Source organism: Blastomyces dermatitidis (assembly GCF_000003525.1).
Source record: "Blastomyces dermatitidis ER-3 genomic scaffold supercont1.4, whole genome shotgun sequence".
Taxonomy (NCBI): domain Eukaryota; kingdom Fungi; phylum Ascomycota; class Eurotiomycetes; order Onygenales; family Ajellomycetaceae; genus Blastomyces; species Blastomyces dermatitidis.
Genome location: NW_025544777.1, coordinates 2280938 through 2400141, shown reverse-complemented (window position 1 = coordinate 2400141; position 119204 = coordinate 2280938). Strand labels below are relative to the sequence as shown.

Genomic DNA, 119204 nt, shown 5'->3' with positions numbered 1-119204 from the left:
CTCTCGTTGACGATTGTTGCAGGTACGCGAACCTTGTTATTGCCTTCTGAGAATAGTTTGAATCGAAAGAGCCCATGCAGTCCACTGAAATTTCGAAGCCAGAAATTATCAATACGAACGCAAAGCGATATTCTTTTTATGGGTTCTAACTGTAAAAGGGGAGCCACAATTCTTGCTTGATCTCATCTCAGAGATGACTCAAAAATCTCCCAATTTTGCTCATGAATGAAAAGAGAGAAAATGTGTGAACGGACAATCTTCTCCTTTGCTCTCCCTTCCCATTGATTGACCTAGGCCAGAGAAGGAGGGCGACCGCTTCCCAAGCAGGTCACAAAACCAACTGGACGCTGGACGAATCAAACTGTGCATGGACAAGCAGGCGAACTGCCGGGCCAGCGCCTCCCAACAAGTACCGGATGCGCCAAGTGAGAATTCTGAAACTCGAAGCGGGCGTGGCCACAAAACACGCGAGCACTGAGTCGTTGTCGGCTCAGTAAGGCTGGGCTCGCACTGGTTGGTCTCCCCGCTTCCGTCAACATTCCAGAATCAGTCCGTCATCACTCAAGCACGGGTTCTTTCATCCCTGACTACTCCGTACGCCAAACAACAATCGCTGCCTTTCCAGGTCAGGTCCATTCTTAAAACTGTTTTAAATCAGCATGGGTCCATCACTGAGCCACTTCTCATCCTCCAGCGTGGCAAGATACAGAGGGAAAAAAAAAAAAAATCCTCGCCCAATCGGAGAGTTTTTTCGACTGAAAGGCCGCGGCGGTGGTGCCAACTATGGCGATCAACACCAGCCAAGTTCTCAAACTTGGCATGAACGAAAAAATTGGCTTCGTTGTCTTTTTCTTTTTCTTTTTTTTTTCCCCTTCTTTTGTTTTTGCTTCTTTTGTTTTTGCTTCTTTTGTTTTTGCTTCTTTTGTTTTTGATTCTTTGCAGCCGCCGACCCAATAACGTCTCGGCCATTTTCCCGCTGATCCCTGTCAAGTTACGTTGTGGAAATATCTTATCTTATGGGCAGGAAAACTTGAAGAACTTTGAATCCGGGTGGTTGCCACCCCACCTCCAAACCAAGCTGGGGAGTTTTCCTCCAGCTCTCCGGGCTCTCCCTCATTATTGGTGCAAGAGAAGTAATTCCGAGGATTTTGTTAAATCACGTTTATGGAAGTGGTCAGAGGAATCTGGCACGCCAAAAAAAATAAAAATAAGCTTCGAGTGTAATGATGCGAAGCAAAATACAAACCAACAATTAACCAGACATGCGTCTTCACTCTGACCCTCATCATTTCTCCATCTGCCTTGGTTGGCTTGAGTTTCGATTCCCTGACATAAAAGGAACAAGGATCAGGGGCCATGACTCGCATAACAAAAGATTCTTTTAGTGCTGATCATGGATGTGATAGACAGAGCGGCGGGAGAGAAAGTGAGCATCAAGAATTATTAATGCTTTTTAACACTCGCAACAATGAAAATGATGCAAGACTATACACCCGTCGCATATTTCCCTTCATTACTGGCTAAGAGTTGGCTTCGGGGGTTCCAACTCTTGATATGCAGAGATGTTGGAAACGCATGAAACACCTAGTTACTGGCTAGATTCTAGGCAAAGGCTGAGAATACTACTGTTAAGGTCATTGACGCATTGTTGAGAATAATTCTGAAAGTAATTGCAGCTACTAACTATCAGCCAGTGTGTCTTCACCTCCAGCTTCCTGTGTTCATGAGATCTCCAATTTTTTACAAACAATGCCGAAATATAGTTACTGAAATATAGTTACCACAATATAGAGAAGGGCGTTAGTGAGGCCGCTGAGAAGAAGGCCGAGGCAGAGGTATATATTTCTCTTCAATATCATTAATTTACAATGTTGATTCCACATTTGCCCACCTTGTGGGGTTTCCTGACTGCACCAACATCGTATTGCACCGTTCAGACAGCATATAGGACTGAAACTCCAACTCGCAGACTCCCGCCTATTCTCTCCCCATCATTCATAACACTACTTCGTACGCACGAGATATGTACCACCACCAGATTGCTCAACCCGAGGTTCATTTTCCTCAAGAAATGCTCACTTGTACATACCTGGATTTGAATACGCTGGACTCTTGTGCCACGCACTAATTCCATTATTATTATTCTTTAGCGAGTGGTAAGTAAACAATCCATCCGCCCGTCTAACGTTGTGCAAAACATGGCTTTTCTGCCAAACAGGGCTTATTCTTGGAGAAACATGATTTAAAATTGGAACAATTTGCGAGCAAATCCTTCGCCAAATGGATGCACGACCTCCAATCATCTGAGGGTAATATATGGGCCATTTTTTGATGTAAAACGTTTCCACACCATCTCAGTCTCAGGAAGTGGGTGCTCTAATTACACCCTTCAAGTCCCATTTTGAAAAGCGGGCAAAACTTCGCTGCGCTAGCAGCTGGATGAAACCATGTTCTCCAGGCTGCAGGAGGACGATACGGCAGCTGGATGGATGGCGCAATGGGGCGAAAATATGGACGCAGGGCTGGCGGGTGGAAATAAGCTCGAGGCAATTAGAAAAGCAATTATGGGAGAGCCGTCATCGTCCCCCCCGCTGTTGCGCTTCTGATTCGACAGTCAGAAGCGGCTGGTCTGCTAGGCTTCTCTAGCGTGCATCCCTTAGGTTACATGGGTTGGGCAAAAGATGACCGCACGCAAATTGGATAGATGGGCTTCTGGCGAACGAGAGCTGCCAAGTCACTTTTGCGCAGTCTTGGCCTAAGGTTCGGAACGACTTAACTAAAATCCCTGACTACCCGCTGATTCCTTGTCCGACGCTAGCTCGGGCCACTTTACACCTCGATCCTCCAAGCGACTACTACCGACTCGGGTTTTCCTGGATCTGACAGAAGAGAGAGATGCACGTTTACTACTTGCGTTCATCTGTCTGGGACTGGGCATTGAAGGAAGAGCCTCAGATAAAATAGTGCCACGGACGGAGGGAAAATGAGAATCGCCCTTCTCGATTTCCCATTTATTTTACAAAAGAGGACGGTTATTTTGTCTTCAACTGATATCACAATAGTGTTTGCAAGGCAGGTTTGAAGTACGGAGTACGAGAGCATGCACACTACTGCAACATACCAGTAGTAGTCGCGTCGCTCTTTAGTCGCCGGAAAAGGGCGGAATCGCCCTGCATCTTGTGGGAGGCTAGAACAACTTGACGAGGCGCGACGGGAAAATAGCTGTTGGCCCTTCAGTATGCGCAGCTTTCCAATCCGCAGCTCGTCAGCCAACCCGGCCCTTTGAACAACAAGATATCATATGAGAATGAAAGGTTTTACTCCCATTCCTGGCGCCCGAAAGAGATGCAGCATTTAATCTCCAGCCGAGGTGCACATTGGTTTGCCTGAGCCACTGTTCTCTCGATGCCTTTCTCTGATCTCTCTCGGGTCGCTGCCGCGCATGAAAAAGTGTCTCTCAAATTTTCCTCGAGGCGTTCTTCGAGGTGTCTCTATCTAAGGCGCACCAGCAAATTATATTATGGTCTTTGATCCACCAAGCTGGGTATTCATTCAAAATACTCAGCTTACATTTACTAAAATGATATTTTCCCCCTCACCGCAATAATGGATAAAAAGCACTGTTTGATAGCATTATTAGTTCGTGTGCTGCATTCAGCTCTGCAAGCCAACGCACGGAATCATACCAATGGCGGCATTCGTGGAATTGTCTCAAATGCCCAGCGTGGAGAATTTTCACATGCATAATGGTCCAATTGCTTTCTTCTCCTACTTGCATATATAAACAACATGCATTTTATCAGTTACGCATTTCGAATATATTTCCGCTCTCCCTCCAGCGGAGAGACGACGCATTGCCGCTGCTGGTGATCTTTGTGTTAGCGTCGCACGATCAACCTCTTCACGTTGGGGATGTCTGGATAATGATTATGAGAACAAAAAATTCAGATGCAACACTATCTATCATACGGCCAATTTTTTTGATCCCCATTTCACTCCCCCGCATCCCATTATGTAGAATAAGTGTCGCCTACCTGAGGCACAAGTTATACAGTACGTAGACGTCATGCGTTCTGCCGTGTATATTTCAAGGGCCCATCTCATCCCACATCGTTTGGATAGATATAGATATTTGTCACACCTGCTGTGCAATTTTACAGAGTCCCTGTGTACTGGTGATATATGGATGACTTAGTGCTTAACTACCTAGACATTTACAGTAGAGGTAGTTACTGTGCATGCTGTACGCAGCGTATGTCTCGTTGTGTCGACCTTCACCCCTTGGCCAGCTGAAGCCCCCGGATTAGATTGTAAGCTTCCAAGGATCGGCATATAAATGATCATAATTAATACCACATCCCTCTATATGATGAAATTGAAGGCTTTTTGCTGTTCTTTTGTTGTTCTTTGGTGTCGCTCTGTGGAATAAATCATACGGTTATCTGCATAAGTGGCTCCATTCTTTTTTTTCTTTTTCTTTTTCCCTACCGAGGTCTACGCACAGCTGCATTATAATCTGCATATCCATTCAAACTATGAGGAATAAAATATGCAAATAACACCCGTTAAGACACTGCCAGTATCTTACAATGAGGTATGCATTGAGCTTAAGCTGGATAGCCACTGTCACCAAGATGTTCTTCCAACATGAGTAGCGTTCGGTCCAGCCACGTTGATGCCAAAGGACGGTATCTGATCTGGGCTGAACATGGATTCCCCCTCGTTTCTTTTCAAGGGGCTTTTATCTGAGCTACTATGAGCTGGGAAATTATATCCACCCTTGCTTCCACGCGACTTATCCCCGAGGATTCATGCTTTAGCACAAGCATATGCATATGCCTTCGATTCACGGACGAACTGTACTAGATACACGAGGACCGAAATTCCTGACCTTGCACCTCACATTGAGTTATTCATAGTAGAATATTGATTGAGTTGTCCTCTATTCCCGATAGTTGAAATCCCTTAATTGAATAACCTCTTTTTAAGCAGAGCTGCAGTACAGTTTGACCAAGTACTGGGATAGCTGGCTAGTGGAAGAGGGTATGGGAAGTGGAAGCTATGGGGCTGAACAACCCAGGGATGTTTTGGCTCATAGATCTTCCAGGGATAAAAGCAGGAGTTAAAAAGTTAAAAATAGGGCGCCTTCTTCGATATCGAACGGATTACTCCGGTACATTGGTAGTGATATGATATGTAATAGTGTTGCGCATATATACTCAAAAAGCGAGGCTCTGGAGGCGGTAAATAGAACATGTTTCGGGGTGGTTACATGTCCAACTCCAGGTGCAAATTTAGCTATGAAATAAATCTGAAATTTGATACACACATGTAGATTTATATATATGACAATATTTGGACAGTCTCTACTTGACTCAGGTGCTCAAGTTGACGGACCGACCCATCTTCAAGTAGTTAAAGGACACCGCAAGCGTTGCCTGCGATGATGCCTACGAGCCGCAATCAACATCCGTAGGATATCTATGCGCAGACTGTACTCTTTCACATCTAAGGGTGCAAGATAAGCGTTAACTATCAACACCAATAGGAAGGCATTTAGAACGCCATGATATCGAAGGACTTTTCGTATCTTTTTAGGGCTTATAGAATCACGTGAGCGATAATAAGACCGTTGACTTCAACGCATCCCTGCTAAAAACATCAACGCATGAACTGATCCCACCACGTACTGCTGCCTTCCCACTTTATCATGATGTGGAAATATGAGTTACAGTGCATTGATAAGCAACATCCTGCAAAACTCTAGGAAACTATCCTCGCAGGAACCCGATGCGCCTGAGACCTTTGCCTCGCGAATGAGCGTCACAACAGCACATATTTTTTTCGATATACCTAGTTATGATACAGCAGACATCGAGAAAGTGAAGTTGCTGGCCAATAAAGGCGCTAAAGGAGTCAGGATTTTATATACACCATGTCAATAACAGTGGCAAGGCGTATGAATCAAAGAACATGGTTATCTGCGGCAGCGGTTTCGATCGAAAATCAGAATGTTGAAAAATGAAAGATAACAGATAATAATCGTTATCAATACTACAAGTGAATAGCCTGATTCTCTTGTTATGGAAGCTTGGACAAGGTGGCATTTTTAGGAAACATTCCCCCAGAATCCTGCGCGGGCGTTAACAATTTGGAAGCAAGTGGCCAGAAAGAAAACGGCGCCTCCCGTATAGCTCAGGGACTCTAAAAAAGGTCTTTTTTACACGACGAACGACCAGCAAGGGATTCTGATGCTACCCTGCACTTGATTTTCAAATCTGCAAACCCCATGAGGCATTGGCACCCTCGCCACATCTTACCACTTGTCTCATGCCTCGATGTAATGACCTCTTGGCTTTAAGGAGGATTCGTTCATATGCGCCATGAGCTTGTACGCATGAGAGCTGAGAAGTTCCTTGTGGGCGTACGTACTCATGAAGGACGCGGAACGACGATATTCTCGTGCGAATATTTGCGGGCTACGTGGAAAAGAGAGGTCATAGCAACAAGCCACATTGCATGGGAAAGCCAAAATTGCCCAAGAATCAGATCGCAGCTGTTTGTGTGTATGGAAAAGGGCTGGGTAGCGAATGCCATCGCGAGTCCCCCCTTGAAAGGTAAGTGCCGTGAGCGGATGTGGGATGGATTAATATCAGCCAGCTTCCCACATGAAGTCGTCGATTGGTTACTGGGGAAATTGTGCCGTCAGATATTGCGCTCTCTAGAAACGGCGAGAGGAACTCGTTATTGGTTAGTTGCTCTCATCTGCGACGTGTATTTCCTTGCTCAGCAGACATGATTACGGCCCAATCTCTCGCAGTCGGAGGCGAAATATGGCTGTGATCATCTTCCCGAGGGCAAGAACCGGCCTGTACAAGTTGTCGATCTTATTGAGAAGCCTTTTTTTAAAGCTCAGGCCTTATTATTGTTCAGAAAGCGCAACATTTCCAAAAAAATGCTCCGCATAGAAGCCTTCGGTGATTTGTTAATTCTTCAGCTAGGTTAGCGACCGAAGCAGCATCTGATTTTCCCCCCTCTTACGCACACATACGGAGCACAGATTATTGAATACAGCCGTTGAGTTTGAACTGTTGTGCTGCGCTTTCTGTTCGCAATTCAGACCTTTCGGCTTATAATTTGCCCAGCCGCCCCAGGAATGGCCATGTTCATTTGAATCTTTGTTATGAAGGAAATCGAATCATGAGACCGTTGTACAGAGGGTAGCATTGACCTTGGTCCTGAGGGAAAAGTTTTAATCTTGACCTGTCTTGATGTGGTCTGCCTGAGAATCATGGGTGCCAATATAGTCTGTATCCATCCTGCATCTACTGAATACACCGTCCCGCCCTTTCATTTTATTTTCCCTTCTAAAAAGCAATACTGAAAAAATGAATACCTCCTATATCCACTACCTCCATACTTTGTACATGTACCTGAAGAGGTATTGAACGTCCTTGCGACATACGCAAGACAGGTTTGGTATGGCTATTCTCGCCATTTGGTCTTCGTAATTGGGACCTACCCAGTTCTAACCGCTGGAGTGACGTGCCTGGCTGAGTTGCATGAGTTAACTTCACCATAAACTATTCTCCAACGAGGAAAGGGGCAGCGGAAAAAGTCAGTGCTGATCATAGTGGACTAAAAACGGAGAGTTAACCACATTTGAAAGATTATCAAATCAAGGGAGGAGCTTACTGGATCTTACACCCACGAGACGGACTGGCAAGTGGAAGAGGAATAATCACTCCTACTCTTCTTATTGCCAGAAGTTGCATGTTAGTGGCAAGTAGGTGTAGAAGTTACGTTACGTTACATTATCGAGAAATTAGCCCTAACTCTATGCAGTGCATTAAGTAGTGTGATTTTAGAATTGGGACGATCAAACATTCGGCTCTGTGGTCATCGTTCATCGGCACGTATTCAATAGCGATATTTATTCGTTAGGGCAAGACTGGCTTGTCAGGGCGCGAGTCCGGCCGACGGGAATTATATAGGTGGGGGTTGGTGGGAACGAAGTTTGGAAAGCAATCCAAGCTCGTCATGCACGCATATCCCCTCTGCGGGGAGGCCGCACGATTGTAACAGGGATTATGGAAGTTAGGGTCCTTTCTAAGATGGTGTAATTCGTAAGAACTAGCCAAATTACATCCCTTGTGAACCGATGTGACATATCAGTCAGTCATAATGGGCAGAATCAATATTCAGCTAAGCCAGCGCATAGAAATGTTAGATAGTTTCAAGCGACAGCAGAAGTCGCCGGGAAGAATAAAAATTTCCACCTAAACAAAGCTAAGAACAGATTACCGTCCATTTGCAAACTGAGTTTCGAGGCTTAGATGGGTGGATCGCTCACCCAGAGGGACAGATGTGGGCTCTAGATTCAGATTGGGGAAAGATACTTTGAGCCTCGATTGCAGTAGCGGGAGGAAGTCGGGTATTATACCTTTTGTTCAACGACCCTGGCCACCTTCTCGAACAAAAACTATCTCGCTTGTGGCCGCCAAACCAACCCCCGCATCATGGTGACATTCTGTTCGTGGGGGTGGGCAAAACGAGAGATTGTTCATCTCAAGAGAAATATATGACACTGTCGTCACAAATATTTTATGGTCAAGGCGAAGGAGTGCAGCGCTCTAGTCGGTCCCCGTCTCACGTCGCCGGGTCAGGGTTTTATGCTCAAACAATATAGCCGACAGACCACTAGAAAATAGCGCCCGAGATATAAGTACGGAGTAGATAACGCTACAATGAGATCAATCAAGCCCTGCCGCTTCGGCGAACATAGCTCAGCTGGCAGGGGTCATGCGCTCACATATATTGAAAGGGGATTTTGGTAAAATGACGGGGGTTTAATTTTGCCGAAACGACTGTTGGGCGATAAGCGCGGCGTGGCATGACAACCACGCTCAAACATCTGAAAGTATGTTCCAGATAACTTCAAGCGTGGATGCACAATTACAGGCGAGAGCGGAATGGAAATTAGTAAATTGTATCTCAATCAACTTGGAATTAACCCAAGAAAACTATTGAATGTCGTTTTTGAAGGACCGCCAAACGATCTTGTGGAGGGAAGAATGAAGAAAGCGAACGTGTAACCCAGGAAGGATTAATTGATTAGTATTAATCCAAGACACGAAAAAATAGCATTTGTTAATCCATTAAGTGGACGAAGTTTTCCCAAGAAAAATAAATAAATAAATAAATAAAGTAGAAAAGAAAGAAATGATAGCCAAAACATCAGACATCAGAGCAGCCATCATGTTGATCCGTGGCATCGTTCAAACAGCTCCATGCAAGATATCAGCAAGAGTGCCACATATTTGGTTCGTCCTTTTCCTATATCCAGAAGCAATATTATTTGGGCAGTCACTTAGAAAGCAAATAATATGAAGAAAAACATCAAGTTGATTTTGGGGATATCCAAAAATATAATCGAAGTAATATATATGAAATCATTGAAATGAATTAGAGTGTTTCGAATAAAGTGATACATGCATCATGATCATTTTTTACGTCTTATGATCGTGGCGCACGAGACTTATATGACTCAGAATAGTAGGAATTAGGGGGTGAACGGCGCCTAGAGTCAGGGGTTGATTCAATGGCAAGGCGAGGCTTGCGTTCCTCATCGCTATGTTCACCATCATCTCGACGTCTACGGCGTTCATTGCGGTAGGCCTCGTATCTAGCTGCTATAGCGATTATAAGTATCACGGGCAGCCATGGGCAGCCATGTGCCAGATGCGGAAAAATAACTAACCTCTAATTTCTGCTGACTTTGCAGCAAACTCCTCAATCTCTTCTAATGTAAGGACCCTTAAAACAATTATATAATCAGGGCGTTCCTCGAAACGTTCTCCCTCCAGAGCGGCCGGAGTGACAAGTTTTCGATCTACTTTGGTCCAACGTGCACCTTTGGGAATACCCTTTTTCGTTGCATCTTTTAACGGAGCGACTCCCTCTCTTACAGTTGTACGGTCTTCGGGGAACTTATCCTTTGGGGGTTTCAGGATTCCCTTTGGAAGCTGTTCAGGTTCTTTGGGACGAGTTAATTCCACATGGTACGGTTTCCTTTGACGCTCATCGGAGATATCGACGGGGGTAGAGACGATGAAACCGTCTGAAAGAAGTCTCTCTGAGGGTCGATGGGATGGTTCCTCTAGTCGCCTTGGATCAAGGTTGTCATATTCGGAGTCATTGAGACGGTAAGTGCGGCGAGCTGCCGTAGGACCTTCCGAGTGGTCCTTTCGTGAATGTTCAGTGGCTGCATATCGGCGTCTTCTTTGATCCTTATCTGAGAGTTGCTCATCTGTATCTGTTTCATCTTCAGATTGTATTTTGGTTGGCTGGTCATGCTTGTGGCTTGACCTACCACCACAGGTTAGATCCCGGGCCTTTCTCCCATCGGCCCGAGTACCAAGATCATCATCGTACCCTTTGCGTAAATCCTTTGAGTAACCACCGGTTAGACTCACTGTAGCAAGGCCGCTGGAGCCTGGTATGTCTTCGGTGCCTTTAATTTCAGTGTCTATCCGTGGAACTTGTCGGTACCGCATATCTTCACGGTGATTTCGGTGGTGGAAATCTTCGGTGATGGAAGGACTATCGTCGTAACGGCCTTCGTAACTCTGGAGTTCTCTCGAGTCGTCGTATTCGTGGTCTTTTGAGATTTTGTCTCTGTCCTGGTGAAGTGAGACAGGAACCTTGGTCCTCCGTCGAGGAATGTCAAATGAATGGGATGCTGCACCACCTACTCTGTTTTGAGATGGTGATCGAGGTATTTCTCCTCTGCTAATTTTATCGAACCCTCTCGTAGAAGGGGGTGGGCCGGAGTCTCTGGAGTCTATAGGAATATGAGGTAGGTAGCGTTCCAAGCCGGTTAAGCTTAAAGGTCTAGCTTTTCTTCTTTCGAAATTATCGCGTCGATAGTCTTGAGTAGCCTCAAAGTCCCTATAAAACTGCTCTGCGGGATTGGTATATGAATAGGAATCGCCTATGTCGATGCTCTGCGGCTTATTTATTGGGGTAGGAACTGGGTATGCTCTTCGCGGGCTCCTCCCGGCAACTAAATACCTTGCATTCTCCATACGAGCCGTTGCTTCCTTGTTGTCGTCAAGCGTTAATCGACCTTCTCGATCATCAGAACTAAATATCCGACGATGTCTTGAAGGCAAGGATGATGCAGGGACAAGATATCGCCCCGCGTCATTTGCTGCATAGTATGATGATGGCCTTGGAGGACGGCTACCATCGTACCCAGCAAATAACAGGTTTGATGGCGGCTTGGTGACGCCTAGAGGGTTACGACTAGAATCAGCGACGGACGATGTATTGCTCCTCGGCCGAACCGCATATTCGGTTCGCGAGGTGATTGGCTGATTCGTTAAGCGATATGCCTGAGACGAAATGGGGTGAGTGTCAATAGGACGGTCCTCATTAAGACGAGGAGATCGCCTGGGGTAGTAATAGCTTCTATAATGCGAATCTAAGTTCCGATCTCCTGCGATACTGGATGAATAATATCCATCATAGGCAACCCTAGGGATATTGTATGGATCTATGTCCGACCCGACCACTATATTCCCAGTAGATGCTCTCATGGGATCAACAAAAGGTTTGCGGACCGGGGAGGGTTGTCGATGGCGAGAATAGCTCATGATTTAGGAAGTCCGTTTTACCGCGGGCACGTTCGTGTTGATCTTGGAAGGTTTTCTAGCCAAAAGTTTCAACGGAATGAGATGTCCTCCTTGTAATTTCCCAGGCCCCTTTTGGTAGACGTCAACTAAGCTGAACGACGCAATGAGGATCTTTCCAAGTTATAAAAAAATAAAATAAAAATAAGTTCAGAAGCTCATCGTAGGCACTCTGAATAGCAAAAGAAATTTCCTAGGAAAATGGAAACCGCGATGCGTAGAAGGTACTCGAAGGGAAAATCACTCAGAAGGGGGCCAACGATGTGGAAACCACAGTCCGAAATTTAGTGACTGTCGGACTCGACAGATAGAAGGCAAGCGGAATATGTGTGAAGTCGGTAAGAGAGAAGTATGTTTGGATGGATTTGTGCCCAATTAGAGGTTTTCGTAGGATGGAGGGACGACGTTTAACTAAGGGAAGATAAAGTGTCTAGATGATGCCTTGTTTTGCCAGATGAGTTGACCGGATCAATACAAAATTTATTGGCCAGGTCGGCGATGATGTGGACACGTAGTATATAATAATAGGCTACAAGGCCACGGTTTCAGAGTTATACACAATGCTGCTGAATGAACAAATGTATGAGGGGAGGGGGTGATATGCAATAATGGAGGGGCACTGCGGCATATATTTATAAGGGCGACTAGAATGGAGCTCCCGGGAAAGAAAAGTAGGTAAATCCCTCGGTTGACGCTGAAGATGAAGGTGCTTTGCGTCCGGATATGTACGGATTATATATATGTGGCGAGATGATAAATTGATAAATGGAGATGGGTGGAGGTTGTGTTAATCTTGTTCTTGGAGGTCGGCTAGTGAGGTGCGGCTCTGCAACGCCTGTCTGTCACCTGTTCTGTGTTCCCCGCGGCCAGCAGCTGTTGTTCGTTGTTCTCTCTTTCCTCCGAAACAATTCCAAGATTACGAGCTACAATTCGGAAAATCCGTTTATCCCTACACGACTACAGGGCAACAAGGTAGTATTTAAGCATCACTCTTTCACCTGAGTGAAACTGGATCCGGCCTAGATAACTTAGCATTGGCGATTGTGAACACCCGTCAAATTCCCTGGTACTGTACCGCTCGGTCCGCTGCAACCATACGTCAAACTATGTCGACCCAAGGTTTGGTGAGGTCGCGCAAGCTTTGTGGTACCGTGATGGCTAATCTAGGTACGTCTTTGAAAACGATCTACGAAATATTTGTTGGCTGAGAGGCTAAGGATTATTCGGAGCGTGGGATCAAGAATCAAGATTGAAACGGACCAACTGGTGGTTGGTATTTGGTTGAAACTGGTTAGATTGTCACCTTTCCTCTGGTGGCGGTTGGTCACCAACTACAAAAACGTGTCTTTTCGCTACTCCCTCCTTCTGCGCTACTCGACGTCAATCAGACCCTGGTTGGCTGGGATATTGTGTCCAGTAATTGGGTTTATGTTCGATCTCGTGATATTTCGAAGTTCCAGTTTAAGATCTCTCACTGAGAAGGGTAGTACAGGAGGCCTCGAGAATAACCAAATCTCCTGGTAGCATGTACAACCATGAGGCGTCATGTTTCAACATCCAGCGACTGTTGCACGATTAGAGTAGTAGCAAAATCTAGCATGAACTGTTGCTCCCCGTGGAAGATCTCATATCTTGTGGCATCTTTTTGCCTCAAGATCCAATACATCCTCCTAGATCGTCCAGGAATACCAGAGCTTTAATGAGAAATGAGAAAAGAGAAAGCAAAAGCAAAAACGCCTAAAAAGGCAAGGAACTAACGAGCGGTAATTATTCCCGGGGCTATTAGGCGGGCTGCAATCGTGACTAAGAATTGGTTTTTCATATAATTGTTCCAGGCAACGTCGTTAGGCAAACCATTTTAATAATGCGAACCAATTCTTGTCTTCAACCATTTGCATGGATGTGCTGCCCGGTAAACAAACCAGTTTCCACAGAGCACAGTGGTCAAATTGACGATGATATTGCCAATGGCAACGAAATCCGATGCTCAAGTCCCGGTGGGTGCGGGAGAAATCGTCTCATCCGAAGCTCCCCGCGGGGACCACGGGAGATGAATCCGATGACGTGATGGTTCATCAGCCTTTACACTGAAAAAACAATGAAAAAAGCCATTTGACACATTTGTCACTATAGACTGCCGTAACTAGTTCACCGCGACCTAGCTAGCCCTGCTTAAAGTAACGACCACATAAGAGCCTCACCATCTATCTATCGTCATTCCCACGAAAGCGATTTCGGCAGCAGAGGCCATGGCCCACATAATTAACTAGCGGGATCGCAAGCCCGACAGTCACAGTCTTGTAGAACCTACAGCTCATTGAATTTCGAATCCCATATTGCCTCACTATTCGCTGGGGGATTGCCCCAGTGACTTTCTTTCTCACTGTGATGTGGCTTTGCACTCCCGTTTTCAAAACGAGGCTTCGCTTTCATTGATAGAATAGTTGCTGAGTCTCCTCATGTGAGGCCAAGACTATCTGAACGAGTCCTCTCCGCCGTTGGTCTTCGTCACTGTCCGCTACCCAAACGATTGGGCGCGATTTCTGATGGGGAGCGTCGGAAATGATGCCTCTGAAGTCCAAGGCCCTTGTGACGAAGGGTATCAGGTGGAACTCTGTACTTAGTGCTGCCCGCTTGTCTACTTCGCGATGGCCTCTGCAAGGGGTGCATTTGAATATTCAGAGTCTCTTCTTCCGTCGCTTTGCTATGTTCTTCATGGCTTGCCCCGTGCAGGTTATTGGCGTGATAAATGCCAATGACATCAATGCGCAGAAGCTGACTATTGTTGTCCTAGGTCGCATTGTCGACTGCGGATAATCAACTTTCGGTCAGATTGATATAACCTACCTGAGGGCTAGCATACCCCGTTTTGCGGACATATCCGAGTTTCCTACAGATGCCTCGAAATCAGTGGTCCATTAGTCGTCGTTGTCGAGACTGTCGTTTGACATGCTCATTTTACAAGAACTGCCTGCCATCTGGGGTTGAATCATTTTCCGGGTTTGGGAAGAAATAGCCACTAAGTTTCTTACTCCAACCTGCAGTCTTCTGGCTATTTCCGGAAGGTTTTATTCTCCTTTCCTGAGCTGATGACGAAAGTTGGGCGGTTAGTCTGATTCTAACCTCCCCGCGGTCAAATGAAGTCGTTCCGCCCATCTCTCGCTACTTTCTGCCTGATAGAGCTGGGATTGAACATCCCCGTTCAATGATCTCCTTTGGGCTTGCTGTGTCTCATAATCTCAAGCACTTACCGAGTCATCACCTCTGGTTCGTAGCATTGCAATCTGTCACCGCCCCATCTCGTTTGCCTTTCCATTAAAGCTCCTTGGAATTGCCTTTACGATAGTGGCCGCGCCCTGTTCCTTCTATTTGCTTCACTGTAATTAATTCTCCTGAAGTCTATATAAAGCGGCCGGTATCGTTGTTCGATGTGATCATTGAAACCAATTTTACTTCTCTCAGATCGCTCTCAATCCCTTTCAAGATTATATTTTTTTCGATAATCTTGATAATTTTCTTCCTTTTACCAGTGTAAGGCTTCAATTCAATCACACCTACCATAAATATATCCTTTCTCCTTCCTACCTCTCAAAATGGTTCGGGTTTACGACGACACTTGGACATGCTGTAATTGCGATGGACTCAACCTTATCGCCAATGCACCTAGCAAATGTCCAGTGTGTTCGCATGCAAAATGCTCATCCTGTACCGACAGCGGAAACGCGCGGTGCGTCCCGGTTTGTACTACTAGAGTTCGGGAGGCTCAAAACACATCACGCCTAGGTTGGCCTCTCGACGAATTTCTGACATTGATCCCACGCCCTATGTCTACCGGTGACCCGGCTTCCCACGCTACTCTTGACAATGCAGTTACTCGAGCGAACTTCACAGTTATGAAATGCGACGTGCACCTAGCGGGCTGCCCCGAACTGTTTGCACGGCCCCCAATGAGAGGTTGGTGGTATTGCCATGTTTCCGGGAACGAACATTTGAACAACCCCGATTTGTCCCCCGAGGCCTGCAGTGAGTGTGGGCATATAAAGTGCTCTTGGTGCATTGTCGAAGAGTAATCCATCTGAGGAAATACCTCGCGCATTTACAGGATGTACCATTACGTTTTGCTGCTCCCTTCGCATGGGCTTCTCGCCTGGAGTTTCGGTTGTTATCGGGCATAGCGTCGCGCTGGAAAAAACATTCCGTTTGCAAGGCACTTTCACCAGGCCGTATCCCTATGTTTTTTGTATTGATTCCTCATTCGACCTGGTTATAAATTTGTCTTTCATCCTTTCCTTCGTGTCTGCTTTCTAAGGTTTCCCGATGGTTCTGTTTTACTAGGTTCGTTCTCCTTGACTTTTATTTCTACCCACCATTATATCCTTACCCGATTTCATTCTGCGTGTCATTCGTTCATTTCCAAGCACATCCCTCCGTTACCATTATCCTTACCCATGCTTCTGCTTTGCTTTCTATCTGTTCTTTAACATCAGCTTCCCTTGTTTCTGCTATGCACTTAATAGTTTCCATAGATAATTCTCTTATGTTACTTCCCTGTTTTATACCACAATAAATTGCTGGAGCGAGCCTTAGTTGTTACTCGCATCTATCACTCACTACCTTGTGATCTCGTTTTAAAGCATTTCGTGTTCATTCCCTTTCTCCCCCTCCCCCCCCCCCCGGTGGCTGCTGCGTCCTGGGCGTTAATATTTATTTCCATTCCCAACGGCAGTTTTGACATTAGCTCAATCGTTCAATGTACTTGGTTATCCATACTTCACCTCTCAACATATCTTTCGCTATTTTTAATTAGTAAAAGTCTATTAAAATTGTTGGACTGAAGTTAGCTTACGTAGCTAGTTACTGTTGGCCCTTACGGCCGTTGCGGTTAGCGATCCCACTAGATCACGTGACCCACCACTATATTATGTTCCTGTAGATAGATCTATCAATACAATCTTCAACTATTCTACAGGTTATAGCCTGAATGGCATGTTTTTCTTTTTAGAATGTTATATCAACATATTTTTGACATGAATAGTTCATCTTTTTTGAAAAGACTCTTACTCTTTATTAGAGATATTTCATTTTCTCTGAATCTGTCAGTCAGTGAATTCATATACTTTATATTTTTAAGAAAGTATGTTCTTCATTGTGAAGAATATCACTTTTTACTTTTTTTTTTATATATCTAGAAGAAGCAGAGTCATCTTAATATAAGTGATATATCTGTTACTTCAGAGTTCAGCTCAAGACTCAGAATCATATACTTCACTAGATGACTCATTAATAGAATAATCACTTATTATGAGAAAGCTTCTGACTTGCAAGATAAGACTGAGATCAGTTTTCATCAGAGTATGAAATTTGATGATGAGATAACAGAGAAACTTTAGAATAAAGAAAAGTAGAGTTAATATTCATCTGCAGAATCTGTTCATTTTAACTCTTCAAATTCTTCACTATTTCTCACTTTCAGAATGCTAACTTTTAATAATGATCTGAATCAATCTATCTATTACACTACAGACAATCTTATGAATCTTATATAGATGATACTACAGAATCAAATAACTGCAGCTGAAACTGCTTAATATCTCACTATATCTGTCTCTGTATAAAGAGACACTATAAGAGATGAGTTATAAGAATATTAGAAGAAAGTCAAATATATACTAGATATTAAATCAGTGATCACATTTAATAACTCTAATTATAAAGTCTGATATATTGATATATTAACTGATATAAAAGTTATTAATAAAACTGACATTCTATTAAGAACTCAACAAGAATTTTCTTTTACATATTATATTAACTCTGAGAAGTGAAGAATTCATTTCAAGTCTCTATATAGATATATACTATCAAGTTTTATTGAAAATATTTGAATCACTATTAAAACCTTGAAAGCTGACAATACTGCAGCTCTATAAGATAAGATTAATATTGAATATATAATATCACTAATAGAAGAATGAGTTAATATCTTCAAGAAATTAATAAAATTATAAGTTAAGAAGAATAATTATCTTACTTTTCAGAGATATTTCTGCTATTTTATTATCTATCACAAGAAGCTCTGTCAGAGCACTGAGAATATATATTATAATTTTTTCCTCAACAATCTGCAGGATTATCAAAGACTGTTTATTAAGATATATTTGAATGAGTTTTTCTTCACTGATCAGAGACTCATTGTTAACATTGATATTAATAATTTAATGAAGCAACTGATTAATCAGACATTTAAGAAGATTATTATCAAGTGAAAAAAGCAGTCTCAGACTGATTCTGTGACTGTGAAAAAGAATAAGAATAAAGATAAGAATAAAAGCATATCTGTATAAAAGTGTACTCACTGCAGAAGACATGAATATACTATTGACAGATATTTCATCTTACACTCTGATAAAAAGAAAAAGAAGAATGATAAGAAGAATGATAAGAAGAAAAAGAAGAAGAATAACTTGATAAGTTCTCAATTAGCAGTGAATGCAGCAATTATAAAGATTAAGTTCTACTTCTTCTTCACAGTCACTGAAAAACCATTCTCTAGATCTTGATATTTAAACACATATACAAGTCTGAATATGACAGGTGAGCTTTATTCTTTTTCAAATATTAAATCTTTTAATAATAATATCTCTGTCAATTCTGTGACTGAGAAAACTGAGTTTGTTAAGAAGATTGAGACTGTTATCTTGAAGATTGAGAATGATAATATTAACTTATAGAATATTTACTATATTTCTAATATTACAGTTAATCTGCTCTCATTTGTAAAGCTTGAAGATCAGAGATTCTGATTTACATTGTCTTTCACTATTCTCTCATTTTTCATTTGCAGAGCTCTGAACAGTGTTATTTTTCATATAGTTCAGACTGCTCAGAATAACATATATAAGATTGATAAACAGAAGTTCAATGAGAATTTCAATTATCTGAACAAGACAGTTAAGTATATTGCAATATCACATAAGTATAATTTTAACTGAAAAGTTGATCTTTCTGTGACTGCTACTACTACTATTAATAATATCAATTCTGCAGATATAAAAACACAGACATCAAAGATATCAAAGACTCTTTTGAATTAATATTATAATCTCAGTCACATTCACACTGATGCTATAATTGCTATGATCAAGAATTCTCATACTGAAGTCACAATTAAAGATTCTAAGACTAAGTTCTTTTATAAGAAATGTGTCAAGACTGATATGATGTGAGATTATTTGAAAACACTGATATTTAGATCTATTCAACTCATTAAGAAGATTCATATTAATCTTACAGATGATGAATATATATTGAAAGATCTCTCTGATCACTTCTTAGAGTTTTATCAGAGAATGAAATACTGAATGCTTATTATCTGTGATGCAATCTGCTACTGTTAAGTGTATTTTTTAAAGTTCAAGAATGAGGCTGTTCAATACTTTGAGTTATAACTCAGATTTATGAGTAATCTCAGGTATACAGTCTCTACTTTTCTATGAACTGATATTGATGATGTTTTCTGATTCACACATATACACACAGTTATGAATTCATATGATATTAAATGAGAATCAATGATATTACATTCATTACATCAGAATAGTGTTTTTGAATGTGAGATCTGTACTATTATAAGACAGGTTAGAGCTGCTCTTTTGAAAGATAATCTTTCTAAGAAGTTCTGAATAGATGTTCTAGAGACAGTGATTACAATAATTAATAATACTTTTATATCTACAGTTCTTTACAACTTGAAATTTTAGCCCTCTACTGCAGAGATCTCTGTGATTTCAAGTTCATATAAGATTTTTTAATGTGCACTTATGAATACTCTGTCAAATGTAAGGCATTTTCACTGATTGAGTGTAGAGGTTTTTATTCACTTGCATGAATCTCAGCAGTCTGTGAATAAGCTCTCTTCACATGCTGATTTCTATTATATCATTGAATTCAGTGACATATTAATATATCATCTATAACATTCTGAATCTGATAAGATTATTATCAGTAGTGATGTGAGGTTTCTGATCACTGAAAAGCTGATTGTTACATCTGTAAAACTCATTAATTATGTTATTGAATCAGTTATCACATCTGTGACACTCATTAATAATATCAGTGAACTGAAACCTGATATTTATCTGATTAATAATGAAGATGCTTCTGATATTAATGATTTGAATTTCACATGATTGCAGCTTATGAAATCACTGACTACTTACACTTCAAGCTCTGTTACAGATAACCTCTCAAAGTTCTACAAAGATATCACATCTCAGTCAGAGAGAGTAGAAGATTATTAAAAGAAGTTCATACAACATGAGATTACTGATCTGAAGAGATATAATATATGAAGTTTAATTTCTAGATCTGATATTCTGAGAGATGAACTAATTGCTTTAAGCTGTTGAGTGTTTCTTGAGAAAGATAGGCCTGCAGACCTGAATACTGATTCTGATAATATTCTTAGAAAATCATATTAAGTGATTTATAATAACTGACTTAAGAAGAATTCTAGAGAAGAGATCTATGCTTCTATCATCACTGATACTGCTAATTGTATTCTTTTTACAATAGTAGTACTACACAGTTAAACACTCTGTTAAGTAAATATAGTAATAATATATCTTCATGAATATCTCACTAAGAAGATCTATATAAGACAATTCACTGAATTTAAGACAGGTTTGCTGAAAATACTTGTCTGTGTAATTAAGAGTAGTCTATACAGTCTGAACTCTGCAGTGAAGATCTGATATAATTACTTAATAGCTCTGTTAAGTGATCTTGAATTTACAGTCAGTATTCATAATTCAGTACTCTAATATTATATATTCAGATATCATCTCTATATAATAATCTATATTGATAATCTCAACATCATATCTGAAGCTTCTGAGAATGCTGATTGACTAGTGAGTATACTCAGTGAGAAATTGAAAGTCAAGAATCTATATCAGTTAATTAAGTATTTGAGTATAAAGATCAATTATTCAGACAAGAGAATTGATTTAACATATTATCAATATATTAAATATCTTATTAAAGATTTCTATCTTGATAATACAGCTGTTATCAGAATATTAATGAAGAATGAATTCTATATTAATAATTTCTCTATATCTGAGAAAGAGGCTGATTTCACAATTCAGTGATATTAACATGATATGAGTTGTTTGTAATATCTCACAGTTAAAACATGTTCTGATATCACTTACACTGTCTTGCTACTCACTTAACAGAATGTTAATTCAACATCTCAATATTAAAAGACTCTATTACATATTATATATTATTTGAAAGAGATCATGAATCTGAGCATTTTCTACAGACACAGCTCATATGAGAGGTTCATTTCTTTCATTTCTTCTATTTCTTCTATTTCTACTGTTTCTACTGTTTCTATTAATCTCTCTGTTATCTCTGATTTCTCTGATGATTTCTACCTACTCTTCAGCTACTCAGATTCTGATTGAGTCAGTCTCTTGAATAATGATAGAAAATTAACATTCAGCTATGTTTTTAAGCTCACAGATGACCTGATTTCATAATATTCAGTGAAGCAATCTTGTGTATCTCTAAGTTCTAATGAGACTGAATATATGACTCTTAGTGAGATAGTTCATGAAGTAACATGAATCTGAAATCTCATAATTGAGCTCAGCTTCATCACTACATCTCTGATACAGATTTTCACTGATAATAAGAGTGCTATAGATCTCACAAAGATAACAGTCATTACAGTCTGAAGTAAGTACATTGACATGTATTTTCATTTTTCATGTTGACAGTTGAATCAGAGAGTCATTGATTTAGAATATATTCTCATCACTCAGATAGCAGTGAATGAACTCACTAAATCTCTAGACAATGTGACATTTGCATAATTCATGGTTTTGCTAGGTCTTACAGGCATAAAAGTTGGGAATGTTTAATTTTACATTTGTATTTGGTTTTGACAGACTATCTTGGTGATTTGGGTGTTTTTGTATGTGATTCTTGTTATCTCGAGGGGGGGTGTTGGCCCTTACGGCCGTTGCGGTTAGCGATCCCACTAGATCACGTGACCCACCACTATATTATGTTCCTGTAGATAGATCTATCAATACAACCTTCAACTATCCTACAGTTACTATGACGAGTCCATAAATGTGTATTGAGGGAGCCTTCTTATGAGTACGGTATATGTATGGTACATACAAGGGATCCATTTTCCTTACGGCTGATTATGTCCTTAGGCTGCTGTTTTTTATTGTTAAAACCGCAAGCAAGGGGGGTCGAAATAAGCTTTCTAGCCGTGCGTTGCACGTCCACATTTCAATATTAGTGGAACGAAAGGAAACCTACCCTGTCGTTTGGTTGGTTCAACTGGTCCCAGGCGGCCGATAAGCGCCGGAATATTGTGTGGACGGCGCAAAACCGACTAGTCTACTTCATATTGGGTAGCTGAGTGGCCATAATAATGGGCGGATGTTCTTTATTAATATAAGAGTTAAGGCATGTGCAGAACTAAAATATCTATTTTCAAAGGAAGGGGTGTACTCGAGTTGTGTAAAGAAGAGATAAGAAGAAGGCTCCACACCGTGTCGAAAAGGGTGACGTGTGGGGTGGTGTTTTAGTCGGGACTAGTAGAAAATCCGGACCAATAGGGCGACTTTGTATGTAAATTTGCCCGGAAAGGGAAGAATCATAAGGATAGGGAACGGTTGCTGAAAGAACCGAAAGACAAATTACAGGTAGAGTATTAAAAAATTAAAATAAAGTATTAATAGTAGTGGCAAGCATCAGCATTGAGAATCTGATGCTGTTGTGGTGCTGGCACGAAGGATTGCAGATTCATTTATTTCTAGATGAATCACTTCGATGTGGCTCGTGGCTGTGGTTCCTGCCGTGGGTGTTTGGTGGCTTTTGGATATCTCGTGATCTTTGCTCGCGTTTTCGTCGCTTTTGTGAATAGGGCATTTTGGAACTGTTGCTGGGTTTTCTATTATTTCCTCGACCTCTATTCCGTTGCGTTGTATCATGAGAAGTAAAATCTCCGCCACTGTTGCAGCTTTCTAGACCAGCTTCACGCCTGAGTCGTTGAACAACAGGACCCAGGCGGAAGGCACTTTCTTGGCTGCTATGGTCAGTGCAGGGAGAATTTTTCAATGGCGAAAACCAGTCTAGAAAAGAATATCCCATAACTTCTTTAAGGTTTGCCAACGGGCTGCCCAAGTCCCAAGGGTTCTCTCCTGGCTTTGTATGTAGGATAGCGAAGTCTCGTTGCAGCAGGTTGGAACCACCTACGTCAGATGTGTTTTGCAGAGGAGAGCATGTTCCAAACGGCAAAGAGAACGAAACTATAGGAAATGGCGGAGCGGCTTGGGATTCTGTGCCGTCTCTGTTAAATTTCAGCGAAGTTGGGATCAAAATAGCAAGGGTCCACACTTTCGTGCGTCGATCAAGATTTTCGATGGTAGACGAGTTTAGGCATGCGAGTTGGATGGAACTTCCCAGCATCCCCAACGAGAAAAGGCAGAACAGGGCGCTCCTGGAGAGGAATTAAAAATCAATCCATTCCTTATCTGTCAGTTGAAAAATGTGAACTCACATTCCTAGAACCACAACCCAATGGACAATGACTTTTCCAGTCTACCTATGCATTAGCCATACTCATTTTCACTAACAACTCGCCATATTATCGAAAAGGGAATTGGCGCATAGATGATAATTCATTGTGAAAATCACAGCACGGAAGAAGTATATGTAAAAAGAATATTCGAAACAACATACCTCTTTGCGGTGTTCTGCTACAAATATAGCAAACACAACCAAAATTAATGCTGTAAAAAGAAACGTATAAAAAAGGAACTGGATAAAAAATTTAAAGGACGTCTCGCTGACCACTCCACCGACCCTTAAGGATCTAAGTCAGCATCAATTGGACTTCAAGTTGAAAATGCTGAGGGTTTCCTCACCAAGGGCAGAAATGGTCCATTTTTCTTATGCATCGACCTACTTCCCGGCAATGATGAGCCCTGTCGGATTTAAATTGGTAGCAAGTAGAGCACCACGCTGGTCTACCATCTTCCTTGCAGACAAATACGTCCTTCAAGTAGAAGGCTTCAAGTCCAGAAGCATCGACAGGGTAAGAGCTTTTTTCGGCGGGTCTTCTAAATATTGTCCCAAGGCCATGCCATTCATCATCGCCGTTGCTTTTGTCTGAAGTTGGCCTCCTTCGTCCTCGATATTTGCTCATCCTTTTGTTTGCCTCCGTTTCCACCTGAGACTCGATGTATTGCGGTCCTCGAGGTATGTAGTCAGGATTCCATATAAGGGTAACTAGTAATCGTAGGTATGACACAAGAAGTACTATCAGCAGGATATAGAAAGCAACCAATAATCCAATTGCCGTTCCCTTTCTTCGTGATGACGTAGTGGGGTCTAACAGATAATCGACTTTTAGGAATTAGCTATTTGTCTCTGGTGGAGATCAAGGGAGAGAAGACAACAGCAAAAACATACTACATAATGACTTTGTAAACGTCCAGCTAGTATATATAATGATGAGACCAAGAAACACTGGGACCACGCGAGAAACTGCGAGATTTGCAGCTTTCTGATCACAGCCCATGAGATGAAGCGGCCTAAAAAGGATAACTCCGTCAAGAGAATGGCCTATAAACTGTAGTTAAAGCTGTAGCATATAGGGTTGAAGCAGCCAAAATATGGTTAAAGAGCAAATGAGCAATAGTTAGTGGTGTTGGTGGTGTTCGAGAATCATAATTCGAAGCCACCCAATTCTTAAGATAGAACTTCCGGAGCACTGGCAGCTTAGTAACCAGCGCCAGTAGTACGGCAGCCTATAAGTGACATATGGGTCAATGTATTTCAGTGTAAAAGCTTAATTCCACATTAATAATTCTACTCGTACACACACACCACACACACCAATTAGTTATCTTGACTTTCAGACTAAGACTACCCCACGGGCCACAGATCTCTCATCATTCTCAGGACCGGTCCCCTCTGAGTATAGAGCCCCCAGGTATAGAGTCCTAAAGTATAGAGATTCCTAGATATAGAGTGCCCCTGAGATAGAGACTCTCAGATATCAGGTATAGAGACTTTCTGAGCATAGAGTCTGAGAGATAGAGATCTCAGACTCTCAGAGTATGTAGACCCTCAGATCTAGAGCACTCTTTCAATATGAATCTCTATTTCATTCAATAACATCAATGAGAAGATCTCAATTACTATTACTCTGTACAGAGGAAGAATTTAAGATGCAACTTTAAATTATTAGTGCTAATCAAAACTTTTGACAGGATCCTCCAATAATACAAACAGTACAGTACTATTCTATTGATGTGTGCTCATTGTAACACTAGTAACTAGTATAAAATACCTGTTTGACCCAAATGTCACTATAGGCTGCCGTACTTGGGCTGGAACCGCCAAAACTGAGTGGGAGCTGGACAACATCTATCTAGGAAGTGACCCACGGATATAATTTGCCATTTTTCTACTAGATTTCCTCTCTGCAATATATCAAAGCCTATTAACACTTATGTGGAACTCTTGAACTTATTTCAAGCTGTTTTCCTGAATGCTAGCAAATTTCCAAAAGCCCCATTTGATCGTCTAAATCACGTGTTCAAGTTCTGCTTCCCCACCATCTAGAGCAACATCACCAACCAACCACCCAACCACCAGCAATCACTGAATCAACCCCTCCTCCATTTTATTCCTAATTTGAGCTTTCTTATAACTACGGAACAGGCCTTAAAAAGCTTGCGTATGTTCAAAAATTGTTGTTTCTAAATCACGTTTCTATCTTGCGATTGATGGGCTACGCGGGACGAAGGTGTTATGATGCGTCATGCTCCTCCTGAGTGCATTTTGGAAACGGCCTCCTAGGCTATAATGATGGGAGGGCCGAGTTAGGCATTACGATTGACTCGAAGTGTTATTTGAGCTTGGAGCGACTGATGACTATAGAACCAGGCTGCAAGGCTGGATCAAGCCCTTTTCAGCCTCGTTGCCATTCTGGTTTCTTGCCCACTCTTTCTGAGGATAGGGCGGGAATTTGCCCCCGTCTGACGAAATTGTGCAAATATTAATTTAAGCCTTTGACAAACCATCTTGTCACCGGCGTTTCTTTTCGGTTCCAATGCCCTGGCCGCTTTGCCTCGTTGTTTGTTGCATGGACGAACATTGTTTCTAGCGAGATTGCGATGATGTGATGGGTCGGGCTCAGTCGCCAGCTTATGATCATGTCCGAGTGCTACGAGATTGAATAATCTTAGCGCGCTGCGAAGGTGCTTGCTGTTTCTCACCTTCTCGCCCCTCTTTTTTTTTTTTTTTTTTTTTTTTTTTTTTTTTTTTTTTTTTTTTGCATTTGCATTTGAAATACATTTCGCTCCAAACTTGGTTCATTTCGGTTGAGGCAAGTCCACCCTTCCTCTGCATGGTTTTTCACTAGCCACACATGAAACCAATGCTTGATTGCCAATTTTCGTCCCGGAGCGCAGCCAGATGCCTCCCTCGTGTGGCTGTGCTATATCCTCGAACGTCTTGGGACACCGTCAGATTGTGAACTCCTCCGGCTTTGGACTTCGCTGTGTATTACTCGGCGCCACGGAGCCTTGAAATTAGAAACATCTAAATTCCGGGTCCAATAGTTCCTTCCTTTCACGGTTTACCCAAATTTGACTTCGATGGTTTTTGAAATACTTAGGTTTTGTTGTCCAATGAAGTGGTGTTGGGCAAAAAGAATTTCCAGACCTGGATTCTGCTGCCTTCATGATATTAATATTTTATCCCCTCCGTTATAGTGCTGTTTTCTATTAGCAAAATGAACCATGCATCTTGAGATCGATGATCATTTTCTACTCCATCTCCATTGTCTGCCACATACACATTCCTTCGCGTTCCTTGAATAATTCAGGTTCCGATATTCACACGCGTCAAACGGCTTGAAATGTCCACTGTAAGTGCATCGAACTCCCCCCAACAGATCAACTTTTGAGTTAACATATTACATATCTAGCCTCATAAAAGAACCGGATATCAACAATCCGAAAATGGCATTCTGCAAAGCGGCATGTATGCTTGTCCTTCAGCCTATCTCGTTTATCCACCAGATCCTACCGGTCGCCGTCCTAGCCAGCACGCCCTATTACAATACGTTTCTCCCGAAGACCGTAGAAACCACGATAATCTTCGTTTGATTCAAGAACAGCTGTACAACGATGCCAATTCCTCAAGAAACACCCAGCGCTCCGGAGGAGCTAACGAAGGGTATCGGACTATTTTAAATGAGCCTTCAGGCCCAAAAGGTCATTATCCTGAAAAGCGGACTGAAAAACACCGGTGCAAAGATTCTCAAGCCGGGAAATCCAACGACAAGACGCCCGAGAAGAAGAAATGAAAGGTCCGTTATCCTAAACTTTAGCACGGTTTGCCTATGGGCCTGTTTCCAAAACTACTCTTCACATGGGTCTTATTCTTCGCTCTATCCACACCGAGATGGTCCGAGTGCAGTGAAATGCTCGTTCAAGAGTCGCCAAAGTAGCCCTGTTCGCCTGTCTTAACAAACACACTCCTTGGACTTCGATGCTATTTCATTTTTTTACTATATTGATACCCATCGATTAATTTTTGGTGTACTCTTTCACTTTTCGTTTTTTACAATTTTTGCGTCTTCCTCTTTTGAGAGCTTGCATGTCATGACTTTGGATTTTTATTCTTTCTGTTACTGAAATTTTAACGGGTAATGATAAAGAAAATCTCATCAAACCTCTTGTTTGCCGATGAAATTACTAGTAGAGTGTGTTTCGCCCTCCTCGAAGGCGTTTTGTAATTGTTTTTGGCTGATTATTTTCTCTTTTTATTTGCACACGCGAATCTCTGAAATTTTCAAACCTGTTCTGCTGTATGTATTATTGAGTTTTGTTCAAAACTCCTTGCGAAATGTGTTTTTCTTTAGCCTGCTGTGGTTTTCAGAGTTACTCCTGAAGAGTTGATTCACCAGGATAAGGCTGCCTAGATTGGTGCAGGCTGGAATACGCCGATGTCAAAATTTCAACAGAAGGTACTCATATCAAATGCATGTTGCCTGAAATAATTCGACTCCGGTCTCAGATTGAAAATCGGCTTCTCCAAACTGACGTATTGCCATTTCGGCAATCCTTAACTGAGGGATTTTGAGGCAACGGGATTTCTCTCCGCCATGGCACGGAATGTCTTCTGGGACTCGACTCGTGCACCCGGTCAGCCTTAACCAAGTCCCTGGGGCGCAACCCTGTCCTCCAAGGCCACCAACATTGGCGTACCGCCCGGGCCAATCAGATGACTCCACCACTAGGTGGGGCCTTGCCTATCTCCCGACTGACTCAATTACGCTATGCACAGAGCGTACTCCTATCAGTCATTGCAATTACATGGTTTAGAGGATCTACAACAGCCCAGTGCGTTAAGACATTTATGGCTTGGAATGTTTTGGGCGCCGGCTCCTTCTGATCTCCTCGGCATTGTGGGCTAAACGTGACCTACATGGCGGGGCGATGCACTGGCCTAGAATTGCCCTTCTGCTACGAGCCCTGACTGGAAGACTAGCTTGTTCTTCAGGCATACATGGCAGGTCATTCCGACATGTCTTTCCCGCTGCCTTGTCCATGCTTAAATATGCCGTCGTTCCCCTGAATTCATCTCCATTTCCTTTCCTTTTCTTTTCTTCATAACATTCTCAATGATTCCTCTTTACTACCTACATACCCACCGAGAAAGCCCACAAACAAATATATCTTCTCGAATCCTCATATTTCAAACTCGACCGCCTCTTCAAATTAATAGCCATGCCATACGCAACGCACTGGATTTGCGGAAACTGCAATTTCGGACCGATGATGATCTCAAACTACCCTTCTTGCATCAGTTGTAGCCATCAGCCATGCTCCTGCTGCACATACGACACCGTTGACGGCTCAACCCTGCGAACTGAAAGCCTCTCCTCGTCCGGAAACCTCAGAACATTGGACCACATGCCCTCCACCGATTGCCACCTTAATACCTATACAAACCCTTCCCTTCCACTACCGGGCGCCACTAGAGAGATGTTAGAAGACCTGCAAGCCTCGATTATCAACCGCGCTACAGACCTCTACATCTGCTGCTCATGCGGAGATGGCCCCAAGGTATACCAGAACCAGGGCCGCTGCGTAAATTGCGACCATGATGTTTGTGGGTACTGCACGCATATCAAGTAACTATTTCTATCACGAAGATGGCTTTAATCCAGAAGGTACTTTATCCCATGTCTAAATCTGGGAAACTTCAAATTCTGACTGCTTTGGCTTGACAGAAGTTATTGTTGGCAGGCCCGACATACCTTTCGATTTGTTTGCATTTTAGCGGGCATGTCCAGCGATTTTTGTTATATTTAGCGCTTGAGCATGCGATTTGTATTTTGTATTTTGGATATGTATAATGACTGGATTTCTGTTTTTGTTGTTCTTTTATTGTATGCTGTTTGTTATTCATTTTTCTATTCAACTGCAGTGTTGTTCTTTCAATGTTTGCATTTTGCTTTTTTAATGTCGCTGTTTAGCCGCATAGGGTAGGGTTGCATTTGCGGCCGGGACTTTTCAGAGATTACTTTTGAGCTTTATTTTTCGGGTTTTGTATTTTAGATCATTGGCATCGGAGCTTTCACTCTGGAGGCATCAATTGAAGCGGTTTTGCAGTTAAGAAATTACTCAAGTCTTCTTCTGCCTTTATATTTAGGCAGGAGTCAGCCCCAGAATGCCTTGTAGGCTAGCCTAGCCCCGTTAAGTTAGCGGCTTATCCATGTCCGGTGGACCTTGAGCCTAGTCATCAGAGTTAAACGTGAGGGAACAGACCACGGCTAAAGAAACCACATCCCAAAACAATAATATGGGCCTTCTGGTATGTCCAAGTGATTTCCCTCCCGAACCTCGCCTCGAAAAGAATCATCCCTTCGAGAGAAAAAAACTAAAAAAAGAAGAAATATATTTGTGTTCGCGGTTTAGCTCTTCCTCGCTGCCTGGAGGGCAAGGCCGTTCAGACGACACCATTGGCTTAGCCGCTGCCTGCCTCTGAGCCCTCAATGATATCACTGTTTGCCTAGCACTGATATCCAAAACTCTCCTCTGACTTCCCCCAAAATCATTTTGATGTTAACTTGAGACCAAAATAAATTGGCTCAATTTATTATTTGCCTGTTCACGTTCCGGGTTGATTATGCTACGGTTATCAGCTTCCCCTCAACTCCTGCAGACAACCCCTGAACCAGTTGACCAACCAAAAGGAACAAATAAAAATACCCAGGGACAGTTTGCCAATGGGAACCCAGGATACGCAACCAGCAGCAGAAATCGAACTATCCGTCTGAAAGAGTTCTGCAAATGGAGAGACGGTACCCCCGCAACCACATTACCGCTGAGACGAGCTGAAAATGTTCACTTCCCTCCCTTGGGCTGAAGAGCTCGTATTTTTAACTGCGGGTGCGCCTCAGCTGTGGCAGCCAGTGGGAAGGACGGAAGGGTATCGGGTACCTTTTCCCTGGGATGACACCTGAAGGAAAAAGAAAAAGGTACGGGACTACGGTGGTGTGCAGATGTCTGAGATTTTGAAGAGGAATGACCTGCGTGGATTGGCTGACAGTTTAACGGGTTTCACTTGCTTTTTATTTTGTTTTTCTCCAACTGTTCCTCCCATGAACGCCGTGTTTTATTGATAGACAAATGAATTTTTAAATTACCTGGCGTTTTTAAGAGCAAGGCTACCTGTAAGACATTTCTCTGCTGAGATAGTACCTGCGTTTCTCATTTGGTTGGCATGTTTTCGAGTCTGCTGGTCTCAGGAAGTCGAAGTGTTTGGACGTTGCGGTGCTTGTAATGCCGGGGCCCCAGAGCTAGCCTGTTTGGGAATGCGGCTTAAAACCCCGCCGGGCTTGGTTCGATTAGGGTCAGGCTGCACCCCGTGACCACGCAAGCCCTATCCCTGAGATTGCTTTAGTCTTGGCGACTCTCTTCCGCTCCGCGATCAAACGGCGAACGGCCAAGGAACGGCAGAATAGCGGCCTGGCCCCGGTAACTGGTTGGGCACAGATTTTGTAAGCTGACCTTCTTATGCTTGCTTCCCACTGGTCGCCCTGCATGGCGCACGCGAAGAGATGAACATCATTGATGCTAGCGAACCTGATTTCCAGAAAGGCCTATACCGGAATCATATGTTAGAACCTGGGAACCACTGGGGTATCCGTACGAAGGATCGCTATGTTAACGCCAAAAAAGCTGAAAAAAGTGTAAAAAGACAACAACATGGGAATTCCGCTGGCAGGCCGCAGGTCACCTGCGCGAACCGTTCCAATATGACCACAGATTAGCCTGGCGGAAGAGTGGACTAGCCACCAGGCCTGATAATTATTCAGAAATGGCTCGTATGTAATTGGCGAAAGATGGTTAACGATCGCGCCTTATTCTGCTTAGCCTTCTGATTAGTTATCAGGGACAAGGGGTGAGAAGTTCGACGGAATGAGGCTTCTCAGAAAACCGCTCATAGTAAGTCTCATCATACTCCTCCCATCAGCCGCGCGAGAAACAAGGGCCTTACTTCTCACCAACGCGATCTCCCGCCCCATCGCCCCCGCATATTTTGACGCTACTGACGTTTAATGTAGGGATTGTTGATGCCATGATCACGGGACATTTTCTAGAAGGCTTTAGCGGCCTTCTAGCGCGGGAGTAGCGGCTTTTTCAGGGATCAATGCACTCGATCGATCCGGAGTGTGATCAAGCTTGCGATCCCAGAAACCAATCTTTGGGTGGAATTATTCAGTGCCAAGGATTTAAAGCAGACGAAGACCCGTATCGTGGTCAGCTGTGCGTCTTTCTGACGTGCCGTGACCCGCCAGCCAGGGGATTCAAATCCATGAACCCCCTTCCATCAGGCTTCTAGAAGCCTTCCCGCGGAGATCAGACCGGTGCCCGACGAAGACTCCATTTGCCCTGTTATCTTTCCTTGTCTCTCACTCCCAGGCCATACCAAGGAAATGCCTCTCCACAGATAGATGGTTCCTCACAGCCCCTAGTACCCCGCATCTCCCTCATTCGCCAATGGCGGAGAACTGCGATTCCTCAGGTCCTTGTTCACTGATATCATACCCTCTCCAGTGACGACAGGGAATAAATTCCGCTGCATTGCGGGTTATGACGAGTTATTGGTCAGGCGTAAGATTCATTGCCCCAGTCATGCTCCTCGAAATCCGGTCTGTTTGGCGGACCTTATGTTTCTCTGTTCCGTACCGGTTGCCCAAGCACAGTACCACCTAGCCCAACCAATCGATATCAAAGGAGCCGATATCTTTCCCATTGGGCAGCAGGTACTGCTTGGCTTCCAATTCTACCTCTTCAACCATTAGCCTGCTTGGAGGACTGTGGCATGCACATCCTGTTGACGGTTACTGGATGAGGCGCAGCAGTACGAACGGCAAGTTTCACCAAATCACAACACCGGCCGCAACATCGGTCACAGCATCAGAAGAACTTCAAAGCCCCCAATAAATGAAAAGCTGACGGCAATGTATTTAGTGCGCCCAAAGGCAGTATTATTACATACGGCTCGTAAAGGGAGACTATAAACATGCCAGCCTCCGAGCTGGTTAGCCTCAGGTTTTGCACCGCCACATATCATTCTAACCACCAATCCCAATCACAGCCCTAACTTCGCACCATCAGCACGTGCAAAAAGAGAAAAGAAACGAACCGACGGGCAAGTAGAGGGCTTTTCTTATTATTTTTTCACCGCAAATCCTGGCAGGTTGTGCACGAACGATCATGTCAGGCAATTAAAAATCTGGCGTCTGCTCGCCTGCAAAAAGAAAACCGCCCCTTGCCTGATTAAAGTCCACACCTCACTTTCAAACTGGTCGCTCCCCACCGGTGAAGTCTCTCGAGTCGCAGCCTCCTAGATGCCACCGGGAAATGTCATGTCCTTACTCTAACGCTCAGCCAAACAAGCCCTTGTTGTACCGTATATAGTCTCCGAGCTATACAATCTGTCCGGAGCTCGGTAAACTCGTAAAAAGCGGGCGCCGGATGTGTCATACTACCTTCCCATCGGCCTCCCCGTCACGACAAAAAGGTAAACCGGCGTAAATTCTCATTCATCCACCAAACTTATATCCACCTTCCATACCGGGACACTTGATGGGCTTCGGCTCAGATCTGCCTCAAGGAAAACGCCTTGGGGTCTAGTTTTGACTCAGCATTCTTTGCATAACCAAAAAATATATGGGGAAATACGGCTTGGTTCAAGAACTAACTGACCAATGATCCTGTGAGATTCTCCGGGATTTTGATAATGCGGAAGGCAAGTGAAGCTAGGGTCCACAGTAAATCAATCATACGTGAAACAGACCAGTTGACTAATGGGAGGGAGTTACATCACAGTCATTCACTCTTGAACTCTTGATATATGTTTTAGCGGCCTTGGGCGTGAGTCACTCCGCTAATGACAAAGCTGTGCATCGAGTCTTAAACTCATTTTCCGTTCATGTGTCCCTGACACAATCGATCGATTGTTTCCTTTATTTTTATATCTTTCTTGCGTTAAAAAGAAAGATAGAAATAAAAATTGCTTTGAATAGTTTCTCATGTATAGATTTGGTCACAAAACAGTTACAACTTGCAATAGCTTCTCTTGTATTCCACCCAAGTATATTTTTATCAGCAGAGTTGTAGTTACGCTAAACTAGACAGCAAAAATAATAAATACAAACACCAACCCTTTTGGCGTCGAATTTGTTAATTTATCATTATTAATGCTGTAGGCAAAGGCAATTTCTCATTTATATAGCCGTGGGATATATGCGTCAAGTTAAGAAAGTGAAAATGTCACATTAGGAATGATGGTTGTAGAATAACCAAACTAAAAACGCGGAAAAGAGGCGACCATTCCAATCCAACAACCAACTCACGTCTACAGGAAATATACAATCCTGTACTGGTCTGTGTTTGCTCCGCTTTTGAGGAATAAATCGAAGAGGTACAGAGTATGTAATGATCATATTGTTAAATGATTGGATATCTGAATCTATTGCTGAATAGTTATAAACATTTCATGCCTCCCACCGTCCTTGCTTCTCCCTTCCATGTTGTCGTTTTTAGTGCGGCTGCTGGCATTTTCATCCAAGGGCGTCCTGTTCCCGAATAAACGGAGAACAACAGCCTCTGTCGTTCAGCTCCAAATATGTAACCGCCCAATATTGGGCGTGGGCGTAGTGGTGGTGCTGTCATCGAAGCCATATTGGCAACCTGTGGGTAGTGTGTAGCACTGTATCCCGCCATGGTACCCGCTCATTCGTGCTGGCCCCTTTCTCACCCCCTTGGTACCCATCGCTTTCTACGATTGGGTTCGGCGAACTCTGAACTCCCACTAGGTACGCGCCATTTTGTCTTCTTCCTTTTCCCCCTGCCGTTTCTCCTTTTTTCTCCCTTTTTCACTTAACCAGCAGAAACAATGACGTAAATAAAGTGGAATAAAACCTGTAGATGCAAGATCTTAACGGGGAAGGAAAGGAGAAGAAAATTTCAAGCCTTGTAGACTAGAAGTCTTAGTATTTTGCTGTAACAAAGATAAAAGCCGAGCCAGCCACGCTGAAATGCGGAATGCCTATAAAAGCGTCATCCCTCAAGAGAGAGGAAGAACATAAGAGAGAGAAGAATGTGGTACTGGCAAGGTTGCTGAAATATTTCGTTGGAGAAAGGAATAGAGAAAAGTGCTGTGCGAAACAGCTAGTAATCCAAGGGTATAGGTAGGGAATATATGTCTGGGATTTCATATCCACCCATCATTTTTTTGTCTCTGGGAAATTGATTGCCTCCCATCGAAAATTATGGGATCTCGCACAACCATCTCACCTGTTATAAAGGAGGAGCGGCAGAAAAATCGGCCTGCAAATGAATATAAAGTCGTATGGTTGTTGTAATGGTGTTCATGTATAAAACCAGATGATCGTAAACCAGTCTACAAGGCTAGAACTCGGGAAGGGTCACGTAGAAACCGTCTACGGTAACCGGTAACTTCCGTCGCAATAGTGTTGAGATCTTTCACCTTATCGCGTCGCATATCGCTGATGGTCTGTTTTAATCCGGCAACGTACTCGTCCCGTTCTTCAGGAGTCTTTCCTTCTCTGAGGGAGCTCATTTCAACAAGTATTCTGTCATCTATGAGGGTTAATATCGGTCCTACGTCAGCTTCCGAGCACTGCCAAAGGGATAAAAGGGGACCGGGAAACATTGCGGGATATATAGTCGAATGAACGAGATAAGAGAAGTGAAGGGTGGGGAAGGGCTGCAAAAATGTGGAAACATAATCAAATTCTTGAGCTCATCTTCGTCGACGCACCACTCAAGGTCATATGTCGAAAGTGCTGATATTCGCACGAATGGTCGTTACAAAATCCGCCTGCGGCCTCGTATGGACATACGTAATTATGAGGATCGATGTTATGGCTGTAAGTTAACGAGCGATAGCCACCACTAACATCTTCAGTGAAGCGAGGGTGATATCGGTACGCCTTAAATAACCTTAACGGACTCCTGTAAGGGGTAAAATAGCGATGGGCACGCTCTGCATCCTCTTTGGCCTATTGAATACTTTAAAACTGTCCAATGGAATCTGAAGGGGCGAGGTCTTCATACCTTGGGAGAATCCGGACCGAGGTCAGTCACAGCGCCCTGGGTATCTACAGTTAGTGTATTCTCATTTTGGGATAGAGAGTATGAGTCGGCAGGTACATGCTCTACTTCATCTGGTAAAACAAGGCAGGGCGAAGTTTGAACGAGACCGGGTTGCTCTGGAGCAGGATCCGGTTCGGGAGGTTCGTATCCATCCGATCCAGATGAAGATCCCTGGTAACTCATTGAAGCTCCAGAGTTATCAGGTTTAACCACGGGAGGAGCTGGTTTATTCTCCAAACCAGTGTGCAAAGGCTCAGGAGAAACGCTCGCTTGAGACGATCGCTCGCCCATATCAGTGATTTTTGATTTTGCAACGGATTCAGATCGAGATGGGGCTCGCTCTTCCAGTGCCTCGGGGTCTTGTGTCTCTTCTTCTAGGTCCAACATATCTTGTGTGCTTCCCATCGACTCGTCCATGGCGGAGCTAGAGCATGTCGTCCCATCATCTGCAATGTCAGCTTGGGAAAGAACGCTAGTTTCCTTGGGGGGAGACATTCTCATATCTATCGCTTCTTGGGATGTCTTTGGGACGGTCTCAAAACGCGGGGCCGCCATCTGCTCCCTAGCCGACGGTTGGATTGATGATGTGGAGCCACGGTCTTGAACCACACCACTGAGAGCTGATTCTTGATTGTTTAATGCAATCTCAGCAGTAGTTTCCTTTGAGGTGGGTTGTTGGGCTAGAAAATTGTAAACCGAAGTGTGAGTTTCTCTGACAACTAGAACAATACTGGGGGCCGATCGCGATAGGCTGCGAGGAAGTGCGAAACGGTAATCGCCATTTTGGGAGTAGAGCTCACCTTGATCATCACACATATCTTCATCCTCATCTGCTTCTTCCAGGCGGTCCTTAGTGGCTTGGAGTTCCTCAATAGATTGCCCAGCGGTTTCAATCCCGAGGGATTCTAGTTCTTCAATGAGAAGACGTTTTCCGGCTTTTCCCTTCTCGATTTCGGCCAGTAACCTTTGTTCTTCCTCACGAAACTGCCGCAACCGCGCTTCGGATCTTTGTAATTCAGCATCAAGTACGGGAAGCCCGGATTCTATTTCTCTTTTGCGCATGAACTTCTTCCGTATCGATTCAATATGCGTGGGGTCAAGCGAGCCCTGCGGTAGAACTGACTGGCTACGAAGGGCACCATCAGAATTTAGGGTTGCTTGGATTCCCGAATTCACTACCTTCTCCGGACTGGTGGAATGAGCCTGTGAATTCTCGGGTTGGCTCGAGGGTGGCACAGCGAGTTCAGTTTCTATCGTCGGCTTGCATTGAGCTTCTGGAGCAGCGGAACTGTTCTCGTCGGCTGAGGTTGTAGCCGAGTGCGCTAAGGCTCCCGGTGACTCTACTCGACTTGCAGATTGTTTTGCTTTCTTGCGCTGCTCATACTCTGCTATTCTCTGGCGCATGGCCTGGAGCTCCGCGTTTAGATCGTCTGGACCCTTCCCTCGGTTGCGCGGCTGTGGTGTCGATACTGCCGGAGTGGAACGATGGGAGTAGTTCCGTGAAGGGAAGTCGGATAGGGGAGGAAGATCTCGGGTTAGTAGTTGATTCGATGTCGAAGTCCTACCCGATCCGACGAAAGGGGATTCGGCTCCGGGGCCCTTTGGCTCAGTAGTATCATTATCCGAACCATACATGAATTCATCCTCACTTATGTCAATAATCACCTTATGTTGGGTGCTTGAGACACTCTTTTCTTGTGCAAATTGAGTTTTCTGGAGTGCGGGGCTCGGCTCATCAGTGAAGTCGGACGCCCTTGGTCGTTTTCGGGGAGCTCGTATCTTTATCGATGATGGCTCCGCTGATGGGATGGAGTTATTACTATTAATAGAGACTTCTTGGGTTTTAGTAGGTTCAGAACTAGTCATGAACAATCCAGGGATGCGAGCGTTTGACGGTGGCTCGGGCGCAGGTGGGCGGCTAGGCAACGGATGGCTTAGGGATGGTAGAGGTTGGGAGGACTGAGATGGGGACGTGGAATTTTGCGAGCTAAGAGTCAGGCTGTTACTGGCCGGAAGTCGTTGGGCAACAGCCGGAGCTTCAACAGCTGACCGGGTTTGGCTTCTTCCAATTCCTTGTTTTTTCAATTGTTCCATTCGTTGCCTAGCCAACTCCGTCTGGGCCTTATTCTTCTCCTTCGCCCGAGTCTCGCTGGTAACCTGGGGTGGCGACTGTGAGGTTGGCATTCTTGCGGTGGAAGGAATATCGTTAGCAGGGACTGAGGGCGATTTTTGCAGTGGTATTGACTTCTTTGGGTCTTCAGACTTGGAAGACTCTGTAGTACTCGGAGGCTTTGCGGCCTTATTTGCAAGCATTCGGGCAATTATATCCTTGCGCTCCATAGGCCTGCTTGAGTCTGTAGTGAACGTATTTGATATTCCTTGTGTCGGCTGGTGGTTCGGTATCCTGGGTGCCTCTGGAACAACTTCACTGTTTGGGCCTTTGACCAGCGCATCGGGAGCTGAACGCGAGACAGGCGTCATAGCAGCTTCAGCGTCGGAATCGGGAACGACCAGCGGCTTTGCAGCTGACATGGGCTTCTCTTCTTTTGACTGATTAGTGGTGGCGTGCTGTTTGTTTCGGGTGGACGTAATTTTGAGTCCAATCTCATCGTAAAGCCGTTTGAGAATAACTGGATCGATGCCTTCGTTTACAAGTTCATCAAATTTGATATTGTGGGGAGCTAAACCTAGTAATGCCCCCTGTGCCTGGACTCGTAGTTGCGCTGGGGACTTGCCATATAAGGGGTATGTCCGGCTTCCATTAGTAGTTATGTCTATTTTATCACAGGAAGCGGGTGACTGGACGGAAGAGACAGGCAATGATTCGCGAGGGCTTCTCGCGTCTTCCATCGGGACTGTGTGGTGGCCCCGAGAGCCTAATTTATCCTGAGCACTTTCCCCATGGACAGCAGATGTGCCAGTATCTAAATCGGCCGGTCTCATATCCTGGCCAGAGAACCCAGCGGAAGTCTTATTTGGCTGGGGAAATTGATGCTTTCCTAGCTTGTTCGAATTTCGGGGGCCTTCAGGAGGTTGCTGACGCGTGCTGGATGAATGAGAAAAAGAAGGTTGTCCTGCGCCATGGTCAGTTGGATGTTGCCATAATGCAGGATGAGCGCAAATACCCTGAGCACCAACGTCACTATACCGCTTCGGTTTTTCATTTGGCCGATGTGGCTGTAGATATGGCCCAGCAATGTCCTCTTTCGGTTGATGGTCTTTGTACCCATATGACTCTGGTTCCTCTGCTCCTATCTCCCCATTGCTTAGCTCACCTTCCTCTCTGTCACCAAAATTCGTGGATTCCGGCGATTCCATTGGGTCCGAACCTTCGGCCGTAGCGGCCGTATCATTTTCTTTTATTGTAGCACCCGTGAGGGTTGGAGGTAAGTTTTCAGCTAAACCATTTTGTTGGGGTTGAGACGCGATGGCCTGCTGGGGAAAGCCCACGGAAGGAGGAAAAGGTGGCACGAAGGGAAAAGGTGGCGCAAAAGGTATGGGCAAGTTATTATTACCCGAAAAACCTGGAATCTGAGTGCTTGACTTAAAGCTAGGGTTGTTGGTCGAGTAGGATTGAGGTGGTGGGTGGTAGGCATCAGAACCCTCACCTAGCGCTGACGAGGGAGGATCTCGAGGCCATTGTTGAGAGGGGTTATAGTGACCACCGAACGAAGGGGTAGGGGGGTAATTCGATGACATATTGAGAAGATGTTCGTAGTCGCTGGTATACAAAGAGATGGGATATATTATATCACGGGCGGGCTTAGGATGGGTGGCTGGTTGATATTAAAGAGATCCTTTAAGCCCTTCTGTAAATGTGAGTAAATCCGACCCAAGTCGCAATAAAGATGTTGAATGTGTATTACGCGTCAAGAAGAGTGAGAAGCGGCAGTAAATACCACCAGTCTCCAATCGTAACATCACACACCGCACAGGGGGTGATTTTTGTAGTCGGAGAATGAAAACGGATCTTTTGGCGAGAGCTAAATGGTCGATAACCTGGAGAGGTAGTTCATCAAAATAAATCTAGCCACATCACGAAAACATGCGTAGCGATTAGACAGTATTGCACCGTAAATGATGTACTCGAAGCATGAGTACGCCTGGTGTCGAAAGCAAGCCGTAGTACAGAGAAAAGAATTTGGCGATGATGGTTAGGAGAAGATGTGGAAGTGGAGAAGAGAGGAGAAGGCGGTTGGATTTTGGATTGCTAAACGGAATAAACCGGTCATGTGACTTCCCACCAACGACCTTTGACATTTCCAAGTTTGTTTGGCGCCCAGCGCACGGGCCACCGCAACCCCGGCAGCCGCAACAAAGTAAACAAACACAGCAACTGCTGCAGCTTGGATGAAGTCACTCAACAGCCCATAACAACAAAAGTCAATAATATTACAACAATTGCAACAGTTACGACTTACCACCAGAAACGATTGTTTCTCTGGGATGAAAGGAGAAGGCTCTTTACTTTATTCTTTGCTTCTGATGCGTTGTTTTCTCTCTTATTTCATTCGTTTCTTCTAATATCTCCAACCGATTTAGCTACTTCGCGACCTGGATCCTTGACAAGCAGCTATATACACGCGCCATAGAGAGAACTAACTCGAACTCATGAGCTCTGTCTACTCCTAAAGTAAATCGAACATGGCTCCCCTTCCACAGAGCCCTTCTTCTAGGCGTATCAACCCGTTCAGTCGAGGTTCTCCGTCTCCTTCCCCGCACTCGCCGCAACCAGCTCCAACCTCATCTCTAGCCAGTATTAGGCCTAAGTCTGTTGCGTTCACCACCTCGGTTCCAACAGAGCAATATATGCACAGCCGTAATGCGTCATTCTCACCCATGAGCTCGGGGACATTTGTATCCTCACATGCCAGACAGCGCTCAAGTTCAAGAAGCAACTTACCAACCTCGAATACATTTGCTCCGCAATTTATAAAATCGGAAGAGCTACGGAGAGGCGCTGATCAGATCCGTGGGATTGAGGGCGATAATGACTTTTCAGGAAAGAGATATGTTTGGTTGAGGGACCCGGAGAAGGCTTTCATTCGGGGTATGGTCTTGGAGGATGACCAGAATGGACGTTTATTAGTCCAATGCGATGATGGCGGTGTATGTTGAAAGGTTTAAGTTGGAATTACTGTAGTACGGAGTTTGCATGCTAATAATTTGGCTTTTCCTAGCAACGTGAGGTCGATGCCGAGAGCGTCGATAAAGTCAATCCTGCGAAGTTCGATAAAGCGGACGATATGGCTGAGCTAACCCATTTAAATGAGGGCTCTGTCATTCACAATTTGCATACGCGCTATAAATCAGACTTAATATACGTAAGAAATATCGCGGTTTCTGTGTCTATACATCGGTGAATTATATATTAACGGGAAGGTGCAGACGTATTCTGGGCTCTTCCTGGTCACTGTCAACCCCTACTGCCCATTACCCATTTACACGAACGAGTATGTGAAGCTGTATAAGGGTCGGACACGGGAAGAAACACGGCCACATATCTTTGCCATGGCAGATCAAGCATTTCGAAATCTTGTTGAAGAGAGGCAGAACCAGAGTATTTTAGTCACGTATGTTTTTCGGGCGCCTGTTTCCCGAGGTATGAGTAACTGACGTGCGTACAGTGGTGAGTCTGGAGCTGGCAAGACGGAAAACACGAAGAAGGTCATTCAATACCTTGCAGCCGTTGCATCCTCCTCAGATGGCCCACAAGGCCGCTCCGCCAACAAACAATATTCCAACCTTTCTCAACAAATATTAAGGGCGAATCCAATCCTTGAGGCGTTTGGTAATGCTCAAACCGTGAGAAATAACAACTCCTCCCGCTTTGGAAAATTCATTCGAATTGAATTTTCACGAACCGGCCAAATCTGTGGCGCCTCCATCGATTTTTACCTCTTAGAAAAGTCTCGTGTCGTGAAGGTCAATTCCCAAGAACGAAGCTATCACATATTTTATCAACTTCTCCGTGGCGCAGATAAGGAACTAAGACGGCATCTTCGGCTTTATGACCTTGATATCGAAGATTTCGGGTACACGCGGGATGGAAACGACTCTATTTCAGGCGTTTCCGACCTTGATGAATGGAATGCCCTTATGGAAGCCTTCGATATCATGAACTTTTCTGATAACGATCAATTGTCAATTCTTCGAACCGTGGCTGCAGTTATGCATCTGGGAAACGTCACCGTCACCAAGGAAAGCCTACGCGCTGACCAAGCGACACTGACACCCGAAGGATACGAAAGTGCTGCAAACGCTTGTCAACTTTTGGGCATCCCAGTTGATCCCTTTGTGAAGGGCCTGCTTCACCCTAGGGTAAAGGCTGGGAGGGAGTGGGTAGAGAAAGTTCAGACCCCTGAACAAGTACGGCTTGCTCTCGATGCGCTGGCAAAAGGTATCTACGAACGGGGATTTGCCGATCTGGTCATACGAATTAACAACCAACTTGACCGCAGTGGTACATCAGGTGAGGATAGCTACTTTATTGGGGTTCTCGATATTGCCGGCTTCGAGATCTTTGAGAGCAATAGCTTTGAACAGCTCTGTATCAATTATACCAACGAAAAGTTACAGCAGTTTTTCAACCACCACATGTTCGTCCTGGAACAGGAAGAGTACGCCAGAGAGCAGATCGAATGGCAGTTCATTGATTTTGGAAAGGATCTTCAGCCCACCATCGACCTCATAGAGCTACCAAATCCAATTGGTATATTCTCCTGCTTGGATGAAGATTCCGTGATGCCAAAAGCCACTGATAAATCTTTTACTGAGAAGCTTCATTCGTTGTGGGATCGAAAATCCCCAAAATATCACCCTTCTCGCCTCACCCAGGGATTTATCCTCACCCACTACGCTGCGGAAGTCGAGTACTCTACTGAGGGCTGGCTAGAGAAAAACAAGGATCCTCTTAACGACACGGTCACGCGACTGTTATCTTCGTCAAATGATAAACATATCGCCAATCTCTTCGCTGACTGTGCCGATGTCGACGAAGAATACGGAGTATCAAAGAGCCGCGTAAAGAAAGGACTATTCCGTACCGTTGCCCAAAGGCACAAGGAGCAACTTTCGAGTCTCATGGCTCAGCTACACTCTACACATCCTCATTTCGTGCGTTGTATTTTGCCTAACCACAAAAAGAGGCCCAAACTGTTTAATGGTCCATTAGTACTAGATCAACTCCGCTGTAATGGTGTACTGGAGGGTATTCGAATTGCTCGCACTGGATTTCCCAACCGCCTTTCATTCACAGAGTTCCGGCAGCGGTATGAGGTTCTTTGTCCGCGAATGCCAAAGGGATACATTGACGGGCAAAACGCGGCGAAAATCATTATTGAGAATCTGGGGCTGGACAAAGCTATATATCGTATTGGTCTGACAAAAATGTTCTTCAGGGCTGGTGTGCTTGCAGAACTCGAGGAGCAGAGAGATACTCTCATACGCGATATCATGACAAAATTCCAGTCTGTTGCCAGGGGATTTGTGCAAAGACGTATCGTAAGCAAACGGCTCTACCGTACGGAAGCCACCCGTATCATCCAGCGCAACTTCCACGTTTACCTTGATCTAAAATCGTCGCCATGGTGGACATTGTTTGTACGGATGAAGCCTCTTCTCGGAGCCACACGAACTGCCGGGGAAATAAAAAAGCGCGACGAGCAAATCAGGAAGCTTGAGGAGAAGGCACGAAACGACATTGCAGAGCGCCAAAAATTGGAAGACGAGAGGAGGAGGGCAGACATCGAAGTGCAGCGGATAACGAAGACTCTCGAGAGTGAGCGGGCGCTGGCGCTGGATAAAGAGGAAATTTTCAAGCGACTCCAACTTCGGGAGATCGAACTGAGCGAAAAACTAGCTGGCGCGATCACAGATCAAGAGAGCTTGGAGGATCAAATGGATAAGTTGATCGTGTCCAAAAAGAAGACGGAAGAGGAGTTGGAGCTTCGGCGTTCGCAACTCGAGCAGGCTGCCCAGATAATGAGTCGCCTGGAGTCGGAGAAACAAGAACTTCAAGGACGAATCACCCAACTTGAGAACCAGTTACAAGATATTGAGAATAGTCACAAAAAACAGGATGGCGAGGTTGACAAATTATCTCATGAAATCAAGATGCTCAATAGCCACCTCAGCTTGAAGGAACGGAAATTACAAGATCTCGAAGCTAAACTTCTTAAGACCGACCAGGACCTCGACATCAAGCTAGCAGATACGATCAAAGAGCTTCAGTTTTCAAAAAAGCAAGTGAAAGATCTCATAGAAGAAAATAGATCAATTCGTCAGCAGATTTCTGATTTATCCTCCACATCGACCGGGTATGAAGAATTGGTCCGACGAAAGGAAGGGGAGATTTCCATCCTTCGTGGAGATGTGAAGAAATTTGAGTCGGAGAAGAAATCCCTGGAAGCCGAAAAGCAAACTCTTGCAAGCCGACACAGTGACATGCAGCAACGGTTCCGTGAACTCCAAGCGCAAACCGATGCTATGATTTCGGAGAAGAAGAACCTGGAACGTGAAGTCGCAGATGTTAAAAAGCTACTAGAAGCCAAGATATCCGAAGATGCTGAGGCCGGACAAAGTCGCAAGATGCTTGATCAACAAGTTAAAGATCTCAAGGAACAGCTGTATGCCGTTCAAGCCGATCTTAGCCGTGAAAGACAATCAAGAGACGATGTACAAATGCTCGGTGAACATAAATATGCGCAGCTTCACCAGGAGTTTGGAAATCTCAACGAGTCGAAAATTACTATTGAGAAAGAAATGTATATCCAACAAGACACATTACGGCGAGCCACGGAAGCGCGAGCAGCAGCTGAGACGTCCCGCAAAGAGTTGCAGAACGAGCTTATCAAACTACGAGAGCGTTTCACTAAAGTTGAACGCGCACATTTGGATGCCGAAACCGCAATTGAAAAGAAAATTGTGGCGCAAGCGAGCGAGCGACAAGCAAGTTTACGACGAGACCTTGAGGCAAAAACCAAGGAACTTGAGGAAACCGAAAAGGAGCGGGCTCGCCTTGCTGTGCAGGTGCAAGACTTTACTCGAACCATAGCCGAGTCTGAGGCATTCCGGATTCGTCATGACCAGCATAAGGAGCGCTTGGAACGCGAACTTGTGACTATCAAAGGGAGGCTTGCTGCGTCGGAAAATGATAATAGGGCCCTGCTTAATAAAATCCAGCAAAAGAACCTTGACATTGCTCGCTCAAATTCCCGAGCTAGTGACACGCAACGATCGAGAATGGTGCAAATCCAGAATGAGAAGACTCGGCTAGAGGAAGTCAACAAGCAGCTTTCACGACAGCTGGGCGATTCTCAGCTATATATCACCGCGCTGGAAAAACAGAAGGAAAAGTTGGCTCTAAGTGTCGAAGATCTCAACCATGAAGTTACCAGAGAACATAAGGCCACCCGAAGTGCTGAGAAAGCTGCATCAGCGGCCAATATACAACTTGCTGAGGCAAACAGAAATCTCGAAACCGAAAGGCAACTAAGGACCCAAGCCCAGACTAACACGCGAAAACTTCAAGCTTCAGTTGATCAAGCGAATAAAGAGCTTCAAGATTGCCATCACCAGCTGATGCTTCTCCATAAAGTATTTAACCCTGAAGCAGACGAAAATCCCAGTTCCTGGGAAGCGGTCAAACCGAGCTTGTCGAAGAGCGTCGACATGGCGGCAGTATTGGAGACGGTACAAAACAAACTTAGAGTTACCGAAGAGAAATGCACTCGCGCTGAAAGCCAACTGGCTGAGATGCGCCGACGCCACGCAGATGAGATGGCTGAGCTTGATGCGCGATATTCCTCTTCCAAAAGGGCGCTGCTTGAGGAGATCGATCAAAATCAAGTTGCCGTGTCGCGATCGCCGAATCATTTCAGGAAGAATTCGGAACCTGTCAAGCGCTACTCGAATCCTTCGACGCCTAACAATCGCCGGTTTAATTTCAATGACTGTGCTAATGATTCTGCCCGATCTGACAGAACCGTGGACACTGTGGCTTACCAGAAGCGAATGGATACTGCTGCTGAAATTGAGATGCTTCAAAATCAACTGCAACTCACGGAAATGCAGAATCGGCATCTTCAAAGTCAGCTTGAAAGGTCCACTCCGGCACGGGATTCGTGGCAGGATGAAAGCCCTTCAATCCGAAGAATGCAACTGCTTGAGCGTGAAAATGGGCGCCTTCATGAAAAGCTTGATGACTCTGCCAAGAAAGTATCTGCGCTGGAACGCAGTATTCAAACTGGAGAGTTGAGTCTCCGAGACGTCCAAGCCAAATCTCATGAAGAACTCTATGATCTTCTGAACTCTCAGGAGCAGTCGAGAAAATCACTGCTCCAAGCCCACAAGAGTGCACTAGCTGACTTAGCAGATGCCAAAAGCCAGTTCGACAAGCTCAAGCATGCGAGGGCAGGCCTCGAGGTTGAGCTTCGGGATGCTACCTCTGAGTTGAAGGAATCACAGTTTGCCAGGGAACAAGATGCGGCTAGTCGAGCCCAATTACTCCAGGAGTTTTCAGACCTCCAAATCAGACTAGATGCTGAAACTTCCAAGGTCGTCGACTTGACCTCCAGCCTCGAACTCTACAAGAGTCGCGCCGATGAATATTTTGGGAAGCTTGAGCAGGCTGAAATCGCTGTCTTGAAAGCTAGTCGTGCCGAACAATTCGCCAAATCGCAAGCCAAGGAGGCAGAAGACACTTGTGCGACAATCATGGCAGAACGGAAACAAATGGACAATCTTGTCGAAGACTTGCAACGCCAAACGCAGTCTTATGAAGAAAAGGTCGAGGACCTCGCTGCTGATCTCGACGCGGCATTACAAGCAAAGAGGAGGCTGCAAAATGAATTAGAAGACTACAGAAGCCAGCGTGCCATGGACATTGAAGACAAGGAAACTTCCTTGGAGCAAACGAGGAAGAAATATCAAATGGAATTCTCGACTTTGACAAATGAGCTCGAGATCGAGCGTGAGAATGTGCTCCATATCCGAGGGGAAAATGCTCGGTTGCGAGAAGAGATCGAGGAGCTCCGGTCTAAGTGGGATGACGAAGTCTTGAACAGCTCTACCTGGGCTAAGGAGAAGTCGCGGCTGGAAATGACTTTACAGGATGTATCTATTTCACGCGACGAAGCGGTTAATGCGCACAACGATGCGCAGAGCAAAGTAGTTACATTACTATCCCAAGTACGCGGTCTTCGAGGGTCAGTCGATGACATTTCCGGTGAACGCGACGCACTGCTTAAAGAGAAGCGAACTCTTGAAACACGCCTCAATGAAGCGTTGGATCGCTTGGCTGAACTTGCACAAGGAGAGAATCCTTCGCTCCGCAACGCCGCCGAGATGGACCGAGAGCTCCTTGAATTAAAAACAAAACTTGCCCAGCAAGAAGACTTGTCTTCAGCTGCGATTGGAAAGATGAGACGAGCTGAAGCCTTGGCAACTGAAATACAGAAAGAAATTGTGGCTGAACGTGAATCAACTGCTCAGCTCTTCAAGGAAAAGGCTGCCTTGGAGAAGCAGCTCAAGGAGGCGCAGTTGAAGTGCGTCGATTTGGAAACTAAGGGCTACTCCTCTGCGAGCCAGGATGTAAGGTTTCTACATAAGCGTATCCAAGAGGTAGGATATCCCATCAAAGTAACATGAATCACATTTAAGGTATCCCGGAACTAATATGCATATTTGATATAGCTTGAAACCCAGTTGGATGAACAAGAATCCAAGCGGAATGCTGACCAACGATTGGTCCGCAATGTTGATCGCACTGTAAAAGACCTTCAATCCCAGATCGATCGCCGTGATAAAATGAATACACAATTATCAGAAGATATTTCCAAGTCCCGCGACAAGATCGAACGGCTCCTCAAGACCATTGAAGAACTTCAATCAAGCGATTCTGAAAATCAACTCCAGGCCCGTCGGGCTGAGCGGGAACTACGTGAAGAGAGAGAAAAGTCTCTACGACTTGAGCGAGAGCTGGAGGCTTGGAAAGGGTTGCGGGTTGAGAGAGGCAGCGCAATGGGTCGCAGCGGGACTATGCCTACGTTGAGTGAAATTGGTGATCGATTCGGTGGAGCCAATGGCAGTCGCCGAGGTAGTGGTGTCTTTGTCGGTCCGGGGCCGAATGGACCTATTGAGGTTCCTCAACGGAAGTTGAGTAACTCCAAAGGTTTCCTATAAACGGTCGTTTTGTGCCCCTCTTTTTCTGTTTTTTTCTGTTTTGTTTGTCAATTTGAAGATTCGTCCTCGTTTGTTGATTGGGTAGTATGAGTTCTATTTGCATGTTGGTTCATATGGATTAGTAGGACAAGGCGGTTTATGTTGCCATGAATGCATGAGATACGTGATGAGAAAGACGGGTAGTATGGTTTTCTCCGGGAGCAAGACAGTTCTTTAATCTATGTTGCTTTTCTTATTGTTAGCTGGTCTTTATATAGGCGCTGATATAGTTTTGTTTGATGGTTCCCTGAATTGATCATATATGATTTTAGCGCATATGTAAATACATACCCATTCATATTAGAATTGTATTCTTTAGACTCGAATTAGAGTGTGATTGATTCTTTTTTTTTTTTTTTTTTGGTTTCCTGAGGTACCTCAGAAATGGGAGCTCCATATGTGACAACGCTAACTCGATTAAGAAAACTTTCAAACATCCACGAATCGTCGTCACGTATAAACTTTCTGCACAGCAACCACCTGGATATATAACAACCGTTCTTTTTTACTACCGTTCACAAATCTTCCCCGGTAGAAAGGCCAAGCTGCCTACGCCTACCTATTTAATTAAATCTACTTTTTATTCTCTGCTCGTTCCTTTCACATACCGCAGCCATGGTAAGTCACCCTATCGCCGCTGCGACCACAAATAGAGAGAAAGTAACAACAGTGACAAAGCTAACTATACTCATTTAAATCTAGGCACGCAACAGCGAAAAGGCGCAGTCTATGCTCTTTCGCTTCCGTGCCGCCCAAGCCGCTGATCTCGGTATCCTTGACATAGGACGCACTCGCCGCCCCAAGGCCATCACCTCCGTCACTTCGATTCCCGTATGCGAGAAATGGCGGGGACAAGTGCTCAAGGAAATATCGCGCAAAGTCTCGCGCATCCAAGATCAGAGTTTGAGCGACTACCAGATTCGCGACTTAAATGATGAGATCAATAAAGCGATGCGGGAAAAGTGGATGTGGGAAGTGCAGATACGAAACCTTGGAGGGCCGAATTACACACGTGGTGGCGGGAGGGTATATGATGATGATGGCCGCGAGATACCAGGTGGTGGGAAAGGTTATCGATATTTCGGGAGGGCGAAAGAGTTACCAGGTGTCAAGGAGATGTTTGAGGCCGCTGCAAAGAAACAGAGGAGGACAAGCAGGGAGGACGACGCTGGTGGGGGAAGAGTCGTTGATATATCCCGGAGAAATGTCGACGCTGCGTATTTTGGATATGGCTTGGATGAGGAAGATGGGTCTCTGTTGGAGTACGAATCCAAAAAGGAAAAAGAAGCCTTCGAGAACATCCTGAGGAGAGGAGAGGACGAGGCAGCGGATGGGTGGGAACCACTTCCTGGAGATGGTGGGGATGGCATCGGGTGGAGGTTGCCTACTCTCGAGGAGGTCCAGGAGGAGTTGGTGGATAGACGACGGCGGAGGCTTCTTGACAAAATTCTTTGATATTATGATATTATGATGGGATGTCATTTCTAGCCGGTTGGCGTTTTTCATGATTGTTAGCCTTTTAATGTCGTTCTGCATGCTCATATATTATTCTATTCGTTAACTGCATTCTGCCTATCTATAATTACATAATGTACAAGGTTCATCTAGAACAATCGTGTGAATGGGATTCTGGCATTCAAACTGTCTCCACGTTCTCCATATGTTCTTCCCTCTTGTCCTGTTTCTCTGCCTTCTTAGCCTGGTTAATGCTTCCACCCATAGCTGCCAATCGCTCTTGCTGTATGTTCAACGTCGTCTCCTGTAAATTGTCCATGATAAAAGCTCCAAATTTTCCCTCTCGATACATGTGAATCATCTTTCTAGCAGCGCCCTCGAGGTCTATGGTTCCACCTTTGGCGAAACATCCTGCTTTAGCACCAAATGACTTCAAGAAATGTATTATATCATTCGTTGGTTCCGTGTATTTCCCATATAGTCTTGGTTTGTGGAGATTTATTTGGTAAAGCAAATAGTCAGCCAGCGTGATGGTTGGGATAATAGTGTGTTTCACACAACCACAAAGCGCAAGCTTCAGCATGCTTTCCGAATCTGGCATGTATGGCACAAAGACTCCAGGTGTGTCGTGTAAATAGACTGAACCCCGAACCCTCTCGAGAATTTTAATACCGGTGCCGACTTTCCTCGTCACGCCAGGATCCGCGCCGGTCTTGGCCGCTTTTCCCTTTTTCATGACAAAATTTCGGAGTGCGTTTATCAGGCTTGATTTTCCAACATTCGGCATTCCAACAACCAGGATTCGAGCACCTGTGAGCTTATCTAAGTTAAAAGGTTGCCTTTTAATCGCTTTGACGATCGGGACGATAGTATTCGTGTCGAAACGGTTGGTAAAGAAGGTTTTCGAGGACTTATGCCATCGTTGTATCATCTTCTCTTTCTAGGTAGGCACAACCCAACATTAGTATAATAGGTTCTCGTGGAGAGGAAGCAACTATATGTCTAAGGGCTGGTACTCACGCGCTGGTTCGCTAGCTTGAGATCGCCTCCAAGGTCCCGCTTGGTATATATGATCCACCTAGGTTTCTCACCCAAAGCTTCCTCGAACACAGGGTTGATTGATGTGGCAGGAATTCGAAAGTCTCTACATTCAATAACATGATCGATCGATGACAGCATCTTTTTCATTTTCTCAAGTCCAGCTCTATGATGGCCCAAGAAATATGTGCGCGGAATGCTGTCAATTTTCGGGAACGCCGCGCGTGGCACAAAAGTGGAGGCTATCGCGGCCATTCTGCCAAGGAGAACAGACAAAGGCGAAAGTTGCAAGGAGTAAGAGGTAGATTCACATGGTAAGTATAGACACGCTCCCTGGATGTAGGGGAACGAAGGTGGAAGATCAATGACTTGATTGCAACCAATATTGCATCGTCTTTTGCGATAGGGTGAAAAACTAGCTACAATACCTAGGTAGGTTTCGAATCACGTGGTCTTGGCGGAAGATATGCCGTTGCGACGAGGAAATTCGAAGCCGATCCCGGTTTTCATTTAAAAAAACACTAGTATGTGTTCTCCAACAACTCCATTCCGTTATGACCCATTTTTGCTCGAGACTGCGGGGAGGAATTAACTACTTAAGTTCTGGAGAGGGAAAACGTCCGGGATGGAAGATTAATGGTATTCTCAGGGGGATGGCAGGGCCTGGTAAACAAGCAATATTTGATGGAAATTTGTCGGTGATGAGGGCCAACGTAATTATAAATATACAACGAGCCAAACAGTTGGGAACTCTACATCTGTACTCTGTACTCGATATGTATAACTATATGAAAATCGTATGTAAACCCAAAATATATTATCCAGTTATCCCGTTACCAGGGTATATTCTAAGTATTTGCAATGTAATACATGTATGTACCTGAACAAGAACACGCCAAACATCCCCAAAACTCCCCAGCATCCGTTTTCACCAAACTAGTATTTCGAAAAGGGCCAACAACGCGGGTCAAGTATGGATCTGTATCATTGATCTAAAGTTTTGCATGCGGGCTGCTTATGCGGAAGTATGAGCGCTTTGTTTAAAACTATGCCCTCCATCCCTGCACGAAATCATGAAGACGGTCAATGACAACTCCAAAAATAGCATTCACGCTATCACCAATGAGCTGCTCAAAGTGGCGAATTGCCTCCTCTTCACTCATTTCCAAGTGGAACCTCTCCTTCACCTTCAGTACAGCCTTGTCCGGCTCGACGCGGATATCTGGAATATTTGCATCGACCATCAAGCTGAAAAGGTTGAGGATGAGGTTCGCGGATTTCCGAAGGGTGGTATATGCTGTAAAACAATATTGTTTAAATAGGAGATAGTTGGGCGACGACGCTCCACCCATGCCTTCCACCATTTCTTTGCAGAGTTTCATCATCGGGGCAAAAGGTTTCGGGTCACGGCCGAGAATGAAGCCAAAATCTGCGTGGAAGAAATGGCCGTCTGGTGCAATCAATAGGTTGTCTAAATGCCTATCGCCTACACCTAGGAGGTAAGTTATCACGCAATAGCCAGCGCAAGATTTTATGTACGTATCCATCGTTTCTTTGCGGACACCTAGTGGCTCGTTGTCATCAGGATTGTTGGCTCTCAAATATGCAAGTATCGAGCCCTTGTATTTTGCCGACGCTGCTGATAAGGATGTTGAGGGGATAAATTGCATCGCACCGGCATTAGCGCCGGTAGCAATTATCCGGTAAGGAGTGAGTTTCAGATCTAAATTTTCCTTCTGCAAAAGCCGATCCATGAGACTGATGATTTGGATGACAAGCTGATCTTGTCGAAGGTCATCTCCAACCTTGAAAATTACAGGGTATTTTCGTCCATCAGAAAGTTTGAAGTTGATAAGCAAGGGTGAGAGGGAGGATTTGAAAACATTAGAACCCTCAGCGAAGCACCCTGTGATCAGAATTTCCGGGTCCAGCGGAAGCGGAAGAGGAGGGTCAATGGTAGTAAGCTCGTTCTTAGGGTCTAGCAGAAACTTCTTCAGCTTTTCGATTTTGACAGCACGGTTAACCCTCGAGAAGCGAATATCCTTCGCGATCTTGGTCAGAATTGTAATGAGTTCGCCCTGTCGTAATAAAATTTTCCTCTGTTCAGGATGGTGTTTCTCCAGCTCGACCATGAAGTAGTACTCAACGCGGGCGAACAGTTTGCGATGGGCGGAAATAGTGCTTGGGCCTGCATCATCACACTCGACCATGAGGTACCAGTGAAAATAGCTTCCAAGTAGCGGATTGTTCGCAGCTCGCGTGATGAGAAAATTGGTTAATGAGGAATCTTGTGTTATATCTTCAGCGACTTCGGCAGGGATTGCCTCAAACTTTAAGGCTTGTACTAGTTGCAAGAGGTATAGGAGCAATTCCTCATCATCAGACTTCCTCAGTCGGTCTACCGCATACGCGCGTACAGCTGGGTTATCAAAAGTGGGCCCAAGAAGTTCCAACGCATCGTCCACATCTATCTCAGTCCACTTGGGGAGAATTTCCACGGCCTGTCGAGCTTCGCTAACATCTTGCCAATTGACCGATTTCACGAACTTAGTCAGGGCTCTCTTATCACGAGTAAGATGATGTCGGAACTTCCAGACAAGGTCTTTCTCCTCAGAGTTCAGTTCTTGCGTAGGTCCATATAACATGATTTCATTCAATTCATCACGGATCTTTGGATTTGGCTTGAGATCGCGATCCATAATTCCAGTCCGGTGGCTACGAACTAGTCTCCGATGTTTGTCCTCGCAAGGGTTCCCTTTCTGGCCAACCTCGGGGTCATATATTCGAATTATCCGATGGTCATCATCGTCGTTACCCGCGCCATCTATATCGGGTCCCAAACGGACTTCTGGTGGTGATTTGAGTGTGGAATTAGAGCCCGACAAAGGCTGTTGAGAGTATGAGGATATCGGCGGACGAGGATACTCGAAATCTTCGAAAACAACAGGAAAATCAAAGCGTGGGAATTCGATATAGAGGACAAAGTTCTCTTCGTGATCATTTATCTCATCTTCCTCCTCATCATCATCACCAAGGTTGTCTGTCATTCCATTTGTCTTCACTGCAACTTTCGCCCTAACGGCTTGGTTGCGTATTGCCCTTTTTTTCGCAGATTCCTCAGCCTCCAACTTTTTCTTTTCCACAGCTCGAAATACTAGCTGATCTAACCAGTCAACTCGGGGTATCTCGCCCATCTCATGTTTCTTCAGGAGTTTTTCCAGACGCTCTAACTCCTCTTCTTCCGGGGTCGGGCCATGGTCTATATGAGGAGATAAACGGCGCTTTTGCGGCGGGGCGGACGGTGTCGTGGTATTCGAAAGCCCATCCGCGGCCTTGTGCCGGTAGATTTTGCACTTCTGTCTGCCCTTTTTCAGAGTACCATCGTCATCGAATAATGATATGGTGGTTCCACCAAAAGGGACAGAATGGCCGTAAGCATCGTTTCCGCCCAATGGTGACAGATCCCAAACGGTGATGGCCAGCTGGCTATTGACCGGTGCATCTTTTATACATACGGGCATTGTAAGCCATTCATTCCATGTTCGGGTTGTCTTAAATGCTTTATATGCCGTCTGGACGGGAACACCTAGAGGTTTAGAACTAGCCCATAGTTGGACGGTAATGTAAAGGTCTGATATCGGGCTCTGGTTCGATCCGAGGTGTCGAAGCTCAGGGTTTTTAATTAAGACGGAAAAAGGTATCTGTTTTTGTTTGCCTTCCAAACTGCATCTAAAGAAGACAGTTAGTTATTGCGAACTAAAGGCAGCTGCCGAAGATGTCTGTTCTTGAGCTGCACTTACATCTTCAGATAGATTGGTAGGTCAACCTGCGCGGAGGTTGCGAAGGTGTAAGTGTCCATCCTGACGAGTCGACTTTCTCGGCCACTAGAACCGCTTGGTTCTCTCGTTATTCTCATATGACGTTGTGCCCCATCTTCGCAACCGCTGTCTTGATATAAGGCTCACAAGTTGTGAGCTACGTCAGGCGCCCACGTGATGCAGCTTTGGGCTCGCCGGTAGCTAAATATTTTACCGCTAGTTACGGCTATTTAAGCTGGGGGCTCAAACAGCAATAATAGCAACTATCAAATGCGCATGCCAACTTCCCATGCCATCTGTAAATATTGTATATACATACAAAGGATAGAAAACACAGATTCATATTCCAATTTCCTCTTATGAAATCGAAACTTTTAACTACTAAGTACAGACAAGACAGCCTTTTTTTACATTTACGTCTGCTTCTTCGCCGCCTCCAAATTCCACTCAAACAAATTACGGAATATCTCCTTGCCTCCGCTTTCAATGACATCTCCATGACACGGAATTATCCGATCGAAATCCCACCCCTCAATAGTAGCTGCTGACTGCGCAAAACCCTTGCGATCTTTCGCTGATAAGAGATACCAGATAAACCGCTTTTGACCCATCGCGGGTGGCTTTGTTGTTTGAATAGCATTAAATATCTTTGTGAGTATCCCCTGTGTGGCCGACTCTCCAGATTTCGAAAATTGCTCGGTGGCAGGAAGGTTGAAGAGCAAATCTGCTTCGATGAGGGTCTTGGAGGGCTTGTGTAGCAAGACTATTTCACGGCTAGGGTGCGAATTGACATATTCGACATCAAAGTCGGCGTGGAACTCATTTGATATTCTGAGAGTTCTTTTGTTGGCTGCGGTGAAGATGTGATCGAATCCAATACCCTTTGTTTCTGGGTTCTCCTCGCGTTTTTCCTTCAGGCCCTCCGGTGCGATGATCTGGGCGTTTGGATAAGCTCCTTTCCAAGGTGTGACGAATATGTGATGTTCCATGTCCGGCGCAATAATATATTTGACGTTGCCGCCTAGGGAATTTACCGCCTCTCGGGCATCTGGGGTAAGAGAGACTGGTGAGAATACAGCTAGAGAGCCACTCTGTAGACGGACTGCAGTGATTCCGTTAGCATGTGTCGAACACTATTTACGTCATCCATTGCCATCTGCGAAGTGCTTCATACCAATCGTACACCGTCCACCGATTCTTACGTATCCAAATCGGTAGAAAGGAACATTCAAAGTGACGATATCAGGCTGGATTTTCCGTATTACCATGACATCCTCTGGACGCGGAGGAACCAATTTTGAAGTCATCGTGCTAAAAAGAAAAGACCCAGATGCTAATTGTTTGGCAAACGGGCGACGGAAATCGACGATCTGGCGGAAACTTTCAGGGTGATGTATCACTTGAGCAACAAAGTTGTCATTACTAGGGAGTGGACTCGTTTTCGCTAGGAGGTTATACTGATGGAAACAACGACGTCTAATCAACAAACCAGACTCTGAAGGGATTAATGTAGAGTGATATGAAGAGAATTGAACAATGCCACTGTACAGGAAATATGTGGTGGCGGCGCTGGCAGTTGTACTGGGGAGCGTAGTTGGCCTGAGGTAGGACATTAATCAAACAACCCCGAAGTTCGACGTTAAGGAGGCTGCCAAGAGCAAACCATCATAGGGTTCACAGGTATTAAATAGCTATTTCAAAGCAAGCCGTGAACGCGTCTGGGAAGATGCCGGTTGCAGGCGGGAGCAGACAATCTTCCCGGTTTGTCAGCCCTGAACAATCTCGATGACGTAGTTAAACAACCTGTGTAGTTGCCGAGGAAGTTTACCTGCACGGAGTACGGAGTACTTATTAATTCTAGCTTATTAACGTAACCAGTTGAATTGGTGTCCAAAACGATGGTCTCCAGGGGTCAAGTAGCTTTTATTCTACATGTTCGGATTGTCGCGCGCATGTGAAGAATTAAAGGTGCATCCCAACATCAGAACCCAAGATAAAATACGGGCAGCCTCAGTAAACATAACAAAAAATGTGTATGTAAGTTTCAGAGCTTCAATAATAATGCACATTGCAGAGCATGAATAAATTAATTAAAAAAGATGGAGGCTAGTAAGAATGCGCCAAGAAATGTGACACAAAAGAGAAATATAAGTTGCAAAGCGGGAGTCAAGTGAAGAATAGATTGGGGGGGTGGGGAGAGGGGGGAATAAATAAATCAAAAGTTGCAGAAAACACTGAATATCAATACGAAAATGGGGAGGGACTGGGTATATTCTGCGACGCAAATTGGCACGATTTCGCTTCTAGCCATGCCATCCAGAAGTCCTTTCTGTATTTTCCGATTCCGTTGCCTCGTCAATTCGATGCGGAATCAAGGGCTCCCGGATATCGAACACTTCGATTAGATTTTCCCATGTCTCGAAATCAAGGCTGAAAACGGTTTGATGCTTTTTCAGCTTCTTAGCCTGCGCTTCAGACGGTGCAGCAGGCTGAGAGGGGACTAGAGAGGGGGGGAAAGTTAGCTGTCTCTCTAGAGGATGGGCAACTATGTTGTAATTGGCAAAGAGCCAGGTTTCACTTACGCAGAGTAGGGAGTCGATTGCTATCAAGCGATATACCCACACTGCCGTCACGAACCAAGAAGCTGATATAGAAGAGATTCTCAACCGTCTGCCCGAAGGATTTTGGATTTATGCAGAATCGGAATAATGGTACGCCGCCATCATCTGAAATCGCATGTTTACCCATCACCTCCTGGACGACGTCCTCCGAAACGTCCGATCCCATTTTGCAGAGTTCTTCGTTGACAAGCGCCTCGCCATGCGACTGGGTTTTTACCAGAAGCTCTCTAATATCAGTGCACATGGCAGTCAAGTTCGACACCTCCTGCGTGTCGATGTCTGCCGCTTCAAGATCGTTAGGCCTGTTAAGCTGGGAAGGGTCCAACCGCTCTTGCCTTGCCCTTCTTTGAGTCTGTTGTCGAAACCGTTTCTGTACTGATAGAGGACCGAGTAAAAATCCAGAAAGAGACGGGCGTATGTTATGGGGGAAGCAGGCTTTCCTACCAAGCCAGTCCCAATTAAGGGGATCCCCTTCTTCTTCGTCGCTGTCTTCCTCCGTGGGATCATTGCCCGTAACGCGACGGCGTCGTCTCTGGGTGCTGGAGAACGAAGGCTCCTCCCCCCTGGGTCCTTGGCGCATGAATGAAATACATTTGGACACAAACTCGTCCACGTCAATACCAGTCTCGCCATCGCCTAAAACCGCTTTTGCAGTGCGTCTATATGACAGATCGGCCGCCGACACGAGCAGTCGAGAATCTATGGTGGCGTCTGAGGTTTGTTTCACGGATTTGTATAGCTCATTTGCTTTATCTAGCGTGGTGCGGATACCATCAGAACCCGGTTGGAGGTATTCCGCGCGAGAATCTATGTAAAAATGAATTAGTAAAAACTCACGCAAACTAATCCAAGCACGCAAACTAGAGACGCGTCGCACCGTTCAGATTCGTCACAAGGTCTCTAAACCCTTTTCTAATCTTCCTGCGTTCCTCTGGGTCCTGGTCCGGGTCATATAGATCGGAATCTTGGACATGTCGTGGCGGTCGGGGTGGAGCCTGGCTTTGGCGATCTGAGACTCCTTTTTCTGACAGCCTTCGTCTCTTATTCGGCGCGTCCGTCATTGCTTGAGAGAGCTGTGTCGCCTTGGATGTTAGATGGCCGGTTTTCCTTTTGTCTGACCGCCTGGCCGAAGTTCGATTCTCTTTGTCTGAGGAAAAAGAAGGGGACGCCGAGGGCGTGGCTTCGTCGGAGGATCCCACGGTTGGGAACGCGGGGTTACCACTACGACTTGGGTAATCCTCAGACAACATTATTGCTTTTCGCAAATAGCTCAATGGTGGGTTGTCAAAAACGGGCGGCTGCAAAACCCCTGGTCAAATGGCAAAAGCGCGGCGTAGTGCGCGAACAGCCCGTCAGGGCAGTGTTTCAAGAAGGAAGAAAAGAAAGAAAGAATTGAGGGGCCTTGGAAATAAAGAAAGGCGAAGAAAGGCGCTAGCTACTTCGAAATATTGTTATAGAAGGAACAAAATGCAATGAATATCTCACACATCTCTTGTGACGCAAACATTCCCTGCCCTCGTTCCGTGATCCAAGCGCGTTGGATGCTGAGATAGATCTCCAACAATAATATTTCCCCTTCGAGGCAGACGCGATGGTCCGTGCTCGGCTGTCACCAACGGACAAGCTGTGCGCGGCTGACTAATCACATATTGGACTGCACTAACCAAGCTGGGTTTAGGCGGGATGGCAGGTTGGCGCCGTTGTTGCCTGTTCTATATTCATACTCTGTACAACAAGTGATACAACCCAATATCAAGTCTAGAAACTTCGGAGAAACTCCACATCTTGGTGAAGCTGGGAGAGAACCAGCTCTACATCATATTTCCTATCAGGTTAGCACAAGGCAAAGAAGCCCCTAGGCTAAGCTACCGGCCAGGTGCCAGGTATCAACTGTATCCGAACAGGTTGGTCGACATGATAATAGCACCCACTCTCATCGGAACATCCAGAGATGAACGAACCAGGCAAAGGAAAATTGCTTGTTCATGTCCATGTAAGATACCAGCGTGGGGTTACTTGATTTCATGCTCACAAGGATAATTGCGGTTGCAGGGAAGAATTCATGATGGAAGATAAGATGCAGTCAACCTCCATCCAAAGACGTTGGCATGTGTTTGCTGCGGCCATTAGGCCAATTGACCAAATGAGTCATAGCCCGACTTCGCCACGCCAAATTCTTCTCTATGGAGAGAGTTCAGAGCGGCTGGATCTTGGACTTTTGATTGTTCAACCTACAGTGCATAGCGGGGCTAGCGTGTCCCTCATTCTGCTTTGAACTTGAATTCTTTCCAACCTTGGAACACGACCAACGGCCAAACCCCACATCTGGGAACACCCAAATGTTCTTACGATTGGTCGCGCAAATATTGACCTGACAGACGTCTGTCTCTCTGCCTTGCTGTATGACAAAGACTAGTGCCACATCGTTGGCAAGCCACAGCAGCTACGTCATCGTAGCATTTGTCATAGCAGCTGATTCTGCAGAAACATATCGGAACAACTAATTTCTTACTCTTGCCCTGTATTATTATTTGTTGCATTCCCCTATCCGGCCTATTTGACAGCACTGTTGTGTCACATGTGCACTTTGATGAACTAGCATTGCAGTTTTTGTTACTTTTTCTGCTGATATAATTCAGCCTCATGGGAATTTTTCTCACTGTTTATATATTTTTATACTCTTTCTGTTATTGAGAAATTTCAAATAAATTTCAAATCCTTTCACTTTAATCTTACTTCAGTTGTATATTAATCATCAGGTGCAGCTTCAAGTGGCCGGAAGGATACACTGATCAACCGTATCAGCTCAGGCATTCCATTGCAAGCGACGCCAATAAAGCGCTTTTGCTCAATAGAGATAAGCCAACAATACGCTATTAACTACAATGCCTGTCTTCTCTCGACTGATTTCGATCATCCTCCGTATTGGAGAGATTGGCTGCGCGGCGGTAAGTGATTCCGTTATATTCATAAATTCTAACGTCTAATTCTATCCATCCCGTGAATTTACTTGGTTAACAAGTCCTATACAAATTTAGGTTGTAGCCGGTATCATCGGTAACGACCTAGCTCACTTTGATGACGCCGATTCCTTTCCGAACGCTCGGTGGATTTATACTATCGTAGTAGCAGGAATATCAATCCTGCTCGGTATAATTTGGCTCATACCCTTCTCTGAATCGTTTACGTTGTGGATAGGTATGTATAGTAACATATATAATTCCGTACTCTCGAACTATCTACGTCTGGTGATAGCTTCCGCTAATAAACTAAAATAGGGGACCTTCTCGTATCATTTGCCTGGTTTGCCGCCTTTGGTATTCTTGTGAACGCCCTCAACAAGATGAACTGCGGCGGAACCTTCGATTGGGGCCACATTACCGACGGCGGCGTGTGCGATCGTTGGAAAGCTGTGGAGGCATTCAGTTTCATCTCAGCGATTCTGTGGCTGGTTTCTGCGATTGTGGTATGTGATTCATTCTTCTTCTACCTACCCTTCCTTCGTACACTCCCTAGTCCGCTTCACAATCCGATACTAAGACGTAATCTTTTTCAGGGTGTATGGTTTACTCGCCGTACTCGTGACCGTCGCCCCATAGCTGGCGATGGGCTTAGAACGTAAGTATTTCTTTTGTAATTTCCAGTTCCTGGCCAAAAAGATCCGCCTTCTCCTCTCAATCCCTTCTTTCTCAGTTAAATATTTGTGCCAGTACTAAGAACTTATATGATGATAGCCGCCGCGGTTTCTGGGGTCGCCGTCATGCTGTCTAATCCGATAACTTGGATTTCCTAGACAAGCCGCAACGGAAACTGATCAAAATCTACTTAAGCAACCCCGGAGTCGAGTCAATATTATTGACTTATGTTTTCCTTAACGTAACTGATCTGGAATTCCTTACCTGTATCGCCATTTGCCGCCTATATCCAGTCCTTTCCTCCCTCTTTCCCGAACCAATCTCTATCTTTCTTACTGCCAATTTTCCCCATTTATGTTGAATGCTGTGTAATGGATATATATATACCCACCCTACCGAAGCGACACTACCCCCTTGCGTCGTCATGATTAATGTCCATCTATCTTATCATTATTTATCTAATATGTATACCCCCACGCCCTTTTACACGACCACCTTCCTGTTCTCGTCTTAAATATTGCTGGCCTTCCAGGTTCATGCCCTTTGACAGTATCAATCAGTTCTATTCTCCCAACCCAGTTTGACCCGTAAGGAAGCTGGCTTAATTCAATTGTTTCTACATCTACATGGACTATAATAATCTCAAATGTAAATACAATTTTCGTTGTTCATTGATCCTTAAATCTAAACTTGCAGGAATGAAAACTACAGTCAACATTGCTCTAGGTACATTGGAGGAAAATGTATAGTAAAGAAAGAAATAAATAAAAATGAAAATAAGAAGCATCGTTGTCGTTTGATAAGGTTGGTGGTTCTTGCTTCCGGACGGGTCGTCCCGCTTAAGTTACCGATATCTCTATTTCGGCGTGTGTCCGTACAAAACTCCGCTAGTCCTATGGAATGTACCAACGCTGGGTAAGAATAAGTTTCTTTTCTCTGTGTGCACTGCGCGGTAACAACAGGCCGTCTATGCATACCATACCTCGGCACACACAAGGAGTTTCGGAATCTCAACGCACTGAGCCGTGTAGAGCAAACATCCAGAAAACCTTGGGCGGATACTTCCTAATGTGCTCAAACAAACCGGTAACAATATACTACCTAAGGGATGCAGGGGATGGAATGGACAGGGATGAAAATGTGTACAACTTTTACCCTTGGCATGTACAGTACAAACACAAGATGAAACACTTATTTCTAGGTCGCCTTACAGCTGATTCTCGCTATTCCGCCGCTCCCGCTCGGGCAGACCTATTCCCGGAAACAAGGTTGGAGATTACAGTCCCAATTGTGCCAACAGGTTTGCACACCCCTTCCTGTCACGCTTCCATGCTCGTATACTTGCGGCCGCGCGAAACTGTGTATCACATAGGCCTATCGAGCCACAGCCAGTCGCGCCTTGGGTTCTACCCATCCATCCGCCACAGGGCTTTTCTGAAGAAGAACTGATTGTTACAATTTATCATTTTGCGAATGGCAAAGCATCCATTGACCCTTAAGAATATGCATCAGCTGTGCATTCTAAGCAGCAGGATTTAATGGCAACAGGATCGCCGCCAGAAGACACCTTGATAAAGAGCCAGGACAAAAGAAACACACACGTATACGCCGCCAGATGTTGGTTGGCAAAGGAAGTGTGTGTGTCAAGTGAGAATGATGCAAGTATACCTAGGTAGGCAGGTAAGTTAGTTTCGAGAAGAGAAAATAAAATGATCTATGGGGGGAAGGCATGGCCGATATCTGGAACATGTTGCATGAGAAGTATCCAACGGTATAGGTAATTCTATTTTACAAAAACTGATAAAAGAAAAAAGTAAAAGGCGCCCTCTAATTACACTTCGAAAACAAAACAAAACAAAACAAAACAAAACAAAACAAAAAAACTTGGAATATAGAAGTGAAGAATCAAAACCGGACACCAAAACGACCGAGTATCGGGGGGGAAAAAAGAGAAAAAAAGGAAACAAAAATTCAGCCAGCTCCAAGAAAGGGGTGTTGGAAAATTAGTCACCAATGATGCTCAGCGCTTCGCGGTCCTCTTCATCGTATAATCCTTGCACTTTACGCTCTCAATGCGGGTAATGCCGCCATCCCCAATGATCATTGCGGAAAGTTTCCCTCCCTTGACGCAACCTGTGTCCAAACCCTTGGTATACTTCTCCAGGGCAGGAGAACGGCGCGGATCATTTCCGTATATCACGGTTGTTGAAGGTGAATACCGGTCCTTCTCTCCTGCCGATGCAGATTCTCGAGATACTGCTAAAATGCTTTGATGTTTATTGAAGAGCTAGGAGATTGGGATAATTGTTAGTCAACTCTTTGTAGGAGAACACAACGTAGGATAGTATGCGCCAGGACATTTTCAGCCTGGATTGAGACGCACCTTTGTCCAAGAGACGCCCTTCGATGACGCGCTGGGAATATGGCTTGAAAGATCAATAGTTCGCATACTCATGACGGTTGAGGGATCTTGGCTCTCTAACTCAACGCCTGCCACTAGGCCACCATGCACGACCACCACCTCTCCCATGCCTTTTATCGATCCCACTTTCAAGATCACAGGGCATGCATCCAACCAACCCGCTTGCTCGTCGCTCAATTCTCTCGCAAGAGCCCGTTCCCTATTACCAGGTTCTATGTCGTGGTCTGCTTGATCTGGCTCATTGTTAGAGGAACGCTCATTTCTAGACGGACCTGTAGCCTTGATATCGCGCCGGGTAAGAAGGACACGATCTTCATGATTTCCTCGGACACAGGAGGCCCGGTATTTGCGAGCGAGATCAACTACTCCCGTGCTCTTGGGGCCCTTCGCTATCAGGTTGCCAGTGAAGATCAAATGGTCTCCGTTCTTGGGGTCAAATTCGGCTTTTTGTAGAAGGGATTCCACTACACATAGGAAGAAAGGGATAGGTAAGGTTAGAGCCACATCAAAAATTTACTTAAAGTAGCTAGTTCTTTGTTCTTTCTTCATTTTTATTTTTCTTCATTTTTTTTTCCATTTTTTTCAGATATAACACTTGAGGGAACTCACATTCATCCAAACAGCCATGGACATCGCCTATCACAATAAGTCGTCTTTTTTGAGCGCTATCCGCATTCTCGCTGGGTCGCAGCGCAGGGTCCAACAATCTCAGATATACCAGGTCGTCAAATTTGGGCAGGGCATTAGACCCAAACCAGCCCAAAGTACTGTCTCTGGCATTCACGTCTAGCGCTCTTGATAGCTCCTCATGCTCCTTTAAGCGAGGAGAAATCAACCTAACCCAGCTACCCAGAAATATCCACACGAGAATAACATACACGATGATGTAACGACGGAATCGCGGAGCACTGAAAAGAGTGAAGAGGCCCTTCATGCAAGCAGGGAACCTTTTAGAGCCGTCGGCCTTCATATTTGGGCCCAACTTGCTGTATTTTTGTTCTGTGGCCATCCAGCCATTCCTCATATCATCGACGAGAGGACGCTGTGGTTGTCGTGGATAGGAAGAAGAGGAATTAAGGGGCATTCCGCCCAGTCAAGTTTCGGAGTCTACCGCTCCCGCCGCCAGATATAGCGTCACGCCAAGGAGACTCCGCTCGCAAATGGGTTTCGGCAGGCGGCGTTTCGTCGTCACTTGTTATATCGTCATAAGCAGGCTTATTCTTGTCGACGGTTTCATGGCTGGATCGGTGGACAGCTTCTGGCTGTATGTTGAGGAGAGACTTGAGCCATTGAGATATGATATCCCCATTGGCTTCACAGTTCAGTCACGTGTCTGGTTTTAGCCCGCCTGAGTTTATTATGACGTAGGGGTAAATAAACGTTTTAGTTCAGGGGAAGCGATTTGAGTTAGTTTATCAATCAACAAAAGTTTTGAAACAACTCCCCTTTTGCATTAGGCTTAATATAGTTTAGCCTAATCACCATTTAGTATTGAAACGCCCTAATTGATCCGCCTTGACATGATTCTTTCTCAAATTCTCATTAATATTTTGTATACTAACTATCCAACCGTAAACTATATTAATCCTAGCTAAAAGGGGAGGGTTTCACAGTAAAATCTGTACACTCAGTAAACTCAGCCACTCCACATCCCGAGCTAACCAGATCCGAACTACTGCCACCTTCTGCCAAGTCCCGCTAACATCTGAGCCAATCAACTGCCAGAGGACATACACTAAATCTAAATAGGACATCCCCAGCAAAATCTTCACGGAGTTGCGAGCACGGGTGAAGTCTATGATTGGTCCAGACGTTAGCAGAACTTGGCAGAAGTCTAAAGGAGTTTAGTTGGTCGCACTAACCCAAAAATATCGAAAGAAGAGAGGCTGAGCAACTCACCGCGCATTTGCCAAGCAGATTCTAGCCGACCACAAAAATAAGTTCATGTATATTGCCCACTTAGTGGCACTTAGAGCTATATATAGCATTATTCTCCCCATCATTCGCTCTATCTTGAGAATTGACATCAAACATACGCTGTACTCCGTACTCTGTAGTTTCACCCTAAGATAGATTATACATGACAACGTTATCCTCTAAGAGATAGAAAAACCAACTTTTCCATGCAAAATGTAGGCTACTGGGGCAAAAGAGCTCAATCATCACCAGCACACTGCTGGTAGAAGAGCTGAATCAACTCAGGACCTTCAACACCCCCTCTCAGACCAGCTATCACAGAGCACTACTTCTCTCAGTGACTTCTCTCAGTGGCTTCTCTCAGCAGTCTTTTTTTCTGAACTCACTTCTAGAGCTCACTTCAAGGACACACTTCTAGAGTGTCTCTTGGCACTCTCTTGGCACTGTTAATGTCTGGGATATTGTTGGGATTTTTAATTCTTAAGTCCATCCTGGGATTGAACTCATGCATGTTGACCACAGCAGGGCTCATGCTAAACAGTCTCGTAATCTGTAAGCTACTGGGGCAAAAGAGCTCAATCACCACCAGCGCACTAGTAGCTCTACCGGAGAAAAGTATATGTAGTTAACGAAGCTTGATTATTTTCTCTGCTATCGACTATACCCGATTTCGCATGCTACTGAGAGTTGCAGACTCTCCTATAATGTTTAATCACTACATGCGCAAAATACATAAGAACATTCAGAATTCTCTTCATATTCTATACAATTCATTCATTCGTTCATCTATCTATACTTTTCATAAACCTCCTGCTCACGTATCCGCTCCTCCACCTTCCGAATTAGTTTCTCATCATACATGTCTTCGACGGCCTTACCGCCCTTTAGGACCTCCCGCTCATGCCGCAGTGCCTCCTCCTTGGTCATACAAACCAGGTCTTTCAGGTCCAGCCGCGCTCCCCTTTGCCCTTCCTTTTCCCAGAGCGGATCAGGTCCAAACCCATGCTCCGGCCGCTTCCAACGCACCAACATCAGCCGCGTAGCCAAACCGGTTACGACGCTCTTTCCCCTCCACACTTCTTCGATCAGGTAGGCGATATCATCTTTGTTAATGGGTATCCGTAATCCGACTGGGTCTTGCCCAGTATCGGATTTCGCTAAGCGTTCTTCCATCCCCTGTAGCGCCCCCAAGATGCTGTCATACATTTTTTCTCGGCCTTTGGCACCCGCGTTGTACTCGTTGGGGTATCCAGATATTTCGCAGATGGCGTGGTTGGCGAGGGTATATCCAAACACAGCTGGCATTGTGCCGATGACGGGAAGGATCCGCACACGAAAATCGGGGAGAACGCCGAGCTCCCCAACCTCACCCTTTGCAAATTCTTCCTCAGCCAGCGGGAGTAGCGAAGCCTTTCCAGGTCCGGGTTTTTCGGTAGAGAAAACTACTGGGATTCCAGAGCTGACTCCGAGGGCCTTCAATCGACGCCGTGTACTTCGGGAGAGAGGATCTTCAGCGCTCAAAGAGATATCACCTATTGTAATGCGAGTGGGATCGGATTTACACCCAGCGCCCATGGAAGAAATGACGGGGATATTGTGTGAATGGCAGTAGTGAAGGAGAGAGACCTTGGACGAAATATTATCAATACAGTCCAGAACAAAGTCTGGCTTCCGTGTCTCTTTGTCGCCTTGCATATTCCAAGGACGTAGTAGAGCATCTGCGGCTGCTTCACTATACAGTTCATCCCGGCAGTCAAACCGCACCCAGGGCACTATCTGCTCCAGCCTGGTCCGGATACATTGAACTTTTGGCGTGCCGACATCTGAAAGGGTTGCAACGGCATGTCGATTTAATGATGACAGGGTGACCTGATCAAAGTCTATCAGACGGATCCGGGACACTCCGGAGCGTGCCAGAGCAGCGGCTGCATGAGAGCCAACCCCACCACATCCCACAATGATTACAAAGGAAGATCGCAGCTTTGATAGACCTTCGTCGGTGAGAAAGACCCGATTTCGGGCAAGTTGTTCTAGGATTAGACCTACAATTGCGTCAAAAGTGGGATTAGCATGCGATTTGTATGTATGTGAGCCAAAAGTCAAAAGAAAAGAAAAGCAAGGAAAACAGCATACCATCATCATAGTCTCCTGTTTGGGCTCTACGAGCGAGAGCGGCACTTCGAGCATCTTCTTTACTGAGCTTCGGAGGGGTTGCTAGCCCGAATTCTGTAAGCTTCATTTAGACCAGTCAGTCAGGTATCAAAAACCGATATGCCAGATATTTTAAGAGCAAGCAGGGCACCGGGACCATTCCCTGCCATTCCCTGGTCAAACTGCCATATAGGAACTCAAACCTTCTGTGTCATATGTTGTTCGTCAAGGTCTGGGATGGACGCTTTCAGTTTCTGCACCGCCGCCTGCCTCTTCACTGACTGATAACCAAGGATGGCACCAGCAACAGCTGCACCGGACAGAACAGATGCACCCACCAACTGCACATAGGGCGAGTTTGTCTGCCTTTGAATCCAAGCTGACATTGTTCCCGGGGTCGTTGTTTTCGTCCTGTTAAAATGCTCGGCTCTTCCTCTGATGAAGAGCCTCCGGAGCTACTCTATTCGTAGTCTTCTCCGGAATGGTGAACCTAGTCCTGACTGCTACTCATAAAACCCATAATCCATCGCCTGACTTACAAACGCTCATTTTGAATTGTAATGGTAAAACTTGGATACAATAAATCTCTTTTCAATCCCAGAAAAAAATGCTTATTTCCTTGAAGCTCAAAGCCCGACGTCAGATGGTCATGTGACTTGTAACATACAACAACACACAACTTCGCGCTAGTAACTAGTCGTGTCAAGAGATTCCAGCTTGAACTTCTCCTCCACTTCCTGTCCTCCTTCAGGCCACCCGCAACAGGTGAGAAACCCCCCTGGGTATGGCTGGCCCTTTGTGAGCATTTTAGTTGCTGACTGTGAGTTCTCTCTCCTTCCCTTCATTTTGATTTGCTTTCCGCTACGCGTCTCAATGATGATGACTCTCACATTGAGCTATCATGAGCTGTGTTGCCTGGCTTTCTAGAGCTTTGCCTTCATCCCCTAAGTTGTTTTGACTCAGGTGGAAGAAGCAATACAAGGCAGTGCATCAGTGAGTGATAAAAAGAACAGAGATCTTAGAGACATCTGCTTTTCTGTTTGTCTTAGCTTGGTTACCTGTTTGATTACCCTTGTCTCAGTTTCCCTCGCAAAGCAAACGACCGATGCTGACAGCCTGATAGGCCCCCTGGCTGTCCCACCCCAGCGGCCGGGTTCGAATTGCTTCTGATATCTTGTGGAGCGTGGAGGTGTCCTCGGCAACAAATCTGGTACAGAGGTATGTTGCTGTGCTTCAAAACAACAACTTGGCTGTTACAATGAATCCTTCAAAACCACTATGATGACAATCAATTTGCATACCCCGAGGGAGGAGTGGACTAGATTCCCTCCTGTGTTCCGTATGTTTTCCTCATGGAAGGTAACGACGTTGAGCATTGCCTATGAGGAATATTGAATTTATTGTAGTTTTCAATCTGATATGGAGAAGAAGCATTTTCAATACACTCTTTAATGTGTGATATCTCAACTAACGATTGCAATCTTGCAGTGTTGGAATTGAGTTTGCACGTTCATAGCACCAGGCTCTGAAACTTGAACTACTTGGTCACCGTGGACTTTGCGAGTTGTAACGTGGTCAGAGATAAAATTCGAGGCTGATGTGGGTTTCACCCTGGTTGTTTGCCTGATCAACATTCGGCGGCAATGCGTTCAATTGCAGGCAAGTTGCATTGCTACTCTACATGTTCCTTTCGGCGCTTCTTTATGGGCCCCATCCCTCGAAGTAAAAATTACAGACTGGAGTCCGAGTCGAGTGCCATCCCGGACATTGCCGGGTTGCTTTCTGCAAACGAGTCATTGTACATCCAAGAGTGACGGGCAGTGTTGAAGAGATCGCCGTTGAGCACTGTTCGGTAGCCCTGACTTCAACTTTCGGAACAACATGCTCTGGAGCAGTTCGCATGAATGGACCCCTCACTCGCAGAACTCGCGACGAGTGTCTTGACAAAAACCTGTACCCGAACTTGCGCATGGCCACGAGTGTAACGCACTCAGGAAGCCGTTAACGCGCATGCTACAAAATCATATGTTGCCCCGTGCACATGGCTTCGGTACAGATGCACCATCATCCAGGCCCTAGCTCACTCAGGTGACTTAAAAAATGGTCTGCGATGAGTGATTGGAACAACACCATGAGGACTCGCAGCCTTCCTGACGCAGAAAGTGGCGTGCACGCTAGACCCAGAGGGGCGGATGGTGAAGCCCCAAGAGTCAAGCTGGTCGGATTAAATGTGGGCTTTGACTTGTACACTGTGGGCTGTGGGCAAAATAGCAGACTCTGGACTTCGCCTCTCCCTCCTTTGTCCCGTCTTGAATGGGTGGCGTATTGAAAACTACCAAGAAAAAAAAAAAGAAAAGAAAAGGAAAGAAAAGAAAAAGAAAAAGAAAAAGGCCCTTCTTCCCCCCGTTTGTCCCCCTCAAAAAAGACATCAAAATATCGCATTAAAAAATAAGTCGAAGGTCCAATGACGAGATTGACAAGTGATGTCTTTCAAACATCGGCAAAGTTGCAGGGTATCCGGCGAAAATATGTTGCAAAATGTTTTTCTTTTTGCTTCATTTTTTTTACTGCATGGAAATCTATGAGAACTCGAGAGCTAATCTGAGGGCCTTCGCAATTACTTCTTCTATCTATTGGTTCGCACTCCTTGTTCACCTCCCATTTCTTGTCCGTTTCACATCTTCACCCGCGCTGCATATTTAGATATCCACTTTTCTGGCACTCACGCCAAAAACTAAGTTCTAGGCTTTCTATCTTCGGGTTGCTCTTGTGCTAGTCCCTCTGCCCACTGACTGCTCTCTGTCTTGCGGTGGTATTTGTGCAATGCTTAACACTTTCCCGATGTTAGTGTCCCGTGGCTAAGAAAAAATATTGCATCTATACATAGCATCTTTATATGGGCTATCATACCTCTGTATCTACCTACTCTAGCCTGATTCACTTAAGCGTAGTTAGTTCTCTTCATATGTCTGGATTCCAAAGCTTCTGCAGGATGTAAATCAAATATAAATAATATTTCATCCGCCTAACGAAGTAATCATCTCCATTGTAAGGCAACATGATTGGTTACTCTAAGCGCCCATAGTTTATTTCACTTATTTTCACTACGGTTATGTCTATGTATATATATCACAAAGATAAAAAAAATATTAATAAAATAAAATAAAATTGTTCTAGAAAATGCCAAATGCTAGATCATCGATATTCCAAGAGGACGCGAAAGAGGCTAGGAGGGGGAAAAAGAAGAGGCGGTGAGTGGGGGGAATAAAGGGCACTCTAATTGCAACTCAAAATTCAATGCTCAAACATTATTAACATATACACATGAACCACAAAAACAAAATAGGACGATATATATATATATATATATATATATAAAGAAATCATTCCAAAAACCTCCTCACCCGCCCCCCTATATTCTCCAAATCCAACAGAAACGTATCATGCCCAAACAGCGACATGTCCTGTCCCAGCTCGACATGCTCCACGCGCGAGCTCCCCGCTGCCTCCAGCGCCTCAGCTATCTCCCGCTGCTGCCAGGCAGGGAACAGAATGTCGCTGGCCACACCCATGACTAGGATCGGGTGGTTTTTGAGCGGCGAGAGGCCGAGGATTAGGTCTGTGGGCGGGCCTTGTTCTTGTTGTTGTTGGGAGTGGGAGTGGGAGTGGGATTTTTGGCCGGATGAGGATGACGAGGATGATGACGACGACGGTTGTTCCTCATACGGCTCCGCCGGCAAGGTAAGGCTATGCTCCGGCTCATTCACCGCGCGCCCCTCCCTGAGGACACGCCGGTGGGTCTCCGCCCGCCGCGCCGTGGTCTCCAGCCGCTGCGCACGGCCCAGGTCAAACAGGTCCATCGCCTTGGATACATACAGCAGGCTGTTGGCATCGTACTCGAGCGAGAACTTCTCGCCCGCGTGGTCCAGGTACGTCTCGATGAGGAAGTCGGGGCACAGCGCGGGCTGCTTGCTGGGATCCGCGCGTTTGCGGCCAAAGCGCTTCTCCCACTCCGGCCCGCTGCGGTACGTCACCGTCGCGATCTCGCGCGCCAGCTTCATGCCCGAGTGCGGCGGGATGGAGTCGTAGTAGAAGCCGCGCGCCCACTGCGGGTCCATCATCAGCACCTGGCGCTGCGTGTGCCGCATCGCGATGCTGTACGGGTGGCTGCGCGCGCAGCCGCTGATGCTGACGATGCGGCGCACGCGGTCCGGGAAGAGCACGCCGGCGGCGAGCGATTGCATGCCGCCCATGCTGGCGCCGACAGAGGCGGCTAGGGTGGTTATGCCCAGCGCGTCGAGGAGGCGGAATTGGGCGCGCACCATGTCGTCAAGGGTGAGGATGGGGAAGCGGGTTGCGTAGCGTTTGCCGTCTGAAGGGTCGATGGAGGAGGGGCCGGTGCTGCCGAAGCAGCCGCCGAGGACGTTGGTGCAGATGACGAAGTATTTGTTTGTGTCGAGCGGGGCGCCGGGCCCGATGAAGCGTTCCCACCAGCCTGGGTTGGGGTTTGCTTCGGTGCTGTGGGCGTGCGAGGAGGCGGAGAGGCCGGTGTGGAGGAGGATGGCGTTGGATTTGTCGCTGTTTAGCGTGCCCCAGGTTTCGTAGGCGATGGTGAATTCGGGGAGGACGCCACCCCAGTCGAGGAGGAGGAGGTCGGTGGATTTGAATTCTTGGTGACTGCCGGTTGTGTAGGAGGGTTCGGGGCCGGAGTTGAGGGATCGGGCGGAGAGACGGGCGGATTTGGCCTCGAGGGCGTCTAGGCAGGGGAAGGAGAGGGCGGGATTCGAGGAGGAGTCTTGTGGTTGTGGTTGTGGTTGTGGTTGTGGGTGTTGTTCATGAGGTTTTGTCGAGGACGGTTCTCGCTCCGCTGTTCTTTTCACGCTGGTCGCAGCTTGGGCTCTGCGGGGAGCCTGTGTATGTATAGACGGGTTCGTGGGGGGTTGAACAGCAGCAGATGGTATGTATATGTATATTTGTCCCGCCGCTGGTGTTTTGGAGGGTCTGCACATCCCCGCATACTGACGTCGAGCAATTGCTGGTCTCCACGCAGTCAATAATCGAGCTGCTACTGCGGCTGCAGCTCCCCTCGAGCTTGCCATTAACAACAAGAAAGAAAAAAAAAGAAAAAAAAAGAAAAAAAAGCAAAAAAAAAAAAAAAAAAAAAAAAAAAAAAAAAAAAAGATATGAGGTTGTATGATAGGTCGAAAAATCCAGATCTACAGTGAGTGAACGGCCATTCTCAGTCTCCCCCGCACGATATATCTATCTATACTACACTTGAGCTAGAGATAGACAGTTGTTATACGGAGACATAGATAGAGACAAATAAGAGAGTAGCATCACCATCAACATCAACATCAACATCAGCATCAGCATCAGCATCAGCTCGAGGATTCGTTTTTTTTTTTTTTTTTTTTATGTATCCGCGATGGGGGCCGGAACTTTCTGTTCTGCCGCGCGGGCCGCGGTTGCATTGCATCATCATAGGGCGCGGCGATTGGCTGCGGTTGAAGGCGGTGAGAGGTGTGATTGGTAATACCTCAACAGGGGTCAATAAATTGAGTTGTAAGAAAGAATCTTGTTCTTTAATTCTTATTATTAGATTAATTATTAGTAATAGATGGGTGATGTGATGGGAGTAAAACGGAGCCCATTAAAATAGTAAAATGCCAAATGGGTATTATCCAGAACTAATAAATAAATAACTAACTTATCCCAGCAAGAAAATAAAATAATAATATACAGTCAAAACTCACGACGGAGACGCCACAACCCTCGCCTCCAACCCATCAATCTCAACAGCCGCAACCCACATACACCTCCCTTCATCCCCACAATCCGCATGGAAAGCAATCTTCCCCCCATCCTTCGACACCGACGCTCCGCCCGGCGCCACCAGCCCAAAATCCCCCGTCTTCAACAACGGTCTCTCCGCCCTCACATACGGACCCGTGATCCTGCGCGCCGTCGCATACTTGACATCATACGCCCGCGAATCCGAACAATGGCTCGAATAGAACAGGAAATACACCCCCTGCGCGCTCCGGATCAGACTCGGTGCCTCCACCAGCGGGCCATCCTCCTTCTCGACCCGGTCGAGGATCTGCACCGCCTCGCCGTCCGCCCTGATGCCGTCCGCTTTCATCTTCTGGAGCAGCAGCGGCGTCGACCGCAGCGGTGGGATGGCCTGGGTGCAATCGCTGCTATCGCTACCGCTGGGGTACCGGTTCATGCTGTTCCCGTCGCCCTTGTAGACGACGTAGATGGTGCCGTCGGCGTCGTTGATGGCGGAGGGGTGAATGCCGCCGCCGTGCGCGGAGGGGCAGGCGAGGTAGGTGCCTTCAGCTTTGTAAGGGCCGCGCGGGTCCGTGGTTTCTGAGACGGCGACGCCGATGCAGTGGTGGCGGCGCCAGACGTCGAGCTCGCCGGAGTAGTAGAGGAGATGACGGCCGTCGGGCTGGAAAAATGAAATGAAACCGATTATGCTAGTCAGCCGAGTGGTCGTAAAGGTCATAATAAACTGTAATCAAAATGAACAGTTCCAGAACCAGTAGGTATAGATTAAATAATAATAAAGGCTCACCCTCGTAAGGACATCCGGCGCCCAATGATCCCTCCTGGTCTCCCACATCGCCACCTCAGGCAACGCATCACGACCCGTATGCTTCCACTCGCCAAAGAACCCCCCGTCATTCCCGCCACCATCACCCACCGGCATCGCAATTGGCACGTGAAAGTCCGGCTCATCATCATCCGCGGTCGGATTCGTGCCAAACGCATACCACGTCCCGTTATACTCCAGCAGGCCGGGATCCGGGAAGTTTGTCATCACTTTTCGCGGCATGGTGGGCTCGGGCCGTCTGCGGGAATTGTGGATGAGCCTGTAGGTGCCGATGGCGAGGAGAAGGGCGAGAGCGAGGATGGAGGCGATGAGGAGGCGGATTAGGAGAGTGCGGCGGCTGCGGCGGTGGAGATGCTGGGGATGGAGGGATTTTGTAGTCTCATCATCATCATCATCATCATCATCATCATTATTATTATTATTATTATTATTACTGGTTGCCATTGTACAGTACAATGTTGTAGACGGTTATTATCGATAGCAATGCTGTCGCAAATGTTATTGATGGATTATGTTTCGTGTCCCGTCTGCGAGGGTAGGGTAGGGTATGGGATGGGTTCAGGGATGGTGGGGAGGACGAGACGACGCCGAGACAAGGGGAAAGGAAAGGGGGGGACGGACTTCATCGAACAACTAGGGCGGATGGACAACATGCGTTTTCTCTAATCGAGGTAAAGATCGAGCGAGTTGGTTGTGGGAGGATGGCGTATTGTAGTTCATCCCATCTGTCTGTTATTATTATCACAAAGCGGAATATTCATGCATAATGTATGTATGTACTTATTTCTTAACGGAGTGTTTTTGGGATGGGTTTGGTCGATTCGAAGACAGATAGATAAGATAAATAAGATAAATAAGGAGTTGCTTGCTTGGCCGGGCACCAAACTCAATTAATTCCCACTCAAACAACAACATTCAACCGTTGTATATATATTCAGCAAGTATCAACTCCTCCAGTCCATTAAAATTTGCCAGATGTGGGTACTGTATTTCCCAAGGCATGTTCATGATAAGCAATTTTGATCTAAAAGTTAAGGAATCGGCATCCATATTAATAGCCTAATCCGTAGTTCAACAGCCCATAGTGACGCGGGACTAGAAAGTTACATAGGTAGGCTGGCTGGCTGGGGCTGCAGAAGCTGAACTTTTTACACTCTATCTTGAGTGAACTGGATTGAAACTTAGGCTTGAGATGATCAGAGAAGTACGCAGCAGTAGGCTACTTAAATATAACTAGTTCACTCAAGGTGAGAGAGAACAGGCTAGGATCAACACCATATATGCATGCAAATGATGAAACCAGTAGAAAGTATTTTTCCTGCTTTTGTCTCTTCTAGGGGAACACATACAGTATGTACAGGACATGTACATGTACATTAACGTACATGTAACATGTAGATTGAGACAGACAGCATTCTGAGAGAGGAAAAAGAAAAACCTGAAATATAGATATCTAGATATAATATTTAACAAGTTATCATTTGTTCTTGGAATAAATAATAAATAGGTGGATGACATCATCAAGCTGTCAATCCCCCTGTCCTGTGGAAGTCTGGAGGCGAAGAGTGGACCAGCCAATCAGATCAGACCCCAATAACTAGCCGCAACCCCGGCGGTGCAGATCTTTTGTTTCAAGTTCGCGCTATACCGGAAACAGTCTAGCAGGGGTCTAAGTTGTACATAACATATATTACTACTATTACTATATACATCGAGGGACATCGAGGAACATCGGGCACAGGCGGGCAACGGCGGATGAGCTGGGTACCGAGGGGTATATTATGTTATTGGGTTATGCATCTTTATATTACTTACTCCGTTACATCCGCGATCTGCGGCGGACAAAAGATTCAATGCGAGGGACTGCTGCAATGGGGAATGAATGGGGAATGGGGAATGGGGAATGGGAATGAGGAAACAAGCCTGTTGCAGAAAGTGTTTCAACCAGGGACTGTTTATTGATATTAGTATTACTATTATTTCTATTGCTCGTTACTACGTATATCTATCGTATGCTTGTTGAGTTGTTCACTCGTTGGGAGCTGTATCCAGCAACCACGCGAGAATCCCCCAATTTCTCTTTCTCCCACCGGCGGGTTCTATTTTTTTCTTCTTCTTCTTCTTCTTCTTCTTCTTGCTTCTTCATCTCTCTGCTAACAAGTCTTGACGGCTTCTTCTCTCTGCCTCTTTTTCATATAGTTACTAGCTCTCCTACTAGATTAATAAAAAAAATAATTGACTACATACATACCATACCACCTCTCTGCGGTCCCTTTTCCCCCTTCTCTCCCTCCTTCCTCCAATTGCCCATACATACCTACTTACGCGGAGTACTTTATATACCACCATGCGTCGGTGATCGGTTTGGTCTGGAAGGGAAGGCTTCCTGGTTGATTGTCTGTCTGATTGCTGTGGTTGGGGCTATATTACGTTTTTTTTTTTTTTTTTTTTTTTTTTTTAAACTTCTCTACGTCCTTGGATTCCATCTAAACCTTCGACTCCGCCTCTATCCAACAATCCAATTGTTTACCCCAGCGTCGTCTTTAAGCTTCAGTCCTGACGAAGTAAATGATAATCATTCCACTGAGCCGGGCGTTCTCCTGTTCTTCTTGTTCTTCCCCTCCTCCACCCCCCTCTCTTCTTCTCGTCAGCCTCGGATGGTTGACGGGAGCTCCTCCACAGCTCGATTGATACCGCCTGCTGCTGCAACTACAACTACAGCCGCCATGATTACCTTTCGAAGATCGATAGCCGCCACCATCTTCCTACTCACTTCCTTCTTCTTCCTCCTCTCCTCCCATTCCAACTCCAACACTAGACCTGCTATCTCGACTGTCACTCGCGCAGAACTCCACTCAACACCCCCCTATCCAGACCCCGCCCAGACACCCACCGCCACAAATCAACAAGCTGCACATACCCAATCCGGCTCATCCGGCTCAGGCATATCAAAACCGGCAGTACATCAACCTCATAACCCACCACCCCCAGGTAACCTTGCCCGGAAACCCCTCCGCGAACGACTCCGTTACCAATTCCCCTATGACGTCCAATCTAAATTCCCCGCCTACATCTGGCAAACCTGGAAATACACCCCCGCTTCCGGCGAGTTTGAAGAGAAACTCCGCCCCTTGGAGGCCAGCTGGACTGAATGGCACCCAACCTTCGTCCACGAAGTAATCACAGACGAGGCAGCTGACCCGCTGCTGAGATATCTCTACGCCGCCTTCCCAGAGATCCTCGACGCATACCGCTCCCTGCCCTTGCCCGTTCTCAGGGCAGATTTCTTCCGCTACCTCATCCTCCTCGCCCGCGGTGGCATCTATAGCGACATCGACACCTCCGCCCTCCAGCCCGCTGAGGACTGGCTGCCCAGATACGTCAACCGCTCCACCATCGGCCTGATCATCGGCATCGAAGCCGACGCCCTCGACCGCGAAGACTGGTATCAGTGGTACTCCCGCCAGGTCCAGTTTTGCCAGTGGACCATCCAGTCCAAGCCGGGCCACCCGGTCCTGCGCGATGTCGTCGCGACAATCACCGAGGAAACCCTGCGCATGAAGCAGGCGGGGATCCTAACCCCGAGCAAGATGGATAAGTCCATTGTCGAGTTCACGGGCCCCGCCGTGTGGACGGATGCGGTCTTTCGGTATTTCAATGACCCGAACTATTTCGAAGCCGCGCGGCCACCGCATGGGCGGAATGTGACGGCGATGGATTTTTCGGGCATCACGGTGCAGAGAAAGTTGGGGGATGTGGTTGTGTTGCCGATTACGAGTTTTAGTCCTGGGGTGCGCCAGATGGGCGCGAAGGATCCGGATGATCCGATGGCGTTTGTGAAGCATGAGTTTGAAGGTGGGTTTATATATATTTATATATTTATACATACTTCTACCCCGGTGTTTTCATCTATTCTGCCTCTTCCTTCCCTAACCCTGGCCTACACTGTTATTCTTCACCCCTGCCCCTACCCCTACCCCTTTTTCAATACCCCTGACCATCCCTGACCATCCCTGATCTGATAATATATACAAAACCAACAATTCTAACACAAAAACATCAATAGGTACCTGGAAGCCAGAGCAGGAGCGGTTTATCGGCCACCAGATAGCTATACCTACTACTACTACTACTACTGCTACACCCGAAATCCAAAATTAACAAAAATTACAATGGCCATTTTTTTTTCAACAAAAAGGAAAAAAAAAAATGTACCGAACAAAAAACTTTCCACCGAAACCAAAGTTGTTCATTTCCAACTAATCTATCTGTCTTACCCACGGACCGAGCGAACGAAACCAGCTGGTAGAAACCCCAGGCCTTCTCCAATTGAGACATGGGGAACTGGAAAATAGATTGGAAAAAACCAAATCCCTTTTCACCGCCAGCATGTATATATATATATATATATATATATATGTAATGGGCTATAACGCCACCCAGGGACCCCCCTCCCGGTACAACTCTAGTTATACATGTATGCCGCGATCATACGCAGGAACAGAGGGAAAAGGGGGAAGTAGAAAACAAACCACACACGACATGACAGCAGCTAGACAGCCAGTCAGCCAAAAGACATGATATGATATGATAATCAGCAATTCATTCGGCAGCACCACCGACCGTACTACACGGCACGGCCGCACCGCTGCTTTTTTTTACCTCCGATGTTTATGAAAATAATAAAGGCGGACGGGAGATTCATGCCCAGCTGTACCAGTCTAGCAGCCAAGGCAGCCAGGCAGGCAATCGGAGCACTCGCGGCCTTCTTTTAACGGGGGGATACGTACGATATCTACCGAGAAGATAATTGAATCCCAACCCCCGACCTCCCCATAGTTCCGCGCAGAGTAAGACTGACTCTCTTACAAAAAAAAAGCTATGCATCAACACCACAAACTCACCAAGCCACCCCACACCCCCTTTATGTCCCATACTTCCCTCCAAAGACATATACAATCTACGCGAATCGCCATTGCTTCCTTCCTTCTCTACTTACGTTACTTACTACTACGTCTCTAACTACGCGTTACCCACTATAACTCACGACTCAATACCCAAACGAAAACGAAGTGATAAAACCTTACCTTTTTCACACACGCTTGTATTCCTATACTCCTATACTCCTATACTCCTATATGTAATATCTTCCCCACGGACGTTCGACGTACCCCCTTATTTCATTTCATCTCATTTCCTCCTTCCTTGAGAGCTTTGGGCTTTGGTTTGGGTTTTACTAACTAAAAGAAGGTGTTTTGGGTGTTCATCGCGTTGGGTTTCCTCGATCGAATTTTTATTTTTACTATTTTTATTTTATTTATTTATTTATTTATTTATTTTTTTTTGCTGGTTGTAGTTGTGTTGTTTCGTCAGGTCAATTCAGTGGGGAGAAAGAAAGAAGAGAGGATGGAGGGGGAGGGGAGGGGGGGTCCTTGTGACATTAAATAGATAAAAGATAAAAAAGAGACAAAAACTAAATAAATAAATCAATCTTAAATGATGTTTGGCTCTGCGGTGTAAAAAGTGTATATATGTAAATACATTAGAACAGACATACATAGATTGGTGTGATGGATGGCTCCTCGGGAGCGTTGGAGGAAGTTGAAGCGGGAGGTAAGGGGTAAAGTAAGTAAACCTTGGAAGGAAGTCGTGAATTTAATCATGGGAAAAGGGTTCTATTTGTTGGTAATTGGTATGTTTTTTTTGGGCCGTGGGAGGGGGGGGGGGGAGGGGGAGGAGGAGAGGAAGGAACGGAACGGAACGGAACTGAACTGAACTGAACGGAACGAGACGAAAACGAAAACCGGGAACAACGGTGTAGATATTAATCTCTCCTCTGATAACTTATAACATAATATATATATGTATATGTATATAGTTTATATAGTTTATATATTCCTCGCCACGATGATGGGTTCGAGCCCAGCAGCTCCTTTACCTAACCCCCCCAGTTTAGTGAGTCCTGAGCCCGGAAGTCCACCGTGCTGGTTGGTTGGTGGTGATGATACGCGAGCTCTTTTTGGTCCCTCCCCAGTGCCAGTGTCCGTCCTCCTTAGGCACAACCACTAAATTATAGAAAAGTAAAAGGGGCGGAAAAATGGAAATGGAAATGGAAATAAAGCGGACATAAGACGTAAGGACGGCCCCCCTTAAAAAAAAAATTATATATTATGGTATGCCTGAGTTAAATAAAAGGTTGTAGATTTCTTGGTTCGTGGGGGATAGGGATGATGGATATTAACAAAGGGTGTGTGTGTGTGTGTGTGTGTGGTGATAATTCAATGGATCGGTATAGGTAGATTGTTACATAGATAGATGGGTGATATATGGTTGGTACGTGGTATGCATGGTCCGGGGAGCGGGGGATAATGGATTGCAAGAACTTGGAACCAAATCAGGCCAAGAGTAAAGGGGGTATAAAAAAATGAAGTTATGTATGGTGTAGTAGTATCATGGGCGTATCGACAGCTATACAGTTAGGACGTTGGGGGGGAGGGAATACGGTTGGATATATATCTTATATCTATCCTAGACGTCTGATTTGCAAACCGAGGATGCATAGAGAGGGCCAAACTATTAGACGAGGAGAGAAGGGGGAGGGGAAGGGTAGAGGATGGATCTGAGTATGAGTAGTTCCCCACAGGTACTCCAGTATGGAATCGGGAGAAAGGGGTAGAAAACAAACGATGGGTGCGATCTAGGGTTTATCTACCAATCCGGGGAACCACCCAGGCTTGGCCAAAATCCCCAGCTGGCTGTATGGAGCGGCGCCCGCGAAATGGTCCAATTATTGTCTATATTAGAAATTCTTGAACATATCCTCATGCGAGTCTCTCATCTCCTTCGTATACGGAGTAAGCTGCGATGGGTCTGGCGGGTCTGGGTAGTCCTCGAAATTGCCCGCATCCGTCGGTGAATCCACGCGCGGAACTATGGGCCCCTTCATTCGCCGGTGGTAAATATCATCCCAATTAACCCCCTTAAAAAACGGATGCTGCTTCACTCTGGCGGATCCCCCCCGTATGTGACCAAGGCGCTCGGAGGGGTTGGTTTTGCATAGTTGGGATACAATATCCTGCGCAGCTGGGGGCATGTTTGCAGGAAACCGTAGTCGTCCCTCGACAATCTGCTCATATATGCGCATGGGATTTGGGTCCCAGAATGGCGGTTGTCCAACTATAAACTCGTATATCAGCACGCCCAGAGCCCACCAGTCAACGGCTAGGCCGTGGCCGCTGTTGTGGATGACCTCTGGAGCTAGGTACTCTGGCGTGCCGCAGAGGGTGTATGTTTCCCTGCTCCATATCTCCTTCGCAAAACCGAAATCAACGAGTTTGAGGTGGCCATCTGCGTCAAGTAGGATGTTTTCTGGCTTGAGGTCGCGGTAGGCGACACCATGGACGTCGTGGAGAAATTCAAGAATTAAAACGATTTCTGCAGCGTAAAATTGAGCAGTCGGCTCAGTAAACCTCCGCGCGCGTCGTAAGAATGTAAAGATCTCTCCGCCTGGGCAATATTCGAGCTGAATACCTGGTAAGTAGATGTATGTACATGTACAATGCAACAGATTCGCCACAGGGGAAGTAAAAATAATTAACGCACCAACATATACAAGCTCAGATCGTCGGTGAACGTAGCGATTAGGGTAGTAATGAAAGGGTGACCAGCAACAGCAGCTAGGGTTTTGATCTCATTCCGGACATGCTCAACCTGTTTCAGTTTGATAACTGAAGGCCGAACACATTGTAAGAATTAAACAGCTTATACGTGATGAAGTGGAGGAATATACATGCACATACCGTCCGCTTTATGAAGAACCTTAAGCGCAAATGGTCTCTTTTCAAGGTCTCTATATTTCAGAAGGCGAACCAGCCAAACTCGCGCAAATGTACCTATTTCGAATGTATGTATGTTAATTATCATATTTATCTTCCCTGACACAAGACAGACTGTCCACCTGCCCACCAAAGCCAACCCTGCACCAGCCTTACACCAAGCCAAAGCTCATTGCTTATGCTAATTTTAACGCTAAAATGTGAATCCTGCGCTCCCTGCTTACCTGTACCCAGCGTCTTCAGCAGCTCGAAGTCATTCACACTCAGCGCGCTAGATGGTATATCCAGTCTACTCTTCTCCCGATTCTCAACGATGTCCGGCGGGGTTCGCGGGCGGGAGGCCGGAGGCCCCGGGACACAAGGTTGCAGTGGTGTTTTTTTGGTCGGAATCTCAAGAATGTTGCGCTGCGAGGACTTTTCGGCGGCGGCGGCGGCTACGTCGATGGCGATATCTGACTGCTGGTGCGTCCTTTGCGGGGCCGCCTGCTGCTGCTGCTGCTGCTGCTGCTGCTCATGAAGCATTTCCGCGGCCATCTCAGGAACAGGGAGAGATCATGTCCTTGGCCGCTATAGTCTGACGTCCTCTTCTTTGTTTTCGTCTTCTTTTCAACGAGCCGGCAGCGCAGGGGAGGGGAGATGGAGGGGCGATGGCAGTGCATGTAACTCAAATTGGCGATAGAGGCTGGAAAGAGTGGCGTAACGGACTAGCTGGAGGTAGGGCCGCCATTGACTTGGGGGACTGCGGTAGGGGACAAGGGCGAACTGAGATATGAGGTGAGATGTAGGTGGGGCATAACGTGGAAGGTTAAAGGTTGGGAGGAATGAACGTATAGAAGGGTGAGGTGTATCCATAGAGCTGCCCGGTTGCGGGACACACACTGCTGCGGGTGTTCTGACGTAGACAGGCGGCGAGAGCAGCCGGTGCCAAGAATCCGCGGCTGGGCCAGAGAGTAGAAAATAGTACACCGACACATAATAGGGTTTGGGAGCAAGTTCAACTAGAAGACCAGAGATAGTAATGGAATGCCCTCTGTACGTCTTATTTTTGTATCATTGGAGATGGTTGTTCAGACATCTGTAGTCATATTGTCTACAGATTATGCTAGGAATAAATCATGCCTGCAAATCTGCAAATGGCTGGGGTTGAAGAACCCAATCTAACTTCAACAGATCGGGACATTCCCTTCCCTATCAATGGCAAAGGCGACAAATGAAATAGACCTTGTATATCCCAGATTCCCACCACAAAGGTTCCCCTATAGCGCAGCTCAAACGGGACAGTAGTTGTGTATCTATAAAATGTGGCAAAACAGTAGCTATCGTAGAGCAATTCCCCGACAATCAATGGCTAACAAAAATATGCTCCGATCCCTGAAATATACAACAAATGCGTAAAATACATGATTTCATCCCTCTAACTCTTTGAATTTAAGATCAGTGCGACGATCAAGCTATTTGTATCAGAATAGTTAGCTATCAAGCACGGTTCAACGGAATACGCATGAAGGGAACTATCCATACCCGTATAAACCCAACACTTCACCAAAAATCAATATCAACACCATCCCCACGAACACGCGTGACTGCTGCATATAAGATCGCACACCCTGTGAGAAAAAAAGATAGATAGTTAATTATACAATCATACTCAATTATGTTCAGGAAGGGAGGCGATAATCGCCCCGGGACTTTCATAACTAACCACGTCGCCGACAATGCCAATAGTGTAGCCAGCCGCAAGTCCTGCGAGACCGACTGATAATCCCGCTGCGAGGTGCATGAAACCGCTATCAAAAGTAAATAGGTCAGCATGAAGCGGATATATATTGTAAGTGTGCGGCGTACGTGTATAAACTGTAGGTCTTTTGGGGTGGAGGGCCCAGGTCGCCTGCTATAAGCACTGCAATGACCAAGCCGTAAACCGCGATGATACCCGCCATGACCACGGGAATTAATGACTGCCCCACACCTCATCTGTCAGTATAAGAATGGACGTAACATGCCCGACCAAAAATCGAAATATGTATCATAGGTAAGACCTGCCTTCATAATCAGATCTGATCGAAAGGTTCCGACACCGGCGATGCCAATGCCGGATTTGGCGGTTCCATATGCTGCTCCTAGTGCTGTAGATGTGTATGAGTTTTGTGTGAACTTTTGCTCGTGCGTGCGAATGGGGTATCCGATAGGCTGTGGTCGTAACAAACGTACATCCAAATATCATCTGAGAAAGTTATCGTCAGCTATTATCGCGGGGAAGGGTCGAAAAGGTGGGTGGAGAGCAACTCACAGCCGAAGCGATGCCTGCCTATATATGGGGAGAATGGGTTAGCTGGAACAGTAGATATTACGCCAATGGCCGTATGGGCATAAATGATATAGATAGATATAACTTACCATTCCGAAGAAGGGCGCAAACTTGGGTGCCAGTTCACTATCCGCCATTTTGAGTCGTAGATTGGATAGCACTGGGTACTACTAGGCTAGAGGAGCGAATGGGCTCTTGTATGAAAACAAGAAAAAAAACGCGAGATTCTTATGGCGGTTCTGGTATATGTTAAAGAAAAGAGAATATGCTGGGGTTGTTGTAGAGGGATATGATATGACATACGCTGTAGCACAAGTTGTCTCAAGCCGTGTACATACAATAGCTCTATGTACGGCGGAAAACAGCGCCCACTGTGGCTGTACCGTAGAGTAATGAAAATACCCATACCGTAATCTTTCAACGCCTAATCGAGTCTAATGCGGGTGGCTTCCAAGGTTGGGCTTGGCGGGCGAGGCTTGGCGGGCCTAACTGCACGTACCTAACCATCTGCCCCGTCGACGACACTCCATCATCCGTTCCACTTCCCATCCTCCTCCTCACTCCCTCGAGGCCGGTGACTTCGCATATCTTCCTCCCCCTCCCCCTCCCCGCCCCTCTACCCTCTCCTGTCGCTGTGTTGGATCTCTAGTAATTGCTCTGTGAGCCGCGTCATTCTTTCACCTCCACTGTTCGCCAGCCAGCCATGAGGGTGTGTGGGCTATGACCCTCTCGGTTCTTCGCTGCGATTGTTGCGTCCCACCCTTCCTCATCTCCCTCATCTCCGCCGCTTGCCACCCCCCAAACCACCCAAAGTAATATCTATAGATTCTTTCTTCGATCTCTGTCTAACTCCGGTATATGACCTGGGAGAGACTCCCTCAACCTAAACCGATTACCGTGTCAAACGCAATATACCCAAATTTAATCGTTCCCCCGTACCGTACTATCCGTTCCTTGGCTCTCTCTTTCTCTGTTGTCATTGTCTCTGTCATAGCCGTGTCTGTTGCATCCCTCGCTTAGGGTACCAGGTATTGGTAGTACTTCGATCATGGCGGATTTAGGTGCTCAGCAAGGTCGCAATTACCGACCACCCCCCCAGTATGGGCATGCGTCCTCTTTTCAGCGAGACGCCGCTTACTCAGAGATTTTCGGCGCGACCCCGACTGGCCGTGCGCAGACAATGACTTCGCAAACTCCTCCCTTCGTTCAAGACCGCGCACGCACCATGTCCTCTCATACGGCGGGCGATCCCTATATGCATCCTCGAGTCGCTCCTTCGCCGGCGCCGCCGTCACATATGCGTCAGTCTGCCAACGGATACGGACCTCCCCCAAATGAATATAACAACCACCGCCCTCCTCCACAGTGGCAGCCAAATGGGCCTTATCATCATTCTCAACCACCGCCTCAGAACCTTCCTCGCCCTTACCCGGGCCGCCCCCAATACCCTCAGCCCCAACGCCTGGACTCAAGGCCCAGCCCAATGCAACCACCTTACCCAAACAAAGTTCCTGGCAGGCCTCTTCCCCCCCCAGCACTGAACTCGGATCAATACAGATCTCGTTCCTTGGCTCGAATGGGTGGCCCCCCTATGTATCATCAACCTTCTCCCCCGAGTAACTTCAACCATACGTCGGCAAACGCGTTTCGACAACAGCCATACCACCACCCAGGTTCCATGACTCCACAAGGCCGGGTTGTTCCGGAAAGGCGTGACGACGAACGCTCCATGTCCATGAGTTCTTATACGTCCAACTTCGATCATGCCCAGACTATCAACTCAGGACGGATTGTTCCAAGTAGGCGTCGAGAGTCGGGTATGGAAAGAGAGCGGATAGAGCCACCACTTGCAGGGCAACCCATTTTAGAACAGCCTATTCCTCCGATGATTCATGGACAAGATCCGCATGCTAGAATAAGACGCCCGAGTGAAACATCGATCAACTCTCGCACATTTTCCATGGCATCCACTGTCACCCCGGAACGAACTACTAGCCTACAACCTGGCAACTCCGTCGTGCCTAAGCCGGCGAGTCAACCACATCCCACACCACATCATAATCGTAGATCTCCTCTCGTCTATCCTGCTTTGCTTTCCCGGGTGGCTACTGTGTTCAGAGAAAGGATCTCGGTTGGAGAACGGCTTAAAAATGATCTAGCATACACTAACGCTTTCACCGGGGCGGAAGCGGTCGATTTGATATCCTACATTATCAAAACGTCTGACCGCAATTTGGCCTTGCTGCTTGGCCGTGCGTTGGACGCTCAAAAATTCTTCCACGATGTCACTTACGACCATCGGCTAAGAGACGCTCCAGGAGAGTTATACCAGTTTAAGGAAACAATGGGCGAAGAAGATCCAGTTTCCGAGGTCAACGGCGTCTTTACCCTACTTACAGAGTGCTACTCTCCAACATGTACGAGGGATAAATTATGCTATTCCATTGCCTGCCCAAGGCGACTTGAGCAGCAGGCACGGTTGAACCTTAAACCTCAGCCTGGATTAAGATCCTCCGCGTCCAAGGGAAGCTTGCATGACAAGGATGACAACGATGACCAGAAACTCTGGATCAATATGGTTCCCAAAGAGGTTGCTGACAGCATTGATGACCGGGAGAAGAAGCGTCAGGAGGTCATCTTCGAGATCATGTATACTGAACGTGATTTCGTTAAAGACTTGGAATACTTGAGAGATTTCTGGATGAGGCCCTTGCGGTCTGCCAACAATACTAACCTTTCCCCGGTTCCGGAACACCGCCGGGAAAAATTCATTCGAACAGTATTTTCAAACTGTTTGGAGGTCTTGGCTGTTAACTCTAGATTGAGCGAAGCTCTGAATGCTAGACAGAAGGAGTCCATTATAGTGAAGACAGTTGGAGACATTTTTCTCCAATTTGTACCACGTTTCGATCCCTTCATCAAATATGGTGCTAATCAGCTGTACGGAAAATACGAGTTTGAAAAGGAACGAGCATCGAATCCCGCATTTTCCAAGTTCGTTGACGAGACTGAACGTCTCAAGGAGTCAAGAAAGCTCGAGTTGAATGGGTACCTCACCAAACCTACGACTCGATTGGCAAGATATCCGCTGCTTTTGGAACAAGTTGTGAAGAACACTGCGGATGATAATCCCGACAAAAAAGATATCCCCAAAGCTATTGCTATTATTCGAGATTTCCTCTCCCGCGTCAACACGGAGAGTGGAAAAGCTGAGAACCATTTCAACTTGGTGCAACTGAATATGGCCTTGAAATTTTCGCCTGGAGACTATGTTGACTTGAAGCTCACCGAGGAAAATCGAGTGATGTTGACCAAGATGGCTTTCAAAAAAGGTCCAACTGACTCGGCTGAGGTTACTGCATATCTATTCGACCACGCAGTTCTATTGGTTAGGATTAAGGCAGTCAATAAGCGAGAAGAATACAGGGTGTACAGAAAACCTATCCCTCTTGAACTTCTCGTTATCACCCAAATGGAAGAAGTACTCCCGAAACTAGGCCTCGCAAAACGACCCTCTGGAAACCTTATCTCGGGTGCCAAGGCTACCAGCAATACCCCCACTTCCTCCAAGGACGGCTTTTCCATCACGTTCCGACATCTCGGCAAGGGAGGCTACGATCAAACTCTATATGCTACTTCCTCGACGCAGCGAAGGAAGTTCATCGAGCTTGTCGGGGAACAGCAACGAAAATTAAGGGAAAGGAATAGCAACTTTTACTCAAAGACCATCCTTTGCGAGAAGTTTTTCACTTCTGTTAATCGAGTTAACTGTTTGGTGCCTATTGGTAAGCACATTCATTTTTTTCTTGTTTGTATAATTTGGAAATCCCCTTGTTAACTCGTGTGAATTCTATGTAGATGGCGGGCGAAAATTGGTCTACGGCACCGATAGTGGCATATACATTTCAGAGAGATGGCCAAAGGACAAGTCGGCTAAGCCACGGCGCGTCCTTGACGCAAGCGGTGTGACTCAAATCGACGCCCTTGAAGAGTACCAGTTACTCTTGGTGCTTGCCAACAAGACTCTGAGCTCCTATTCGATGGAAGCGCTGGACACCAGTGAGAATCAGAACCCGTTGGTGCGTCGGCCAAAGAAAATCCAAGGACACACGAACTTCTTCAAGTCTGGGATTGGGCTCGGGCGACACCTCGTCTGCTCAGTGAAGACATCTGCCTTGTCGACGACAATCAAGGTGTATGAACCTGTGGAGAATCTTGCGAAGGGAAAGAAAAAGCCGTTGAGCAAGATGTTCCAAAGTGGCCAGGATGCCTTCAAACCCTTCAAGGTTAGCTTTATTTCAATATATTATATCATTCTTTTCCCACATTTTTTCCTGCTAATCTTCTATTCCTAGGAATTTTACATTCCTGCGGAATCTTCATCCGTCCATTTCTTGCGAGCAACGCTCTGTGTTGGTTGTTCTCGTGGCTTCGAGGTTGTCAGTCTCGAAACCACTGAAAGACAATCACTCCTAGACCAAGCAGATACGTCCCTCGATTTCGTCGCTAGGAAAGAGAACGTAAAACCCATCCACATCGAACGGATGAACGGCGAGTTCCTCCTCAACTATAGTGACTTCTCCTTCTTTGTCAACCGCAACGGCTGGAGAGCTCAACCGGACTGGAGAATAGCTTGGGAAGGGAACCCGGTGGCATTCGCGTTATCGTACCCGTACATTCTCGCCTTCGAATCAAGCTTTATTGAAATCAGGCACATTGAGAGCAGTGAGCTAATCCATGTCATGACGGGACGAAATATTCGGATGTTGCATTCATCTACGAGAGAGGTATGTCTACGGTTCTTTTTTTTTTTTTTTTTTTTTTTTTTCCTCGTATAGGATACCCATTTGGCTAACGCACATTTTCTCAGATTATTTATGCATATGAAGACGAAGCGGGCGAAGATGTAGTGGCTAGCCTGGACTTCTGGAACAAGCCCGCATAAGCTGTCATGAACGGGGGAGGAAACCTAGAAAGTAAGAAGAGAAAACAATCACCAAAACAAAACACAAAAAAAAGTTGGCTTTTTTTAGATACTTTTTCTTGCCCGCCTGTCTGCCCCAGATGATCTTCGACGAACATTTCGTTCAAGCTTTGGTCCACAAACATTTTCCAAACTATCTTGTCGTCCTATTTATTTTTGATAGAGGTCCTATGTACGCATTCTTTGTTTCTCCCTTCCCACGCAGAATTACACGTACAACCATTGGCGAGAATACCCACGTTACTTCTTGACTTCTATTCTATTTCTTGTTGCTACTCCTTACTTCCTCCCCGTCGTCGTCAATTCATACCATTAAATTTGTCTTCGTCCCACATTCTTCCCTTTCAATCCAGCTTGTTTTATTTTCCCCCGCCTTTTTTTTTTTTTTTTTTTTTTGTTATTATTAATTTCCTTCTCATTTCTCTTCGCGCTCTTTGGTTCTTCACTTTTTATGTTCCTTTTTATCCAGCTCCCTTATAATCTTATTCTACCACTTGTCCCCCCCCTTTTTTTATCATATTTATCTTCGACTGTTACTTCCCACATCCTGTCCCCTTTACCCACTGGAGCAATTTTTACTTTACCTTATCAAAGAGTACCTATCTCATGAAGTCAACCAACCTTTTTTTTTCCCGCTCGTCCCCCATTTTATTTTGTTTTGGCCGTGTTCCCCCCGCGCTTGCTTTTTTATACCTGTTGTGTGTTTGTGTGCGTGTGTACATTTCACGTTTGTTATGTGAGCACATCTATTAATTTCCGAGAGTAATTTGCTGCTTTTCGTTTGGTTTCTTTTCTCTTTCTTTTTGATTGCTTCGAGGTTTCCACTAAATCAGAAATTTTTTATATTCCATTGATCTGATTCAACTCTTGATGAGTATGACTTTGAGACTTTTTTTATATTTAAAACTAAGTTATTCTTTATTTAGTATTCCTATTGGATTGGTTTTTTTTCCCTTTTTTTTTCTTCCCTCTGGGAATTGCGTCTTTTTGTCTTCCCCATCTGTTTCCTTTAAGCTATCAATGATCTATTTTTATTTTTCATGCTACTAACTTCTTAAGATCTACTGCTGCTGCTGCTGCGCCTTACCATTGTTGAATGATGTTTCATTTAATCAACATCCTATCCCGAGGGTTCAAGTAGTTTTGTAGATCCACCACACGAATTATTATTCTCGAGGAAAATAGCTATAGTTAGCTAGGTACGCATTCATAAAAGTGCATTTATGAGCTACCAAGTTAGGTAAGGTCTGTGGATGAAAATGAAACCTCCCTGGCGATACTTTGCTTAATTTTCTTAATTTATTTTATCTCATAGAATTTGTAAGTACTGTACATGTAGATATATAGCTACTTGAAGATAGGAGGGCTATATTTCCAACGGCGTGACAATAAACCGGGTAAATTGTGGACGTCAAGGGACCCCAAGTAAGTGTCTTCCTAGATGAAGTGCATGTACATGTACATGTGATTGATGATCATATATCATTTCTTTCTCATTCTTCACAATCATCTCTCCCTGTTCAGCCTACTTTTTGACTTTTGCAGAAGAAGAAAAGGATGATATCAAGTGTGACCCGTTAAATCTGCTGGAAAATTGATGAATACTCTTTGCCATAGGCAAAAAAGCCATGCTCTGCTTCAGCTTTTACTATTTTTCAGAACCGTAATTCCAGCCGAACCCAGCAGCTTGCTACGATTATGACATGCACTATAAAATTAGATTTGGTGAGCCTCCCCGAAAGTACGCTTTCTGTTTACCCCTTGCCCTGGACCATATGCTTGAAAGTTCGCAAGCGCTTACTTAGCCCCTTGGAATCTATTGACTCAAAATACACCTTCTTCGCCCGGTCGTTGATGTCCTTGACAAGCTCCGGCTTCAGCTTAGCCTTCCGATCAAAACTGTACAATCCGTTGACTTCCTGTTCAACATCGACACTTTTTTTTTTCGTAGATGAACTAGTCAGCTTACGTTTTTGCAATGTGCGCACAAATATTCGTATACCCCCATTCGAGTCTTCCACTTAGCTCATCATAGTTTACAGCGGAACCTAGGACCAAATACTTACATTTGAGTGTACACAAACCCACAGCAATGGCCACCGCTGACGACGCCCATCAAGAGCCTTTCCAGCCTAGCAAGCAGGTCTGCGGGATCGCTTGCAGTAGTATAGCCCCAATCACCCTCGCCTTTTGCATTGGGGTTGCTGGGTGCGATGTTTACGCCGCCGAGTTCCGTACACATAACTGGCGCCCCTTTTCGGTGTCTGCTTCCGCCCACAAATGTATGGCGGCCCCCTTTCTTATCGAGTATACCTTCCATAGTCTTGCAGATGTTTGCCAGCGCGGGTCCGTCGCTGTAATCATGGAATGTAGTTAAGTCGCTGCAGACATGCTCCCAGCCGCAGTTGTCATTGACGCTTCGGGTCGGATCCAAGGATCTGAATGTTTTTTTTTTTGGTTAGGAAAACTTAGCAAAATAAATACCAAACGAGGAGGGATTATCCAGAAGGAATTCGACACACTTCGTCATGTAGTAAAGGCTGTGGATATGGTTCTGTTGCTGTACGCTATTCTTAAGCTCAGGGTAACCCCAGGATTCATTGATCGGAGTCCAGGTGACAATGCTAGGGTGGTTGATATCGCGTTTCACTGCCGCCATCCATTCTTCGTCGAACCGATCCACATATGTATCGTTAAACTCGTACGCGTTTGCCATCTCCCCCCAAACGAGAAAACCAAGCCGATCCGCAAAGTACAAGAAGCGCGGATCCTCCACTTTTTGGTGCTTCCGACAGCCATTGAAGCCCATGCTCTGAGCCAATTCAATGTCCTGCTTGAGCGCCTCTGCAGACGGCGGTGTCATCCCAGTTTCCGGCCAATATCCCTGATCTAACACTAGCGATTGGAAGAGTGGGTGACCATTGAGCCTAAACGTGTTGTCACCGGTGGTCCAATTTAGCTCTCGCATACCCGTTGTCATCCTGACTTCGTCCAAAAGCGTTCCTTCACCATCAAAAAGATACAAGGCAACATCATAAAGAAGCGGATGGTCGGGGGACCACAGGGCAACCCCATCTAGCCAGGCGGTATGATCTTCGAGAGGTGAGTCGTTCAATAGGCTTATAGGGAGCTTGCCAAGTTGCTCACGGCTTAGTTTGGTACGAACGGTACAATCCACCACGCTGGAATGTTGGGGAATGGAGATCTGCGAAGTTCTGTCCACAACTACTCCGCCAATGGAAACCTGAATCTTGACGTGGTATTTATGTCCAGCTCGCCGACCAGCTACAGCAATGGTACCATGAAGCAATCCGCCATGGATGTCATTCGACCTGAGGACAGTTCCACTGCTACTCTCCGCGATTCTCGCACGAGGCACGCTCTCCAGCCATACAGACTGCCAAATACCGCTAGAGGGTGTGTACCAAATTCCCTGGGGTTTCCCAGCCCAGTACTGCTTGCCTCTGGGCTGAGTTAGGTCATATGGAGAGTCGCGAACGCGAATAGTCACCCTTGCGGACTGTTGCTGAGCTTTGACGAACTCACTCAGGTCCAGATCAAAAGGCACATGTCCGCCTCTATGCTCACCAACATACTGGCCATCAAGCCAGATCGTAGCTTCATAGTCGACTGCACCGAATCGGAGCAGCAGGCTGAAACGTTTGTCAAGCTCTGCTGGCGGGCGAATGTCATCGACTAATCGTTCATACCAAATGACTTCATGGGGCTCGCGCTCCCCGATACCAGATGCAGGGGTTTGGAAGACGTAGGGTACTATAATCTCCCTCTTTTGTAAAGTTTTCCCCGCGCCGCTGTCCTGTCCGGCGGTCACAGCAATTTGCCCAGGGAGACCTCGCCGGTGCCATCCATCTTGTAAGCCGACGTCATCATCATCGTAGAGGAAACTCCAAGGACCATTGAGTGATTTCCAGTTGATGTCCGGACGGGTGAAATCTGGCCGTGGATACTCCTGCATAGAAGACGTCATAATGGGTATATTCAAACTTAGAGCAGGATATTTAAATCAAGGGAAGAAATGGGTGACGCTCTTTTTTGTTGCCGCGATTATGTCATAATAACTACACCGACGCAGCTGCATGGAAGCACAACAGGCCAATAAATTTTCTCCGCAAGAATCTCCCCCGGCTGACCGTGCATGAGAGGTTGAAACAGGTTTGACAAAGATGTTGCTCCGAGTGGGACTACCCCTCCTTTCCCACCTACTATCTATGCCTAGGTACCAGGTTCATGGGTAGAATAATGGATGGAAGCCAAGGCGGCTACGGTGTCTTTTTGGATTGCGCTTTAGATTCCTATGGGTCAAAGCAACTAACTATTTGCCGTGGGGCAGTTTCGGGAAGAAGAGGGGTAGAAGAAATTAATTAGGTTGAGTATGAGTTGAGCTACTTTCATGGTGGGGCGACGGGGGGAAGCTACACGCTCTTTTCATAAGATATAGACTTATATACTCTATACCCCCTCTGAAATGGAGGGGAAGGAGATACTCTATATGTAGAGCTACCGAGGCCGAAGTTGCTGGGAAATACCACGATCCCTAAAAGAAACTGAATGTGGGGGAAAATAAGGAAGAGGTTTCATAGACAAGTACATGGCACCTCGTCGATTAGAACAACTTTTCTATATAGAATAGACCACAAAACAAAGTTTATTCAATTCTTGCTACTATTCATCCCTGAGACACCGAGGAAACGCCAGCGGGGAAGTATATCTGAAAAGAAATAGTAAGAGAACCTAGTAGCGATAGGGTGAGGAGTATAATAGTAGACTGTCTTGATTGCGATTTGGCTGGCTAGATGAGAATAAAAGTCGGCCAGGACTAGTGACAGCAGCTAAAGAGGATTGATAGTGGCGCTACAGGTTAGTTGATAGATATATTGCGGGAGTAGCTTTTTGAATATTGGGGGGTATTATTGTATATAAAACAAAAAAGGGGTAGCAGGGGGACATTGTCGAGTTTCTCGAAAGGGCTTGGCATGGCATGAGGAGAGGTGAATACCTGGTAAATGAGCTGGAAGGGATAAAAGTAAGGGGGGAAATGAGAGAAAGGAAATGAAGCAAAAGAGCGGGAGGTCAAAAGATGCCTGCCTGACCAGGTCGAGAAATAGGGGTTTGGTATGGGGGATTGGACATCAAGCAAAAGAACAACCAATGAGAAGCGCTTAGGGTAATGTAAAGAGTTAGACAAACATAGGAAATGTAGCAAGGTAAAGCAAAAGGAAAAAAACAAACCGACAATACAATTCGAATATTAAAAGCGTGCTAACTCTGCTATTTCGCCCTCACCCCTTCACGTCACCCCCTTTCACCCCTTCCCTCTCTTTCAAGTTGGGAAGGAAAATAAACCAAATGAGGTACAGCAAATAAGAAAAGGTAAAAAATAAATCAATAAAACGGAAAAATATAAGGAAAAGAACATGGTAAAAACAAAGAAAAAATAGAGAGAAAAAATAAACGCGAGTAAAAAGAAAGGCTAATATGGGAATAGTCATTCAGTATCTGTATTCAGAGCGAGATAAAAAAGGAGCAAATAGTAGAGCTGGGTAAGGGTAAGGGGACAATAGAAAAGAAGAAAAGAAAATCTCTGTAAAAAAGACAGCATAAGAAGATAAGGTACGGATTAAAAAAAAAAAAAGGACAGAGAGAAAGAAAGAAAGAAAAAGAAATGTGAAGGAAAGAACAAGCGCCGGCAAGAATACCCAGGGGAGCGGATTAAGAGAGGAACAAAAGGTGTGATATCTGGTAGGCGAAAGTATATCAGCTTTTCCCCAAACTATTTTTTATATTTTTCAGCTTGTTTGCCGGGTTCGATGGGCAAAAATTGATAGGGCCAGGGTCAGCGGAAACGAATGTGTTGTGAAATTAGAGGTAGAAGTGTAGTGGAGAAAATAAAAAATAATGAGCCCCAACCAAGCCAAAGCACTAAAACCCGAGAAGAGGGTTTCATAAGGAGACTATTTCTTCTCTTGGTCTCTCCTCCTTTCTACTATCAGAGATGTTTTGGTCGCGCTCATCTGCAGTTGCCATCGCTATGTTAGGAAAGGCCTCATTATCAGCGGTATCAAATCGCTAGCCACTCAGCACACATCGCTTTGGTTGGGTCTTCGGTTGCCGTTGACTTGTATCCCCATCCCACCCTATTATGCGTTGACCTCGCCGTTCAATTCATCCTGGTGCATGTGGTTGTGGTGCTCGCGTTGCATCCGTGCTTCAATCTCCTTCAATTGACTCTCACGAGCAAGGAGTTCCTGTCGCTTAAGCTCAATCTCGCGTTGCACCTTGATCTCGATCTCTCGGAGTTTCTCCTCCTCTCGGCGAAGCTGCTCCTCCTTTAGGCGGACGGACTGAGACGCAAGGTCTTCAGGGTTCATGGATGAATCTTGGTTACTGTAGGAGTTTGTTAGCGAGCTATTGAAAGGGACAAAAATAAATGCATAGAAGGATAAACGTACGTTCCAGCGCCACCCTCCACGCTCTTGCTGAGTTTCTCGGTACGATAGTTCTCGTACAGGAAGTCGTGTGTGATTTCTTTCAAGTCTGCAAGATGGCTGTGCAACAGAGCACTGCGAATGGCCAAGAAATCTGAGTGACGAGGATTATCAACCTCGACCACACCCCATGGATATTGTCTTGCACGAACTTTGCGGCCACCAATCTCTAGAACATCCTCTGAGCCAACAATCGCAAAGGGCATGAGCCCTCGAAGCTCAGCGTTCTCCTCGACGGTATCTTCATCATCCTCTTCAATGTCATAGGGGAAATTGTACACAGGGATGCGGTAGTGTTCAATATCCTCCATAACAAGCTTTTTCGATTCTGCTAATTCAGCGGGTGTTAGCGAGTCAGCCTTGCCAATGACGGGGATGACGTTGACGCGGGGCGAAAGGCGCTTCATCAATTCAATGTCGAGTTCTCGCAGACCGTGACCAGTTGGCGTGATAAAGTACAACAAAGCATGCACACGATTGTCACGGAATCGGGGGTTACGCTTGATCCTGGATTCTTCAGCCAAGATGTCATCATATTGACGCTCGAGATATCCGACGATTTCTGAGAAGCTGTGTTATGTAGACATTGATTAGTTCGCGTTATCTAAAGGCTGCTAGGTCGAACTGAGAGGTCTATCTTATCACACCTTTGTTCGTTGTCAATTTGGTCACCAAAACCGGGGGTATCAACGATGGTTAGCGAAATGCGGGTGCCCTCCTCGTCCAGTTCGAGTTCTATATTAACCAATTAGCTTTGGAAGGAGCCCAATTGTCATGGATCAAACACATATTTCTATCGTCACTTACCAACGGTGATGGGTTTGATACGGACGCCTTCCTCGAGGTGGGCATTTTGGGCGTCGTCGGCATCTTTCCCTTGGAGAACTTTCTTTCCGCAAAGTGTGTTTACAAAAGTGGTTCGGCCTAGTAGGATCAGCATATGGAAGTTAGCCATAATCACTGTAAAAAGAAAACACGTAGAGGTGAACTTAGTTCAACGTACCTGTTCCACTGGCACCGCAGACCATCAGACAGAATTGAATTCCCTTTTTAACATTCTTCTTCCGACGGATCTTAATCTGGTCATATCGCCTGTCAGATCGCAGCATGGTCACGACAAATTGGGGGCGGAAAGTAGCGCAGTAGAGAACACGCCAGGCAGACGTAGGTGACAGAGAATAAACAGCTCTTGAATAGGGGAAAGTGGAAGAGATAGAGACTTACAGCGTTGACAGCAGAAGACATGGTGGATTAGGTTGCTGGTGATTTCGAAGGGGACGGTGTAACGGGGGGTTTGGTTGGGAGACAGTGAGGGGACCGGATCTCCAGCAAGGCGAGAAGATCAGGAGAAAAGAAGTAAAAGGGAGAGAATGGACACGCAGCAGAGACAGGGGCAGAGACAGGAGAGCGAGAGAATGGGAGAACGACGAAACGGGAGGATTGGGACACAGATGTCACTGAACAAAAGGGTTGAAGTCGAGATGGTTACTTGAAGCAGTAGGGGGCGTGCCTGTTTTCAGAAGCGAGTGTTTTTGGGCTTGGGGGCAGAGCTGGGGCATGCTTACCGCCCCAGTACGCTGCTTACCGCCAAGTACCACCCATTGACGACTGTAAATGTGTATTCCCAGTACACTAGTGGTAAATGACCTAGTTAAGGGGCTCTGTGCCTTGGTGTCGCGCTGGCTGGTATTTGTGTATTGTTTTTACCACGGCTAGTCAGTAGCTGTTGGATGGTTCCTGGTACCAATGTACAGTTACAGTTACGATGTGGGTAATTATGGTTCTTCCCCCTTTTCATCTCACCGATATTAACCAATCGGAGGAAACAAAGTCCCCCAGCACGTGATATAGATCATCTGATAGAATACATAGCGTATTTTTTCCCCAGGCAAATTTCCTGCTGAACATATACACAGTTCAGGAGTACGGAGTAGACCGTCGAAGCTCCCGAAGGTAGGCTGCCTGACCTGCCAGCCCAACAGCAGCCTACGGGCGGTACCTGGATAAATTACCTATAGGTGGCTTCTTTTCGATAAAACCCAATCAGTAACCCCGGCATATGGGGCCAGGGCAGGACAAGAACGATGGCCGTGAAACATTCAATGATACCCAGGTACCGTACCAGCAGCCCGGTTCCATGTTTAATGTTGGCGTATTTTTGGATACAGACTCCAATCCGCTAGTACCCATTTGGAAGTCTAGTCTAAATTGGGCTAGTCAATATTTGTTTGACCATTCCATTACTGTGTATCGCGTGATGACATAATGATTTACACGTGATTTCAGCCGCCAGATCGTTTCGATTCGGAGCTTGCCTGCGGGAAGCTTGGACGATAACATTCAACCGCCGCATATATGAAGGCGACATTTGTAGATAATTTCTATTTTTAAAAATATTAAATACCTTCACGAATCTTCTTTTGTCCTCGATTACATGCTACAGATCTTATCGTACTTAATATTTACACCGGTTTTCCTCGTTCTACTTTTTCTTATTTCTTATAGTTGCGTTGAATCCCCGTCCTCGATAATGACATGACCACAACCACCACTTTCTTAACATTATCAGCCAGCATAATTGCTACCTACAACCTATATATTTTGCAGGATGAATACCAGACAAGTTATAGATACATCTACGGGCCCAGTGTCACACTCGGCCGCTTTTAACACGGACAGCTCCTCGTTTTCTGTCGGACTCGATACCGGCTTCTGTGGTATGCTCCCCCAGCTTCTGACGATCGATCATCCTTCCCCGAGTCTCGTACTATGCGTATCCGTCAGATATCCCCTGTACACTAACAACTATGTACATGCACATATTTTACACAGTTTTTAACTCGGAGCCATGTGAACTCAAAGTATCAAGAGGTGAGATACTTTTCTATACATGTATCTATATCTATTCATCCTGGTCCGGTTCTCCGTCGTGCTGCTCTGGTGGACGCTTGTGACATATTTTTTATTCTCCACGTTTTCACTTGTATTATTGAGTACTTTCCTCTATTGTGTCATAAATAAACAAGTACCAATACTCAATAACAGTAGATTTCAACGCAGGTATCGGGGTGGTAGAGATGCTGGGCCAATCTAATTATCTAGCTCTGGTGGGTGGAGGCCGGAAGCCCAAGTTCCCCCAGAACAAAGTGAGTATCTTACCCAGTCTTTGTCCCCAGTTAAATCCTGTTGATTTTGGATTTTTGGTACCATCTTCAAAAAGGAAAAAAAATGAAAAATAAAATTTCGAAACAGAAAAATAAAATTCAACCTAATATATTAATTCGTTTCACCCTTATTACAAAGTTGATTATCTGGGACGACGCAAAGCAGCGGGCAGTCATCACGCTCGAGTTCCGCACTTCCGTCCTGCGCGTCCGGCTCTCCAAGTCCCGGATCATCGCTGCGCTCCATAACAGTGTACACATCTTTGCCTTCTCAATACCCCCGCAGAAGTTATCTGTCTTCGAAACCGCAGATAACCCCCATGGCCTGATCTGTCTAGGGTCCAAATTGCTGGCTTTCCCTGGAAGATCCCCCGGCCAGGTCCAGCTTGTCGAACTTGAGACGGGGAATGTTAGTATCATTCCGGCGCATAGCTCGCCATTGAGAGCTATCCACCTTAGTCCCAACGGTGAGGTTTTGGCGACAGCGGGAGAGACGGTAAGTAAACATAATCATCCCTCGAGAACTATTAAGTTTTGAGGGGGGAGAAGATAGTCTTGAACAATGAAAACTAAATTCAGTTTTAAAACGCAGGGAACGCTGATTCGAGTATTTGCCACAACAAATTGCGCAAAGATGGCTGAGCTCAGGCGAGGCGTAGATCAGGCGGAAATATTTTCCTTGGCCATATCCCCCTCAAACACACTTCTGGCACTCACGTCAGATAAATCTACCTTGCATATTTTTGATCTTCCGCATGCTCGCAAAGCTACGCCTCCTGTGGAAGGCGCAAATCAGAAATGGGGTATTTTAGGGAAGCTCCCTCTGCTCCCTCGAGTGTTTTCTGACACTTATTCGTTTGCAAGTGCTCACTTTGAAATTGGTGACGAGGGTCCTCTTGGTTCTGCATATCTCCCTCCATTGGGCTCCTCGCTTGGACGACCATCGAAGGGGGTTATTGGATGGACTAGCGAAACGACGCTTCTGGTGATAAGTGCCGGGAAAGAGGGGAGGTGGGAAAGATTCGTCATTGGACAGGGTGATGATGGGAAGCGGTATTGCGTCAGAGAGGGTTGGAAAAGGTATCTTGGAGGTGGTTGAGGAGCCGAACATATTACGGTCTATTCAGAATGCCGCTTTCTTCACGAGGAATCCACGGGACGCTTTGGGTTCATATGACAATTCCGTTGAAATTTAACGTGGCCGATTGGTAAACTGGATGATCACAACACACATTTTCCTCATATCGTGGAACCGAGAATATATTTCTTGGGTATATCGCATCATCTGAGATCTAGCCGAAACAGTGTCGTGAAGGGCCTTCCAGCTCTGGAAGGACATGGATATGCCCTAGGTGCTGGATAACCTTTCAAGTTGGATCGAGAATGGTACGATCCCTTTCAGCCAAAATTGGATATTTGGATATTTATCAGGGTTTCTCCCGCATCGGACACCGAAGAGAAAATCTTTCTGTAGGTTATTTTCACGCAACAATCTCGTCTCCAGCTCCAAAATGGTCATCTCAGCCGCGAACTCTATCCCGATGGTGTCTTCGTTCTCTCGACTGTGATGGTGACCTTGACCTCTCGCGTCGTGAGGACTTTCTCCCTTCCTCCCGGGAATATGAACGATCATCCCGATGTCTTCGATGATGAGAGCGGTGGTGACGGCGGCGATGGTCATGTTTGTCTTCTCTCTCAGTGCTATCACCCCGGCGTTTCTTTCGGTTGCTTGAGTGCTCCAAAGCCCTAGCTACCTCTTCCCTTTTCTCCTGTATTAGATATTCCTTCATTGGGTCTTCATCATCATGCTCTTCTATAAGCTTCTGTAGCTCCTTCTCCTCCTTCAATAATGGCTTTTGTTGTATCCTCCGATCTTCCGCATCAGTATCACTTTCGCTATGTTTCGTAGTTCTCCTTCTGCGCCCTTCTTCACCGTTATCGTCTCTTCTTGACTCTCCAAGTCCCGTCTCACCAACGGTCAACGTTGCAACATTGTCTTCCAACCCCTCCTCCTCCTTCCTCTTATACCTCACATGGTCCACTCGTATCATTCTGCCTAGAACCGTCGCCCCGCCCAAATTATCCACAGCCAAATCGGTACTCCGCTGGTCCTCATATTTCAGAAATGCGAACCCTTTACTCTTGCCCGTCTCTTTGTCGCGCACTAAGTTAAGATGTACCGGCTCGCCATATTGGGAGAAAATAGTTAGGATATCACCTTCGCTGAGGTCGTAAGGGAGGGACCCGATATAGATGTAGGCTGTGTCGCGGTAGTCGGCATGCCATGAAGCTTCTGGAGGCCTATGATTTTAAACGTAGGGAAAAAGGAGATTCATTAGCCAGGAGAGTTCGTATACTTCGACTAAATCGTATGCTAAATAGTGGAGATGAAGGGCCACACGAAACAAAAAAACAACGAAAGGAAAGAAAAGAAAAGAGAGGCCTTACACGACATTTTCAAGCTCCTTTTTGTTCAGCTCTTGAACCTGGCGGATGGCATTCATTGGGTTTGGAATAGATGGGGACCAATTGACCAGCGTGCTGAATAACAACTCTTATTAATCTTCTAATGACTTCTACCACTCTAGGTTCGTAGAAAAGATTGATTGCGTAAATGGCGTAGTAGCGTCGTCGTCGTAGGGTGGAGTTTTTGGCTTTCGGAGGTTGGAGAAGAATGGTTGATGGATGCGGCGAGCAAAAACGCGTGACATCAGGTCAGAGTGGACAAACGATGAACCAGGGGAACCTTGAACCTTCAGTTTGTTTATTTATTTCAACGACCAATCGATCCGCTTGAAGACAACTTGCGATTATACATTCTGTACGCGCCAGTATCATCTGAGAGGCAGTATAATATTTACGGATTACGCACATGAAGAATCGATCAATCTAGCAGTTTCATCACCTGCGCCCTCCAGCTTTGTACTTCTCCCTTTTCGGTGCCGTTGCAACTAGAGTTTCTCACAACTTATAATTTCTCGAACCAGTGCGATTTTGTATTAGTTCAAGCTCCCGCGAATCTTTGGTTTCCTTCCTCACTGTACCTACGAAGCGTTGGCATGGTGCCGTCAGCATGGTTGGAATAGGACAACGGTCATCAATTCTGAGCCAGGGGAGCAGGCCATCGAGCAAAGATGGCGCAAAGAAAAATATATGGTCCTCTATGCTGGATGGAGTAGCAAGCGGGAAGCGGTTGCCTGAAAAGAATTTACTGGTTTTGGGTGCGTGTTTTCTCTGCCTTTGAACTTCTCTCTGTATCTTCAAAAGGAAACGTTATGAATGGAGGCCTCATGGATCATGAAAACAAACTACTTCGTTCCTTTCTGATCCAGGTTGGACGCTTTAGGAGGTACACCGGATAGCCAGAGAGAGTTTCTTGAGACGCTGTCATCAGACGAGTCCGACCCTAGGATGCACTCTGAGCGTCGAAATGGACGAGCGCCTCCCATTGCCAATCAGTTCGCGCTCGGGTACACTTATCAGGATGTGTTGGATGCCGACCAAGAAGGTATATAATGCCAACCATATCTGCGCAGTTGGGTATGTTATTTTACTAACACCCTGTCATAGATATTCTTGCTCGCGTTTCAATCTACCTACTGTCCGAACCTTCGTCGTCCTTCGCACCACTTCTCAAACCGCTTCTAACCCCGAAAACTGTACCAGAGACGCTGATAGTGATATTACTGGACTGGGAAAATCCTTGGACATGGGTTCGGCAGCTACGCGAATGGCTTCGCCTATTACGTTCTGTGCTGATCTCCCTCGATGATGAAACTAAAGTGGTAATGGAAGAAGTTATGACAGAATGGCGAGATCATAAACGAGGTGGTGATCCTGCATCTTCAGCAGGCGGGGGAATGACAACCTCTGGTGGACCGGTTACAATCCCTCTTGGTCCTGGAGAGTGGGATGAAGGATTAGGGATCCCTATGTGTGTTGTTTGTCAAGGCGTATGTGAAATTTTGGACGATTCTTTTTCCACTCACTTGAATTCAGGGGGCTGCTAACACTATTATGTGACTGTAGGCAGAAAAAATTGAAAAGCTGGAAAAAGAGCATGGCTGGCATGAGGAAGAGTTCGACTTTATTCTGCAGTTTATGAGAACGATCCTGCTAAAACGTATGGCTTTCCTTCAGCTCTCAACTCACCTACATGCTGACCATCCTACGCCTTATAGACGGCGCCTCGCTCATATACACAACACCATTCCTTGCCAACTCGTTACAAAGCTTAATCCACTCCTCTCTTGGGATTCACTCGTTACTAAAGAGACAATCTCTGAAACACAATGTCATTGATAGAGATAAGATATTAATCCCGTCGAACTGGGACTCATGGGGGAAAATCCGAATAATCAGAGAAGGGTTTGATATGGAAGGAGTTGGGACAGGCTGGTCCATCGAGATTCAGGATAAGCCCAAACAATTCCACGGAGTATCCGAGACTGATGGTAATCCCGATGAAGGAAACGCTAGAAGCAATCCTGAGCAAGAGGCTATGGAAGACGGCAGCAGCGCCACGCTTATCTACGAACAAACCATCCGAGATCCTAAGCGGGACCTATCCATTGCCCGAAGTTCCCAGCCCGGAGGGGACAAGGCGATCGAAGTTGAAACGCGGGATATGCAATCCTTTTTATCCGACCAACTCCAGGTTCTTGATCAGCTCAAAGCTGAAGACGAGCAGCGAGACAAGCAGTTGCGCAAGGGAGGCTTGCTTAAGGATCAGGAAAATAACATCTCTCTAGACGAGCCCTCTCGTGTGAATGAACACATTGGACCCGTGCAGTTTAATATGGGAGGCATTCAAGTTGATGCAGATGATATGTTGAGAAAGCTGAAGGTAAAAAACTATTATCCCCTCCAGGCATGGATACCAAACACACCCCCGTTTGGCTAACTGCTCCATCTCCCATCACAGGAACGAGAAGCGAATCGAACGCCAGTTCGCAAAGATACTTTACCCCAAACACCTACAACTTCTCCAGGAAGTGGGACCGGCGACGACAAAATGCAGAATCAAGCTCTTGCGAGCTTCTTCGCCGGTCTCGTCAACAAGAAAACAGCCGGGAGTCCGCGCCCCGGTCCGAATTATTAGCTTGATCCGGGATATATATCTTCCCTGCTTGGTTTCGATTTTGTTTTTGTTCTTCTTGAAAGGTTTTCTCTCATTTCCTACAGAGAAACAGCAAGGTTACGACATAGCTGAAGCTAATTAAGGGGCCATGCAAAAGGGGGCCTGTTATTGTTCTTTTACCCCTTGATGTGTTCCCTACCTGCCGGGTCTTGAAAGCAAAGCTAGAGGGAATAATAATGTTTGCAGTAGCCTTCCTTGGCTTGTTAGAAAGTTCACATAATACCCACGCTTCGAGTACTTTCCATACTTTTTCTCTTTTCCCAGTCCTTTGCTTCTCTTGATTTGGTGATGTATTGTTTACCGGCATTGTATTACCTTCCTCAAGCTTTAAGTCCACTCCCTCCGAGGGACTCACCACGAATAAGGCTTGCACGCAATGAAAACATACTGCTCTAGAGGTAACGTGGGATCAGAAACCCGTGGTGGAAATCCCCATTAGTTAGGGCCAAGCCGGGTATATATATATATATATATATATATATATATATATATGGCAAAGAATAAGAGAATAAGAGTGTGATATGTATGCATAGATCAATTCAAAACGGCATTTGAAGTAGAAGTGTATCTAGACTGAAAATGTATTGAGAATACACCTACTACATCGGGTTGATATGTATGCACGTGGGCGAATTAATTATTAGGCCCAGCAGCATCAATATCCACCACGGGCACAACCGTGTCGGTTAGCTTAACTGCGTCGGGGTTGCTTGCTTCAATACCCGAATATTTATTAACCCAGCCGAGAACCTGTTGATGCCAGACCAGGCTGTTCTCTTTGCTGAGAACCCAGTGGTTCTCATCTGGGAAGTTGAGGAAGCGACTCGGGACACCCCGTTCCTGGAGGATGTTGAACAGAGAGAGACCCTCAGCCACAGCAAGACGGTAGTCAAGATCGCTGTGGATGACGAGCATGGGGGTTGCAAATTGCAGGATATTTTCAGGGGCGGAGGGATCGAAGCGTTCGAAGTTCTTGCGCGCTTCCCAGAAGGTGCCGTTGAACTGATATTTATACGTTAAAAGGGCGATATATTGTAGGAAGAGGCAAGTTGATAGGAATCATATGGATTTTGCTGGCGTTGGTTAGGGATAACGTACCTCACGTTCCATAAACCATAGTTCTTCGGTGGCGATCTTAGCTGCTGCAACGAAGGTGCCATCATGGGAAACGAGAGCTTTGAACTTGCGACCGAATGGCATCCCTTGGATCCAGTTGACCATGAAACCACCGTAGCTTGCTCCGAGAGCAACAGCATTATCGGTATCAATATATTTAAAATTTTCCTTAATATATTCCCAACCCTTGACAAGGTCATCATAGGGAGCTCCACCTGTATCAAAATAATACATTGTTAGCGGTGAGGGTATTTTAAAGAGCAGGAGTCGCGCTTGGCGGGTCTGATCTTACCCCAGTCGTTCTGAATTCTGTCACAAAATTCTTCCCCGAATCCGGTGCTGCCTGTGGGATTGAGTGCCACCACAACGTAGCCTTGATCCGCAATAACCTTCGGGTTCCATCTCGTGCTCCATGAATCTCCCCATGATCCTTGGGGCCCACCGTGGATAAGGAAAGCGAGAGGATATTTCTTAGTTTCACAGAAGCCTTCAGGTTTCACAATCCAGGCATGAACCTATTGATCCGTTAGTTAATCATTGGCAAATGCGAAGATATAAAGAAGGACCAACCTTGGTCCAATTTCCATCGTAGTAGAACTCATCGATATCTTCAGGCCCCAAGCCCTTCAATTCCGGATCATGTTCGTTTGCAGAGAACAAAACTTTGGGTTCATTATCAGGAGATGCAATGGTGTAAATGGCGTTAGACCAGAGAGTAGTTGCGGTAGTAAGAACGGAAGTCGAGTCCTTGAGGAAGTGATAAGCGCGAACAATACCGTGGTCTGTGAAGTTTTCGGGTACGTAATCCGCGCCTGCATCGGTGGGTAGGGTAAATAATCTACCACGAGCTCGGTCCTCGACAGACATGTATAAAGTCTTTCCGTCGGGTGTCCATTTAAGGCTGTCTGGGGACCTATCCCATTTACTAGCAAGGCTGACAATCCTGCCTCCGTCCAAGGTGGCAATATAGACGATTCTGCGGTCAGACTCGTAGTTGCGTTCCTCCATTTGAAGATATGCGATCTTCTTGCTATCGGGGGAAAAGACGGGACTAGATGAAGCACCAACAATGCCATCCGCAGCAGCGGAACTCTCAGGTCCATTAATGGGAATAGCAACCGAAGACCCATCGTGAGGTACAATGAAGATGTAGCTAGTGGTGAGGTTGGCCTTGGGAAGCTCTGGAGCTTTGCTCATGAACGCAACAGTCTTCCCATCCGGGGACAGATCATAGTCGCCCGCGCCTCCAAATGGTGGGCCCGGAGATTCAGCATACTTTACGGGAGCAACAAGGTTGTTGAGCTTCCCGTCGAAAGTGTACTCATGGCCGCGTCTTCTCTCCAACGTTCCGGAGAAGACAGCATTGAATTCTGTAGTCAACCAATAATCCCAATGGCGAGGATAGAGACTGTCGTAAATGCGAGCTGAGCTCAATCGCTTCTCTGCCTGCTCTTTGTTGTAAAGTTTACCATCACTTGTCGATTGACCATAGGCTACGAACTTGATATCGCCTGATCTGGTCTTCACAGCCTTGAAACCTTGCAGGGGACCATTAAACGAGGCAACCTTACGACTGTAGCAACTGTTAGCTGTTGCACTCGTGGCGAACAAATGTAGCCGAGAAACCCACCGTCTTTCAAAACGTCTAACATCAGAAGTCCATAGGTCAACCCCACCAGGCACCTCCGAGCTGGTGCTATTGACATAGAGAATTTCATGGCCGTCCCTGTCTCCCGGTAGCCAAAGGATCTCCGAAACACTGCCATCGTCGGTGAGAAGGCTAATGTCCCCTGTTTTCAAGTCAAGTAAATTCCACTCGTTTTTGATGGTATCATGCTTTTCAAATGAATATTGAGAGACGTGAAAAACAGCCAGTTTCTACAGCAATTGAAGTCAGAGAGTATGAAACCAAATAAATACAACTGTGACCACACGAGCAAAATGGTTAAAGAAGGGAAAAAGAAAGAAGAATCACTCACTCCTGATGGATTCGGGATCGCTTCAGCTCGTCGAGGAGCCGAGATGAACTGCCTATACACCCAAATTGTGTGAGTATGATACACTAAAGAATCATTCAATCAAACCGAACATATATTGTAAACAAATGAAGCTTACTCAGGGGTCATCGCCAGCGCCGATGACATCAGCGCCGCGGCGGAAAGCCATGATAAAATAGCCATGGTGGGCGTGGCTTCGCTCAATAAGGGCTTGAATACCCAGCGTAGATTAATCCCAGAAGTAACGAGCTTAATATTGAGAATAAGAAGCACATCACGACAACTGGCGGCAGGGTCGTATATGTATATTTATGTTCATGGGCTGGGAGTACGGATCTCCGCCTGTAGAGTCTGGAGACACAAACAGGGACGTCGAGCAGAGCCTTTTTTTTTTTTTTTTTTGCCTAACCCCATATTTAACCGTACTGCTGCTTGAGGCCCAGACGGAGCAGTCCAGGGTTATGGGTTTTCCCCTCTCTGGGGTGGCATTTCCATCTAACTACCTCCCCATTGCGGACAAGCTTCGCGAAGGCTGCATGATGTTCTGATGCGATGCCGAACCTGGAAGAGGCTGCAGCCAGTCGGAGGGAGGGAGGAGCAAGTCCCAGGTTCCCCATTTCCCGTCCCCAACCGCAAGCCAGCTCTTGTCGATCTGGGCGTGGAGTTAATGCAACTGTCTTTTGAGCCAGATCTGCATCATCACGTTGAACCTGGAACGATCTGTAAACATGCGGGAAATGAGAAAAACACAAAATGAAATTGAAGATAATATACAGAAATTATTATTTTCTTGCTATTTTTTGTTTAAACTTTAATTAACTATACAATGTAATCCATCACCTATAGGCTATTCATATAAATCATCTACTCATACATCTGTTTACTACTTAATAACTCTGTAGTCAAATTTCATAAAATTCACAAAGAAAATTAAGTTAATTATATTAAGAATTATATTTAGAGTATGTACAGAGGATTCTCTCAAAAGGTTTGATTAGTGCTAAGAATTTAAGCTATAATACTATTATATTTCACAAGCCTCAATCGCTCGCTTGCGCTCGCTTATTCAGCTTGAAAAACATGCCATTTAATTCCTCAGATTGAATGTAATGAGATATTCATGAATATGAACAGCTGCATGTGACTTGTATAGATGAATTTCATGTAATTCACAACTGTTAATAGAGAACAACTACATAGAAAAAAGATGAATAACACTGTAGCAGTGTTATAGAGTTAATGTAGAAGCTTCAAGTGAGATGTAATTAAATGTCAGACAGCTCATATAAAGATCTTAGAACTATAATATATATAGTCAGTAATTAAAATATGTCACAATTTATTTCAATTAATTATCAAATCATCTGAAATACAATTAAAGCAGTCAAAATGATCAAATGTAAGTAAAGAACTGAAAGAGAAACAGCTCAGAAATTATGAAATTACAGCTAATAATAGTACAGAGCAAGCTTAGCAAGCTTAGAGAGCTCTGAAGACTCAGCAGCTCATCAATTCATCTATATCTATCTCTCAGCAGTCATGTCAGCAGCCTGTCAACACATGAATATCTGAATATAGGCTACAGCTGCTGATAGAATAAATAGTTAAGAAAGACAGTGAGATTATTATACAGCTGTATGAGATGAAGCTCAAGAGAGATATAGTGCTGTGCAAGAAGAAATTCAAGTCTCAGTTAAAAAGAATAATAAATATAGAATCAGTACTTACTCACAGCTGTGACATCAAAGTCACTTCATTATACAGCTTATACAAGAAAAGTCATAGTCTATTTATTAAGTGTATTGTAATCTCTAATATATTGAAGAGAGTCTGTGTAAATTATTACTATAATTTACTGAGTAAATACTGCAGCTTACAGTCTGATAAGTAATGAATTATCTCTATAGTATATAAATTCATTAGTAAAATATATATACAAAATGTATATACTGATATAGAAATAACAGAGAATCAGCAGTCTCTCATTCTTATTAATACAGAGAAGAATGAGAAGAAGAAGAGAAAGAAGAAGAAGTAAGCTATCAGTATAAAGCTGAGTCAGACAGCTCAGCTGTCTGATCTGATTAAAAAGAAACAGATGACATTTATGACTCTGAAGAATGAAGAGAAGAATGATGAAGTGAGTGATAGTAAGACTATAAAGTTAAAGTTATTATAACTGTGAGTGAAGATGCACTGACTCTGTAAGATGAAGAAAGAGATGAAATATTTGTATAGAGAGTGAGATGAGACTGTGAGTCTGTTACAGATAACTCAGCTCAGTTAATAGAGTATCTCTACAGATATTACAGCTCTGATTAAAAAATTCAAAAAATAGAGAATGATGTAAGTGAGCTGTATAAACTGTGTGAGATATGAGAATGAGTCTAATAAAGTATTATTGCTTTTTTCTTTTCTTTAATAGTTAGTATCAAATTAAAATGACAGTTTTTTATATATTTAAAGACTTCTATTTTAATATCTGATAATAATATTGTATAGATAATGAAGAAAAAACAGCAGTAGTAGAAGAATTAGTTAAGAAACTGTAGAATCTCTGAATATATCTTATTTAATATATATCTCTTATCATTCTCATCTAGTAAGACAGTCAACTGATTGATATCTGTAGTTTGAGAGAGTGCAATGTATAGCTGATTATATGAGAATATGAGATTTCTGAGATTAACACTAACTGTAGAAAGAGACTGTTTCTGAGACTTGTTAATTATCATTACAAAGTATGAATGAACTGAAAACTGATGATGAGTCATATTAAATGAAATCTCAACAGATTGAGCTTGTAGATTGATCTGTGACAGTATATGAACTGAACTCTTATACATATCAGATATGATCTTCATCTTAAGTAAATGAGTTATCATCTGCTGAACAATCATTCTTATGCCATTGCAGAGCTCTTTGAATAGTCAGAGATTATACAGAAGTATAACAGAAATGCTCACTTTCAACCTTAATATGAATAATAACAGGACTGAACAGTTAATAATAGTCAGATATTCACAGAAGAACTTCTCACAGCTCAGAGCCAGATCATCTATATAAGTTATATCTGCAGTATAAAATGTATGAACATTATCTGACATAGCTGTCATAATCTGTTCATTAATGTGAAATACATTCTGATTTAATACAGTGAGAATGACATAGCTTTCAAAGTAATCAGAGCAGACTGCTGCAGTTCTAAGTTCAGCTGTAGAAAATACTCTCTCACACAGTACACTGATATCAGCAGCTCAATGAATATAGAATGAAAGATTAATACAGTTAATACAGTCTGAATTATATAATATTTAATCAAGTTAATTTATAAATATCATATTGTCATCATTTGCAGCCAGTCTCATATTTCTTCTCAAGTACAGTACAGTTAACTGTTATTATATATATAAACACTGCAGACAAGCTGTAACAACTGCAGCACAGCTGTCACACAGTATAACAGACAGAGTCTGTATAAAATCACCATTAAATATAACAGATACATCATTAAAAAGCTCATTCAATGAATATAAATCTTGAAGAAGATGATCAACAATCTTCATACAATAGCAGTACTGTATGAGAGTCTTATCTTAAATAATTAAGTCTACAGCCTGCAGCAGATGACTCAGTTCACTGTGAATAATCATCTTTGACACAGAATCTGCATTCAATTCAATTGAGATGATAAAATATAAGTGAGTAGTTCTGTCACATGATAAAAGAACAGCTGCAATGTCAGAGAAAGTCATACAAAGAACTGTTTTTTCATCTGTATATAAACAGCTATAGAGAGCTCTGTAAAGAAATGTTTTATCAGTGTCATCAGAATCTTGTAGAAAATAGTGAGAGGACTGTAATTCTATTGCAGCCAGAATTGAATTATATGCATAATGTTGATCATTATTTAACTGCATCTACAGAGCATCTGCAGTAGTGATTTTCTCTATAAGATTGTAGTTCTGCTTCTCAAAAAGTAGCTAGTTTTTAATAAGATTATCTCATACAGAGCTGCATGCAGACAGGTCAAAGTCTGTAAGAATCTTGTCAAACTTATACAGAAGCTGCTGAATAAGAAACAGATTATAGTTATAATATAAATCTTCTACAGAAGTATTAATAATACAGTCTGAATTCATCTGATACAGTCAATGTGAAAGATTATCATAGAGAGTATGATAGAAACATGCTCAGAGAGCAGATGAATCTGTAACATTTTCATAAATTAATACAGTGATGAATACTGACTGCATGCAGTGAGCAGTTGTAAATACAACAGCAGATTCAAATGTAATGATTCACTCATTATCATTATACAGAAGATCAAGTGTCTGACATGCTGTATGAAATGTAGAATGATAAATATCATTCACTATTTACAGAGTCTTAAAGCTCAGTGAATCACATATGTTAATAAGAAGCAGCTGTAAAAAGAACATCTCATCATTATATAAACTGAGATGAGATAGACAGTCAACTGATCTTCTCTTCATACAGCTCTTTCACCTTCAGTTATATTTATCTCAAACAAAATGATGAGAAAATTCTTGATAGAGATACTGAACATTCAGATATAAATTGTTATAGACAAAGAATGCTATAAACTTAGATATGTTATTTATTAAATATTCAGTAATATATTTATAATCTTCATGTTCAGATTCAGAGAAGTAAATCATCTGATGATTCAGTAGATGAATAGATAATATCTCAACAGATGAAAACTTCTGATACATATAAAATGTGAATATATGTCATACAGTCTCAGTTGAGCCAATATAATGCCTGTGCAGTTGAATATCAATCTCATCATTGAAGTTAATGATATGAAGAGCAGTGTGGTCTGAGCCCTTGTAGATGTATTTATTAATGTATTTAATAGCTTCAACAGAGGCGCAGATCTCTACATTTATATATGCTTTATATATATGAATGAGATAGAGGTTGTATGAAACAACTCATTGATTGTCAATTACAATCTCACTATTATTGATAGTATATTTAAAGAAGATAGATGAATCATGCTTCTGTCTATACAGAGAATAGTCATTCTCTTCAACAGCTGTAGCACTCTGAAAAGCTTTGAGAAAATGTTTTATACATCTGTCATTCTCATAGCAGGGACTCACCCTGCCAGTATTACATGAATCATGAATCATGAATTTACAGATCAATTCACTCAACTCATCTATATTCTCAGCAGGGCTTGACAGCTCTGCAGATATAATATTATCAATTGTATCAGACTGCAAAAATCACTCAGAGTTCTCTAGTCAGATTAACAGATATATATAAGACAGTTCATGTTTTTAATATTCAATTATTCATATTCTGATCAACATCAGCCTGAACAGCTGTCTGAATTTGAGAATATTAAGAAAATGAAAAATCTTCACTGTAAAAACATGTATAATCAAATCTGAGTAATCTACTGCAGTCTGATCAGAGAGCAACTCACAGATAATCTTCTCTCACTCAGAGTTAACTGTGAATGTAATGAAAAGAGTTGAACATTCATAGTTGAAGACAATTATTATAAAATCCTGAAACAGTTTATATATAAAATGTTCACTGTCTATATAAGAAGTAGATAATATCACACAGTGATCAAGCTGCTCATGATTCATATCATCTATCTGTATGATATTATGTAGATCACTATATTAATCTGCACAGATTTCTGATTAGTGAGTATGAACTCAGTTCAGTCACTGTTCATCAACATTTATATAGATATTAACTAAATATTATTGAAATAAATGTTCAGCCTGAAAAAGAGAAGCATCAACATCATCTTGTTAAAAAAGATTATATACATGTCACATATACAGAGTCAGACTATGACTGTCATACTTATCTTCATTCTTAACAGCATTATTAATATCATTATCAGAGCTGTTGCAGATGAGTGAGAGATCTGTAAGCATATTTATATCAACATATCAGCTATGATCTTCAGAAGGAAAAAGTAGAATATAATGCAGTGAAAGATATAACAGACTGTGAGAATTAATATATATAAGACCTAAGTCAGCACTGAGCTGTTGTAGTGTTAGAAGAATGACATGAGAATAATAAGTATCACTGAGAGTGTTCTGTATAACAACTGCAATCTCAGAGACAGTAGACAGATTCTCACAGCAGTGATCATTGTCTGTCTTCAGCTGTAGAACAGAGTTTAAACTGATATGTATAATAGAGCTGTTCTGTAGTATCTCTCATGCAGACTGATAAAGCTGAATAAAAGAATTAATCTTGAGAATATTAGCAGTTATAATAATATAATAGAAGAATGTGAAAAAGCAAATAAATGAATAGTAAGCAATGCAATATAAATATGATTAAATATACTAGAATATATGACAGAGTCTGCACTGTTTAAAATATCTGCATTAAACTGTGAATTGTAAATTCATGTTTATATAAAATAGACATTTTCACCTGACTCAGACTCTAATGACTCTTATAGATGATAGAGTTCTCTCTATATTTGAAATGACACTGAGTTACTAGTAGTCAGATGACTCAGACATGAATCCTGCTTACACTTAATAGATGTAAATGTCAGAGCAGAGTTATAGTTCTGAATATGCTTATAAAAATACTTCATATCAGCTGTATTATCATTAAACAGCTCATGTAGCTCTTGTGAGAGTTCTTTGACAGATAGCAGTCTTACAGCATCTCTTACACAGCATGTGAAAAACACTGATAGAGTCTTTGATGACTTATATATATATTTATCAATTCAATACTTAGCTCTGCAGACAGAGCAGCAGACATTTATTCAGTCAAAATCAAGTGATTAATGATGATGAATATAGAACTGAAAGCTGCAGAGAACAGACTGATAACTGTGAGTGATTGAAGAATTAACAGCTAATTCAGAGATAGTTGAGTCAGTTCAATTATTGAGAATATCAAGAAACAGCTACTCTAATGAATTCACATATATATAATCTGTATGAACTGCTGTGACAGCTGTCAGATAACAGTGTTTAACATTGTGAGCATGTTTATGATTGAGAGTCTGACAGTTGTTGCAGTTCTTGAACATGTGATTGATAACATAGAATAGATGAGATGAACAGTCTTCACAGTATATATCACAGTGTGACAGCTCAACTTACTGTGAGTTGAGCACAGAAGCAGCTACATCTCTCAATAACAGATGAGAGATTTGAACTGAATGTGTCTGATGTGCATGATACTGAGCTTGACAGCATGTAGAGCATGTACAGAATAATGCATTGAATTAAGAATATTTAAATGTGCTGAGAGAATGAGAATCCTCACATATCAAGCAGCAGTGCATGAAAGAGTATATTAATAAATACACAGATTGTAATGAATGTAGTACACAGATTATAATGAATATAGATAAGAGTATAAAGAATGTAAATACAGTAGAGAACACCTGTAAAGAAAAGAATGAAGATTATCTATCAGAGTTGTACAGGCTGCAGAGCCAGCTGTTAATCTCAATCATAAATTTAATAAGATGCATGTGATATCACATGAGGTCACATTACAGCATTTTTTGCATGAAAAAGTTGGTTTTTCTTTAATATATAGAGAGATTCTCAAGCCTCTGAGATTTGAACTAGCTTTAGTTAAGCTGTAACTGTGCCAAGCACACTCACTCTCTCTAGTGAGCGCACCTCAGCATAACTGTAATATGTGTGACTGTGTTTGAGATCAGAACCAAACTTTACAGGTTACACATCAACTGACTTCTTGTGTAGGTCAGCTGACTGTGCTAGTTCTTGAAGGATAACGTTGTTGTGTTGTAATCTAACTACGCGAGTTACACTAAATGAATAGGTTGGGGTGGCACGTGACTAGGGTAGGTGTAGTAATCACCAACACCCCCCCTTGCTACACCGTGGCCTATAGGCTATAAGCCGCCACCCGGGGCCTCCCTCATCCTCAAATCTTTCAAAAATGCAATAATAATTAATTACATCAATCAGACCCTGATTTCCTTATTAGGAAAGGCGTCTGTACAGTAATAACTGTAAAAATCAAGAAATACATGCAAAATCCACTGATTCACTGTATCATTATTACCATTCAATCATTCCTTTCTGATCTCTTTCAAATCAATCCTTTTGACAAAATCTTCAAACGCAGGCTTCGCCAGTGGCTTGGTGAGCCTGTCAGCTATGTTTGCTGTAGAATCAACATGTTCCATCATGATTTCCCCTTTTTCAACCAAATCACGGAGAATATGATATCTAATCTCAATGTGGCGCGACCTTCGTATTAAGGATTCCCCCTTTGCTAGATCAATTGCTCCCTTATTGTCAACTTGTAGATGTGAGCATATTTTCGCTTTTCCATCATCCATCAACCTGGTGTCATATAACAGGTTGCATTGTCTGTTATACTCAATCAATAACTTGCACCCCCTCTAGTGGGGATGTCATTCCCATTGAAAAGTGTTTTTCCACCCCCTGCCAGATCGATGAAGAATCTCATTGTCAGCTTGACAGCTCATGTCATAGATGCGAAGATTGAATGTGTCATTTTTACAATATCTGTGGGATTTAGATGTTCTAGCTTTTGATGCCATTGCATCATCATAAGTTCAGATCAAGTCTCTGTATGTAACTGGCCTTTTCATCTCATAGATATCATTCTCATTTAATCTTACTGTAAATGAGAACATGTGATTGAGAGACATAATCAACATAGCATGATTATTTTCATATATCAACTGCTTATAGGTATAACTCTGATGTACAAGCTTACTCATACTCATGAGATTCACTTCTAACTTCAGGACATAGCAGACATCATTTAACAGTATATTCACTTCTTTCACTGGAATCTTCATATCTTCTATAGCTGTAGCAGAGACTACTGTTTCATCTGTCATTTTTAACATTACTTTCACCTTCTGAGGTTTTGTCATGACAAGATCTCTGTGAGATGTGATGTGAGCACTCAATTCAGAGTCTAGAATTCAGGTATCTTTTCCTGTCTGATCACTCATATAGGCCTTTTTCTTGATATAAAATACTTGCTCTATGACATTGTGAATAGAAGCAGCATCTGTATTCTTCACATTCTTGTCTTTATTCTTATTCTTATCACAGCTAGTAGAGTGTTTTTCAGGAAATTTCAATCAGTAATCTGTTTGAATGTGATCAATCTTCTGACAATGATAACATGTTTTAATTACATTATTACTCTTTCTATCTGACTTAGTGAAATCTTTGTTCTTGTTCTCAGAGATCTTCTCTCTCTTCTTATTCTTTTTATTCTTTCTGTTGAAATCTTGAGTATTATTTGCAGAGATCTTTTCATTGAAGATGAGAGATTCATCAGTAGCTGGTAATTGTAGAAGAATATCTCAACACAATCTTATAAAATCATCTTTAAGTGTTCTAGTGTTCTCATTCTTCTCTATTACATTCATTTGATTCTTTATAAAAGATGATCAATCTTTACTAATCTCTGTAAGAAGTCTGTTAAAAAACATGAAATCTTTGACATTATATTTCAATCAGATATAATCAGTTCTGATTGTAATTAAATGTTTGATAAATATGCAATCAGAACTCTTTGATTTTGACATTATCTCAATTAATTCTTGAAACAGATGAGTTCTGCGGATAGCAGGCCTCTCAGTGAAATTATTCTCTATAACAGATTATAGAGAATAAGCAGATAGTTGAAACTTCTTAAGTATAATAAAGTGAGATTTAATCTGCAGAGTAATTGCAGACTATATATAGTTATATATAGACTGGCCGCCGGGACCATGAATTTCACATTTGATTCCATTTGGTCTGGTCTCATACATTTCTTAGTGTGAGTCCCATCAGGACCAAGTCTCAAAAAAATCTGAAAATGAATCATTTCTGAGAGAAATGATGTGAAAAATGACCAGATTTAATTCAAGAACAGTGAAATGAGAGTAATTTTTCAGAATAAACTGTGAAAGATGATCATTCTTTCAAAATCAGAATAAGACTGAGACTGAAGATTAAAATCAGTCTCATTCAGTTCATTCAGTGATTGCTTATATAATCAGAATTTGATAACAATTATTGATAACACTTATGAAACAACTAAATACATTCTTGTATAAGTTTATTCTTCACTTTCTCATGAAAACTACACTTCTCTGATATACTGTGATCAGAGGTATTAAACTGTCTGATAATTTCATGTTTTATAATCATGAGTTTCTTGATTGTTTCTCCTTGTAATTGTTCTCAGTGATAATGATAAATATCTCAACTTGAGTTGAACTTTCACTTCATTCTCACCTCTGTCAATGAAATTGTCAGAATATCATATGTCATCAGTGTAATAGTTGAATATATACTCTTAACAATTTTTCATAACTCTAGAATTGATTTGATATGTAAATTCATCAGATTATCTTGAAGATAGCAGTCAAATTCAGTTTTATAAGCATGTAGTTTTGCCTGATTTTCAGTTGTAATCAATGTATGCAAGTTCTGTTTCAAAGTTAGTATTATAGTTCTATGTAATATGAAGTATTATCAAAGATTGTTACTTACTAGAGAATTGTATTTCACTGTCTTCATATCTTGAACATCTGCTTGTTCAAATCTCTGATAGTTGATATTGTAGTAGTCTCAGACTAATTTAATATATGAGTCTCATTTCTTCTCTATTCAATCTTGAGAAGTGTAGATATTAACTTGATAAAAGAGATTTAGTAGAGCTGCTACAGCATAGTACTCTGTAAAAGATTGTTTCATTTTACTGTAGTAATATACCAGTTTATTTCTTACAGTAATAATAGCCTGTACTATAGCATTATTTCAGACTGAATTTCTTTTTGAGTGATTCAACTGCTTCTCAAGATGAGTAAATAAACTGTTATACACTTATCAGACTAACTGCAGCATTGATGTACAAGTGATTGAGACTGTCTTTATTGTCTTATAAAACTGAAACAGTAAATCAATCACATATTTCAACTGAGTTCATTTCATATCAGAAAGTTTCAATATCTGAATCTTTTTCTAATCAGAGTGTTGCACTCAATGATCAATTATCTGACATAATCAAAGAGTCTGAATAGTTATCTTATATATTGAACTTCACTGTATTCTAACATTCTGTATCATATTCAGTGATGTGACTGATTTGTTTATTTATTGAATATCATAGAATTGTTATTATTGTTTAGAAGAGGTACAAATTGCATTAATAATGTTTCAAATCTATGATATTTAAATTATTAGTCAATCTATTCAAAATTAACAGTAGTATTATCAAAAAGTATTATCAAAAAGCAATATTAAAAAGTGTTCTCAAAAAACATTATCTTTTGTAAAGTAAATGTAAAAGTTACTTGAGTAATCACTTTTATCTTATTCTCATCTCAAGAATCAGTCATCTTATTATTCTTTATCTTAATGTTAAGATTCTTTATCAGTGTTTGTATCACAAGTTGAACCACATGAGCAATGCAGAAGATATGACCTTGTTTATTATTTCAGAAATGCAAAGTCAATTTTTGCTTCAAGCTCTTCATTATAGTGTAGTTATTCACAGCATTATCAGTTGTAATTGTAAGAAGACTGAGACTAATATTTCAATAGTTATTTTTAATCACAGTTATTAATATCTCTGTTATATAATTCTCAGTATGACTACTGATCAATGATTCAAATTCAATTAATGTCTCTTAATAAGTTCAGTTCTTATCAATGTAATAACATATAACTCTTATAAATGCAAGATTGTTTGTACTAGTTCATGCATTCACTGTGAGAGACACTCTTCAATGATTCTTCAACTCTGATTCTAGATATTGTATATTGACTTTGTAGTGTGTCTCAAGGTTGAACTGAAGACAGAATTGATGTGAAATATGAAGATTTGAATTAAGTATTTAAAGAAGTGTTTTCAGATACCGCTCCACCACGAACTCGCTCGATTTTTCGAATAAGAACCCGCCGATAGATCCATCGAAAAGCCCTCGATCATACGAGCATTCTGACCCCATCGCCGACCGCATACCCTGTGTGGTGGTGGAGTTATCCAGCCAAACGTGAACCAGACGTTGTTCAAAACTCCTGTGTGGGAGTATCCCCCGTTCTCCCCTACCACACCACAACCCCGGGCCAAAGTGCCATACAAATTGTAAGGTGAAGAGACCTAGCCATATGCACCAATCTTCTCGATTTTGGAAGATCCCCGATCTGTAGTTGTGGAGATATCTGAGGAGCGACCTCCGCGAAAACCCTGTCCATCTTTGATGTTCCATAACACCAACGCCAAGTCCCACCGTTGTACCGCCCTTCCTAATCTGGCCCATCCCCGGCAGAAAAATACAAAAAGATACCTCGGCGATAATATCAAGCACATAACCAACAGCCACTTCTGAAGTGCAACCTCCGCGGTCTGTCTTCAGTGTATCTGAACATCAACGCCAAGTCTCGCCCTCGTACCACCCCTCTCAATCTGGCCCATCCCCGACAGAAAAGTACAAAAAGATACCTCAGCAACTGTACTCAATACATAATCAGCAGACATGACAACTATAAAATCAGTATACCCCAAGGTCTGACTGAGCCTTTGATCCCTGCACAGTGAGATATATTAAATCTAGTTTTAATACCTCAATATTCAATAGATTCTGCAAGAGATTGAGAACAGCAACACTAGGTTTCTATTGAATTTGAGAATTAACTCTATATTGATATAATCATTGACAAAGTCTTCTATTTTGAGATATAAATAACCAGTTCCTCTACATCCCGCTGGCAATATTTATATTATCATATAGAAACAGACTTATATTCTCTATAATATCAA

The 119204-nt window shown here is 44.5% G+C and overlaps 33 protein-coding genes across 40 annotated transcripts; 14 read left to right on the top strand and 19 right to left on the bottom strand.

The window, feature by feature from the left end:
* The first annotated feature begins 5679 nt into the window (after nt 1–5679).
* BDCG_04174 (uncharacterized protein) lies at nt 5680–7411 on the top strand. Its single transcript, XM_045419838.1, has one exon. The coding sequence runs from the start codon at nt 6377–6379 to the stop codon at nt 6797–6799; it is 423 nt and encodes a 140-aa protein (XP_045276057.1). The 5' UTR covers nt 5680–6376; the 3' UTR covers nt 6800–7411.
* Nucleotides 7412–8845: 1434 nt separating this feature from the next.
* On the bottom strand, nt 8846–12759 carry BDCG_04173. Of its 2 annotated transcripts, none has more exons than XM_045419836.1 (2): nt 9761–12759; nt 8846–9692 (listed from the first exon to the last, which is right to left on the bottom strand). In XM_045419836.1, exons 1-2 carry the CDS (start codon nt 11655–11657, stop codon nt 9517–9519), a joined length of 2073 nt encoding a protein of 690 aa, XP_045276056.1. In that variant the 5' UTR covers nt 11658–12759; the 3' UTR covers nt 8846–9516. The 2 variants fall into 2 exon arrangements, with proteins under 2 accessions (XP_045276056.1, XP_045280777.1); XM_045419837.1 differs by having other exon boundaries at nt 8895–9689; nt 9761–12593.
* A 1146-nt stretch (nt 12760–13905) lies between these two features.
* On the top strand, nt 13906–14726 carry BDCG_16875 (uncharacterized protein). The gene has a single exon (XM_045426061.1). The coding sequence runs from the start codon at nt 14256–14258 to the stop codon at nt 14508–14510; it is 255 nt and encodes an 84-aa protein (XP_045276055.1). The 5' UTR covers nt 13906–14255; the 3' UTR covers nt 14511–14726.
* Nucleotides 14727–15168: 442 nt separating this feature from the next.
* On the top strand, nt 15169–16467 carry BDCG_04171 (uncharacterized protein). Its single transcript, XM_045419835.1, has one exon. The coding sequence runs from the start codon at nt 15287–15289 to the stop codon at nt 15761–15763; it is 477 nt and encodes a 158-aa protein (XP_045276054.1). The 5' UTR covers nt 15169–15286; the 3' UTR covers nt 15764–16467.
* Nucleotides 16468–22044: 5577 nt separating this feature from the next.
* On the bottom strand, nt 22045–24480 carry BDCG_04170 (palmitoyltransferase pfa5). The gene is made up of 5 exons (XM_045419834.1): nt 24198–24480; nt 23651–24131; nt 23466–23589; nt 23284–23324; nt 22045–23223 (listed from the first exon to the last, which is right to left on the bottom strand). Exons 1-5 carry the CDS (start codon nt 24304–24306, stop codon nt 22527–22529), a joined length of 1452 nt encoding a protein of 483 aa, XP_045276053.1. The 5' UTR covers nt 24307–24480; the 3' UTR covers nt 22045–22526.
* Nucleotides 24481–26655: 2175 nt separating this feature from the next.
* BDCG_04169 (uncharacterized protein) lies at nt 26656–27105 on the top strand (the record flags this gene model as incomplete). The annotated part of the gene is made up of 2 exons (XM_045419833.1): nt 26656–26664; nt 26725–27105. The coding sequence occupies 2 exons, from the start codon at nt 26656–26658 to the stop codon at nt 27103–27105; spliced, it is 390 nt and encodes a 129-aa protein (XP_045276052.1).
* A 1426-nt stretch (nt 27106–28531) lies between these two features.
* Nucleotides 28532–28942, top strand: BDCG_04167 (uncharacterized protein; the record flags this gene model as incomplete). The annotated part of the gene is made up of 1 exon (XM_045419832.1): nt 28532–28942. One exon carries the CDS (start codon nt 28532–28534, stop codon nt 28940–28942), a length of 411 nt encoding a protein of 136 aa, XP_045276051.1.
* Nucleotides 28943–29045: 103 nt separating this feature from the next.
* BDCG_04165 lies at nt 29046–39604 on the bottom strand. Of its 3 annotated transcripts, none has more exons than XM_045419830.1 (6): nt 38566–39604; nt 36241–38514; nt 35502–36120; nt 35402–35437; nt 35106–35346; nt 29046–34924 (listed from the first exon to the last, which is right to left on the bottom strand). In XM_045419830.1, the coding sequence occupies exons 1-4, from the start codon at nt 39137–39139 to the stop codon at nt 35428–35430; spliced, it is 3477 nt and encodes a 1158-aa protein (XP_045280776.1). In that variant the 5' UTR covers nt 39140–39604; the 3' UTR covers nt 29046–34924; nt 35106–35346; nt 35402–35427. The 3 variants fall into 3 exon arrangements, with proteins under 3 accessions (XP_045280776.1, XP_045280775.1, XP_045280774.1); XM_045419829.1 differs by having other exon boundaries at nt 33368–34924; nt 35498–36120; XM_045419828.1 differs by having other exon boundaries at nt 33368–34924; nt 35402–36120.
* BDCG_04166 (uncharacterized protein) lies at nt 30151–31083 on the top strand (the record flags this gene model as incomplete). Its single annotated transcript, XM_045419831.1, has 3 exons — nt 30151–30246; nt 30662–30810; nt 30891–31083. 3 exons carry the CDS (start codon nt 30151–30153, stop codon nt 31081–31083), a joined length of 438 nt encoding a protein of 145 aa, XP_045276050.1.
* Nucleotides 39605–39789: 185 nt separating the features above from the next.
* Nucleotides 39790–48003, top strand: BDCG_04164 (myosin heavy chain). Its single transcript, XM_045419827.1, has 5 exons — nt 39790–40549; nt 40621–40764; nt 40829–41013; nt 41068–47062; nt 47135–48003. The coding sequence occupies exons 1-5, from the start codon at nt 40085–40087 to the stop codon at nt 47621–47623; spliced, it is 7278 nt and encodes a 2425-aa protein (XP_045276049.1). The 5' UTR covers nt 39790–40084; the 3' UTR covers nt 47624–48003.
* A 7-nt stretch (nt 48004–48010) lies between these two features.
* Nucleotides 48011–49621, top strand: BDCG_04163 (pre-mRNA-splicing factor isy1). The gene is made up of 2 exons (XM_045419826.1): nt 48011–48280; nt 48365–49621. The coding sequence occupies exons 1-2, from the start codon at nt 48278–48280 to the stop codon at nt 49115–49117; spliced, it is 756 nt and encodes a 251-aa protein (XP_045276048.1). The 5' UTR covers nt 48011–48277; the 3' UTR covers nt 49118–49621.
* BDCG_04162 (mitochondrial GTPase) lies at nt 49090–50779 on the bottom strand. Its single transcript, XM_045419825.1, has 2 exons — nt 50138–50779; nt 49090–50057 (listed from the first exon to the last, which is right to left on the bottom strand). Exons 1-2 carry the CDS (start codon nt 50408–50410, stop codon nt 49299–49301), a joined length of 1032 nt encoding a protein of 343 aa, XP_045276047.1. The 5' UTR covers nt 50411–50779; the 3' UTR covers nt 49090–49298.
* A 422-nt stretch (nt 50780–51201) lies between these two features.
* BDCG_04161 (phosphatidylinositol 3-kinase) lies at nt 51202–54071 on the bottom strand (the record flags this gene model as incomplete). The annotated part of the gene is made up of 2 exons (XM_045419824.1): nt 51202–53884; nt 53956–54071. 2 exons carry the CDS (start codon nt 54069–54071, stop codon nt 51202–51204), a joined length of 2799 nt encoding a protein of 932 aa, XP_045276046.1.
* A 315-nt stretch (nt 54072–54386) lies between these two features.
* BDCG_04160 (uncharacterized protein) lies at nt 54387–55280 on the bottom strand (the record flags this gene model as incomplete). Its single annotated transcript, XM_045419823.1, has 2 exons — nt 54387–55064; nt 55176–55280. 2 exons carry the CDS (start codon nt 55278–55280, stop codon nt 54387–54389), a joined length of 783 nt encoding a protein of 260 aa, XP_045276045.1.
* Nucleotides 55281–55799: 519 nt separating this feature from the next.
* BDCG_04159 (nuclear protein Qri2/Nse4) lies at nt 55800–58146 on the bottom strand. Its single transcript, XM_045419822.1, has 3 exons — nt 57472–58146; nt 56556–57401; nt 55800–56473 (listed from the first exon to the last, which is right to left on the bottom strand). Exons 1-3 carry the CDS (start codon nt 57842–57844, stop codon nt 56277–56279), a joined length of 1416 nt encoding a protein of 471 aa, XP_045276044.1. The 5' UTR covers nt 57845–58146; the 3' UTR covers nt 55800–56276.
* Nucleotides 58147–58322: 176 nt separating this feature from the next.
* On the top strand, nt 58323–61135 carry BDCG_04158 (uncharacterized protein). Its single transcript, XM_045419821.1, has 5 exons — nt 58323–59542; nt 59633–59792; nt 59873–60060; nt 60151–60212; nt 60329–61135. Exons 1-5 carry the CDS (start codon nt 59480–59482, stop codon nt 60363–60365), a joined length of 510 nt encoding a protein of 169 aa, XP_045276043.1. The 5' UTR covers nt 58323–59479; the 3' UTR covers nt 60366–61135.
* Nucleotides 60643–64181, bottom strand: BDCG_04157 (Ser/Thr protein phosphatase). The gene is made up of 3 exons (XM_045419820.1): nt 63261–64181; nt 62613–63115; nt 60643–62516 (listed from the first exon to the last, which is right to left on the bottom strand). Exons 1-3 carry the CDS (start codon nt 63733–63735, stop codon nt 62250–62252), a joined length of 1245 nt encoding a protein of 414 aa, XP_045276042.1. The 5' UTR covers nt 63736–64181; the 3' UTR covers nt 60643–62249.
* Nucleotides 64182–65186: 1005 nt separating this feature from the next.
* On the bottom strand, nt 65187–67355 carry BDCG_04156 (ThiF domain-containing protein). Its single transcript, XM_045419819.1, has 3 exons — nt 66923–67355; nt 66702–66801; nt 65187–66610 (listed from the first exon to the last, which is right to left on the bottom strand). Exons 1-3 carry the CDS (start codon nt 67103–67105, stop codon nt 65355–65357), a joined length of 1539 nt encoding a protein of 512 aa, XP_045276041.1. The 5' UTR covers nt 67106–67355; the 3' UTR covers nt 65187–65354.
* A 2747-nt stretch (nt 67356–70102) lies between these two features.
* BDCG_04155 (homoserine O-acetyltransferase) lies at nt 70103–71854 on the bottom strand (the record flags this gene model as incomplete). The annotated part of the gene is made up of 1 exon (XM_045419818.1): nt 70103–71854. The coding sequence occupies exon 1, from the start codon at nt 71816–71818 to the stop codon at nt 70103–70105; it is 1716 nt and encodes a 571-aa protein (XP_045276040.1). The 5' UTR covers nt 71819–71854.
* Nucleotides 71855–72292: 438 nt separating this feature from the next.
* Nucleotides 72293–74776, bottom strand: BDCG_04154. 2 transcript variants are annotated; one of them, XM_045419817.1, is made up of 3 exons: nt 73963–74776; nt 73303–73827; nt 72293–73176 (listed from the first exon to the last, which is right to left on the bottom strand). In XM_045419817.1, the coding sequence occupies exons 2-3, from the start codon at nt 73783–73785 to the stop codon at nt 72472–72474; spliced, it is 1188 nt and encodes a 395-aa protein (XP_045280773.1). In that variant the 5' UTR covers nt 73786–73827; nt 73963–74776; the 3' UTR covers nt 72293–72471. The 2 variants fall into 2 exon arrangements, with proteins under 2 accessions (XP_045280773.1, XP_045280772.1); XM_045419816.1 differs by having other exon boundaries at nt 73303–74776.
* A 1025-nt stretch (nt 74777–75801) lies between these two features.
* Nucleotides 75802–79050, top strand: BDCG_04153. 2 transcript variants are annotated; one of them, XM_045419815.1, is made up of 3 exons: nt 75804–77196; nt 77408–78481; nt 78592–79045. In XM_045419815.1, exons 1-2 carry the CDS (start codon nt 75999–76001, stop codon nt 77500–77502), a joined length of 1293 nt encoding a protein of 430 aa, XP_045280771.1. In that variant the 5' UTR covers nt 75804–75998; the 3' UTR covers nt 77503–78481; nt 78592–79045. The 2 variants fall into 2 exon arrangements, with proteins under 2 accessions (XP_045280770.1, XP_045280771.1); XM_045419814.1 differs by having other exon boundaries at nt 75802–77196; nt 77408–79050.
* A 77-nt stretch (nt 79051–79127) lies between these two features.
* BDCG_04152 (AGC/PKA protein kinase) lies at nt 79128–82046 on the bottom strand. The gene is made up of 4 exons (XM_045419813.1): nt 81401–82046; nt 81141–81233; nt 80944–81068; nt 79128–80863 (listed from the first exon to the last, which is right to left on the bottom strand). The coding sequence occupies exons 1-4, from the start codon at nt 81708–81710 to the stop codon at nt 80141–80143; spliced, it is 1251 nt and encodes a 416-aa protein (XP_045276039.1). The 5' UTR covers nt 81711–82046; the 3' UTR covers nt 79128–80140.
* Nucleotides 82047–82142: 96 nt separating this feature from the next.
* On the bottom strand, nt 82143–83881 carry BDCG_04151 (V-type proton ATPase proteolipid subunit 2). Its single transcript, XM_045419812.1, has 8 exons — nt 83574–83881; nt 83467–83484; nt 83388–83400; nt 83220–83302; nt 83022–83134; nt 82879–82963; nt 82698–82783; nt 82143–82627 (listed from the first exon to the last, which is right to left on the bottom strand). The coding sequence occupies exons 1-8, from the start codon at nt 83619–83621 to the stop codon at nt 82591–82593; spliced, it is 483 nt and encodes a 160-aa protein (XP_045276038.1). The 5' UTR covers nt 83622–83881; the 3' UTR covers nt 82143–82590.
* Nucleotides 83882–84030: 149 nt separating this feature from the next.
* BDCG_04150 (rho guanyl nucleotide exchange factor) lies at nt 84031–89983 on the top strand. The gene is made up of 4 exons (XM_045419811.1): nt 84031–87269; nt 87343–87770; nt 87840–88271; nt 88355–89983. The coding sequence occupies exons 1-4, from the start codon at nt 84533–84535 to the stop codon at nt 88427–88429; spliced, it is 3672 nt and encodes a 1223-aa protein (XP_045276037.1). The 5' UTR covers nt 84031–84532; the 3' UTR covers nt 88430–89983.
* A 239-nt stretch (nt 89984–90222) lies between these two features.
* Nucleotides 90223–92456, bottom strand: BDCG_04149 (glycoside hydrolase family 2 multidomain protein; the record flags this gene model as incomplete). Its single annotated transcript, XM_045419810.1, has 3 exons — nt 90223–90403; nt 90535–90906; nt 90991–92456. 3 exons carry the CDS (start codon nt 92454–92456, stop codon nt 90223–90225), a joined length of 2019 nt encoding a protein of 672 aa, XP_045276036.1.
* A 660-nt stretch (nt 92457–93116) lies between these two features.
* On the bottom strand, nt 93117–96687 carry BDCG_04148 (septin-1). Its single transcript, XM_045419809.1, has 6 exons — nt 96199–96687; nt 95978–96053; nt 95782–95898; nt 95622–95709; nt 94939–95544; nt 93117–94873 (listed from the first exon to the last, which is right to left on the bottom strand). Exons 1-6 carry the CDS (start codon nt 96217–96219, stop codon nt 94627–94629), a joined length of 1155 nt encoding a protein of 384 aa, XP_045276035.1. The 5' UTR covers nt 96220–96687; the 3' UTR covers nt 93117–94626.
* A 346-nt stretch (nt 96688–97033) lies between these two features.
* On the top strand, nt 97034–97240 carry BDCG_16874 (uncharacterized protein; the record flags this gene model as incomplete). The annotated part of the gene is made up of 1 exon (XM_045426060.1): nt 97034–97240. One exon carries the CDS (start codon nt 97034–97036, stop codon nt 97238–97240), a length of 207 nt encoding a protein of 68 aa, XP_045280769.1.
* Nucleotides 97241–97313: 73 nt separating this feature from the next.
* BDCG_16873 lies at nt 97314–100696 on the top strand. 2 transcript variants are annotated; one of them, XM_045426059.1, is made up of 5 exons: nt 97314–97691; nt 97807–97845; nt 98023–98120; nt 98278–98634; nt 98731–100696. In XM_045426059.1, the coding sequence occupies exons 1-5, from the start codon at nt 97583–97585 to the stop codon at nt 99235–99237; spliced, it is 1110 nt and encodes a 369-aa protein (XP_045280767.1). In that variant the 5' UTR covers nt 97314–97582; the 3' UTR covers nt 99238–100696. The 2 variants fall into 2 exon arrangements, with proteins under 2 accessions (XP_045280767.1, XP_045280768.1); XM_045426058.1 differs by having other exon boundaries at nt 98020–98120; nt 98731–100638.
* Nucleotides 97382–101574, bottom strand: BDCG_04146 (U2 snRNP component IST3). Its single transcript, XM_045419808.1, has 2 exons — nt 100587–101574; nt 97382–100439 (listed from the first exon to the last, which is right to left on the bottom strand). Exons 1-2 carry the CDS (start codon nt 100640–100642, stop codon nt 99659–99661), a joined length of 837 nt encoding a protein of 278 aa, XP_045276034.1. The 5' UTR covers nt 100643–101574; the 3' UTR covers nt 97382–99658.
* BDCG_04145 lies at nt 100905–104957 on the top strand. 2 transcript variants are annotated; one of them, XM_045419807.1, is made up of 7 exons: nt 100916–101060; nt 101126–101359; nt 101485–101646; nt 101709–102091; nt 102168–102261; nt 102320–102984; nt 103063–104368. In XM_045419807.1, the coding sequence occupies exons 2-7, from the start codon at nt 101212–101214 to the stop codon at nt 103237–103239; spliced, it is 1629 nt and encodes a 542-aa protein (XP_045280766.1). In that variant the 5' UTR covers nt 100916–101060; nt 101126–101211; the 3' UTR covers nt 103240–104368. The 2 variants fall into 2 exon arrangements, with proteins under 2 accessions (XP_045280765.1, XP_045280766.1); XM_045419806.1 differs by having other exon boundaries at nt 100905–101359; nt 103063–104957.
* Nucleotides 103912–106574, bottom strand: BDCG_04144 (dipeptidyl-peptidase 5; the record flags this gene model as incomplete). Its single annotated transcript, XM_045419805.1, has 7 exons — nt 103912–104280; nt 104377–104609; nt 104687–104909; nt 104965–105967; nt 106025–106272; nt 106374–106425; nt 106510–106574. The coding sequence occupies 7 exons, from the start codon at nt 106572–106574 to the stop codon at nt 103912–103914; spliced, it is 2193 nt and encodes a 730-aa protein (XP_045276033.1).
* A 201-nt stretch (nt 106575–106775) lies between these two features.
* On the bottom strand, nt 106776–107161 carry BDCG_16872 (uncharacterized protein). The gene has a single exon (XM_045426057.1). It carries the CDS (start codon nt 107006–107008, stop codon nt 106808–106810), a length of 201 nt encoding a protein of 66 aa, XP_045280764.1. The 5' UTR covers nt 107009–107161; the 3' UTR covers nt 106776–106807.
* An 11117-nt stretch (nt 107162–118278) lies between these two features.
* On the bottom strand, nt 118279–118704 carry BDCG_16871 (uncharacterized protein; the record flags this gene model as incomplete). Its single annotated transcript, XM_045426056.1, has 1 exon — nt 118279–118704. The coding sequence occupies one exon, from the start codon at nt 118702–118704 to the stop codon at nt 118279–118281; it is 426 nt and encodes a 141-aa protein (XP_045280763.1).
* Nucleotides 118705–119204: the final 500 nt, after the last annotated feature.

Bases quoted from the DNA above. Each gene is read 5' to 3' on its own strand.
- BDCG_04154 (XM_045419816.1), bottom strand. From the start codon at position 73,785: ATGGCAACCAGTAATAATAATAATAATAATAATAATGATGATGATGAT. The intron at 73,177-73,302 runs GTGAGCCTTTAT...TCATTTTTCCAG, and splicing joins CGCCGGATGTCCTTACGAGG to CCCGACGGCCGTCATCTCCT.
- BDCG_04150 (XM_045419811.1), top strand. From the start codon at position 84,533: ATGGCGGATTTAGGTGCTCAGCAAGGTCGCAATTACCGACCACCCCCC. The intron at 87,771-87,839 runs GTTAGCTTTATT...TTCTATTCCTAG, and splicing joins ATGCCTTCAAACCCTTCAAG to GAATTTTACATTCCTGCGGA. The intron at 88,272-88,354 runs GTATGTCTACGG...ACATTTTCTCAG, and splicing joins TGCATTCATCTACGAGAGAG to ATTATTTATGCATATGAAGA.
- BDCG_04174 (XM_045419838.1), top strand. From the start codon at position 6,377: ATGCGCCATGAGCTTGTACGCATGAGAGCTGAGAAGTTCCTTGTGGGC.
- BDCG_04165 (XM_045419828.1), bottom strand. From the start codon at position 39,139: ATGTCATCGAATTACCCCCCTACCCCTTCGTTCGGTGGTCACTATAAC. The intron at 36,121-36,240 runs GTGAGCTCTACT...ACAATTTTCTAG, and splicing joins AGATATGTGTGATGATCAAG to CCCAACAACCCACCTCAAAG. The intron at 34,925-35,105 runs GTGCGTCGACGA...TAACCCTCATAG, and splicing joins TCGACATATGACCTTGAGTG to ATGACAGAATACTTGTTGAA.
- BDCG_04153 (XM_045419814.1), top strand. From the start codon at position 75,999: ATGGTTGACGGGAGCTCCTCCACAGCTCGATTGATACCGCCTGCTGCT. The intron at 77,197-77,407 runs GTGGGTTTATAT...AAACATCAATAG, and splicing joins TGTGAAGCATGAGTTTGAAG to GTACCTGGAAGCCAGAGCAG.
- BDCG_04157 (XM_045419820.1), bottom strand. From the start codon at position 63,735: ATGCCCCTTAATTCCTCTTCTTCCTATCCACGACAACCACAGCGTCCT. The intron at 63,116-63,260 runs GTGAGTTCCCTC...TCCTATGTGTAG, and splicing joins CCATGGCTGTTTGGATGAAT to TGGAATCCCTTCTACAAAAA. The intron at 62,517-62,612 runs GTGCGTCTCAAT...CCAATCTCCTAG, and splicing joins AGGGCGTCTCTTGGACAAAG to CTCTTCAATAAACATCAAAG.
- BDCG_16873 (XM_045426058.1), top strand. From the start codon at position 97,583: ATGAATACCAGACAAGTTATAGATACATCTACGGGCCCAGTGTCACAC. The intron at 97,846-98,019 runs GTGAGATACTTT...ACTCAATAACAG, and splicing joins TGAACTCAAAGTATCAAGAG to TAGATTTCAACGCAGGTATC. The intron at 98,635-98,730 runs GTAAGTAAACAT...TTTAAAACGCAG, and splicing joins TGGCGACAGCGGGAGAGACG to GGAACGCTGATTCGAGTATT.
- BDCG_04145 (XM_045419806.1), top strand. From the start codon at position 101,212: ATGGTTGGAATAGGACAACGGTCATCAATTCTGAGCCAGGGGAGCAGG. The intron at 101,360-101,484 runs GTGCGTGTTTTC...TGGACGCTTTAG, and splicing joins AAAGAATTTACTGGTTTTGG to GAGGTACACCGGATAGCCAG. The intron at 102,092-102,167 runs GTATGTGAAATT...ATGTGACTGTAG, and splicing joins TGTGTGTTGTTTGTCAAGGC to GCAGAAAAAATTGAAAAGCT.
- BDCG_04164 (XM_045419827.1), top strand. From the start codon at position 40,085: ATGGCTCCCCTTCCACAGAGCCCTTCTTCTAGGCGTATCAACCCGTTC. The intron at 40,765-40,828 runs GTAAGAAATATC...GGGAAGGTGCAG, and splicing joins ATAAATCAGACTTAATATAC to ACGTATTCTGGGCTCTTCCT. The intron at 41,014-41,067 runs GTATGTTTTTCG...ACGTGCGTACAG, and splicing joins AACCAGAGTATTTTAGTCAC to TGGTGAGTCTGGAGCTGGCA.
- BDCG_04151 (XM_045419812.1), bottom strand. From the start codon at position 83,621: ATGGCGGATAGTGAACTGGCACCCAAGTTTGCGCCCTTCTTCGGAATG. The intron at 82,784-82,878 runs GTTAGTTATGAA...TTTTTCTCACAG, and splicing joins TTGGCATTGTCGGCGACGTG to GGTGTGCGATCTTATATGCA. The intron at 82,628-82,697 runs GTATGGATAGTT...TGATACAAATAG, and splicing joins GAAGTGTTGGGTTTATACGG to CTTGATCGTCGCACTGATCT.
- BDCG_16875 (XM_045426061.1), top strand. From the start codon at position 14,256: ATGATGCCTCTGAAGTCCAAGGCCCTTGTGACGAAGGGTATCAGGTGG.
- BDCG_04159 (XM_045419822.1), bottom strand. From the start codon at position 57,844: ATGTTGTCTGAGGATTACCCAAGTCGTAGTGGTAACCCCGCGTTCCCA. The intron at 57,402-57,471 runs GTGCGACGCGTC...ATTTTTACATAG, and splicing joins CCTTGTGACGAATCTGAACG to ATTCTCGCGCGGAATACCTC. The intron at 56,474-56,555 runs GTAAGTGAAACC...CCCCCTCTCTAG, and splicing joins CAATCGACTCCCTACTCTGC to TCCCCTCTCAGCCTGCTGCA.
- BDCG_04156 (XM_045419819.1), bottom strand. From the start codon at position 67,105: ATGTCAGCTTGGATTCAAAGGCAGACAAACTCGCCCTATGTGCAGTTG. The intron at 66,802-66,922 runs GTTTGAGTTCCT...GTCTAAATGAAG, and splicing joins AACAACATATGACACAGAAG to CTTACAGAATTCGGGCTAGC. The intron at 66,611-66,701 runs GTATGCTGTTTT...ACGCAATTGTAG, and splicing joins AACAGGAGACTATGATGATG to GTCTAATCCTAGAACAACTT.
- BDCG_16872 (XM_045426057.1), bottom strand. From the start codon at position 107,008: ATGGGGAACCTGGGACTTGCTCCTCCCTCCCTCCGACTGGCTGCAGCC.
- BDCG_04170 (XM_045419834.1), bottom strand. From the start codon at position 24,306: ATGGGCTGTGATCAGAAAGCTGCAAATCTCGCAGTTTCTCGCGTGGTC. The intron at 23,590-23,650 runs GTGAGGAAACCC...TAGATCCTTAAG, and splicing joins ATGGACCATTTCTGCCCTTG to GGTCGGTGGAGTGGTCAGCG. The intron at 23,224-23,283 runs GTGAGTTCACAT...ATTCCTCTCCAG, and splicing joins TGGGTTGTGGTTCTAGGAAT to GAGCGCCCTGTTCTGCCTTT.
- BDCG_04173 (XM_045419836.1), bottom strand. From the start codon at position 11,657: ATGAGCTATTCTCGCCATCGACAACCCTCCCCGGTCCGCAAACCTTTT. The intron at 9,693-9,760 runs GTTAGTTATTTT...TAATCGCTATAG, and splicing joins AAAGTCAGCAGAAATTAGAG to CAGCTAGATACGAGGCCTAC.
- BDCG_04148 (XM_045419809.1), bottom strand. From the start codon at position 96,219: ATGTCTTCTGCTGTCAACGCT. The intron at 95,710-95,781 runs GTAAGTGACGAT...TGGTTAATATAG, and splicing joins TATCAAACCCATCACCGTTG to AACTCGAACTGGACGAGGAG. The intron at 94,874-94,938 runs GTACGTTTATCC...AAACTCCTACAG, and splicing joins GTGGAGGGTGGCGCTGGAAC to TAACCAAGATTCATCCATGA.
- BDCG_04171 (XM_045419835.1), top strand. From the start codon at position 15,287: ATGGTTCGGGTTTACGACGACACTTGGACATGCTGTAATTGCGATGGA.
- BDCG_04158 (XM_045419821.1), top strand. From the start codon at position 59,480: ATGCCTGTCTTCTCTCGACTGATTTCGATCATCCTCCGTATTGGAGAG. The intron at 60,061-60,150 runs GTATGTGATTCA...AATCTTTTTCAG, and splicing joins GGCTGGTTTCTGCGATTGTG to GGTGTATGGTTTACTCGCCG. The intron at 60,213-60,328 runs GTAAGTATTTCT...ATATGATGATAG, and splicing joins GCTGGCGATGGGCTTAGAAC to CCGCCGCGGTTTCTGGGGTC.
- BDCG_04152 (XM_045419813.1), bottom strand. From the start codon at position 81,710: ATGGCCGCGGAAATGCTTCATGAGCAGCAGCAGCAGCAGCAGCAGCAG. The intron at 81,234-81,400 runs GTAAGCAGGGAG...CATTCGAAATAG, and splicing joins GCTGAAGACGCTGGGTACAG to GTACATTTGCGCGAGTTTGG. The intron at 81,069-81,140 runs GTATGTGCATGT...TTCGGCCTTCAG, and splicing joins GGTTCTTCATAAAGCGGACG to TTATCAAACTGAAACAGGTT.
- BDCG_04146 (XM_045419808.1), bottom strand. From the start codon at position 100,642: ATGAATGCCATCCGCCAGGTTCAAGAGCTGAACAAAAAGGAGCTTGAA. The intron at 100,440-100,586 runs GTAAGGCCTCTC...TTAAAATCATAG, and splicing joins AAGGAGCTTGAAAATGTCGT to GCCTCCAGAAGCTTCATGGC.
- BDCG_04162 (XM_045419825.1), bottom strand. From the start codon at position 50,410: ATGGCCGCGATAGCCTCCACTTTTGTGCCACGCGCGGCGTTCCCGAAA. The intron at 50,058-50,137 runs GTGAGTACCAGC...GTGCCTACCTAG, and splicing joins TCAAGCTAGCGAACCAGCGC to AAAGAGAAGATGATACAACG.